The 118655-nt window shown below is 38.0% G+C and overlaps 1 protein-coding gene across 6 annotated transcripts; it reads right to left on the bottom strand.

Moving 5' to 3' along the window:
• Positions 1-23378: 23378 nt before the first annotated feature.
• Positions 23379-116709, bottom strand: LOC122454507 (syntaxin-binding protein 4-like). Of its 6 annotated transcripts, none has more exons than XM_043489080.1 (13): positions 116669-116709; positions 103767-103843; positions 103182-103310; positions 98531-98663; positions 86413-86519; positions 86015-86234; positions 84479-84557; positions 75262-75356; positions 58976-59072; positions 56535-56626; positions 40133-40228; positions 36628-36693; positions 23379-23399 (listed from the first exon to the last, which is right to left on the bottom strand). In XM_043489080.1, the coding sequence occupies exons 3-13, from the start codon at positions 103226-103228 to the stop codon at positions 23397-23399; spliced, it is 1035 nt and encodes a 344-aa protein (XP_043345015.1). In that variant the 5' UTR covers positions 103229-103310; positions 103767-103843; positions 116669-116709; the 3' UTR covers positions 23379-23396. The 6 variants fall into 6 exon arrangements, with proteins under 6 accessions (XP_043345015.1, XP_043344993.1, XP_043345008.1 ...); XM_043489058.1 differs by lacking the exon at positions 23379-23399 and adding an exon at positions 23839-23892; XM_043489073.1 differs by lacking the exon at positions 23379-23399 and adding an exon at positions 23839-23892 and having other exon boundaries at positions 75280-75356.
• Between the last annotated feature and the right edge of the window lie 1946 nt (positions 116710-118655).

Genomic DNA, 118655 nt, shown 5'->3' with positions numbered 1-118655 from the left:
TTACCTTCCGCCCTGTCCCTTACCCTGCGGCCCGGCTCTGTACCCTGTCTATCATGAATAGTGCTGCTGGGTGTAATTGCATTCTTGTTTGAATTTGGAGATAGATTTTCAAAGCAGTTAACTAAAAACTGAAAGCATGATTGTTGGGTCTCGTTTAGCTTTAGAAAACACCGCCCAGCTGTCTTATGAAGTGGCTGTACCTACATCCGACCAGCATTGAGGGAGATTCCTGTTGTTCCTCACCCTCCAGCGGTGGATATGGTCATATATTTGAAGTTTAGCAGTCCTAAACTTCAAATATAGGTTTTAGGTGTGCTGTGATATCTCATGATTTTAATTTGTAATTCCCTAGTAGTATGATATTTTTGTATAATTTCTGTATGATTTTTACTATGTGTAAGTCTTTTTTTGGCCAGGTGTCTGTTTGATCCGTACCCATTTTTTTTTAGCATGGGTTTGTTTTAGAGGTTTTTGTCTATTTCTGAAACGTAGCAGGGCCGTATGGTCCTTGCTCGTCCCCACCATGTCCCCTGACTCCCTTTAGTCTGTGGAAAACTTTAGTCAAAGAATAAGTTTCACCAGAGAAATGAGAAATGCTGAAACAAAGGAAAACAGTCAAAGGAGACTAAATAATAGTAACGTAGGCATTAAGCATAGTCAAGGACCTTTACTTATTTCTCAAGGGCTATAGATAATATTCTTTGCCATATCCTATGAGCTGTCTTACAGATACTGAAACCCCAGGAAGAGAAGTTCACTACATGATGATCAGGCTGAACCCAGAACATGAGCTGCCACAATTCTGAGAATTGACTGCAAAGAAATGGGAACAAATGGACCCTGGGCCTGAAGATGAAGTACCTAAAACAACCAAGATGACACTTGTCAGACCACTGATGACCAGTTGAAGGTGACCATTAGAGATGACTGTGCTGTTTCTGCATGTAGCTCCCCCCCCCCACCCCAGTTCTGTCCATAAAAGCTCTCATCCCTTGCTTGTCAGGGATAGAGGGGCCTTTGGACAGATGTCCACCACCCTTCCCTGCCCCAGTTGCTGGCACCTGAAATAAAGCAAACTTTCCTTTCCACCAACCTGGGCTATTTACGGAGCTTTTGGGTGGTGAGTAGCTGGACCCCACCACACTTCTTTCGGCAACATTTTGAACCCAAATCCTTTCTTGGACTTGTGGTTTAGAAATATTTTCCTCACAGTTTGTGTCTTGTCTTTTGACTTTCTGAATAATGTCTTTGCCGACTACAAAGTGGCACCTGCCGTGGGTGCTTGCCATCTGCCTGCACGGGGAGTAAATCATGTGCTGCTGCAGCTGCTGACCTTGAACCCTCCCTGAAAGGCGTTCAGGGTGGAGAGCAGGAATGAGGCCCTCAGAGCTGGGGTGGGGTGGGGGGAGCAAACCTAACAGGATAAGCCTTCAGATAGACATTCTCAGGAGCTGATCTTATGAGCCCAGTTCTTGTATCTCCTCATCTCTAGAAAAGCAGTAAAATCCTTCATGGTGGTGACTGTTCCTCATGACTAGCAAAGGCTTCATGAGACCAGCAGAAACCTAGTAGAAACCACATATTTGAAAAAATATGTGCTTGATTGCTCGTATCTCCCCTTCACCCAAATCACATATATATACTGACCTCCTTGTCTCCCTCCCCCCCACCCCTCTCTTTGGAGCAGTTTCTCAGACTTACCTGAGGTGCTGTCTCTTGGACTGCAGTCCTCATTTTGCCCCAAATAAAATTTGACTCGCAACTCTCAGGCCATGCGTTTTTTTGTTTTTTTTTTTTTAAGTCAATACCTTTCTTAGTAGACACCTTTAAGTTTATAAAGCCCACATTGTTTTTTCTCACATGGACTGGCTTTTTGTGTATTAAAACTCAAAGCTTATGATGTATGGATCAAACCCCGCATCATGTAGATTTTCTTCTGTTTCTTTGTAATTTTGATGATTTTGTATTATAAATGTCTTAATCAGTTTGAGTGAATTTGGTGTAAATTTTTCAAGTTTGTATTTACAGTAATTTCATTTCATATAGTTTCCAGCTAATTGTCCCGTAACCATTTTGGAGGAGTCATGGTATATGTGGCTTGAATTTAGTTTGAATTTCCTTAGTTTAATGGAGGCAGCAGAAGTGTTTTGAGGGCCTGGGATTTCTGCTGACCTGAGAGGGCAGCTTGGTCTGGATCTTTTTTGATCTTAGGCACATATTTTTCTTGAGTTGTTTGTATTTTTGATATTGAACTGCATGAGTGGACTATATTTTCTGGAGATGATTTCCTTATGGGTATCTTTATTTAACAGAAGCAGACGATATTAAAAAGAGGTGGCAAGAATATACAGAAGAACTGTACAAAAAAGATCTTCATGACCCAGATAACCATGATGGTGTGATCACTCACCTAGAGCCAGACATCCTGGAATGTGAAGTCAAGTGGAACTTAGAAAGCATCACTACAAACAAAGCTAGTGGAAGTGATGGAATTCCAGTTGAGCTATTTCAAATACTAAAGATGATGCTGTGAAAGTGCTGCAATCAATATGACAGCAAATTTGGAAAACTCAGCAGTGGCCCAGGACTGGAAAAATTCAGTTTTCATTCCAATCCCAAAGAAAGGCAATGCCAAAGAATGCTCAAACTACCATACAGTTACACTCATCTCACACGCTAGCAAAGTAATGCTCAAAATTCTTCAAGCCAAGCTTCAACAGTATATGAACTGTGAACTCTCAGATGTTCAAGCTGGATTTGGAAAAGGCAGAGGAACAAGAGATCAAATTGCCAACATCTGTTGGAGTATCAAAAAAGCAAGAGAGTTCTAGAAAAACATCTACTTCTGCTTTATTGACTATGCCAAAGCCTTTGACTGTGTGGATCACAACAAATTGTGGAAAATTCCTAAAAAGATGGGAATACCAGACCACCTGACCTGCCTCTTGAGAAACCTGTATGCAGGTCAGGAAGCAACAGTTAGAACATGGAGCAACAGACTGGTTCCAAATAGGGAAAGGAGTACACCAAGGTTGTATATTGTCACCCTGTTTATTTAACTTATATACAGAGTACATCATGTGAAACGCTGGGCCGGATAAAGCACAAGCTGGAATCAAGATTTCTGGGAGAAATATCAATAACCACAGATATGCAGATGACACCACCCTTATGACAGAAAGTGAAGAAGAACTAAAGAGCCTCTTGATGAAATTGAAAGAGGAGAGTGAAAAAGTTGGCTTAAAACTCAACATGCAGAAAACTAAGATCATGGCATCTGGTCCCATCACTTCATGGCAAATAGATGGGGAAACAATGGAAACAGTGGCAGACTTTATTTTGGGGGGCTCCAAAATCACTGCAGATGGTGACTGCAGCCATGAAATTAAAAGACACTAGCTCCTTGGAAAAAAAGCTATGACCAATCTAGACAGCATATTAAAAAGCAGACATTACTTTGCCAACAGAGGTCCATCTAGTCAAAGATATGGCTTTTCCAGTAGTCCTGTATGGATGTGAGAATTGGACTGTAAAGAAAGTTGAGTGTCGAAGAATTGATGCTTTTGAACTGTGGTGTTGGAGAAAACTCTTGAGAGTCCCTTGGACTGCAAGAAGATCCAACCAGTCCATCCTAAAGGAAATCAGTCCTGAATATTCATTGGAAGGACTGATGCTTAAGCTGAAACTCCAATACTTTGGCCACCTGATGCGAAGAACTGTCTCACTTGAAAAGATTCTGATGCTGGGAAAGTTTGAAGGTGGGAGGAGAAGGGGATGACAGAGGATGAGATGATTGGATGGCATCACCAGCTCAACGGGCATGAGTTTGAGTATGCTCCAGGAGTTGGTGATGGACAGGGAAGCCTGGTGTGCTGCAGTCCATGGGGCCACAAAGAGTCGGACACAGCTGAGCAACTGAGCTGAACTGATCTTTGTTTACAATTATTTTTTCCCTTTTCTGAGGGTTGTCTTTGTCATTTGTTTAGGGTTTCTGTTGCTGTTCAAATAGTTTTAAGGTTAATTAGATTCCTTTTTATTATTTTTGGGTTAGTTTTCATTACTCTAAGTGGTGGACCCAAGAAGAACTTGCCATGATTTACATCAAATCCTGTCTTGCCTATATTTTCCTCAAGAATTTCATAGTATCCATTCTGATATTTAGATCTTTATATTACTTGGAGTTTGTGTACGGTGAGAGGGGGGTATTCCAACCTCATTCTCATTTTTTTTTTGTTTCAGTAACCTCCACACTGTCCTCCACAGTATCTTTTACCAGTTTATATTTCTAGCATCAGTGAAGGGATGTACCAGCCCTTACGGTTTGCAGAGTTTCTGACAATGGCCATTTTGACTGGTGCGAGGTTATACCTTGCTGTTGTTTTGATTTGCATGTTTCTAATTTTTTGCAATATTGACATCTTGACTGTTTTTTAAGGGTTGTTAGATAAACTTAAAAAAAATCACATGGCTTAAATAAACTTTAGGTGCTTCCCTGATAGCTCAGTTGGTAAAGAATCCGCCGCAATGCAGGAGACCCCGGTTCGGTTCCTGGGTCGGGAAGATCCCCTGGAGAAGGAAAAGCCGACCCGCTCCAGTATTCTTGGGCTCCCCTGACGGCTCAGCTGGTAAAGAATCTGCCTGCAGTGTGGAGACCTGGGTTCGATCCCTGGGTTGGGAAGATCCCCTGGAAAAGGGAAAGGCTACCCACTCCAGTGTTCTGGCCTGGAGAATTTTATGGACTATATAGTCCATGGGGTCACAAAGAGTCAGTAACCGACTGAGCACCTTTCACTTTCAGATAAACTTTAGGGGCTTCGCTTGTGGCTCAGTGGTAAAGAATCTGCCTGCAATGCAGGAGACCCAGGTTCAATCCCTGGAGATCCTTCTAGAGAAGGAAATGGCAATCCACTCCAATATTCTTGCCTGGAGAATCCCATGGACAGAGGAGCCTGGTGGGCTACTACAGCCCATGTTGTTGCGAAGATTTGGACACAACTGAGCTACTAACACTTTCACACTTAGATAAACTTGCTTCTTGATATGGCTTCTTAAATGCCTGCTCTGTTTTGAATTGTTTTTGGTGACCACTGCTAGGATATCTCTTGAGGAAAGGTGATGTTACTTACAGTGCCTCAGACCTTCTGAACATTGCTGCTGATGCTGCTGCTAAGTCGCTTCAGTTGTGTCCGACTCTGTGCGACCCCTTAGACAGCAGCCCACCAGGCTCCACCATCCCTGGGATTCTCCAGGCAAGAATACTGGAGTGGGCTGCCATTTCCTTCTCCAATGCATTAGTGTCCATCATTTCAGTTTTTCAAGTTGTTATGGAAAACGGCCACAAAGTGGCAGCAAGGGGAAAGACTATGGGGGCGGGGCACATTGCCTGCCAAGCTCTGCCGGCTCCCCGAGCTTCACAACAGTGGAGCCTTGGGACCCAAGTCTGCTCAGCCTCCATAAATGTGACCCCAGCCCAGGTCACCAGGGTATGAAGGGCATAGAGTCAGCTTTTGCTTTTCCTTTTTTTGTTTGAGGGTGGGTTTGCTTCTGTAATTTTTGCTGGAGTATATAGGGGAATTTCAATATTGTGGGTGGGGTTTATTTTTCCCTTTTTGACTGGTAGCAACAAGATTTGCTTAGACAGAGATCTATATGTGTTCTTTTTTTGGTTTTTCCCAAGAGGTTATGTGTTAAGTAGGGATCCTTGTGTTTCACAGTGGGTCCTTGGTGCTTATTTTATAAATAGTAGTCTGTCAGTCTGAATCAGCTCATTTCTCACTGCCCCACTCTTTAATTTTCTGGGGACATAGGCTTTTTCCTCATGTATGTTGACCTGTGTCTTTTTGGTCAGGAAGCTCATTTGTATTCATTTTTAGATTTCACCTGAAGTGACTTCATATGACATACGTGTCTCCCTGTCTCCTTTATTTCACTTGGTATGCTCTTCCCTACTTCCTTCCTTGTGACTGGACTTGGCATAACTTCCTCCTTTACTTATTACCATCTTGTCTATTTCCTTCCCTTGACTGGACTTGGCATTATTTGCTCAGTCTATGTGGGTGAGTAATATTGCATTGTGATAAACCCTATTCTTTGTCCATTCATGTGTTTCTGTTCACTTAGTTTGCTTGTTAATGTGGTGTTCATGCCTGAGTTGTGGTGGTAGTGCCTGGCTGTAAACTAGAATAAGTGAGAAGAAGCCATCGAAAGCTTTGTCTCTTTAATTATTTTGCTTCTCATAATAATATGTAACTTTTATTGGAGGAAAAATGACTTAGAAGTGTTGTGTTTGTTTTAGGTGTACAAAATCTTGTTCATACTTATCTATTCATCTTTTTTTAAACACATAGGTTATTAAAGTGTGCTTAGTCTAACGCCCTTTTAAAAGGTGGTCTGTGCTGATCATTTATTTTTTACGTATTTGTGGGTATGAGTTAATCCCTTCTTCCTAATTTACCACTTTTCCCCACCATTCCCCATTGATGACCATAAGTTTGTTGCCTAAGACTGTATGATTGTTTCACATGTCAATAAGTTCATTCCCGGTGAGTACCTCTTTCGCACCTGTACATGATATCAAACTATGTTTCCCTGTCTCAATCTGACTCACTTTACCTTCTAAGATTACCTCTAGATCTATCTATCCCTTCGAATAGCATTACTTCATTTCTTTAAGTTAGAGTCATGCTTCATTGTATCCCACTTTTTCTTTATCCATTCACCTGTCCCTATTCAGTTCAGTTCAGGTGCTCAGTCGTGTCTGACTCTTTGCGACCCCATGGACTGCAGCACGCCAGGCCTCCCTGTCCATCACCAACTCCCAGAGTTTACTCAGACTCGTGTTCATCGAGTCAGTGATGCCATCCAAGCATCTCATCCTCTGTCGTCCCCTTCTCCTCCTGCCTTCAATCTTTCCCAGCATCAGGGGCTTTTCAAATGAGTCATACCTGTCCCTGTATAGCCTGCTAACTTCTATGTCATGGCTACTGTAGGTACTGCTGCAGGGCAGACTTCAGTGATGCGTTTTACAAAATCTGATATTCTCCACATACACTCCCAGGAGTTGGACTGTCAGATTATATAGGAGATCTATTTCTTTTTTAAAAAGGGCTCATCTATGGAAATCCTCATGACAACTGTTAACAATGATATTTTACCAGCACCACATTAGGGTCTTTTTTCTTCACCTCATTCTAGCATTTCTTGTCTGTAGACTTTTTTGAGATTGGTCTTTTTCACTTCTCCAAGGTGATTCATCATCGTCAGATTGATTTTCCTGTGTCTACTCACCTGAATGACTTTTCATGTAGTTTTATTTTAAAACCTTGAAGATTTTATTTACCTCTTGATATTTTCTTATGATAATTTGCCTTGCGTTGCATGTTTTTATTGCTTTACTCAGGAGGTTTCTTGAGCTTGTGTCATTTAGAACACAGCATTTTTTGTGCACATTAGGTACTGATAAGCAAAAATTTTAAGGTTGCTATTGCAGGGAATGGTCACAAAGAGGCAGGATTGTCACACGCCCAAATGTGGTAATGCTGGAAATGAAAGCTTTATGAAGGTTTTCTGCTGGAGGAGGAAATGGCACTCCAGTCCTCTTGACCGGAAAATCCCACGGACAGAGGAGCCTGGCAGGCTACAGTTCAATAACTATCTTCTCATTTGTAAGTCACATGTACCAGTATGTAAACAATCTAAGGATTATTTGTTACATGAAAATGGTGGTGGTGGCTTAGTCAGTAAACGTGTCTGACTCTTGTGACCCCATGGACAGGAGCCCAACAGTAATCCACAGGAACCCATCCAGCTATAGCAAAATCTCATTTCATCCATGCTACAAAGTTAAGGATCATCTGTTGCTTTATTAATAGTCTTACAAATTTTATTAGTAGTCTCATTTGACCTTCTAAGGTTAGGGTCAGGGAGGGTCAGGGTTAGGGTTCAGGGTCAGGGTCAGAATCAGGGTTCAGGGTCAGGGTTAAGGGTTAGGGTAGAGGGGTCAGGGTTTTAGGGTTAGGGTTAGGGGTTAGGGTTATGGTTATGGTTGGGGTTGGGTTTGGGTGTGGGGTTAGGGTAGGGTTGGGGTTAGGGTTAGGGTTCAGGGTTAGGGTTAAGGGGTAAGGTTAGAGTTAGGGGTTAGGGTTCGGGGTTAGGGTTAGGGTAGTCGTTCTGGTTCAGATTCCAGTTAGAGATTTAGGATGAAGGTGAGTGTGAGGGTTAGAGTGTTAGCGTGAGTGTTAGAGGGTGAGGGTGACTGTGAGGGTGAGGGTTAGGGTTAGGTTAGGGTTACGGTAGGGTTGGGTTAGGGTCAGGGTCATGTCAGGGTTAGGGAAGAGAGACTGCCCTCGCCGCTGCCAAGTCCAACTCTGTCCTTAGGACGATCCTCTCTTCATCCTGACCGGACTTTTCCAAATGTCCTGCTCCAAGGAGTTAATCTGGGAAACCTGGAAAGTAGCACTTGTAGTGTTGCAAAAATCAGATAGTGTGTGATAACTCGCTGGCATGCACTCTGTGGTTCTGTAGGCTTAGGGTGATTGGTTCCCATTTTGGTGGTTGTTCATTCCAGCAAATCTTATCTGGAAGGTGCTTCTGAATTCCTTTGCTTTTAAGAGATCTGTATTTGTTTGAAATAACTTCACCCTGTTTATGTTGATATTGTATGGCATATTTCAACAGCTATTTTAGAGTCAGGCCCAATTGCAGACCAGAGACAGGTTGAGTGTGGATCAGAGTCACGTCCAAGTGAGGCAAAGAGTTAGGGCTGCCGTGGGGCCCAAATCTGGAGTTAGAGTAAACTAAGTCAGGATGTAGTGAGACCAGTGTCAGTGCAAAGTGAGAAGCAGTGTCAGGAATTGAATGGAAAAATGTCAGGACATAGAACCAGAATCAAAGTGTAGTCAGGTCCAGAGTAAGGGCATAGTGAGGAATACAGTCAGGTCGTAGTGAGGTCCAGAGACATGCCGTAGTGAGGTCCAAGGTCAGGATGTAGTGAGGACCAGCAGTGGGCCAAGGCGAGGACCAGTGGCAGGTGACAAGAGGGGACCAGTGGCAGGCTGTTGAGAGGACGTGGGGACCCAATTCTGGCCAATAAGAGGACCTGGGGGGGGGCCCACGGAGAGAACCCGGGGGCGGTGGTGGTCCGCGGAGAGGACCCTGAGGGGAGCAGTCAAGCCGACCTGGGGTGGGGAGTCGTAAGTGGACGAGTGGCGGCGCACGGGGGTCTGTGGAGAGGACCTGAAGGGGGCAGTCTCAGGGCACAGAGAGAGGAAAAAAGCCAGGGCCGGTCACAGGCAGCGTCAGGTTCTAGAGAGGAAAGACGTCAGGGAGCCGTGAGAGGTGATACCAGGTTCTAGAGAGGAAAGACGCCAGGGAGCCGTGAGAGGTGGCGTCAGTCCTAGAGAGGAAAGACGCCAGGGAGCCGTGAGAGGTGGTGTCAGGTCCTAGAGAGGAAAGACATCAGGGAGCCGTGAGAGGTGATACCAGGTTCTAGAGAGGAAAGACGCCAGGGAGCCGTGAGAGGCCCTGTCAGGTTCTAGAGAGGAAAGATCTAAGGGAGCAGTGAGAGGCGACGTCAGGTCCTAGAGAGGAAAGACGCCAGGGAGCCGTGAGAGGTGATACCAGGTCCTAGAGAGGAAAGACGTCAGGGAGCCGTGAGAGGTGGTGTCAGGTCCTAGAGAGGAAAAACGTCAGGTCCTAGAGAGGCAATACGTCAGGGAACCGTGAGAGGCGGCATCAGGTTCTAGAGAGGAAAGACATCAGGGAGCCGTGAGAGGTGATACCAGGTTCTAGAGAGGAAAGACGTCAGGGCGCCATGCTTGGGTTAGAGTTAAACATAACATTACAAATGTTCACAAAATGCTGATCATTTTCTCCTAATGACAGTGATCAGCACTCTATATATTTACTATTTGGTGCTGATATCCAGTATTCCATGCTGAAGTAGCGGGTACCTGAATCAGTACCATAAGATGAACACATTTATAATGTAGCCATAGCATCCCATGAATTTGTAATAATTTTTTAGTTATAGGCATCAGAGGACTTGGAAACTGACTTAGTAATACTTGGAGTATCTAGTTTGACATTTCCTTGACTAAATAGTATAAGCTTTTGAGTTTTTCTTCCCATGTTCTTACTACTCCTGTCATGAATAGAAGCTGATGGCAACGGTTCTTGAAGTGTATATTGATTCCAACTATCCTGAGGTTATAGACAATGCAACATGAATACAAGTTCCAGTTATATTTGCAAAAGTAAATATAGCTTCCTTCTCAGAGCAGTTTGTTGGCATTTCATGGATTCCCTGATATTGTTTCCAACCACTCTGATGCATACACAAAGTCTAATTTCATTGTATTTATAATTTCATTCACATAAGTAATAGTGGTCATGGTATCAATTTTCTTAATTCTAGAAACATTTGCATCCAAAGAAGATGCTCAATAGTACAGCTAGCTACCAGTCATTTAGAATAATTTACTGGATGCCGTCAACCATATTCTGTTTAAAGGGTGTACATATGCAAATTTAATACAAGAAAAAGAAAAAAAGGGGGTCAAAACCTATTCAACTGGTTTTAACCTGTTCTGCCCATAGTCCGAGTCCCCAGTCAGGAAAGAAGACTCCTCGAAACAATGCAACTTGCAATAGGGGAATTTATTACTGACTCGAGCCAGGGCCAAGGCATTGTTTCGAGGAGTCTTGTTTCCCTACTGGGGACTCGGACTACGGGCAGAACATTTGGGGGCTCGTCCAGGATCCCTTGACCGGGGAAGAACGCTCTTTGGAACAAAGGGGAAAAAGGACAGGTAATAGCACCGGTGCTCAGGCAGGTCTGGAAAAGCCCAGTGTAAATCCGAGGCCCTACTGTGAAGCAGGAAGGTATCTGGCGCAGGAAGCCCAGTGTAAATCCGAGGCCCTGCTGTGAAGCAGGAAGGTGTCTGGCGTGAGGAAAGTTTTCCGTGAGGGAACGGATTGGCCATTCCAGCTGGCGTGAGGCCGAGGCCAGTGAGCTTGCTGGAAGGCAGCCAGCTCTGCGGGAAGGAGACCTCCTCTCCTAAGCCTGGATCTGGGGAACAGTGGACGCCATTCGGTAAGGTGACCCTTGTTTCAGAGGATAGGGAAACTTAGGGGGTCCTGCCCCCCAGTTCTGTGTTGTCGGCCGATGTGTGTCTGTCTATGTGTTTTTCTGCATCTGTATAACTGCCGGCATTGTCTCCTGTCTCGTTGTTCTCTAGTGTGTCGTTGTCTACTTCCTCCTATAAAGCCTTGGAGCCTCACTTCTGTTTCTGAGAGTTTCAGTGAACAGGCAGACAGTTGTCAGGGCAACTGACGAGTCCCGGCCAGGGCTACTCCCTGGCGGATTCTGAAGGCCTCCCAACAAGTCAGCCCCAGTAACGGGAGCCCGAGAGGGTGAAACTCTTTTCTTTTTTCTCGTATTCTAAACCGAGAATCTGGCCAAATGAAAACCCGTCTGTGTGGGCACGGGACAGGCACTTAAGAGCCGATAGGGTGCCTGCCACTGGAAGACTCCCGTGAAAGGATAAGGGGGTCACGGAATGGGCTAGAAACCCTTAGGGTGCCCGCCCCCAACAAGAAAACTTCAGTGCAATGACTAAGGCACTCAAATAGTTCCACGAAGCATACCACAAGCCCAACCTCCTGGCTGCCACCACTCCCAACAGGATTTATTGGTGGTAATTCTCAGTGACTTTCTTCTGACTCTCGCTATGGGGCAAGGAAAATCCACCCCACTCTCTCTCATGACTGATCATTTCTCGAATGTCAGGGCTAGAACATATGATCTGTCGCTACTGGTTACAAATAGTAAATTAATAACCTTTTGCTCTGCAGAGTGGCCCACCTTCCAAGTTGGATGGCCTCCAGAGGGAACTTTTCAACCTTCTATTATTCGGGCGGTGGAAGAGAAAGTTATGGCTCCTGATACCTGGGGCCACCCGAGCCAAGTCCCATATGTTATGGTCTGGCAAGATCTAGTAGAAGATCCGCCCGAATGGTTAAAACCTTTTGTTCACAAACTCCCTGATTCTCCTAATGTACAAGCCCTGGTTATGGAAACCCCCACTGCCCCAGAGGAAGCCAAGAAGAATAAGGGCCTAAAACCGGTCTTGCAGGAATCCTCGTACCAGAACCTGATTGACTTGGAGATGGAAATTAGGCCCCCGCCATATGCCCCTCCTCCGTTGCAGGTTCCCCCGGGGGGAAGAGCCCCCCCCCCAATGAATCAGAAGGGATAAGGGAACCACGACTGCAGAGAAGAAATAGAGGAAATAGGGGTGAGCAGGATCATGGGGACCCAGAGTTACCTTCATCTACTGTACAGGCACTCCCCATTCGAGTGGGGCCAGCTAACCCGGATGGAGAGCGAACCTATCAGTACTGGCCATTTTCCACGAGTGATCTGTATAATTGGAAAACCCAAAATCCTCCTTTTTCGGAGAACCCCCCAAGGCCTCATTAACCTCTTAGATTCCATTTTGTTCACTCATAACCCCACCTGGGATGATTGTCAGCAGCTGTTGCAGGTGCTCTTCACCACGGAAGAACGGGAGCGAATCCTGGCAGAGGTGCAAAAACGGGTCCCGGGGGTCGACGGGAGACCAACCGCCCAGCCTCATCTTGTGGACGAGGGGTTTCCTCTGTTGCGGCCTAACTGGGATTTTGAGCGAGTGGAAGGTAGGGAGTGTCTCCGAGTGTACCGCCAGACTCTAATGGCTGGCCTGCGGGCCGCAGCTAGGAAGCCGACAAATTTGGCGAAGGTAAATTTAGTAAGGCAAGAGCCCACTGAGAGCCCGTCAGCCTTCCAAGAGAGGCTAATGAAAGCCTTTAGGCAATATACACCTATGGACCCCCAGGCTGAGGAATCACGCGCTGCAGTTCTGCTAGCATTTGTGAATCAGGCAGACCCGGATATTAGGAGGAAATTACAAAAGATAGAGGGGTTAGGAGAACAGACAATACAAGACTTACTGAAAGCAGCTGAAAAGGTATTTAATAATAGAGAGACCCCAGAAGAAAGAGAGGAACCACTTCGTCGAGAGAAAAGAGAACTAGCTGAAAAGATCAAGAAAAAAGATAGGGAACATAAGGCGAAGGAAAACTGGAAGAACCAGAGAGAGCTAGCCAAGATTCTTTTTGCGGGGATGAAGGCTGGAACAGAATTGAGAGAGCCTCGAGGCCCCCAGATGGGAGAAACAGAGAGACCAAAAAGGCAGGCCCTAAAAAAAGATCAGTGCGCTTACTGCAAAGAACGGGGGCACTAGAAAAATGAGTGCCCTAAGAGAGACCCAAAGAAAAGAACAACCCAGAGAGAAAATTTCCCCTGGAACTCGAATTCTATATGTGGGGGAAGACAGTGACTAGAGGAGTCAAGACTCGACACCCCTCCCCGAGTCCTGGGTAACCATACATGTGGAGGGGAAACCCGTTGGCTTCATGGTGGACACTGGCGCCCAACACTCTGTTTTAAATAAAAAACTGGGACCAATGTCTAAGAAAACCAGCTTGGTGCAGGGAGCCACGGGGACAAAAAAAAAAAAATATTGTTAGACCACAGAACAGAAAGTAAATCTGGGGACCCATCAGGTGTCCCATTCGTTTTTGGTGATACCAGAATGCCCAGCCCCTCTACTTGGATGGGACTTGTTGACTAAAGTTAATGCTCAGATCCATTTTGACCCTGGGGGAATGTCAGTCACGGATGGACTTGGACAGCCGATACATGTCTTGCCTCTAGCTTTAAGAGATGAATACAGACTTTTTGTGCCTAAGCCCTCAGAGGTTATAGCACCAGATATACAACCGTGGGTCCACAAATACCCGTTGGCATGGGCAGAAACAGCAGGAATGGGACTGGCTAAACAGAGACAACCGGTCGTCATCAAACTAAAAGCCGAGGCAACTCCTGTGAGGGTGAAGCAATATCCTATGAGCCAGGAGGCTCGGCGGGAGATCACTCCCCACATTCGATGGCTCATGGATGCCAGAATTCTCAAGCGGTGCCCATCCCCTTGGAACACCCCCTTACTACCGGTAAAGAAGCCAGGGAGTACGGATTACAGACCTGTCCAGGACCTACGAGAAGTCAACAAGCGGGTGAGTGACATACACCCTACTGTCCCCAACCCGTATACCCTCCTGAGCAGTCTGCTGCCTGAGTACACTTGGTACACTGTGTTGGACTTAAAAGATGCTTTTTCAGCCTACCCCTGGCGGCCCAGAGCCAGGAAATATTTGCCTTTGAGTGGACTAAAGGGAAAGGCCAACCGGTAGTACAACTAACTTGGACCCGCCTCCCACAAGGGTTCAAAAACTCCCCTACCTTGTTTAATGAGGCTTTGAGTGAGGACCTCTATAAATATCGGACTCACCACCCAGAGGTCATCCTGCTGCAATATGTGGATGACCTTATGTTGGCTGGAACCACAGAGGAGGCATGCAGCCATGCCACCGGTGACCTCTTACAGACTCTAGGCACCTTGGGATATCGTGCTAGCGCAAAGAAGGTGCAAATATCCCGGCAAGAGGTCACCTATTTGGGGTATAAGATCAGACAGGGGCAAAGGTGGCTAACTCAGGCCATGAAAAAAACAATATTGCAGATAACAGAGCCCAAGACCCCCGCCAGGTGAGAGAGCTTTTGGGGACTGTTAGATATTGTAGACTGTGGATCATGGGGTTTGCTGAGAAGGCCCAGCCCTTATATGAGGGAAGTAAAGAGACCCCAAACTGGACTTAGACTGAGCCAATGAAACAGGCTTTCCAGACACTCAGACGGGCCCTACTAGAAGCGGCCAGCAGGGACTACGCCGCCCCCATATTAGCCGTGGGACTTCCACCTCCTGGTATGGGGACTCTGCTGCCAGTCCCCGACTATTCCCTCCCTGACCTCGTTTGGATCAACGAGGATACCACCCTCCAGAAAGATGACAAAGATAGATGGTACCGAGATCAAAACAACAACCTGATATTGCCTGCCATCCTGGGTCATCACCTATGTGAACACCTGCACACAACTACACACTTGGGAGAGAAAAAGACCTTGACTCTTCTCCAGACGGCCTGCCTGAGGTTCCCTTGACAAAATGCAACTGTACGAGAGATAATCCAGGCTTGCAAAGCGTGCCAGCTGATGAGGACAGGGAAAAGGCAGCACACTGGAACGAGGTACCGAGGAGAAGAGCCAGGGCAACACTGGGAGATAGATTTCACTGAGGTAAGACCAGGCAAGTACGGGTATCGCTATCTGTTGGTTCTGATAGATATCTTCTCGGGGTGGGTAGAAGCCTTCCCCACTAAGGGAGAGACAGCAACAGTGGTTGCTAAAAAGATCTTAGAGGAGATGATGCCTAGGTATGGGCTGCCAGTGACTATGGGCTCTGATAACGGACCTGCCTTTGTGAGCCAGATTGTACAAGGGCTGGCCCAAGCTCTGGGGACAAAATGAAAGTTACATTGTAAATATAATCCCCAAAGCTCAGGACAGGTTGAGAGAATAAATCGGACCCTAAAAGAAACTCTAACAAAGTTGACAATGGAGACTGGCGGGGACTGGGTGACCCTCCTTCCCTTGGCGCTCTTTCGAGTGCATAACACCCCTTATAAGCTGAATCTTACCCCTTTTGAGATTCTGTATGAAAGACCCCCTCCTGTGTGTCCTAAAATGCCTACCACCCCCTACCTTGGGACAATTCCAACAAACACTGATGGCATTAAGTAACAAGCAAGGGGACCATCCCCTCACATAATATTGGCCCGGGTAATTGGGTTTGGGTAAAACGACACCAATCTAAAGCATTAGAACCTAGATAAAAAGGCCCTTATGTTGTTCTCCTTACCACTCCTACTGCTGTTAAGGTCGACGGGATCGGGCCCTAGGTTCACTGCAATCACTTGTGGCAAGCCACCCCGGAAGAACAGGAGAAGGCACAAGCAGAATGGGAGGCAAGACCTCACCCGTCAAATCCTTTGAAACTGAAACTCGTACGACGGGAGCCCTCTTAACTCTCCTGCTGATAACAGTTTTCATCGGCCCAGAAGCAACCAGCCACAACCCCCATCAGCCAGCTAACCTGACTTGAGTGATCTACAATCCTAAGACTAGAAAAGTGCTTAATTCGAGCTCCAACGTGGCCCCCAAACAGACATGGTGGCCAGTACTGACCTTTAATTTGTGCGTGCTGGTGGCTGACAGTAGTGGGTTTGGTCCCCACCAACTGACCAAGTTCTTTGCCCACGGCTCTTTCGGTCTGTTCACCTGTAACTGTGAGCGAAAAGGCCCACAGTACTACAAACAGGTGCCTGTTTATGTCTGCCTGGGGGGAAAAAGAGATTGAAACCAAATTGAAAAATGTGGGGGAATTGACTCTTTTTATTGCGCTGCTTGGGGTTGCGAAACCACGGGAACAGTCTATTTCGCACCTCCAAGAATCCTTGAGCTCCTTGGCTGAAGTAGTGTTACAGAATAAGAGAGGTTTAGATTTGTTGTTTCTGCAACAAAGAGGATTATGTGCAACACTGAGAGAAAAATGCTGTTTCTATATCGGCTATTCAGGGACGGTACAAAAATCTCTCCAAAAAGTAAGAGAGAGACTAGCCCAGCGAAGGAAAAAACAAAAAGCCCAACAAGGCTGGCTTAAATCTTGGTTTCAGCGCTCCCTCTGGTTGACCACTTTGATTTCCACCCTCCTGGGTCCACTTATAATTTTAATATTGTTACTGACCTTTGGTCCATGCATTTTAAACCGTCTGGTCTCATTTATTAAAGAGCGCCTAAATACCATCCAAATTATGGTATTGAGACAACAATATCAGTCAATTTCAAAGGGTAAAGAGGAAGATTCCTCTACTTGAACAACAGACAGGGGGGAAATGTGAGGCTATCACGGCTAATGCCATGGCAGGCAGCCTGGATTAGGAGTAGGCCTGGTTTCCCAGGGTAACATAATAATCAGGCCTCCTGGGGCCAGCCAATCAACATATGCCTAGCCAGAGAAAAGGGAACCTATCAGGGGAAAGCTGAAAGCCCCACGTTGGGCCAACAAAAATTACCTTGCAAATGTGTAGCCAATCAGCTTGTGCCAACTACCCACTGTGTAACCAATCGATTGCGCCAACTACCTGCTGCTTATTTTGACCTAATAAATACCCGAGAGAACTGGGGCTTGGGGCCTTTCATCCTCACACACCTGATGAGGGCGGGAGGCCCTGGCTGGAGTCAGTAATAAATTCCCCTATTGCGAGTTGCATTGTTTCGAAGAGTCTTCTTTCCCGACCGGGGACTCAGACTACGGGCAGAACAGAGCTATGTGTTTCTGTATTAGGCTAAAGATAGTTTATAATTGTGACTCCAACCTGATCTGTTTTGACACAGGTATTGTAGCCTTCTCCCTTTGTCTGCCTGTAACTTCCCACTCCAGCAGTAAGAAATCTGGCTTCCATTACTTGTCATTTATCAAATTCAGTGCTTCTTCCATTCGATGACTGATATAGTAGTTTCAGTCCTCTTAGCTACAACCTCCCATAGGAAAGAACGTACAGAGTCCATTGTTTCTGCATGGTATATTTTGCCTTTGGCCTGCAGATTCCATTCATTTCCACAGTGAACTTAGGTCAGCTCATTTTGTCCTGCCACTAAGAGTGGGTTTTTTTCTTTCTTTTCTTTTAAAACAAAATCTCTTGGCTGTGCTATATGGTATGTGGGATTTTAGGTCCCTGACCAGGAATTGAACCCACCTTTCCTGCATTGGCAACATGGAGTCTTAACCATTGGACCACCAGGGAAGTCCTGAAGTTTTTCATAGATTTCTCAGTCAGTTAGATTCTTTGTTAAATTCTGCATTCCAGTCTTTGACTGGGATAAATAAATAAATGTGAATAGGTAATAATTTACTTGTTGGGTTCTAAAAACAAAAATCTATGTGCTTAGACAAATGCACAGTGGCAGGTATTCATCACTACAATACCATGTGAAATATTTCAGCCACATATTCCATAAACTGTTTATCATGTCTGTTTTGCCTTTTCTAGAATGTCTTATAAGTTTGTACAGTGTGTAGCACTTGAGGCTGGATTCCTTCACTTAGTAATATAAGTGTTAGATTCATGCTTTTTTTTAATAAATGGGTTGGTGGTTCATTCGTTTGTATCTCTGAATACTATTGTGTTGTCTTATATGAGAGGAAAGATAGTTTTCCCTCTACCCTTTGATGTTCTTTATTGAGATCCTCATAATGAAAGGGAGATGAACTGGAGAAAAACAATCAGAGATTTAATATATGCCATGCATTCGTGTATACTTAAAAGATACCTGGGAAAACTGAGTCACTTCCTGAAATGGTGCAAGTTCAGTTCAGTTCAATCACTCAGTTGAGACCAACTGTTTACAACCCCATGGACTGCAGCACACAGCCTTCCCTGTCCATCACCAACTCCCAGAGCTGGCTCAAACCAATGTCCATTGAGACAGTGATGCCATCCAACCATCTTATCCTCTGTCATCCCCTTCTCCTGCCGTCAATCTTTCCCAGCATCAGGGTTTTTTCAAATGAGTCAGTTCTTCGTATCAGGTGGCCAATGTGTTGGAGTTTCAGCTTTAGCATTTGTCCTTCCAATGAATACTCAGGACTGATTTCCTTTAAGATGGACTGGTTGGATCTCCTTGCAGTCCAAGGGACTCTCAAGAGTCTTCTCCCAACACCACAGTTCAAAAGAATCAATTCTTCAGCAGTCAGCTTTCTTTATAGTTCAACTCTCACATCCATACATGACTACTGGAAAAACCATAGCCTTGACTGGATGGACCTTTGTTGGCAAAGTAATGTCTCTGCTTTTTAATATGCTGTCTAATTTGGTCATAGCTTTTCTTCCAAGGGGCAAGCATCTTTGAATTTCATGACTGCAGTCACCATGTGCAGTGATTTTGGGCCCACCCCCCAAAATAAAGTCTCTCACTGTTTCCATTGTTTCCCCATCTATTTGCCATGAAGAGATGGGACCAGATGACATAATCCTAGTTTTTTGAATGTTGAGTTTTAAGCCTACTTTTTCACTCTCCTCTTTCACTTTCATCAAGAGGCTCTTCAGTTCCTCTTCACTTTCTGCCATAGGGGTTGTGTCATCTGTGTATCTGAGGTTATTGATATTTCTCCCAGCAATCTTGATTCCAGCTTGTCTTTCATCCAGCCCAGTATTTCACATGATGTATTCTGCAGTTAAATTAAATAAACAGGGCAGCAATATACAGTCTTGATGTACTCCTTTCCCAATTTGGAACCAGTCCCTTGCTCCTTGTCTGATTCTAACTGTTGCTTCTTGACCTCCATACAGATTTCTCAGGAGGCAGGTCAGGTGGTCTGGTATTCCCATCTCTTTAAGAATTTCCCACAGTTTGTTGTGATCTACACAGTCAAAGGCTTTGGCATAATCAATAAAGCAGAAGTAGATGTTTTTCTGGAATTCTGTTATTTTTTCTATGATCCAGCAGATGTTGGCAATTAGATCTCTGGTTTCTCTTCCTTTTCTAAATCCAGCTTGAACATCTGGACATTCATGGTTCACGTACTGTGTAAGCCTGGCTTAGAGAATTTTGAGCATTACTTTGCTAGTGTGTGAGATGAGTGCAGTTGTGTGGTAGTTTGAACATTCTTTGGCATTGCCCTTCTTTGGGATTGGAATGAAAACTGACCTTTTCTAGTCCCGTGGCCACTGCTGAGTTTTCCAAATTTGCTGGCATATAGAGTGCAGCACTTTCACAGCATCATCTTTTAGGATTTGAAAAAGCTCAATTGGAATTGCATCACCTCCAGTAGGTTTGTTTGTAGTTATGCTTCCTAAGGCCCCCCTTGACTTTGCAATTCAGGATGTCTGGTTCTAGGTGAGTGATCACACTATCATGGTTATCTAGGTCATGAAGATCTTTTTTGTATCTTATTCATTCGTCTGCTGATGGGCATCTAGGTTGCTTCCATGTCCTGGCTATTATAAACAGGGCTGCGATGAACATTGGGGTACATGTATCTCTTTCAGTTCTGGTTTCCTCAGTGTGTATGCCCAGGAGTCAATGTATGGCAAAAACCACTACAATATTGTAAAGTAATTAGCTTCCAACTAATAAAAATAAATGAAAAAAAAATGCTATATTCACCTTCAGTGAATCACTAACTATGGCTGATGTCTGCAAACAGTAATGCCAACTGGGCTGTTTTTGTGTTCCTTTTCCAAGCAAGCTGTCTTTAACTTAGGCAGTTTCTTGGGGAAACTCTAACACTGGACACAGGTCATTTTTTGATTCTCATTAAGGGAATTAAAGTTGAAAAATAAATTCAAAGTTTATTTAATATGTTTTTCCACTCAGATTGCTATCATTGTCAGTTCAGTTGCCTCAGTTGTGTCTGACTCTTTGTGACCCCATGGACTGCAGCACACCCGGCTTCCCTGTCCATCACCAGCTCCTGGAGCTTGCTAAAACTCATGTCCATCAAGTCTCTGATGCCATCGAAGCATCTCATTCTCTGTCATCCCCTTCTCCTCCCGCCTTCAATCTTTCCCAGCATCAGAGTCTTTTCCAATCAGTCAGTTCTTCCCATCAGGTGGCCAAAGTATTGGAGCTTCAGCTTCAATATCAGTCCACCCAATGAATATTCAGGACTGATTTCCTTTAGGATTGACTGGCGGATCTCCTTGCAGTCCAAGGGACTCTCAAGAGTCTTCTCCAACACACAGTTTAAAAGCATCAATTTTTCAGTGCTCAGCTTTCTTGATAGTCCAACTCTCACATCCACACATGACTACTGGAAAAACCATAGCTTTGACAAGATGGACCTTTGTCGGCAAAGTAATGTCTCTGCTTTTTAATATGCTGTCTAGGTTTGACATAGCTTTTCTTCCAAGGAGCAAACATCTTTTAATTTCATGGTTGCAGTCACCATCTGCACTGATTTTGGGGCCCAAGAAAAGAAAGTCTGTCACTGTTTCCATTGCTTCCCCATCTATTTGCCATGAAGTGATAGAACCGGATGCCATGATCTTAAGTTTTTTGAATGTTGAATTTTAAGCTAGCTTTTCTGTTCTCCTCTTTCACTTTCATCAAGAGGCTCTTTAGTTCCTCTTCACTTTCTGTCATTAGGGTGGTATCATCTGAATATGTGAGGTTATTGACATTTCTCCCAGCAATCTTGATTCCAGCTTGTGCTTCATCCAGCCTGGCATTTTGCATGATGTGCTCTGTTTGTAAGTTACATAAGCACGGTGACAGTATACAGCCTTGAAGTACTCCTTTTCCTATTTGGAACAGTCTGTTGTTACATGTCCAGTTCTAACTGTTGCTTACTGACCTGCATACAGGTTTCTCAGGAGGCAGGTCAGGTGGTCTGGTATTCCCATCTCTTTCAGAATTTTCCACCGTTTGCTGTGATCTACAGAGTCAAAGGTTTTAGCATAGCCAATAAAGCAGTAGATGTTTTCCTGGAACTCTCTTGCTTTTTCTATCATCCAACGGATGTTGGCAATTTGATCTCTGGTTCCTCTGCCTTTTCTAAATTCAGCTTGAACATCTGGAAGTTCACGGTTCCCGTACAGTTGAAGCCTGGCTCGGATAATTTTGAGCACTACTTTGCTAGTGCGTGTGTACTTTTGCTCTTATGGCAGAAAGTGAGGAGGAACTAAAAAGCCTCTTGATGAAAGTGAAAGCAGAGAGTGAAAAAGTTGGCTTAAAGCTTAACATTCAGAAAACTAAGATCATGGCATCTGGTCCCATCACTTCATGGGAAATAGATGGGCAAACAGTGGAAAAACAGTGTCAGACTTTATTTTTTGGGGCTCCAAAATCACTGCAGATGGTGACTGCAGCCATGAAATTAAAAGACACTTACTCCTTGGAAGGAAAGTTATGACCAACCTAGACAGCATATTAAAAAGCAGAGACATTACTTTGCCAACAAAGGTCTGTCTGGTCAAGGCTATGGTTTGTCCAGTGGTCATGTGTGGATGTGAGAGTTGGACTGTGAAGAAAGCTGAGCGCCGAAAAATTGATGCTTTTGAACTGTGGTGTTGGAAAAGACTCTTGAGAGTCCCTTGGACTGCAAGGAGATCCAACCAGTCCACCCTAAAGGAGATCAGTCCTGGGTGTTCATTGGAAGGACTAATGCTGAAGCTGAAACTCCAATACTTTGGCCACCTGATGCGAAGAGTTGACTCATTGGAAAAGACTCTGATGCTGGGAGGCACTGGCGGCAGGAGGAGAAGGGGACGACAGAGGATGAGATGGCTGGATGGCATCACCGACTCAATGGGCATGAGTCTGAGTAAACTCCAGGAGTTTGTGATGGACAGGGAGGCCTGGCATGCTGCGATTCATGGGGTCGCAAAGAGTTGGACACGACTGAGGGACTGAACTGAATTGAACTTGCTAGTGTGTGAGATGAGTGCAATTGTGTGGTAGTTTGAACATTCTTTTGCAGTGCCCTTCTTTGGAACTATAAAGAAAACTGACCTTTTATAGTCCCTGGCCACTGCTGAATTTTCCAAATTCGCTGGCATATTGAGTGCAACACTTTCATAGCATCATCTTCTAGGATTTGAAATAGCTCGGCTGGAATTCCATCACCTCCACTACCTTTGTTCGTAGTGATGCTTCCTAAGGCCCACTTGACTTCACATTCCAGATGTCTGGCTCTAGGTGAGTGATCTCATCATCATGCTTATCTGGGCTATCATTGTCAGAGATTTATAATTTCTTTTCTCAAAGAGGATGCTTTTTTGCTTGTTTTATTTGCTTATTAAAAATAATTTTAAGGTCACTGTAGATTACATATAGTTGTAAGAAATACAATAGAGAGGTTTCCTGTACTTTGAACTCAGTTGTGTCCAATGGTGATATCTTGCATTAAAATAGTAGAACATCAGAGTCAGGAAGTTTCATTGATACAATTCACCAACCTTAATCAGATTTCACCAGTTTTATATTCATTCAGGAATAAAAAGAAACAACTGATACAGAAAACAACCTATATGGGGCCCAGGGGAATTATGTTGAGTGAAAAAAGCCAATCCTCAACAGTTACATACTATATGATAACATTTATGTAACATGTTTGGAAAGACAAAGTTATAGAGAACTGATCAGTGGTTGCTAGGTGTTAAGAGATGGGGTGTGGACGGAGGTGGCTGAGACTATATAAGCAGGAGGGATCCTTGGTAGAAAATATAGGTTGACATTCTGAGGATACAAGTGACCATTTGAAATGGGAATACAGGAACATTTTATTACAGTTCCCTTTCAGAATAGAAAAAAAGTGACAAATATATCTAGTTTTCTTCTTTTTTCCCTCTAAAGATGAGATTGACATCTTGGAATATCTGTTAGTAAAAAGTTCAGATCACTAGAGAACAATAAAAAGGGTATAAGAACTCACATCAATTCTAAAAGTTAGAGGCTTTAATGTTACTTTAATAAATGTACAAAATTAACAAATCTCCCAAGTATGAAAATGTGAATATTCTTTAGTAATCACATATTGTTGTTCCTTGAAGAGATATATTTAATTGCTGCTTAACCCATAAACCAAGACAGCTCAGACACCAGCTGTTCCAACTGTATCTAAGGTCATGTGCAACTGCCCACAGAGAGTCCTGTGCAGACCTAACCTCAGGTTTCAGCCTCAGGACTTCACACCCTCCTCAGATGTTCCACCCAATCTTTGCACAGGTGAGGTCAACTACAACCGGGCTTATCTGAACTTGGAGAAGTTGCCAAATGAACAATTTCCTCTGTTTCTTTAGGGCAAGGGCTGGTTTAGACAAGCTAAATATTTTGGCTTTGGACTGTTCACCAATTCATTGCTGCCCCAGGTCATAACAGTACGCTGAAAGAAACTTTAAAAACAAGTTGTGTGAGACTAAGTTTTAGAAAGATCTTCATCAAAAGAAGTTGCTAGAAAAATGGCCCATGCCTGTTAAAAGTTGTTAGAACTTGAAGAAAAAATAACAAGCAGTACACATAATTTCATGGGAAATTGTGTTCATGATTTTAAACAGTAAGGTTGGATTATTCTGTAAGGCATGAAAACTCATAAAATATACTTCGATTTTGGAGAATACTATGAACAGTTCTTTACAAAACAGTATTCTGGTAGCCATCCCTGGTTGAAAAAAATACAAAGGTGCCTGATTCTTCCAGTGGAAAAGGATCCTTTCACAGCATGTTCTTTCATTCTTTTATTTCTTTCTTCCCTTGCTCTCCCTTTTCCCCATTCTAGCTGTCTTCCTGTGTTCAGTTCTTCAATGCTTTTTTCTTGGGCTATTACACTAAATAAAGGTAAATTAATTTCTATAATTTAAATAGCTATTGTAAATTAAAAAGGGGAGATTACTCCACTTTTAGAATCAGGTCTCACAATAATTCAAGCAAAAGTTTTAAGTAAGCAAAGGTTATCAAACGGTGTTTTCTTTCCCTTTGGAATTAACTGAAAACCAGAATTGTAAAATAAATAGAAAATCAATCTTCTGGTATTTTAACAATTAGGTTACTTATGTATTTAAAGGTTGTATATGGTGAAATTATTAGTACTGTACTGGTTTCACATTAAGATCTTCAAAAGGATACTTAAAAGACGGGAAGAAACTTTGCCAAATTTTATACAATTCAAATTTCTGGTTTTTAAAAGTTTTTAAGAAAAGAGTTAATAAAAATTACTTTCTATTTATAATTATTAAAGACATGCTCATTGTGAAAAAAGACATTAATCTTTAGAAAAGTGGAGTAGTATTTTTTAAAACACAGAAACTCTTTCATTAACAGTAAGTCAGAAATCCCCTTAAACAGAATAATAACATTTCACATACTTAAGAGAAGATGAATGGTATACAAGGTCAATTAAATAAAAAAATGGAAAGTTTTAGTGTTGATTTTGGGTCACATATTTTTATTGCAAGTGCATGTTTCTGAAATGAATAGTTCTCTCAGTATGAGAACATGTGTTTGTATACACAGACACACACATATATATGTTTTAAGTTATTTTTGCTAAAACTAGAGAATATGCATTAATCTATACTACAAATTAAAACATTTTAACTCTCAATCTCATTTCTCCTGTTTTGTAAATTGCATTATTACAGACTCTCAATCACCAAATTACAAAGCCTTGATTGCTTTTTCTGATTATTACTGCACATGCTATCCTTGTTAAGTCTGGATGACTTTACCCTCATGGTATCTCTCACACAGATGGCTCTGGTATACTTGGTATAACTCTATGCCCACTACCTGATTAAACCCTCCATTGCTTGTCATTTGGACATGCACTTCTCAAGTTTTAAGGTACATTACAGATCACCCGAGGACTTGTTAAATGCAGATTGTTTCAGTAGGTCTGGGGTAAGACTTGAGACCTTGGATTTCTAAGTTTCAGGTGTTCCAACCCTGCTGGTCCTTGACTACCCTTTGAATAGGAAGGATGCAGAGTTATGGATCTGCCCTGTCCAATGTGGTGGTCACTACCTATATGTGGCTATTGAGCCCTTGAAATATAGCTGAGTTGACTGAAGAACTGAACTTTTCATTTAATTTTCATCAGTTTGCATTTAAGTTTAAAAGCTTAATAAGCATAAAATATTTTTCCATTACACAAAAATTTATTATTTTGGTAGAATTATATCACACTTTTATCATTGTATCATTTAAGACATTAGTGTTGAATTGTAGTGCTTGTGTCAGGCATGTGAAGCAGTTGAGTTGTATACATAAACAACTAATCTGGTGACTGTCAATGAATTAAACAATTTCAAAATTTTTTTTTTACACAATAGTGTTCTTATCTGAATATTTTATGTAGACAGCATGAGTTATAATAATACTTGTATAAATCATGATGGGTAATTAAATGAAAATACTTATTTTTATTAGACTATAGTTAAATTATTTATACTTAAAAAAGTAGGTATGGAGAAATTTTTTTTAAGTGACATTACTGATGCAGAATAAGATGAATTAGCCAGTAATACAAAAAAAAAAAAAGACTAGAGGAAAATATTTTGAAAATTTTATGATGAATGCAATTGCAATTTACAAAGCTGTTTGTAGTATAAAGTTTTTTTAACCACATGAAAAGTGAGCAATTGAGAGATTGTTTGCAAATGTGTGATGGGCTTGTTAAACAGCTTTCTCCTGAACTTCCCTGGTGGTCCAGTGGTTAAGAATCTGCCAGCTATTTTGACAATATTGATTCTTCCAATCCATGAACACGGTATATGTCTCCATCTGTTTGTGTCCTCTTTGATTTCTTTCATCAGTGTTTTATAGTTTTCTATGTACAGGTCTTTTGTTTCTTTAGGTAGATATACTCCTAAGTATTTTATTATTTTTGTTGCAATGGTGAATGGTATTGTTTCCTTAATTTCTCTTTCTATTTTCTCATTGTTAGTGTATAGGAATGCAAGGGATTTCTGTGTGTTAATTTTATATCCTGCAACTTTACTATATTCATTGATTAGCTCTAGTAATTTTCTGGTAGAGTCTTTAGGGTTTTCTGTATAGAGGATCATGTCATCTGCAAACAGAGAGAGTTTCACTTCTTCTTTTCCTATCTGGATTCCTTTTAATTCTTTTTCTGCTCTGATTGCTGTGGCCAAAACTTCCAAAACTATGTTGAATAGTAGTGGTGAGAGTGGGCACCCTTGTCTTGTTCCTGATTTTAGGGGAAATGCTTTCAATTTTTCACCATTGAGGGTAATGCTTGCTGTGGGTTTGTCATATATAGCTTTTATTATGTTGAGTTTGTTCCTTCTATTCCTGCTTTCTGGAGAGTTTTAATCACAAATGGATGTTGAATTTTGTCAAAGGCTTTTTCTGCATCTACTGAGATAATCATATGGTTTTTATCTTTCAATTTGTTAATGTGGTGTATTACATTGATTGATTTGCGGATATTAAAGAATCCTTGCATTCTTGGGATAAAGCAATCCCTATCAAGCTACCAACGGTATTTTTCACAGAACTAGAACAAATAATTTCACAATTTGTATGGAAATACAAAAAACCTCAAATAGCCAAAGCAATCTTGAGAAAGAAGAATGGAACTGGAGGAATCAACCTGCCTGACTTCAGGCTCTACTACAAAGCCACAGTCATCAAGACAGTATGGTACTGGCACAAAGACAGAAATATAGATCAATGGAACAGAATAGAAAGCCCAGAGATAAATCCACGCACCTATGGACACCTTATCTTTGACAAAGGAGGCAAGGATATACAATGGAAAAAAGACAACCTCTTTAACAAGTGGTGCTGGGAAAACTGGTCAACCACTTGTAAAAGAATGAAACTAGAACACTTTCTAACACCATACACAAAAATAAACTCAAAATGGATTAAAGATCTAAATGTAAGACCAGAAACTATAAAACTCCTAGAGGAGAACATAGGCAAAACACTCTCCGACATAAATCACAGCAAGATCCTCTATGACCCACCTCCTAGAATATTGGAAATAAAAGCAAAAATAAACAAATGGGACCTAATGAAACTTAAAAGCTTTTGCACTACAAAGGAAACTATAAGTAAGGTGAAAAGACAGCCCTCAGATTGGGAGAAAATAATAGCAAATGAAGCAATAGACAAAGGATTAATCTCAAAAATATACAAGCAACTCCTGCAGCTCAATTCCAGAAAAATAAATGACCCAATCAAGAAATGGGCCAAAGAACTAAACAGACATTTCTCCAAAGAAGACATACAGATGGCTAACAAACACATGAAAAGATGCTCAACATCACTCATTATCAGAGAAATGCAAATCAAAACCACAATGAGGTACCATTACACGCCAGTCAGGATGGCTGCTATCCAAAAGTCTACAAGCAATAAATGCTGGAGAGGGTGTGGAGAAAAGGGAACCCTCTTACACTGTTGGTGGGAATGCAAACTAGTACAGCCGCTATGGAGAACAATGTGGAGATTTCTTAAAAAACTGGAAATAGAACTGCCATATGACCCAGCAATCCCACTTCTGGGCATACACACCCAGGAAACCAGATCTGAAAGAGACACGTGTACCCCAATGTTGCAGCACTGTTTATAATAGCCAGGACATGGAAGCAACCTAGATGCCCATCAGCAGATGAATGGATAAGGAAGCTGTGGTACACATACACAATGGAATATTACTCAGCCATTAAAAAGAATTCATTTGAATCAGTTCTAATGAGATGGACGAAACTGGAGCCCATTATACAGAGTGAAGTAAGCCAGAAAGATAAAGGCCAATACAGTATACTAATGCATATCTATGGAATTTAGAAAGATGGTAATGATAACCCTATATGCAAAACAGAAAAAGAGACACAGATGAACAGAACAAACTTTTGAACTCTTTGGGAGAAGGCAAAGGTGGGATGTTTCGAGAGAACAGCATCGAAACATGTATATTATCAAGGGTGAAACAGATCGCCAGCCCAGGTTGGATGCATGAGACAAGTGCTCGGGCCTGGTGCACTGGAAAGACCCAGAGGGATCGGGTAGAGAGGGAGGTGGGAGGTGGGAGGGGGGATCGGGATGGGGAATACATGTAAATCCATGGCTGATTCATGTCAATGTATGGCAAAAACCACTACAGTATTGTAAAGTAATTAGCCTCCAACTAATAAAAATAAATGGAAAAAAAAAATAAAAAAAAAAGAATCTGCCAGCTAAAGCAGGGAACACAGGTTGGATCCCTGTTTGGGAAGATCCCACATGCCGGGGAGTAACTACAGCCAGGAGCCACAACCAGTGAGTCTGCTCTCAAGGCTGCCAGCTGCAGCGACAGAGCCTGGGCGCCTTAGAGCCCATGCTCCACAACCAGAGAAGAGGCGGCAATGAGAGCGCCGACGAGGAACGGAAGAGAAGCCCTGCTCCTGCAACTAGAGAGCGCCTGAGCGTTGCAATGAAGACCCAGAGCAGCCGAAAATAAAAATAAATAAATAAGTAAAAAGTTTTCTCCTAACGGTCAAGTAAGAACTAATGAAATCAGTTACTTGAAATCAGAAGTAAATGTTCAACATTTGTTAATTTTGAACAGCTCGGTTGGCTTTTTTGCATAAAAGAGTAAACCATTTCTAAATCAATATGGTAATTTTGGCCTTGACAGAATAGAAGAAATGTTTTATAAAAATGAAAGACCTTCAATTATTTCACACATGTTCACAGAATACAAGACATTTCTAACAATATCAATGATCAAATGATTCAAAATTTGAAAAACTACAAGTACTTTACTTCAGCTTTAGATGAGCCATGTGATATGAGATAATATTAAATGCATACTTCAGCCAGGTATTGTCGCTTTTTCTTTTTTTGGCTGCTCTATACAGCTTGCAGGATCTTCCCAGACCAGGGATCAAACTTGAGTCCCCACAGTGAAGACACAAGTCTTAACCACTGGATTACCAGTGAATTCCCAAGGGAAGTACTGTTTTAAAGGACTTCCAAATTCACATAAGGTTGTCAATCTACAGCCTAAAAAATTCAGACTCATGGCATAGACATTTTAACCTTTACATGTGTCACATGAAGACTTTCAGTTGGATAATGAAGAAAAGTTTGAAAAGCTTTTTTTTTTCTTTCTTTTTATCGTAATAGAAGGTGCTCCAGCTATGTTGGATCAAAATTTCTGATTTGTTGACATTTTCAAACAAGACTGTTTTCTTCATTGTTTCATGCCATTGTAGGATTTTGAAAATTTCTGTCTCAGTTCTTGAAGTTGACCATATGAAAAACACCATGGACACAGTTGTTAACCTTGTTTAACGTATATGTGCAAATTTGATGACTCGTCACTAGTTTAAAAGACAATGACTTTAAAGATCCTCTGCTCTTTGCTAGGGCTACTTAGCTGAGTTGTGGAAGAGCTTAATAAAGACTTACTGTATTTTTAACTTCAGTTGAAAATTTTCTTAAGTGATTGGTTGCCTAATACTTAACAATTAAAGACAAAAAATGGAAGTGTGATTTACATTTTATTATCTATATTACACTGTACATGAATGAGCTAAACTTGAAGCTCCAAGAAACGAGAACGCTTATTTGTGAAGCTAGACAAGTGTAAGAATTTATACTGATACTGAAAATTTTCAAATATGTAAGTCAGTAATAATGATTTACCTATTATCTAACACCAATCATTATGTAGATTTTATTACTGATAATATGTAGATTAGGCTCAAAAACCTTAAAAATTTTGACATCTGCTTAGTTGATATTGATAAATTTACAGTTGCTTTCAGTATATGCAATACTCCTTTGAAATTGATGGTAATTGGAATTAGTGACATACTTAACTTGAAAAGATGTAGTTTTGAAGTGATTTTGCTTTAAAGATTGAATCTTCTAAAAACATGAAAAAATTTTGCCAATATGGACATAAATATTAAAAGAAAAAGATTTGTGGTATTCATTTCAGTTACTGCAAACTTTTTAACTTTATTTGGAACATTTGGGTATATGAATCTACTTTTTAACTATAAATGCTGTTAAACAAAATCACAGCAGTTATTTCCAATGAAAATTTAGTGCATGCATTAAGATACACTTTTTTTTTTTTCAATTTTATTATTATTATTATTTTTTTTTTCCAGTGGGTTTTGTCATACATTGATATGAATCAGCCATGGATTTACATGTTAAGTGTAAAGTAACACTGGACTTCAAAAATACAGTACGAGAAAAGAATGTAAAAATGTCTAATGAATTTTTAGCACTTTTTCATGATAAAATGACCATATTTTAGACATATTAGACTAAAAATATATCTAAGATAATTTTGTTTGTTTCCATGCTTTTAAAAAATGTGGTTACTAGAAAACAGACAAGGCATAGTTGGTTTCCAATATATTTCTATTAGAAAGTGCAAGTCTAGACTTTTATAAAAGTCTCTTCTCTGTTACTCAATTATTTCCAAATCTGTTGTTAGGTTAACTTTCTTAAAGTATAGATATTCTTCTTTCACCATTCTTCATCCATCCATTCACCAAATATTTACTGAATACCTGCTCTACGTCAGTGATGGTTCCAAGGTAAATTAGAGAACACATGAAAGACAGCTGCCTTCCTCATGAAGCTTACCCTCTAGTTGGTGGATACAGACAGAGGATACAAGTTTAACAGGTAAATAATACACAAGAAAGCAATCAGGAATGCCAAAAAACTTATCCACCAACAGTGAGAGCTGGAGCGTTAGTGGGGCAATGATGCAGGGAGGTAGAGGGGTTGGAGAACAAGGAGGGTAGGTGGGGGAAAGTAGTGAGCGATGGGGTCATTGAGGAAAAGGGGTGTGGGGGTGGGGGTAGGATGGCAGACCAGGGAGGACAGGCTTTGTAGGATTTGGGCTTTCACTCTGAGATGGAAAGTTATACAGGTTCTAACAAGTTTTAAAAGGCTATTTCTGGCTGCTATGTTCAGATTAGACTGTATGGGGGTGGGGCAAGGGTAAAAGCTGGGTGATCTGGTAGGAAGTATAGTTTCAACAGACAGATGATGCTGGCTGAGACCAGTGACGCAAGTGATAAAATGTAGCAAAACTGCAGTTTTTAAACAGGAGGGCCAACAAGTTAATGTACAGTGTGAAGGAAAGAGAAGTCAGATTATAGATGGAACAAGTTGATCTTCTCCTCTTGTCAAATACCTTCAGTGGCAATCCATTGTCTAAAATTTTAGACTGGTATTCAAGTGCCTGCCTGCTTTGGTCCCAACATAAAAACTCCCCCATAGCCCCCAAATGTTATTTCCTAATGCCTTCATCTTTTCATGTTTTCCTTATGTTCCCAAGCCTTTAATAATGACAAGGTGATGATGATGAACTAATACAAATACAAATTAATATGTTTTTTAGGAATTTATTATATTCCTGGTAGTTTTAGGCTCTTAAACTCTCAAATCTTATGAACAAATTATAAACAGATGTTACCATCACATTTTAGATACAAAAACATTAAGAGATAATAGTTAAATTAGCATACGAAGTCAGCTGACTTTGACTCTCAAGATAAGACTTTTTCTTTCACACCACGATTTTCAGGCTACACACTGCCTGGAGTGCTCTCCCCTTTACACGTATGGTCTAGTTCATGTGTCACCTTTTCTCTAAAAAGTCGCCTTATTCTCTCAGTCAAAATTAGGTTTTATTCCTCTAAATGAAATTGTTAAAATAAATCATTTTCACCTGTTTCTCTACACCTAATATTTCTTCTTCTATTATTAATAATAATGACCATAATAGTTAATATTTATTAAATAATTACTACGTCTATTTTTTATAAATACACACACACACACACACACACACACACACACAATCATATTACCTTACTTTATTAACTATGCTTGATATTCCAAAACTTTTAAGTTCTAAGCATTGAGAAGAAAAGAAAAATTTGATTAAATGGAGGAAAAAACCCACCCTTTAATTTATTCTATATGTAAAAATTAAGAAAGAATATTTGTAAATGGGATTTCCTGGTGGCTCAGATGACAAAGAATCCGCCTGCAAGGCGGAAGGACCCAGGTTTGATCCCTGGGTAGGGAAGATACCCTGGAGAAGGGAATGGCTACCCACTCCAGTATTCTTGCCTGGAGACTTCCATGGAAAGAGGAGCCTGACAAACTAAAGTCCATGGGATAGCAAAGAGCTGGACATGACTGAGCGATCAACACTTCACTTTTCACTTGCAGGATGCAAAGATACACTAAAGTGTAAAAAGGCCTGGCCATATAAACTGATGCAGATATAGCACCAAACTACAAAAAAGCTTAATAAGATGGGGGTCCAAAAGTTCTTTTGGTCAAAAAATAGAGGACTTCTACAGACTTTTTAGTTGGAAATAACTTAACTGTACATAAGACTTGCAAGAGTAGAAACATCATTTGCCCAGATCTACCTAATTCACAAAGTCACCCTTTTGCCCACATGTTCATAAGTGAGAAATAAAGTATTCTTGCAAGCCATTGATATTTTGAGATTGCTGCTACCAAGATTTTGCATACTCTCAAATCTCTCACATATACACGTTTGTATACACACACACACGTAAATATGTACACACATATTCTATTCAAGGGTTCTTTATCCCTACAAACTTCAGGATTTCTCAAGCAAAAGGATATTCTCTTACACAACCATAGTACAGCTATCAGATTTAAGAAATTAACATTGAGCTGATACTATTATCTAATCGGTCATCTATATTCCAATTTTGTCAACTGACTCAATAACATCCTTTGTAGTGTTTCCCCTGTTCCAGTGCAGGATCTAGCCTAGCGTCAGGTATTTTATTTAGTTCCATGTCTCTTTACCCTCTTTAATCTGGAACCTTCCCCACCACCTCCTCAGCTCCTTCTTCCCTCCCATCATCCTTTCTTCATTTTCCTTTCTTTCTCTTTCTTCCTGTCCCCCTCCCTCACCCCTCCCTCTCTACCTTGTCCTTTCCTTTCTCTCTTTCTTTGGTCCTTCTTTCTTTCTTTTCATTCTTTTATTTTTTATGGCATTTACATTTCTAAAGAATATAACAACTATACACACACAGACACATACACTTTTAAAAATAAATAAAACTGTCCTCATTTGGGGCTTGACTGATGCTTCCTCATGGCCAGGTTCAGGTTTATACATTCTCAGCCATAATACTACGTAAGTGATGGTGCGTCCTTTCAAGGTTTCACATTTAAAGTCACACATATCCACCTGCTCTTCACTGGTGATATCCATTTTGTACCAGTTTAGGAGTTGTCTGATTTCACTATCATATAATTACTATTTTCCCCTTGCAATTAATAAGCAGTTTATAGACAGCCACTTTAAAGCCATATAAATATGTGAATATTCTGCTTGTCATAAAAAAATTCCCCCTAGATTAAGCATTTTATGATTCTAGTCTGATCAGTCATTACTGAAACATGCAAAATATTGACTTCCCAAATCCAGCAGCTACTCTGATAACTGTTGTTGCCAGTCAGCACTCAATAGTCTTTAATGAGCAAGAGCCCTCAGCTCTCCCCATTAATTAATTCACTTCTTTACTCATGATATGGACTCATGAATCACTTATTTTCAATGGTTAGTTAGTTCATCACTATATTTAATTATTTTGGTGCTTAACTACTTTCACAGACTGGTCAGTGGAAAGTGCGTCAAGCTAGTTCCTTAAGACATGCTCCCAAAATTTTGGGGATTTCCTTATTTTTTAGCATAAAATGTTTCAAGCTCATTTTGTACTTACCCACCCTCAGTCCTGAAATCAGTTATTTCTCCAAGAAGCCTGGATTCTTATTAGTGGGGAATAGCTTCTGGGTACTTAGATATGCTAGGTGGTCATTGCTATTGGGATATCTGATTCTTGGTTCTTTCAGCTGTTAGAGCTAGGAATACACACACACACACACATACACACACATATATATACACACACACATAAACTGCACAGACATACATATATATGGGCACATATATATTCATATTCACATAGATACATATATATTTTATAAATGATGCATCCACAATGATACCTCCAAATCTAGCCCATTCAAAGAATTCTTTCTTGACTTCCTAAATTCTACTTTGTATGTTTTTGCTTTTTCACAGAGATTCTGGCTCTCAACAACAATCAAAACATTTACAGAGACGTATATTACATCTTGGGCTTCCCAGGTGGAACTAGTGGTAAAGAACCTGCCTGCCAATGCAGGAGACATAATATTCTTGATTTACACATTCTTTCCTTTAGTTTCATGAAAATATTGCTCCACAAATGCCTTACTTTGTATGTCACGTCAGGAAGGCTGATGTTGGTCTATTACATTTGTAACTTATCTGATCTTTTCATTTGGAGGCACTATGCATCTTCCCCCCTCTATCTTTAAAGCCTGCTAGGATATATCCTAAATTGATCTTTCCCCACTACCCAATAATAGTTTCAGGTCATCTTTTATTTCTGAAAAGTTTTCTTGGATTATAGTTCAAAATATTAGTGCTGTTCAGTTGTTTTGATTTACTTCCTCATGAAAATCCTTTACTTACTTCATTCTTATTTTTCTGGTTTTCTTTGATGCCTTTTCATTTGATTATATTCTTTCTTGGGACACCTGTAATATAGTTTTCATTTCTAGTATCATTTTTTCTTTTTCTTCTCTTTCTTTCCTAGGTTTTATCAACTCTCATTTCATTTATTTCTGTTTTTTTGTCATTTTCTAGGTCTTTGTTTTTAATTCCTTATTTTGAGTTATTCTGTGTTACAGTTTTAAGGTTGAATTGTTTTGGGGTATTTTCATCAGGAAGAAAGTTTTAATTCATATTGTCTGATATTTACAGTTGTTTTGTAATGACAGGGACAGATTTTAAAATTTTTTTTCCAATTCCTTTTTCTCTCACAGGAAGAGTTCTTAGTTCAACAGCACCCTCTTCTGTGCAATTTCTTTTTATGGATCATGTTGTTGATAGTCATGGTGGAGGGTAGATGGAGGAGGCTTGGTAGGCCTTGTTTCTCTTTCATTTCTGCAAGACCCTTAATTCCCCCTCTTATTTCCTTCTTTCTCATCCTTTCTCAGCCTCCAAGGGACACCACCCCTTCTCTGCTTCTGTGATTCTAGACGCTGCTGCTCCTGCTCGCACATACTCCCCAAGCTCTGAGGGCTGCCAAGTCCCGGCCACTGTTCGGTGTGCTGTCATTGATAGCTGCATTTTTCTTTCTAGGGGTGATTTCACTTGCAGTACTTTGTCTAATTGCTCTGCTCTCCTTACTCTTTTCAGAGTTTATAAGCCTCCCCTGCTCTCAAGTTTCAGTGGCAGGCAAGCTGCAACAGTTTGTTGGAATTTTAAACTCTATTTATATGCACCTTGAAGGTTCTGGTGCTCTCTATCCAATAGCCATAATTAAGGTATCGTTCCTGGGAATTCTCTGTAAGTTCAGTGGTTAGGACTCAGTGCTTTTACGGCCGTGGGCCCAGTTTCAATTTATGGTCAAGGAACTAAGATCCCAGAAGTCGTGTATGATGTATCCAATAAAAAAAAAAAAGGTGTGGGTTCCTGTATGGCTTTATGTGCTCTGTAAATTCTATGTTTTCTGGGAGGATAATATTGGGGAGATTCAAAATCAGGTGACTGCCACTGATCTATAGCAATGTCCTCTTAATTTTCTATTCTTATTAACATTTTATTTGTTACTTGTATCTCTATTTCATGATATCGTTGCATTTGTTTTGCTGTGTTACTTAAAATTCTTTGAAGAATGATAAAGAGTGAAAATAAATTTTTACTTTTTATTACTAAAAAAAAATTTAAAGATGCTCTGCTGCCTTGGAAGCTTTCCTCCTCCCTTGATTTGCTTTTAGCTTTAATAAAATGAATATGAGTAACAGAAGAAAAGAAAAAGGAAAAATATAAGAGAAAGAAAAAAAGAGTAGAAAAGCAATGAGACTGATTGTTTCAGTCCATAGATACCCAACTCTGAAAGCAGCAGTACACTATACTATACTGTTTATATCTGTAGGCTCTCAGATATTTTACAGCATCAATGTACTGCAACTATATCTCATTTGTTTACACACACATTCGCAAGACACATATAAACAATATATACACTTACTTGTTTCACATTCTGGAGTTCTTCTGTCAATTGCTTCCTCTGCCTTTCCGATTCAAATAATTTTTCCTATATTAAAAAGCCACTGAATTAACAACTTGTTAAGAAGGTATCAATGAGTATGATTTTCAGAACTTCATTTCAAGGCTTACAAATTCCTCAAACATCCAGTTTCTAGAATCTGGAAATGTAGTTCCCAGTGACTTTTCTGCCTTATACATACCAGTTAAAAGTAATTAGCTCTTTATAGTATAATTGGGATGTAAACATATTTTCTGTTACTATAATTAGGCACATTTTTTTTCCTGTGCCAGGCGACATGTAGGATCTTCATTTCCCGACCAGAAATTGAATTCAGGCTACGGCAGTGAAAGCCTGGACTCCTCTAACTACTAGGCCACCAGGAAACGCCTTACTAGCCACTTTTTAAAAAACCTAAAAACCTGAGGTCCAAAATAAGTCAATCAGGATAAAAATGTACAAATGTCATATAAATGCTAGGTAATAGTAATCAGTGTCAAAGAGGTTGCAAATTGAAGAGCATGATTATTATAACTTAGGAGTCCCTCTTTCTGTATGTACGAAAGAGGATTATGAAACTGAGTTGAACATAATGTTCCCAATTTAGCTAATTTTTGTAAGATTATCCATAAAAATGAACATATAACTAGTGTAATCAAAATATGAAAGAATAGTTACTAAGGTGGAATAACATTGGCATCCCAAACAAATATTAAAATCTTTGAACTTAAAATTAAGGATATTGAGAATAGCACCCTAAAACATTCAATTTTGTTATGTCATAAATAAATCCACATTTTATTGATCAAATCAGAGATACTACAAGTACTTTAACAGCCATTTTACTATAAACCTGACTAGAGGAATTGCTACAAGAAGCATTCTAAAAAAAAAAAAAAACAGAAGCAATCTACTTTCTGCTATACTTGAGCTCATTTTTGAAATGAAGGTACATGAAGATGAATATAATATAGCAATCTAATGAAACTGCCACAGAACAGGAGCCAAGAGACTTCTGGCTCCTAGGCTTTTATGCTCTGGTAAGTCACCTTCACTCTTTGTGTCCTAGTTTTTTGCATCTGTAAATGGAAAATATATCTATTTTCATTCAACTTTGCAAAGCAGTAGCAATGTGAACTCCGCGGAAAGGCTTTAAGTTAAATAAAGCCCATGGAACCTTAAAAATCATTCTTGCAGAATAAAAATTAGCCATTGGCATCAAATTTGCTTGGTTCCATTTTTATCTGTACCTCAAATCAGACATGATAAACAGAGATGTCATAGGATAATGGGAAGTGATGAGAGACATCTACACATTTTGTGAAATTCATTTAACAACCTCCGCTTTTTGTGTGTATAATACGAGTAGAAAAACTCAAAGTACAAAGATTATCTCAAACAAAACATTTATTGCTGTGAAGTTTTTTCTGTATTTAAACAAATGGTTCTCAGCCAATAGATAGGTTTCCAGGTAAAGGAAATTATATAGAATTTATTTTACCTGTGATTTCAGGTTTTGTCACAGTAGGATATGTTCAGTTACATCTCGTAAATTTTAAATACAAATCCTGATTTATTCAATAGTTCCTCCGGAAAGCTTTGTTTAAATATTAAATGAATACATCTTTAAATTAAAATTCTAATTATTACCACTGATATTCCAGTAAAAAACAAAAATATATCACTAAATTTAACAATGATAAATACTGGGGCTTCCGTGGTAGCTCAGACAGTAAATAATCTGTCTGCAGTGCAGAAGACCCAGGTTTGATCCCTGGATCAGAAAGATCCCTTGGAGTAGGGAATGGCAACCCACTTTGTTCTTGCCTGGAGAATTCCACAGACAGAGAAGCTTGGCAAGCTACAGTCACAAAGAGTCAGACATGATCAAGAATTAAGATGAAAAATATAAATTTAGCTTTAATAATAAATTGACAGTAGTTTTTTCATATTCTCTTAAAAAACATGTGCAGTGTTGGTTATACTGGTAAGATAGCATATTTATATAATTTACTCTGTGTAAGTCATTGAATCTTATGGTTCATCAGAATTTTCTGATGCTTTCAGATCTTTTTCATTTCATCATAGGGAACTGCTTAAATAATCTAGAACAGAACCTTTGGAGGATAGGAGAGGCACTGAAAAGAATTAGGTAGATTCGTTTATATTAACCTGAAAAGTTACCCAAAATATAATGCTAATAACAAAGAGAAAAAAAGAAGACAAGTTGTAAAAAAGTGTATAATATATGAAACAATTCTGTGAAAGTTAAAGAAGCATGTATACACATATTTTTTAGCATATGCTTGGGTACACAGAGAAAGTCTCTGAAAGGGTAAATAAGATATGTTAAACAATAGCTTCCTCTAGAGGTCAGAATTTAAAAACTAAGGTAGCAAGGAAATATCTTTCTTTTTCTAATTTGGTGTAAAGATTTTGCCTCAATAAAAATGAAACAAATAATAGAATTTCACTTATTTAAGAAACTAAAAATAATTTGGGGCTTCCCTGGTGGCTCAGTGGTAAAGAATCTGCCTGCCAATGCAGGGGACGCAGGCTTTCGGAACGTGACCTGGGCAGAGTCCTCCATGCCACGGAGAAACAAAGCCTGAGCACAGATTTCCTACTGAACCTGTCTAAACCCGTGCTCTAGAACCTGGGCACCACAGCTACTGAATCCCGCTTGCCCGGGAGCCCGCGCTCTGAACAGTCCAAGTCACCACAGTGAAAGGCCGTGTACCGCAACCAGGGAGGAGCCCGGCTCTCTGCAATTAGAGGAAAGCCTGGGCAGCAGTGAAGACCCGCACAGCCAAAAATAAACACAGAAAAAAATTTAAATATGTTCTATCATGAGTTAGTGGAAAACAAGCAGTTATACTGCTTTTCTTGAAGACCTGAAAAATATAATGGCTTTCCATAAAAATTATGATGCAAATTTAATATTCTAAACACAAAATTAAAACATATATAGAGATCTAAAATCTTACAGTATATTTGGGAAATACATTGTGTTTTTATTTCCTTTAAATCTCAATGCATTAAATTTCATATTATGTTAGCAAAATAAGATGTCCCTGAAGCATTCCCATGAACATAGGAGAAAATGTATTTTCCAGTGAACATGTGAGGACCTAAAATTGTCATGGCTTGCTTCACTGGCTCTTTATCCTTCCCACTAGTGTGAGGAAAAAAAGGGGTTAGAAGTAGTCAGATTAGAAGGTATGATTACAAACCACACTGTTCACACCGAATCTGTGAAATATAAATAATGAGTATGCGAGCTCAAAATTTACTCTCTAAAGGTCAGCTGAGGAAACAAATATTAATTCGTTATTAATATTCTATACTAAACTATCTGATATTGATATTATTTAAAAAAACAAAAACAAAAACAACTAAGTCTCGATACTCCACAATTCAACACACGATAATTTTCTTTCTTTTCTTTATACAAAAGAAAATATAAGGTAGCTAAATTGGAGATTACCTTAAGTGCATTCACTTCTTCCAAGGCGTCATTTCTTTCACGCTTAAGCTTTTCCATTTCATCTGTTTCTAAGGAATCACCTGTCTCCTGAGAAATCTGTATGCAAGATAAGAAGGGAGAGTTAGAACAGGACATGGAACAATGGACTGGTTCAAAATTGGGAAAGAAGTATGTCAAGGTTGTATATCGCCACAATGCTTATTTAATACATATGCAGAATACATCATGAAAAACGCCAGGCTGGATGAATCACAAGTTGGAATCAAGACTGTCGGGAGAAGTATCAATAACCTCAGATATGCAGATGATACCACCCTAATGACAAATAACAAAGAGGAACTAAAGAGCCTCTTAATGAGGGTGAGAGAGGAGAGTGAAAAGTTGGCTTAAAACTCAACATTCAGAAAACTAAGATCATGGCCTCTCATCCCATCACTTCATGGCAAACAGATGGGGAAAAAGTGGAAACAGTGACAGATTTTACTTTCTTGGGCTCTTAAATCACTGTAGACAGTGACTGAAGCTATGAAATTAAAAGATACTTGTTCCTTGAAATAAAAGCTATGACAAACCTAGATAGCATATTACAAAGCAGAGACATCATTTTACTGACAAAAGTCAGGTCTAGTCAAAGCTATTGTTTTTCCAGTAGTTATGTATAGATGTGAGAGTTGGACTATAAAGAAGGCTGAGAGCCAAAAAATTGATGCTTTCGAACCGTGGTATCGGAGAAGACACTTGAGAGCCCCTTGGACAGCCAGGAGATCAAACCAGTCAATCCTAAAGGAAATCAGTCCTTGAATATTCACTGGAAGGACTGATGCTGAAGCTGAAGCTCCAACACTTTGGCCACCTGATGTGAAGAGCTGACTCACTGTAAAAGACCTTGATGCTGGAAAAGATTGAGAGCAAGAGGAGAAGGGGGTGACAGAGGATGAGATGGTTGGATGGCATCACAGACTCATGAACATGAGTTTGAACAAACTCTGGGAGACAGTGAAGGACAGGGAAGCCTGATGTGATGCAGTACATGGGGCCACAAAGAGTTGGACATGATTGAGCGACTGAACGACAGCAACAAAGCAATCACAGGGAAGAAACTGTCAATATTAAAATACAAGAGAAAAGTTACATATTAGATACTAATTATGAGAGCTAACATAAAATTCCTTTTTTGATGAGTCTTAGGCTTTTGCATTCCAATAACAAGATTCACTTTCTTATTTTGGAGTTGTTTCATTAGATAAAAGAGAATATTAAATAATCTGGGGTAACAATTCACCCATCAAGTCGGTGATGCCTTCCAGCCATCTCATCCTCTATCGTCCCCTTCTCCTCCTGCCTCCAATCCTTCACAACATCAGGGTCTTTTCCAATGAGTCAACTCTTCGCATGAGGTGGCCAAAGTATTGGAGTTTCAGCTTCAGCATCAGTCCCTCTAATGAACACCCAGGACTGATCTCCTTAAGGATGGACTGGTTGGATCTCCCTGCAGTCCAAGGGATTCTCAAGAGTCTTCTCCAACACCACAGTTCAAAACCACCAATTCTTCGGTGCTCAGCCTTCTTCACAGTCCAACTCCTGCTTCCTTTTGCCCTGACACATTTGCTTTTGTGTATCTATGGTCATTATCCATAATATATACGATCTCATATTCTTCATCTGTCTCTGTTATTCTATTTCATAAGTACTCACAGAATTCATTCTTAAACTGTTTAGATTACTTCTGAATACAATCTCAAATGTAGCAATATTCCCAAAGCGTGTTCCAAAAGATATTAGTTTTGCACAAAACCATAACAGGATGATGGTGACGGTGGTAGTGGTCCTTGCAGGTCAGGTAATTTAGAGAAATAAAAGATTTAGAAAAAGGTACCCTTCTTCCCTGCAGGTCTTCTAGTAGTTTTGATATGCTAATAAGCATTTTGAATATTCCAAATGGTAACATAACGACTTGTTTTCCTCAAGTTTTCTGATCATATTACACACACAACCCTCCTTTATTTTGTAGCATCTCATGGGACTAATGTCTACCTAGCACATTCTGGGAAACACAGCTACTGAACATTCAAATTTGCTTATTCTACCTCGTTACCTTAAGAAGCAAAAATAAACAGAATTTAAGAGTTTAAATAAGAATCCAGATAACAGAGTTATAAAAATTTATTAAGATAAATTATGGATTGGGGTTTTTAGGCATGTACTCATCATTTTTGAGTTTACAATGAACATAAATCATGAATGAAAGAATCCATGGCATCATTTTGGGGAGGCAAAACACTACACTAACATTCATAGAACAAACTATGACTTACAAAATGTTTTACAACTCTATTGTTATTTTAGGGCTAAGTAGCAAAAACTGGCGATAGATAGTACTTGTGAATTCTTTGAAAAGCCCCTTCGTGGTCAGTGACTTTCCCAGTATGATTCAACTAAACAAGCAGCGTCAAATGAGATAAACTGTTGCTATATAACATGGATGACTCCAGACAGATAACTATTTTCTAATCTACCTCCAGCTCTTGAACTTTATCCTCTTTACTGTCTTACATCTCTTTCTTACCTGGTTCTCATGATATTCTTTTCAACCGTTGGGCCCCCTGGCATCTGTGATAATTGGTAAATAACATTATAAATCATTTCTACTCTGCTTTCTCAAGTCTGCAATAGCATCATGAGACCCTACAGAAAGTCACTGCACTGCACTCAGTGGGCCTCACCTCAATTCTCCCTTCACTATTGCTTCATCATCATCGTTTTTAAGTTATTTGACTTGTGCCAATTCTGGATAGCCACTACAGCACTGGCCACATTCACAACCTCAATTCATCTTAAACTGAACATAACAACCTCTGTTTCAGTCTAATTTTATTGATAAAGCCTTCCATTATGAACCAGCCCATCCAACTACCTCCTTTCCTTAAAATTTCTGTGTATTCCCTTATTTCACCCTGCCTAATCCTTTTATTTCTTATACTCTGCTTTACATGTCTTTCCTCCCTCCTGACATTTCAGTAGTAATTACTTGTAGTGTCACCAAACAGACTGCTATGAAAAAAGATATGCCCCTCATCAACTTTTGTTAACCACTTTGTTACACATAGTATTGCTCAACCACTTGTCCTTGAAACTTTCTTTTCCCTAGGTTTTCTTTTTCTTTTTTTTTTTCATTTATTTTTATTAGTTGGAGGCTAATTACTCTACAATATTGTAGTGGTTTTTGTCATACATTGACATGAATCAGCCATGGATTTACATGTATTCCCCATCCCGATCCCCCCTCCCACCTCCCTCTCCACCCAACCCCTCTGGGTCTTCCCAGTGCACCAGCCCTGAGCACTTGTCTCATGCATCCAACCTGGGCTGGTGATCTGTTTCACCATAGATGATATACATGTTTCGATGCTGTTCTCTCGAAACATCCCACCCTCGCCTTTTTCCACAGAGTCCCAAAGTCTGTTCTGTACATCTGTGTCTCTTTTTCTGTTTTGCATATAGAGTTATTGTTACCATCTTTCTAAATTCCATATATATGTGTTAGTATGCTGTAATGTTCTTTATCTTTCTGGCTTACTTCACTCTGTATAATGGGCTCCAGTTTCGTCCATCTCATTAGAACTGATTCAAATGAATTCTTTTTAATGGTTGAGTAATATTCCATGGTGTATATGTACCACAGCTTCCTTATCTTCCCTAGGTTTTCGATACTCTAATATTTCATCTACCCTCAGGATATTTAGGCTGTTTCTAATGACTTAATTTCATTTCTACTTCTTAAATGGAGAAAAGAGAGGTTCCCCAAAGTTTGTCCTTTTCTGCCACCTTCTCTACAGGCTGTCCCTGAGTGATAACGTTCACTGCCATGCTATTACAACTATCACCCTCCACATAATTTGCAAATCTCTCTCCTGATGTATAGTTCCTTATTCCCTTTCAGTTCTTTATACCTGTCAGCATCATGAACTTACTCTTTCCAAAACACAGCCCATCATCTTCTCTATCTTTCTCTTCTTATTCCTTCTTCCTAGTAAAAGAACCATATATCATTAATCACCCTAATAAAAAACTTTGAGGTTGTCTCTAACTCATTCTCCTTTGCTCTGACATTCAAATGCATGCCTCATTGACGGCATACTTGCTTTGGTCAATGTCTTAGACCTGTCTCTCCATTTCTTTCCCATTCTTCTCATCTCTCTTTGTTCATCCATACTTACAGTCTTTCTTTGGTCCCCTGTTTAGACTATCAACCACCACTTTAACCCCTTCCAAGATAAGACAACACTATAATATCACTTTGATGATATCACTATTCTCCTTAATGGTTACTAACTTAACTACAGTTTCAGTCAGTCAATTCAGTCGCTCAGTCATGTCTGACCCTTTGCGACCCCATGGATTGCAGCATGCCAGGCCTCCCTGTCCATCACCAACTCCCGGAGTCCACCCAAACACATGTCCATTGAGTCAGTGATGCCATCCAACCATCTCATCCTCTGTTGTCCCCTTCTCCTCCTGCCCCCAATCCCTCCCAGCATCAGGGTCTTTTCCAATGAGTCAGTTCTTTGCATTAGGTGGCCAAAGTATTGGAGTTTCAGCTTTAGCATCTTCTAAGTTTAATATTTACTCCTTTCTTCTCTGATCTGCATGTACTCAATTATCTTTTTTAAAAAGTAGATTATTCTCTGCTTACTATCACATTGTACACATTTATTTTTTCATGCTAATACTCATCACTCTGATCACCTCTTGAGCAGATAAAATCATATACGATTCAAAACTCACTCAAGGGACTTCCCTGGCAGCCCAGTGGTTAGGACTCCATGCTTCCACGACAGGGGACCTGAGTTTGATCCCTGGTCCAGCATGCCATGTGGCATAGTCAAGAAAACACCAAAACAAAAAATGAAGACTCACTCAAATGCCACGTCCATTATGAATTTTCCCTGAGTACTCTAAGTTCTATTATTACCATGGCCCTATCACAATGCATTTTTAAACTTTGTTTGTATACATGAATTTTCTTACATTATATCCTAAATTCCTTGAAGGACAGGCTTGAGTTTTATTTATCTTATAACATGTGCTGGGGCAACTAACAATGCCACATACACTGTAGCTATTTAATATACATGTAATCTTTTACAGATGAGGATATAGTAAAGTGACTATAAAGTGTTTGCTGCTATACACAGTGGGTCATTTATATCATGACCCAATTATCAGTTAAACATTATCACTTCTATTATACACAGTTCACTTTACTATTTTCCATTCTATTCTATTCCCCTTGTTAAAATACAATCACTTAACTGATTGAGCAAGAACCCCAGTTGTGATTTTAATATAACCTATTTATGAGACATGATTACTGTGGTAAACCCATCATATCATCATGGACCATCGTCTGCTGATGCTAAGTTTAGAATACTGCTAAATGTAGGCTCCAACCTTGCCTTTTCTAGATGTAATCTTGTCCCAGCAGCAGGTGTAGCACTGTGTGAATTTTTAATATATTTTTAATATAGCAGTGATGACTAGAATCACAGCAAGATAATTATATTTTTGGTTCTAAATGCCATATTATTCCAAAACCAAAAAGTTTTTTTGTCAACTAAACAAAAGTAGGACTTACACTGACTCAGCAATTCCTTCTTAAAAGATAGCATTTCAAGAAATCTTATGAGTCAGACAGAATGATCAGCAAATGAAGCTAGTTACAAAAGAGTACATATTGTATGATTCTATTTATTACTGTATCCATTATGTTTCAGTAAAAATATTTTTAAAAAATAAAGGAAAATACAAGCCAAAAAACCAGAGAAACATATGGGTAAAAAACAAGCATTCTTAACAGATGGATTATAAAATCTGACTCTCTTCTTTAAGATGACATGGTTGAGGGGGTGAGCACACTGGAATTTCCCCATCTTTACAGAATGTCAGTAGCCTGACCTTAGATCAACTGATATACTATTTCATATGAGGCACTATAGTGTTAACTAAAACAAACAAACAAAATAGAACAAAAAAACCTTGGGAATAATACTAAAAATATTTTTAGAATTTGTTTCTGGTAAGCTACTTGACAAGCATTGATTTTTAACAGTATTTTCAAATGGTGGTGCATAACTCATTAGTAAATTATAAGACCTAATACTTACTGGCCTAGAACTGAGTATTAAATAAGAATACAAGGATGTAAAAAAGGCTAAGTAACGCTTTGAGACTTTTGTTTCAGTTACATATGTGAGTGTGGTGAAGTAAAAATGGATTCTTATCATGGAGTTATGGATTCAGGTGGAAAAAAGAGGAAAGCCAACATTTAATGGGGACTCTTCTGTGTGTTGACAAACAGAATATTACAGAAGAATTCTTGTAAACTGATATAATGATTCTTGCACAATATTTGATCTGAAGCTACAAACAGGAAATTATCAGCACATAGGCCTTGTACAATTACCATCAGCACTTTGCTCTTGCTATCAAAATGCAGCATCCTGAATACATTCTTATTTGCTCTGAAACCATATTGGTACTGACAAAAAGGAAGTAAATTACTAATTTGGAGACCAAGTATTTCTTTGCAGTTGCTAAGAAAGCTCTGCACGCTCATTCCCTACGTGGCTTATGTAAGCTCCCCACCACCTTTGCCTTTCCTCATCAGAATGGGCATGGCGGCTTCTAATACTGTTTGGCAATTAGGAAACAATGTCCTGCTGTCACAGAAGTAGGTAAGAACATAACACCTAGATGAGAGGAAGGAAACTGTGCTCTTAGTGCTTCAGTCTTCCTACCCTAAAAGCTACAGAATCAGTCTTGCTAAATCAGTGCCTCAATTCGGGGAGAACTGAGCAATTTCCCGAGTTCCCAAACCACCAGGTCTTTGGGAATTCTCATTCTCAGCAATGGGAATGCTCATTCATTGCTGGTGAGAATACAGAACAGTACAGCCACTTTGGAAGAGAGTTGGCAGTTTCTTGCAAAATTAAACATCCTTTTAACATATGATCCATCGATTAAGTTTCTTGGTATTTACGCAAAGAAGTTGAAAAATCATGTCCACAGAAAAACATGCACATAGACATTTACAGAGGTTTTATTCATAACTACCCAAACTAGGAGCAATCGAGATGTTTTTCAGTGGGTAAACAGATAAATAACCATCCAGATAAGAGAGATGAAAAGACATGGAGAAACATTAAGTGCAGATTATTGCCTGAAAGAAGCCAATCTGAAAAAGCTGTATACTGTATGATTCTAAGTATATGACATTCTGGAAAGGGCAAAACTATGGAGACAATAAAAGGATCAGTGGTTGTGATGGATTTGGATGGGGGGGCAGTAAGGCTGTGGAGACACAATACACAGTACACAGAGAATCTTTTATGTAATAAAATATTCTGTATGATACCATAAGGATTGATATATGTCTCTATACACTTGTCCTAACCTACACAGAATGTATACACCAAGAGTAAACCATAATGTAAACTGCAAACTTTGGGTGACTATGCTGTGTCAATGCAGGCTCATCAAACAAATGTGTCACTCTGAAGGAGGAGGTCAACAACAGACAAGGCTAAGCATGTGTAGAGGTGTGGGTATTCAGGAAATCTCTGTATGTTCCCCTTAATTTTGCAGTGAAACCAAACCTGCTCTAAAATAAAGTCTTAAAAAAAAACACCACTTTATTATAATGGCAAAAAAGTGTGAGGTATCTGGAAATATATATAACAGAGATTAATAAGGCTTGTATTGGAAAAAAATACCTCAAGTGTGTTATATACACTTATATATTATATATTGAGAAGATATAGATGAATAAGAGGCCAAAACATGTTCACAGATAGATTGAAACTTATAAAGATGTTGATTTTTCCCCAAATAATCTATAAGTTCAAAGTAGCAAGATTCTGGCTAAAATTTATATAGATAAGATAGCCAAAGTAATATCTGAAAAGAACAACAAGGTGGGAAAATATATCAAGACTTATGAAGCCAAGTCAACCAGTAGAATAAAGAGTCTAGAAAGGCCCATGCATATATGGAAATCTTATAAATGACAGAACTGGATTGCAAATAATCCTTCCAACTCATTGAAATATGAATTCACATTTAAAATATTACCTTTAAAAATTTTATCAAAATTCATATACAAAACTTAAATTTTTTGACTGTGTATCAATAGTATAATGACTAACCAATTCAGACGAAAATTTTAATATGTAAGAGTTTATGAACATAGTGAGTTAAAACAAATACATTTGAATTTATTTAAATTTGGGGGTAGCAAAATGATAGGGTAACTAAGGGAAGATTTTTAACCTTGATATTATAACATATCGGGGTAACATTCTAGGGCAATATGGAAGAGAAATAAGAGTTAAAAGAGACAGGAAAGATGATAAAATTCTGAGAATAATAGTTTGCATTTACAAACCACAAAATCTCAGTCCAGTCCTCCCCTGACTCCAGTCTTTGGCAACCACAAGTCTGTTCTCTATGCCTGCAAGTCTGTTTCTACTTTGTAGATAGGTTCATTTGTGTCATATTTTAGATTCTATTAACACATAAGAGTGATACCATATGGTATTTGTCCTTTTCTTTCTGAGTTACTTCACTTAGTATGATAATCTCTCTAAGTGCGTCCACGTTGCTACAACAGCATTACTTCTGTTTTTTATGGCTGAGTAGTATTCCACTGTATATATGTACTACATCTCCTTTGTCCATTCACCTGTTGATGGACAGTTACATTGTTTCCGTGTCCTGGCCATTGTAAATAGTGCTCGATGAAGGTACATGTACTGTTTGGCTAATGTGTCTAACAGCAGGATTGCTGGATCACATGGTTTTTCATTTTCTGAGGAACCTCCATACTGTTTCCCATAGTGGTTACACCAACTTACATTCCCGCCAACAGTGCAGGAGTTCCCTTTTCTCCACACCCTCTCTGGCATTTGTTATTTATAGACTTTTTAATGATGGCTGTTCTGACTGGTGTCTGGTGCAGTAGTTTGATTTGCATTTCTCTAATAATTGATGAGTTGAACATCTTGTCATGTGCCTATTGGCCAACTGTATGCCTTTGAAGAAATGTCTATTTGGGTCTTTTGTCCACTTTCAATTGGATTATCTGGTGTTGTTGAGTTTTATGAGCTATTTCTATGTTTTGGAAATTAAGCCCTTGGTTGCAATGTTTGCAAATATTTTCCCCCATTTCATAGATTGTCTCTTTGTTTTGTTTATGGTTTACTTTGGTGTGCAAAAGCTTGTAAGTTTGATTAGGTCCTAATTTGGTTATTTTTATTTCTACTGCCTTGGGAAGCTGACTTAAAAAAACACTGGTACAATTTACGTCAAAGCATACTTTGCCAATGTTCTCTTCTAGGAGTTCCACGGTGTCTTGTCAGAGATTTACGTCTTTTTTCCTATCATATTCTACCTCTCTTTGTCAAAGATTAACTGACCATAGGTATATGGGTTTATTTCTGGGCTCTCTATTCTGTTCCATTGATCTTTGTATCTGTTTTTGTGCCAATATGTGCTGTTTTGATTATTATACCTATCTGGGAGATTATGCCTCCTGCTTTGTTCTTTTTCCTCAGAATTGGTTGGCGATTCTGGGTTTCATGGCAATTCTATAGTTTCAGACATAGTTTAGGATTTTTTTTTTCTTCCAGTTCTGTGAAAAATGTCATGGGTAAATGATGGGGATCAGGTTAAATCTGTAAATTGCTTTTAGTAGTATGACCATTTTAATAATATTAATTCTTCTAATCCAAGAACATACAATATCTTTCCATTTCTTTGAATCATCTTAAATTACCTTTATTAATGTTTATAGTCATATAAGTTTTTCACCTCTTTGTTCAGGTTCATTTCTAAGCATCATTTTTTGGGTGTGATTTTAAAAGTTATTGCTTTTTTACATTCCCTTTCTGATATTTCATTGTTAGTGTAAAGAAATACAACCGATTTCTAAATGCTAATCTTGCACCCTATTGCCTTGCTGAATTCATTTATCAGATCTAGTAGATTTTGTGGAAATTCTTTAGGGTTTTCTATATATATATAGTATCATTTCATCTGCAAATAATGAGAATTTTATCTCTTTCCTTCCAATCTGGATATCTTTTATCTGATTGCAGTGCCAGGACTTCTAATACTATGTAGAAAAGAAGTGGTGAGAACTGCCATCCTTGTCTTGCCCTAGATTTTAGTGATAAGGCCTTCAGCTTTTTACCATTGAATATTCTATTGGCTGTGGTTTGTCACAGCTTTTATTACATTGAGATATGTTTCTTCTACATCCAGTTTGGTAAGGGTTTTTTATCATGAACGAATGCTGAATTCTGTCAGATGCTTTTTTCCCATCTGTTGAGATGATCATGTGGCTTTTTACTTCTTCTCTTGATGTGGTACATCACACTGATTGACTTGTGCACTTGAACCATCCTTGTGAACTTGGAATGAATCCCACTTGGTCATGGTATATGATTTTTTTTTATGTACTGTTGGATTCAGCTTGGTAATATTTTGCTGAGAGGTTATGCATCTACATTTAGCAAAGATATTGGCCTATAATTTTCTTTTTGGTGGTAATTTTGTCTGGTTTTCATATCAGGGTAATGACTTCATAGAATGTCTTTGGGAGTGTTCCTTTCTCTTCAGTCTTTTTTGAAAGAGTTTGAGCAGGATTGGTAAAAGTTCTTTGTATGTCTGGTAGAATTCATCTGTGAAGCCATCTGCTCCTGGACTTTTGTTTGTAGGGAGGCTTTTTTTTTTTAAATTACATATTCTATTTCCCTTCTAGTGATCAGTCTGTTCAAAGCAATCTTGAGAAAAATAATTACAAAGTTGGAGGTTTCACAGTCCAAAACACGAACATACACTATAAAGCTACAGTAATCAAAACAGTTTGGTACTGACACAAAAATAGATACATAGGTCAATGGAACAGAATCAAGAGCCCAGAAATAAACCCACACTTATAGAGTCAATTAATCTACAATGTAAGAGGCAAGAGAACACAATGGAGAGAAGAGTTTCTTTAGTATGTGGTGCTGGTAAATGGGACAGCTGGTAAAAGAAGGAACTGGACTATTTTCTCACACCATATACAAAAAGAAACACAAAGTAAATTTAAGACTTAAAAACTGTAAGACCTGAAACTATAAATCTCCTAGAAGGAAACATAGGCAGTATACTCTTTGACATCAGCCTTAGCACAATTTTTTTTTTTTTTTTGGTATCTCTCTTCAAGCAAGGGCAACAAAAGCAAAAATAAACAAATGGGAATAAATCAAACTAAAAAGCTTTTGTACAGCAAATGAAAACACCAACGAAACGAAAATGCAACCTACTGAATGAGAGATGTTATTTGCAAATGATATATACAATAAGGGGGTTGATATTAAAATACAAAAAACTCATAGAACACATTATCAAAGAACAAAAACCTCAATTAAAAATGGGCAGCAGATGTGAACAGACATTTACCAAAGAAGATATATTGACAGCTATCAGGAACTTGAAAAGGTACGAAACATTACTAATCATCAAGGAAATGTAAATTAAAATAACACTGAGATACCGCCTCACATGTATCATATGCTTATTATCAAAAAGACTATAAACAACAAGTGTTGGTAAGGATGTGAAGTAAAGGAAAACTCTCACACTGTCAGTGGGATTGTAAATTGTTGCACCCACTTTGGAAATCAGTATGCAGCTTCCTCAAAAAACTGAAAAGAGGACTTCCCTAGTGGTGCAATGGTTGGGAGTCTGCCTGCTGATGCAGGGGACACAGGTTCAGTCCCCAGCAGAGGAAGAGTCTATATGCCACAGGGCACTGTAACTACGGAAGCATGCGTGCTCTGGAGCCTGGGCGCCACAACTACTGAATCACGCGCACTGCGACTACTGAAGCCTGGGTGCTCCAGCACCAGGATCCGCAATAGGAGAAGCCACCACAATGAGAAGCTTGGTACTGCAACCCGAGCAGGCCCTGCTCACCACAGTTAGAGAAAGCCTGTACAGAGCAACAAAGATCCCACAGCCAAAATAAATAAAGAGTTTTTACACACTGAAAAGAGAGCTGCCATCCAGCCCTGCAGTTCTCTTCTGGGTATTTATCTGGAGAAAACTAAAACACGACTTTAAAAAGATGTGTCGTAGCACTATTCACAAAAGCCAAGACATGGAAACAAGCTAAGTGTCTGTCAGTGGATGAACAAACAAAGATGTGGTACGTGTATATAAACATATATATAAACACACACATGCATATATATGATGTTATATATTTAACATTATACAACATATATATATATTATTACTCAGCCATGAAAAGAAGGAATCTTGCTCTTTGTGACAACATGGATGAACATGAAGGGTATTACACTAAGTGAAATAATTCAGAAAAAAACAAATACCATATGACCTCATTTACATGTGGAACCTAAAAAACAAAACAAACAAAAGGAATAAAATAAAACAGAAACTGACTATACATACAGAAAGCAAACAGGTGGCTGCCAGAGGGGAAACAGGTGGGGATGGATGTGAAATAGGTGAAGGGGATTAATACATACAAAGTTCCAAATATATTAAATAAATAAGTCATAGAGATGTAACGTATACATAGTGAATACAGTCAATAACATTGTAACAACATTTATCATGATAGGTAGTAACTGGTTTTATTGTTGCTATCATTTCATAATGTATAAAACTCATCTCTATATTATACACCTGAAACTAATATAATAATACATTTTAATTATAACTTTTAAAAACTATGTTTACAATAATTGGAAACCAAACCAAACAACCAACCATTACACAATTAGACTAAGGTAGTTTTAAAGCAAGAAACATTCTCAAGATGAAGAGATTCAGCAACCTGTCAGACTATGACAACTCTAAAATAAAAATAATAATAAAAGCTCATGATATGAAAAGCAAAAATTAGCAGAGCCAAACGGAGGAAATTTTAAAACACCTGTCTCTCAGTTATAGACAATACAATAAAAGGCAACAACAACAACAAAAAATAAGCAATGAAAGAGAAGATTTTAAAAGAAAATAGAAAATTTGAACCACATGATCTGAACCTTGACCTGACACATAGAAAGCACTGCATCCAACAACTGTAAAACATACGTGCTTTTCACACAACAGAAAACATTCCATAAAATTGACTAAATGCTGGGTATATGGTCAAAGGATTAATACCACACAGAATATGTCTGAATTAAATATGTCTGTGAATATGTCTCTGAATATGGCCCTCTAAATTAAACTAGAAATCAGTAACCAAAAGGGAACTATAGTATATCACTAGAAAATGTTTAAAACAGTTTAAAATAAGTCAAAGACATATCCACAACAGAAAAATTATATACTGTTGAGTGATTATTAAAATATTATCTATAAAAACTTATCGATATGGGGTTTTCCTGTTGGTCCAGTGGTTAAGAATCTGTCTGCTAATGCAGGGGACACGGGTTGAAGCCCTGGTCTAGGACGATCCCACACGCCACGGGGCAAGTAAGTCCATGTGCCACAACTACTGAGCCCTTATGCTGCAACTCCTGAAGCCAATACACATAGAGGCGGTGCTCTGCAATGAGAAGCCCATGCACCCCAACCAAGAGTAGCCCTGCTCACTGCAGCTAGGGAAAGCCCATGCTCAGCAACAAAGGCCCACCACAGTCAAACATTTAAGGATAGAAAAAAACTTGTGGGTGTGAGTACTGTGTAAAAATTGTGTTGGGAGTTCCCCGGTGGTCTAGTGGTTAGGATTCATTGCTTTCACTGCAGAGGCCTGGGTTTGATTCCTAATTTGGAAACTGAGATCCCATAAGCTGTGTGATGGAATAAAAAAAAAAAAATTGTGCAGTACATCTATAAAATAAAAAGCAGTATCATCAAAAATAAGGATTAAAAATCTGAAAAAAATCCATGCTAATGTTTAATAAATTTTAATATCTTGATGAAAAGAATTTTTTTCTAGGAAAATGTAGATCCACAACATTACCCAAGAAAAGAACAAACATTTGAATAAAGCCACCTTAGAAGACATTATATAGGAAACATCCCCTCTCCTTGAAAGATCTAGGCCCCAATCACTTGGCATATGAAACATTTTCAAGCCTTCAAGGAACAGGTATAGTTTCTATTATTTAAATTGCTTCAGCGGAACTGGATGACCCACAAACAGCTGACACATGAACAATGTGAGGGGTTAGGGACAATGATCCTCCACATAGTGGAAAATCTGAGTATGACTTTACAGTAAGCCCTCCACATCTGTGATTTTGCACCCTAGCATTTAACCAACTTTGGATTATGTAGTACTATAGTATATAATACTGAAAAAAAAACCTGTGATGCAGTGGACCTGTACAGTACAAACATATGTAGTTCAATGGCCAACTGTAAAACTTGCTCATTAAGTAAGATAATGCTAGTTTCTTTTTCAGAAATTAAAAATGGAAAATGACTCAAATATCATGGAAATTAGGTTCTTGCTCCGTTTTGTAGCTCTATTCAACAGCATTCAGAAAAAGTAAAAAATTGTGAAAGAGACAAAAGTAATTAACTTCAAATGTCTACCTAGAAAACTCAAGATAAATAACTGAAAAATAACTAGAATGAGGGAGTTCAATACAGTGGCATCACACAAAATAGCCATTCAAAAATCAATTTTTATTAATAAATTAGAAAATATAATGCTAAAAAAAAGTCCCAGTTTCAATAGCATCAAAAACTATAGTTTACCTATTTGACTTAACAAGAAATATTCAAGACCACTATGAAGCAAGATATAATTTCCTCTTTCCAAACATCAACAAAGACTTAAATGAATGAAGAAATAAACCATTTCACTTCTCTCAAACCATCCTCTATAGTCAATAGTATTCCAATTAAAAACAGAAAGTCCCAACTGAATTTTCATTACCATTGCACAATGATTCTAAAGATCATGTAGTTAGATAAAAATCAAGAAGCTAGCAAAAGAAGGAAAGACTTGACCTAACAGATATCAACCTAGATCTATTAAGCTAGAGTAATCAAGATAATACTGTCCTGGCAGGAAGAAATAGACCAATGGAACAGAGTGGTTGTCTAGAAATATCTGAGTATTCATATGAAATTTAGGACATATTAAAATCTGTATTTTAAATTAGCTGCAAAAGTGGAAAAGGATAGTTACTGAATAAACGATGATAGAATAAGGGCAAGTGGTTACTTATTTGAGGCCCAACCTCATGCATAAACAAAAAGTATTTATAAAGAGTATGTAATATATATACTATAAAATGAAAAGATCTTCCTTAATAATGTACCAAATATCCATAAAGGAAAGAACTGAAAGATTTGACAATATAAATATCGAAGTTTCATAGAACAAATAACTTACGAAGTTAATAGGCTTCACGACTTCATTTTAGATAAAGCACAAAAATAGCGAAACAGACCTATGTTGTTGGAGGGCCAAAGAGCAGCTTGTTACCTTGACTTGGGGTGGGGAGGGTCAGCACTAGAGAACTAGAAAGGAGCATGGGAGTGGAGACATCAGGGTCCCAGTGGTTTCTTTAACTCTGCGTTTCTTGGTGTGGATGCTGACTACACAAGGATGGCTCAGACTGCAATATTTTAGGGTTAACATTTAAGGTATAGTACTTTTCTGTGGTAAACTTAAAGATGGGAGTGTCATAAGGGCACAGTGAGAGAGGAGGATAAAGGAGATCAAGACAAAATTTCACTTTTGATTTTTAAACTATCTGTATTTCATATATTTACCCAGGAAGCACGTTTAATCTGCTTAACTTATTTTCTAAAAAATAAGCAAGCATATGTATGTGACACGTAACACGTAAGACGTGCTGTGCTGTGCTTAATCACTCAGTCATGTCCGACTCTTTGTGACCCCATGGACTGTAGCCCACCAGGCTCCTCTGTCCATGGGGATTCTCTAGGCCAGAATACTGGAGTGAACTGCCATGCCCTTCTCCAGGGAACCTTCTCAATCTAGGGATCAAACCCAGGTCTCCTGCACTGCAGGCAGATTCTTTACTGTCTGAGACACCAGGGAAGCCCAAGAATACTGGTGGGTGGCCTATCCCTTCCCCAGGGGATGTTCCCAACCTAGGAATCAAACCTGGGTCTCCTGCATTACAGGCGGATTCTTTACCAGCTGAGCTAACGGGGAAGCCCAAGAATACTGGCGTGGGTGGCCTATCCCTTCCCCAGGGGATGTTCCCAACCTAGGCATCAAACCTGGGTCTCCTGCATTACAGGCAGATTCTTTACCAGCTAAGCTAACAGGGAAGCCCATTTAAGACATGACTTAAGTGCAATTAAGACAATTCTATAGGGCATACTCTACCTGTGAATTTAATATGCTGGTAATTTCATGTGCATCGACATTGGCTTCATCCAATTGCAAGCAAAACAAGTTTTTGGCAACGTGGACAAAATCTAAAACGGAACACATTTCAGTAAGAATACAGCACTTAACCTTATCTAAGTAAACTTTACCTTTCTCTACATGAAGTTGAAGCTATATGTTATAATAATGGTTAAAATTTAACTGACTTAAATAGGATTAATAATAATAACAATAGTAGTAGCAGTAATAATAATAATAGCAATGAATGTTTCTGTAACTGCCTCAAATGCTAGGAATGGCACTTTGTAATTTCATCTCCAGAATTTTCTGAGATAGACCCTTTAATCCTCTCCATTTTACAGTTTGCGGCTAAGATAAGTTAACTTGGCAAATAAGTAGCAGAGCAAGATTCCATTTAAAGTCTGACTCAAAGACATACTCTCTTGATTGTTATATAACACTGCCTAATGCCAACCTGGCAAACTGTAAGTTTCTTTAGACATGGAGTGTGACATGTTCATCTATCTTCAATTTTTAAAAAAAATTTGGCTACTATATTTTTACTTTCCAATGATCTTTTTAATTGTTCCTATTTTACAATATCCTACTCTTATTTCATGGAAAGCTTAGTTTTGTTTATTGTTTCTAATATATGGTTTACCTGAAGTTCTCTGCTCTGGCAATATTTCTTTTTTCTGAGTTCCTCTTTTTCTATTTATCTGCCACTTTGGGGCTTTACATTCTATGTTGAAGGATATCTCCAAATGTCTGATAAATCCTGGCTTTAAGTTCACATTCAAGAAAAATTAGGTACTAAATCATTGATTGGAAATTTTGTGTGCATAACTCTCTTTGTTAGCCAGTGGGTTTCACTACAGAGTAATAAGGTAGCCAACTATTTTGATGTCTTGTTCAGGTTCTTTGGAGAAACTCCTACAACTGGTTACCCTACCCATAGGGTATAAATACGGTTGCAAATATCACTGAGCAATCTGAGTGTGTGTTGTGAGAGATAATTCACCATACATACCCCTAAATTCCCTAGCTGCTGGCAACTATAGGTCCAGAATCAATCTGGTTTAATTTCTCAAGAGGATAGACTTATTTTCCTCTGCAAGGGTAAGGGAGTGGCAGTTGCTGGATTGCTTGAGAGAGGGCAGGAAAAACATACCTAATTGCTCCTTACACAGATTCCTAACAATTCTGTTCTATATGCCCTGCCTACACCCAGCCTCAAGTACCTGATGCTCTCAATTCCTAAACCTTTCCAGGAATTGGCTTGTTCCTGCTGTGATTCCCCTGTCTTCTCAAACACTTGGGCTTTACATGCCTCTGCTCACTAATTCATTTACTGTCCTCATTTACTTTCTGTCCTTATACATTCTGGTTGTACATGTATTTCTGTTTCTTGTTCTCCTTATTTGGAGATTTTCAAAAGGAGAGGGGAGCAAATATATTTTTTTAGCACTTCAAAACCCCAAATTTCTTTCTTTAGCAATGCTGATGCTTTTAGAATGATACAATGTTGCACCTACTCTATAAAAAAAGTATTAAATTCTTAATGCTGTTAAGGATACAAATAACAGTTACATTCAAACATTACTAGTGGCAGAACAAATATGTGTGTAAAATGTCTCTGAAAAACAATTTATCAATACATATGAAAAGTCTAAGCCACTTGTGGGAATTTATCCTAAGAGAAAGAAGAAAAAAAGCTATAAATATAGATTCTATATAATTCTAACTCTAATAATTCTATAAATATAGAATTATTTATACTATCAGTTAATGAAAAACCATCAACATTTCCAACAGTGCAGTCTATGATATTATTATATCATATTGGTTGAAAAAAAGTTTAGACTTTCATAATAGCAGAACTAGGGCTTCTATATTTTGTATTATTTCTTTAGTTATTACTAAAGTAACATTTATACAATAAATTAAAAACAGACCATAACATGATAGAATGATGATATTTTAAAGCTGAAAGAGTCTAAGAAAGTTCTCCTTTCTGTTGACTCAGTTAGGCCAATAATTCTGAGTTTTTAGAATACTGTTTAAGGCATTATGTGCATGCTCAGTCGCTTCAGTTGTGTCTGACTGTTTGAGACCCCATGGACTGTATATAGCTCTCCAGGCTCCTCTGTCCATGGGATTCTCCAGGCAAGAATACTGGGGTGGGTTGCCAGGCCCTCCTCCAGGGGATCTTCATAACTCAAGGATCAAATCCGCATCTCCTGCTATACAGGTGGATTATTTACCACTGAGCCACTAACAAAGTCCCACCCTTTAAGGAACTTGACATATTAATATATGTGGTTTTTGTTTTTCTTTTCTTCCTTCTAAAGAAGAGGCACTCTTCTTAATGAATATGGGCCACAGCAACTCTTTGACCAAGTTTCTGTGATGATGCAACATGATGAACCTCACGTTACCTCCAAAAGACACTGTCCCCTTTGGGTCTACTTGTGCTTGCTGTCTCAGGGCTTGGTGTTGCTCTTTTGTGGGCTGAATTCCAAGATAATTTAGAGCCTGGAATGGAAAGGATGTATGTGAAGCAATTTTGCAAATCTCCAAAGAATAAAACTTCATTACACATTATTTACAACCCAGTGAAAAGAATCAATACCTGGAACAGTGACCATGATCAAAAAAGGTCTGATAACTATTTATGGATTAATTTTCCATACAACATTAGCTTCTTGATCTTCCACCACCTCACTTTTTCCCCCAAGGAAAGCTAGCACTTTAGCCAGTGTCAAATGTATAAGCATATCCCTAGAACCAAAATTCAAACTATTTCTTAGTTTTTAAAAATATGTGACAAGGAAGAAGAAAAATGCAAGGAAATTCTAATAAATCTGACTTAATGTCAACTTTTTGTTTGATATCTTGTACTTGAGACCAAAACTAAGGTTGCCAAGAATTGGGTCGAATACAAAAAATTCTAATTTTTGGTTTGTTTATGGGCAAGCTTAAACAAATAATAAACTAAAAAGCATTCTCTGGAACCCACTTCTTTCTACTGTCTCTTTTTAGTACCCATAGTTGGTTAAAATTTCAGAGACTGATAGTTGTATTACTATTTCAATGTTCACTCTCTCCTTGTTTTTTAGTAACAGAACCACAATTTCTAGCTAAAAATATCATCATTTAGCTAAAAGATATTTCCTAGCCTCCTTTTCAGCTTGATGAGGCCATGTACTAGACCATGTACTAGTCAAGGAGATGGAAGGCAAACTTGCAGGGAACTTCCAGCAAGTCTTTCAAAAGTAGGGGTAGGTGCTTCTTGTCCCTTTTCCTCCTCACTTAAGTCTTAATTAAAAGAAAGAAGAAAAAAAAAAAGAATGAAGGAAGAAAAAGAAAGGAGGTAAGAAAGAAAAGGTTGCTGGAATTTAAGTAATTATCTTGGTTCATGAGCTACCTCAATAAAGATGGTGGAGCAGAAAGGTACTTAAAGCATGAGGAACCTCCATGCCAGCCCTGGATTACCTTCTTTCAGGTTTCTTTTTGGTTTAAGATAAACAAAATTCTAATGGAAATCAATGTTGGTTTAGGTTCAAAGGTTATATATAGCAAAATATAACCATACACTAATGCATAAAATCTAACTAGATGACCTATTATTAGATTCTGGCAAGAACATCAAAACTGAAATGTAGGTAAAAGTTAATACTAGTAATTGCCCTTTATATATTGCTTCCTCCTTTGAAATCTGCTAAGTCATCCATCACTTCATTTACCAAATATGTATTTAGTGCTTACTATTTGTTATTCACTGAACTATGCAAAGGGACATACAGACAAGATATTGCCACTACCTACCATCATCTCTATGGTGAAAACAACATATAAATAAATGTAACTAGTGTAATATGCAATTTAATAAAGTGTGTACAGAGATGTGTGCTTATTTGCTCAGTCGTGTCCGACTCTTTGTGAACCCATGGACTGCAGCCAGCCAGACTCCCGCAGCAAAAATAAACAGGTCAATGTATAGATGGCTGGGCATAGTGAGAAAAGTAAACGAGAAGAAGGGAAAACATCAGGAGATTTCTTCAAAAGTGATTCTAGAGCTTAAGTCAGCATCATCTGCCTGCCCTGTCTATACAGTCATAGCCTTGCATAACATAGGATAATGATTCTTAACTTTTGATAGTCTTTTCCTTTAGTCATAAAAAATATTCCAAATACAGAAAAAAGGAAAAAAAAGGAAAGACAATAATACAAAGAACATCTAAATAGACACTCATTGGTATCTGCCTATTTAACAAATAAACATTATACACTTGGCTGAAAGCTTTCTCCATTGTTCTCAGCAGGAACCAGTATCCTAAAGCTAAGGTAGCCTTCCTATTCAGGATTTGAGGCCACTACATTTATTCCCTAATAACACATACTCTTATATATTTATGATTTCACACGAACAGTATAAGGCAAAGGATAGCCTTACAAATTATTTTTATCTTTTACCTCAGTGTTATAGTTTAATATTGAACATACTGACAAAAACTAAAGTGTGATAACAGCAAATGTTGTTAACAATTTAGAAGAATAGAAGTGCTTATATACTAGTGTTGTGCATAAATTGGTACAACCAGTTTGGAGAACAATTTTACAGTATCTAAGAAAGTTGACAGTATATATACCCTATGATGAGGAGACATGTAAAATGTCATTATAAAAAACAGACTGGAGAAATTCTAAAAAGTCCATCAATTAGAGAATGGATAATGATAATACATTCATCCAGTTGGACACCATTTAAATTTTTAAAACGTGAACTATTTGTTGTTATCACACTTTAATTTTTGTCAGTATGTTGATTATGGAATAGTATGTTGTTTGTTCATTTGTATTCTAACTATTGATACAAGTAAGATTTACCTTCCTTTATATATTTCCTAGCAATGTTTTTGACATAACTTATTTAGAAGTATATTTTAAATTTTCATATATAACATTCTAGGAAGTATTTTCTTTCTTTTTTTATTTTTTAGTAAGTCCTAATTTGGTTGCATTCTCCAAATTGTAAAAGCCCAAAATGTTCTGCTGCTGCTGCTGCTAAGTCGCTTCAGTCGTGTCCGATTCTGTGCAACCCCATAGACGGCAGCCCACCAGGCTCCCCTGTCCCTGGGATTCTCCAGGCAAGAACACTGGAGTGGGTTGCCACTTCCTTCTCCAACACATGAAAGTGAAAAGTGAAAGTGAAGTCACTCAGTTGTGTCTGGCTCTTCGCGACCCCTGGGACTGTAGCCTACCAGGCCCCTCCACCCATGGGATTTTCCAGGCAAGAGTACTGGAGTGGGTTGCCATGTCCTTCTCCAAAATGTCCTGAGACATTGCCAAATGTCCCCTGAGGCAAAACACCTGCATCCCTAACCTTAAGAACCACTGCTCCAGAGACAAACACTATTTGTCAACTGGTGTATAGTTTTCCTGACTTCTTCTTTGAATATAGCATCTATATATTTAAAAAAATAAATAACATATCTTTTTGCCAAAATTAAACTACATACAGTGCTTTCTATTCTATGTCATTGTGTCCAACTTTTTGCAACCCCATGGACTATAGCACACCAGTCCTCCCAGACCTCACCATCTCCTGAAGTTTACCCAAGTTCATGTTCATTGCATCAGTGATGCCATCCAGCATCTCATCCTCTGATGCCCTCTTCTCCTTCTGCCCTCAGTCTTTCCCAGCATCAAGGACTTTTCCAACATGTCGGTTATTTGCATCAGATGACCAAAATACTGGAGCTTCAGCTTCAGCATTAATCCCTCTAACAAGTATTCAGGGTTGATTTCCCTTAACATTGACTGCTTTGATCTCCTTGCTGTCCAACGGACTTTCAGGCGTCCTCTCCAGCACCACAGTTCAAAGGCATCAATTCTTTGGTGTTCTGCCTTCTTTATGGTCCAGCTCTCACAACCATACATAACCACTGGGAAGACCACAGCCTTGATGATATGGACCTATGTCAGCAAAGTAATGTCTTACTTTTCAACACCCTGTCTAGATTTGTCATAGTTTTCCTGCTAAGAAGCAAACGTCTTCTGATTTCATGGCTACAGTGACCATCTGCAGTGATTTTACAACCCAAGAGGAAATCTGTCACTACTTCCACCTTTTCCCCTTCTATTGCCATGAAGTAATGGGGTCAGATGCCATGATCAGTTTTTTTTTTTTTTTTTAATATTTAGTCTTAAGCTGGCTCTTTCACTCTCCTCCTTCACCCTCATCAAGAGGCTCCTTAGCTCCTCTTTGCTTTCTCTCATTAGAGAGGTATCTTCCGCATATCTGAGGTTTATGTTTCTCCCGCCTGTCTTGATTCCAGCTTGTAACTACCACAGCCTGGCATTTCTCATGATATGCTCAGGTATAGGTTAAATAAACAGGGTAACAGCAGACAGCCCTGTTGTACTCCTTTCTCAATCTTGAACCAATGAGTCCGGTATTCCCATGTCTTTAAGAGCTTTCCACAGTTTGTTATGATCCACACAGTCAAAGGCTTTAGCATAGTCAATGAAACAGAGGTAAGATGTTTTTCTGGAATTCCTTTTTCTGTTTTTTTTTTTTTTTTCTGTTTTTTCTGGTTTCTATGATCCAACGAATGTTGGCAATTTGATTTCTGGCTCCTCTGCCTTTTTTAAACCCAGCTGGGACATCTGGAAGTCCTTGATTCACATAATGCTGAAGCCTAGCACATGAGATTTTAAGTATGACCTTACTAGCACAGAAGATGAGTGCAACTGTCCGATGGTTAGCACACTCTTTAGTATTACCCTTCTTGGGAATTGGAATGAGGGTTGACCTTTTCTAGTCCTGGGGCCACTGCTGGGTCTTCCAGATTTGTTGACATATTGAGTGCAACACCTTGATGGCATCATCCTTTAGGGTTCTGAATAGTTCTACTGGAATTCCATAACATCCACTAGCTTTATTAATAGCAGTGCTTCCAAAGGCCCACTTGACTTCACTCTCCATAATGTGACTGACCACATGGTTGAAGTAATCTGTTTCATTAAGATCTTTTTTGTATCGTTCTTCCATGTATTCTTAACATCTCTTCTTGATCTCTTCAGTGTCTACTAGGTCTCTATCATTTCTGTCCTTTATTGTGCCCATCTTTGGGCAAAATGTTGCCTTGATATTTCTAATTTTCCTGAAGAGATCTCCAGTCTTTCCCCTTATTTTTTTTTCTTCTAGTTTTATGTACTATTCATTTAATAAGGCCTTCTTGTCTCTCCGTACTATTCCTTGGAACTCTTTGTTTAGTTGGATATACTTTTCCCTTTCTCCCTTACTTTCCATTTCTTGTCTTTCTTCAGCTATTTGTAAAGCCTCCCCAGATAACTGCTTTGCCTTCTTGCTTTTCTTTTTCTTTGAGATGGTTTTGTTCGCTGCCTCCTGTACAATATTACATACCTCTGTCCATAGTTCAAAATTATTAAAATACCAGATAGAAAATAACAAATCACGTCGTTTTCACACCATTTTCAAGATTCCACATTGAATCCAGTACTGAGCAGCTCTAGCTGCATGCAACAAATTCTGATAAATTCTCTTTTCATTTTCATTCTGTGACAAACATTTTCTAATTTTTCTTGTTATGCCTTCTTAGATATACCCGTCATTTAAAAGTGGACATTTAATTTTCATATACATGAGATTTTAAAGCATTTTTGATATTAATTTCTCATTATATGCTTTCTTCTCTGCAATCACCCTCTGTGTTTCTTCAGTTTTTCAACTTTATTGAGACTTTCAATGGCTAAGTCAAAGATCTCTCTTGGTAAATGTCATATTGCACTTAAAAATATGTGGGCTATTTTCAAATATCTTTTGATGTTGATTTCTAACATGATTCAGACTCTGTATGATTTCAATACCTTTAGACCATGAAAGTTTTGCACCTTGTTTTATATCCTTGGGTATGTTAAAGTGTCTCCTGGTTTATAGTCTATAAGAATTTGAATAGCATTTGTATTCTGCCATTGTGTGAAAATTGTATAAATCTTAATTATATTTAATTGGTTCATAGTGTTTTTCAGGTCTACCATATCATTCTACTTTTCTGTCTATTCATTCTATTAATTTTTGAGAGTTTGATATTGAAACTCCAACTATTAATAAAAATTTTAGTTTATCTACTTAAAAATAATTGTAGTATATAGTGGAATGATATGTAACTCTGTTCTGCATTTTTCAATTCTCCTATAAATGTGTTATTATACTTTTACTATTTAAATGACAAAAAAGAAAGAAAGAAAAAATAAATTAGAAACTCAATGGTTATGTGAGGTTAGGAGGTGACTGCAAAGAAAGTAAATTAGAGAAACAATGCCTCACTAAAGTCAAATAGTGGATAATTATAAGCATGTAAGCTGGGAAGAGGCTAATCAGAGTTAAAGTGTTATAAGTATATAAATACCTTGTATGTCTGAAAGAAAGGTAAAGATTCTGATTAACTTAAGACTAAGTTCAAGATGAATGTTTAAATTTTAAGGTAACCATTAAAAGATTACCAAGAAAAGGCTTAATTTCTAAACATGATGGGGAAGAATAAAAATAAAATGTAAAAACCACCAACGAAAAAATCAAACATAATCAAACCAAAAAAATACAGTAAAGACAGAGGGGGGAAAAGAAGGGATTAAAAAAAGAACAAAGAAAAATTTAAAAATATGACAGGATAAAGAAATAAAAATGCATTATAATAAGACTAAATGTAAAGTATATGGAACAATGGGAATACTTCCATAAGACTGGTAGGAATGAAAATTTGCACAATTACTTTAGAAAAAAATACATGAATTGAACAATTATTTTCTGAGCATATACCATGAGCCACATGCTTTTCTAGGAATTGAGGAAACAGAAGGAAAATTTTAACAATATCTTAAGCAAAACTTAAAGTAAACACTTTGACTTCATTAATATTTTAGCAATCAACATGTGAAAAGCATATAAATGATACTCAACATTCAGAATAGCATTACCTATTGAGGAAAGAGGTAAATATGATCAAGAAGAAAGGCACAGGCAATGTCAAAGATTCTCATTCTTACCTGGATGGTGGGTACATGTGTATTTATTATTCTTTAATCTTTAGACATAAAATTCAATCATTCTTGCATATAGTTAATATTTTCATATAAAGAAATAAAAACAATTTTATAAAAATAATGCAAATAAAATATCCATCACAGAAGGTACTCAATATACAGTGGTTCTTATTATATTAAGCAATAATAATACTGAAAAATGCAATTAACTACAGTGCAAATTGTTCCTGAGCGAAACAGTTAACAGATGAGTTTGTTGAAAGTAAAATTTACTCTGGAAGAACACAGCATGCCGGTGAGGGAGGTAAGCTCATAAATTTAAATTGGAAGTAATTTGGTGGGAGATGAAGATGGCAGAGTAGGAGGGCATGGAGCTCACCTTTTCCCACAAGCACATAAAAAATACATTGACATATGGAACAATTCTCAAGGAAAAGTAACTGGAAACTGGTATAAGGACCTTCATACAACTGAGACTGAAAGAAAGATACAGCTAGCTGTGCAGGACAGGAAGAGAAATGATTGGGTTGGGACCTATGCCTATGCTTGGGAACTTAGAGGAAAAGAGAGATCACAGGGACGGACATTCGTCCTGGGAGTGAGTGGGCTGAACCACAGACCGGGTGTCCCAGTCCCAGTCTGGGGAGACGCAAGCCCCCGTGGGTACTGTGAGAACTGTGAGAATAGACAGAAAGGGTGGAGAAGCCCAGAGGCCACTCATGAGGGGTGGGCAGGCACTTGCGCAGGGTGGAGAGAGGTCTGTGCTAGCAGCTGCCACTGTGCTGTCCTCCTCAGTCCAAGCAGAGAGAACACCCAGTCCCACTGAGTCTACGTCACAGCATGTACTGGACCTAGGGCACCCAGGACCTGGGCAAAGACTTGGCTTAGGGGTGCAGAGGTGACCTGGGGGTGCAGGGTGCAGCCCAGGTAGGCAGTGGCGGCTTGCTCAGGAGGTGCCCCAGAAACAGCCCACATTTGTGACGGTAGCATGGGGGCAGACTTCCTGCACCTGGGGCCTTGCTAAGTACACCAGCCTAAGCTGAGCAAACACCCCAGCTCGGCTCACTCTAAGCCACAGGACAGCACTAGATCTGCGGGCACCACAACCAGGGAAAAGGGGCGAACATGGGCTGCATCTGAGCAGAGGTGCTGCTGTCTGCAGAGGCAGACTTAGACGTCTGCAAATATACAGCCCCACTTGCTGCACGACTCCCCTCCTTTGGGGCAAAGGCCCCAGTGCAAGGAGAAGTAAAAATACATACTAAGGGAAACAGAGCCAGTTCTAGCCTGACCTGGGATTCTGCTTTGGCCACTTGGGAGCAAATCCCGCCCCTGACAGGGTGGTGACATTCAGTGGCCAGAGAAGTCCCATCTCATATCGTGTGCAGGTTCTAGCTCCTCCATCAGCAGCCACACCTCCTACCAAAGTGACAGGTGCCAGCACACCCTGAGGAAAGATGTGATGGGCACCCATATCAAATCCAGCCCTCCTGCTAAAGACACTGGGCACATGCAGTCTGCATAGGGATGCTCTCACATAAGAATACTCCCTCAAGACCACAACAGGCACATCTTTCACCTAAATTCACAAAGACAGAGAAAACTAAAATGGACAGACAGAGGAACTACTCTCAAATGAAAGAGTAACAGAAAATCCCTGAAGAAAGTAAATAATGAAACAGAAATAATTTTCCAGATAAAGACTTTAAAACATTCCTAACTAAATTAAGGAAAATAATTTATCTAAACACAGATCATTTGAACAAGGAACTAGAAAATATAAAAAAACATATAGCTGAAAACAGATAATTAATTAAATATCTGAAATAAATAAAAAAAAAACTCTAGAAGAAATGGATGCAAACTAAATGACACAGAAAAATGCATTTGTGATCTGGAAGATAAAATAATGGAAATCATCCAATCAAAATAGCAGTTAGAAAGGCAAATTTTAAAAAGTAATATACGACATCTTTGGGATAATATTAAGTATGCCAATATTCACATTATAGGGTTTCATATAACATGAGAAGAAAAGCGAGAGGAAGAAAGGGTATCAAAAGCATGCATGATTAAGTTGTGGCTGTAGATTTCCCAAACGAAAGGAAGGAAACGTTATCTGGGCACAGGCAGCACAGAGGCTCATTAACAAGATGAACCCAAACATACCTACAGTAAGATATGTCATAATTAAAATGGTAAAAGTTAGAGACAGTTCTAAAAGCAGCAAGAAAAAAACAGAGTTGTATACAAGGGAATATCCATAAGGCTAACAGTTGATTTTTTTGTAGAAACTTTGCCGGTAAGAAGGGAGTGGCATGTATATTCAAAATGTGGAGACTCTACTCAGCCATATTATCATGTAGAAAAGAAGGAGAGATGATTTCTCAGACAAGCAAAAACTGAATGAATTCAGTAACACCAGATCTACCCTTAAAAAAAAAAATGCTGAAGGATCTTCTCTAAATGGAAAGGAAGTAAGCATCTATAGGAAAGGATAAAGCACATTAGAAAAGACAGATATATAATAGGGATCACAGTTTACTTAAAAAACTTAAATAAGCCAATATGTGGATTAAAAGATAAAAAACTATAAAAGCAACTCTACAATAAACAGTTACGGGATAAACATCAACAGTAAAATCTGAGCTCAAAACCTAAATATGGGGGAGGAGAGAAAAAAATGTAGGTCTTCCAGAACACATTTGAATTTAAATGCCTTTCAGTTTAAATGAAGTAAATATAACTCTGGGTCAACATACATGAACCCCATGGTAAACACACAGCAAAAACTTACAAAAGATACACAAAAAATAAAAAATAAAAGAAATCAAGCAAATTACTAAAGAAAATCATCAAACCACAATGGGAAAAGCAAAAAAAGAAGAAATAAACAGAGAAGACCTACAAAAATGACAGAAAAATAAGTAATAAGATGGCAGTAAGTAATTTCAGTTCAGTTCAGTCACTCAGTTGTGTCTGACTCTTTTCAACCGCATGGACTGCAACACTCTAGGCTTCCCTGTCCATCACCAACTCCCAGAGCCTATCAATAATTACTGTAAATGTCAACAGAATAAACACTCCATCAAAAGATGGCTGATTGGATAAAAATACAAAATCCTTCAATACACTGTCTAGAAGAGAATCACTTTAGGGAAGTGAAGCACTTCATACAGACTGAAAGGGGACAGAAAATAGCTATTTCACGCAAAATGAAAATGACAAGAAAGTGGTAACAATATGTGTATCAGACAAAATAGACTTTAAAAGAAAGGTTATTACAAAGGCAAAGAAGAACATTATGCAATAATAAAGGGATCAATATAAGAAGATATTACACTCATTAATGTATGCACCTAATAACAGGAGGACCTAAATATATAAAGCAAATATTAATAGAAACAAATGAAGAAAATGACAATAGTACAATAGCAGTAAACTTTAACACCCTGCTGACATTAATGGACAAACTGTCCAAACAGAAAATCAATCAGAAAATCAATAAGGTCCTAATGACACAATAGAGTTGGATTTAATTGATATCTACAGGGCACTGTAGATGCCCAAAGGAAGCATATGCATTCTTTGCAAGTATGCATGAAATGTTCTCTATGATAGATCACATACTCAACACAAAACAAATCTGAACAAATCTGAAAAATTACATCAAGCATCTTTTCTGACCACAATGGTCTTAAACTAGGAATTGACCACAGAAAGAAAAATACAAAAAGAATAAACACATGGAGACTAAACAACATGCTATTAATATGGGTCAATGATGAAATCAAAGAGAAATTAGAAAATACCTCAAGACAAATAAAAATGAAAATATAACTTTACAAAATCTTTGAGATGTTTAAAAGAAAAAAAACCACAAACAAACCAAAAAACAGATCTGAGAGGGAAGTTCACAGTGACACAGGTCTTTCTCAAGAAATAAACAACCTAACTTACCATGCATGAGAATTAACAAAAGAACAAAGCCAAAAACCAGCAGAAGGAAGGAAATAATAAACATCACAGAGGAAATAAAATAGAGATAAAAAAGACAATAGGAAAGAATAAAATCAAGAGGTGATTTTTTGAAAGGATAAATAAAACTGACAAATGTGTATCTTGGCTCACCAAGAAGAAAAAAAGAGGACCCAAATAAACAAATTAAGAAATGAAAGAGGTGAAATAATAACTGACATCACAGAAATACAAAAAATCATGAGAATACTATAAACAGTTACATGCCAATAAATTGGACACCCCAGAAGAAACAGATAAATTTCTAGAAACATATAAACTGCTAAGACTGAGTTAAGAAGACAACAATTTGAACAATCACTAGAAGTAAAATAGAATCTGTAATAAAAATAATAGAATCTGCAAACAAAAGTCCAGGACCAACCAAATAGCTTCACTTGGGAATTCTACCAAACATAGAAAGAACTTATACCTATCCTTTGTGAACTATTTCAAAAAATTTGAAGAGAAGGGAGCACTCCCAAATTCATTCTACAAGGCCACCATTATTGTGATATCAAAACCAGACAAAGATGCCACAAAAAATTAATCATGTGCCAATTTCATTGATGAATACAGATGCAAAATCCTCAAAAAATATTAGCAAACCAAATCCAATAATACATTAAAAAGATTATACACTGTGATCAAGTTGGATTCATTCCAGGGGCACAAAGATGATTCAATGTATGCAAATCAATCAATGTGATATATACCCCATTAACAAAAGAAAAGATAAAAATCACATGATCACCTCAGAAGACGCAGAAAAAGCACATGACAAAATACAACATCCATTCATGATTAAAACTTGCATCAAAGTGGATATAGAAAGAACACATCTGAACATAGTAAAGGCCATTTGCAACATACACAAACCCAAGATAATACTAATGATGAAAAGCTAAATTACTTCATGCTAAATTCAGGAACATGACAAGAATGCCCACTCTAACCATTTCTACTTAAATATTAGAAGTTCCAACCACAGCAACAAGACAAGAAAGAGAAATGAAAGGTATCCAAGTTGAAACTGAAAACGTAAAATTGTCACTACTTGCAGATGACATCTGAGAGTCATCTGTTCTATAGAGAGAAAACCCTAAAGTCTCTACAGAAAACTTTTAGAACTAATAAATTATTTAAACAAGGTAGTAGGATACAAGATTAATATATAGAATTATGTTGTGGTCTATAAACCAATAATGAAATATCAGAAAGAGAAAGACAGCCATTTAAAAGCCATATCAGAAAGAATAAAATGCCTAGGAATAATCTTATGGTGAAAGACATATACTCTGGAAACTAATAAAACAACAATGAAGGAAACTGAAGTTGATATAAAGTGGAATAAGAGATCTACAGATTTAATTCAATCTCTATTAAAATATCAGGACATTTTCACTGTACTAGAATAAACAATCATAAAATTCATATAGAAACAGGAAAGACTGCAAATGGCCAAATCATCTGTAACAAAGGAGGTAAGAATATACAATGGAGAAAAGATCATCTCTTAACAAGTGGTTCTGGAAAAACTGAAGTCACGTGTAAAATTACGAGATTAGAACATTCTGTCACACCATATACAAAAATAAACTCAAAATGGTTTAAAGGCATAATGTAAGAACAGAAACCAGAAAACTCCTAGAAGAGAGCATAGGCTGAATACTCTTTGACATAAATTATAGGAATATTTTTTTGAATCAGTCTCCTAAGGCAAAAGAAATAAAAGCAAAAATAAACAAATGCAACCTAATTAAACTTAAAAGCTTTTGTCCAACAAAGGAAACCATAGACAAAATGAAAAGACAAGCTATGGAATGGGAAAAAATATTTGTAAATGATGCACCAGACAAGGGATCAATATCCTAAACATATAAAAAACTAATAAACTCAATATAAAAAAAAAGACAACCTAATCAAAAAATGGACAGAACACAGAACCTGAATAACCATTTCTCCAAAGAAGACATACAGATAGCTAATAGGCACATGGAAGGACACTCAACAAAACTACTTACAAGAAAAATGCAAATCAAAACAATAGAGAGATAACCAGTTCACTCTTGTCAGAATGACTACCATTGAAAAAGCCTACAAATATTGAATGCTGCAAGGATATGGACAAAAGGGAACCCTTTTACACTGTTAAAAGCAGTGTAAACAGGTGCTGAAATTTTGGAAAATAGTAAATAGCTTCCTCAAAAAACTGAAATCACAACTACCATATATGATTCAGCAACTCTACTCCTGGGTATGTATTGGGAAAAAAATGAACACACTAATTCAAAAAGATACACTCACCCTAATGTTCATAACAGCACTATTTATAACAGCTATGTCATGTAAGCAACCCAAGTGCCTCTCAACAGATGACTGGATTAAGAAGATGGGTGTGTGCTTGTGTTTTGTGTGAGTGTATATATAATGGAATACTACTCAGCCATAAAAAATGAATTTCTGCCATTTGCAGCAACATGGATGGACCTAGAGAATATACTTAGTGAAATAAGTCAGACAAAGACAAGAATTATATGATATCACATGTGGAATCTAGAACACAATACAAACGTATATACAAAACAGACTCAAAGGTATAGAAAAAAAATTTATGATTATCAAAGAGGAGAGGAAAGGGGGGAATTATGGACAAATCTCAGGTATGGGATTAACAGATATAAGCTACTATATATAAAAGAGATGAACAGCAAAGATTTACTGTATAGCACAGGAATTATAGTCATTTTATAATGACCTATAATGGAGTATAATCTGCAAAAATTCTGAATTACTATGCGATATACTTGAAGAACATGGAGAAGGAAATGGCAACCCACTCCAGTATTCTTGCCTGGAAAGTCCCATGGACTGAGGATCCTGGTAGGCTACAGTCCCTGGGGTCGCAAAGAGTCGGACACGACTGAGCGACTTCACTTCACTTCATACTTGAAGCTAATATAATACTGTAAATTAACTACACTTCAATTAGAAAAAATATTGCAGGTAATTTATCTTTGATTAAAAATAGGTTCCAATAATTTCTTGAATAACTAATGTCATCTTTAAACTGTAAATAAAAATACAAATTTGTCAGTTTAACCGTAAATAAAAATGCAAATTTGTCAGACACATAAATGTCCTTAACTTTTTCTGATATCTAACAAATGATGAATTTTAAAACTGTCACTCCTTAATATATTAGTCACGTACTTCCCAACCTAATACAAAGAATACCTCATTAACTATATTCAGACATTGGGTACCATTGCTCACTACAGATTTCTTCAAATGTTATAGAAATGGCAAGAATAAAGTAAACATCAGTGAAATGGCATCTGTAACCCAAAGCATCTTTCTCTGGTACAAAAATATAGATAGCAAGGAGGTGCAATAATTTTCCACCTTCAAGCCAACTAAAAAGTATATCCCTATTTCTATGTTTAACCATACCTACTTATAAGTTTAACAATGGGATCAAACGAGACACATAGTATTAGTTCAGTGTTAGAAATTACTTTCCAGTATATCCTGATATAAAACTGTCTCCGTAGACTACTAAAACATGAAGGAGTTCATGAAGACAATGCCCCAGAAACATACATTTCACAGATAATTTCCCTCATCAAATTCTAACTTCTCTGCCTTTCTTAAAAATTGTGCCCCCCACCCAATTTTTTGTTAACTTGTTCTGTTAAGAAAAATGATGGATAAGGAAGAAAATAAGATAACTGGGACATTGTTTCTTAAAATAAATTGCAACCCAGAAAAAAAAATTGTTTTGGCTAATGACTTAATAACCACACAACCAGTCAACACCTTTTCCCTGTGAAATATTTATATTACCAATTTCCTAGATACTATATGTAAATACTTATAGGAAATAGAGCAATAAGATAGAATTTTATTACATTTTAAACAACATGAACACATTTATCAGTAAATAGGAAATATGTTAAAAATGTAATGGACAATAAAGTTGAATCTGTCTACAAAGTAGCAACTAAAATAGAAGGATCTACTTCAAATTAAACTGATACAGATATTACTACATTAATATGCAACTATTTAAAAAGGTAAGAGTAACTTAGAAAACATGGGTGGACAGAAGCTAAAATGGATTTTAGAAAAAAATATTTATTGCATGAAATTTAGTTTCAAACTCTGAAAACAAAGACTGCTCTACTAAATACAGTCACTGAAAATATCTGGAATAAAAGCAGGGAAGCTGAATTTACACAGAATGTAGGTTTCCTTGGCTATAAAACTAATTTTATTTTGCTACAAAAATAATCAGTTTCCTTAGGCTAAAAGGAAGACTAAAAGTGGAATACCGATTCAATATGCAAGCAACTCACAGTTCTCGGAATCAATACAATTTAGATGATTTTCATATCTCTAAAAAAATTAATCATTTTTTTAAAGTATGTGCTAGAAAAATTTAACTAGCTTAATTCAAGGAATAAACACTGCCAGGTAAAGTCATTAGCTGAATAATTTCCTCCTTATCCAGAGGAATGATTAGTATTAAACCTCAGATATTTCAAAATGTATATAACAGCAATATCATTAAAAAACAGTAGTTATTCATTTTTAGATATTAATAGATATGGTTTTAAACCTCAAACATTCTATTTTTTGATGATGTTAATGTTACTGATTGTAAAACTTGCCATTATCCATAACTTACATTTCAGCCACAAAAAGAAAGTAAAACATAGAAAAAGATACTCAGGATTTTGAAGACACAAGGGAGACATATCAAGTATCTAATTAATGAGAAAATTTTATAGAGCACAAATCAGATTTGTGTGATGGTACAGATTTAAGTAGTGGTACAAAGAGATTGCAAGCTTTCACTCGCTGATAAAACACAGAAGATTTCAGGGTAAAGTGATGTTCATTGCTACAGATGTGCAAAAATGGTAATTTTGGCCTAAACTATAAACGTTAGCAAGAAGCTGGACAAAGGAGTTGGAACTGAGTCAGAATTTGAACAATGAGTAAGATTCAAACTGGTGTTATAAGGGTATTATTAGAGGACCATGCAAAGGTCTGAATATGTGAGTGAATGGTAATGCATAATTACTCTAGCTATGCATTTTTATACTCTTCCTAAATGTAAAAAATCATTATTCACAAAAACTGACAGGAAAGTAGAGGCTGTGAACCTTTAGCGCTATATCCATTTTCATATTTAAAAAACAAACGAACAACCCAAAAACCTTCATATATTTTTGCTGTCAGCTCCTAGGTAACCTGAGAGGAAAAGTTTTAAAATCTTTTTCTGCTTAAAATTTTTCTTTTTTAATCACCTTGTTTCTTTTATAAATAGAAACTCTCAATATAAAGTTATCCTCCATATGATTTTTTGGATACATTGCTACCATTTTCTTTTTATCTAAGTAGGTTTATATTTTGTTGTTTAGGATTTAGCTTCCCTTCACTTTTTCAAAAATTGAGTAATGGGGTATTACTTCCTTGTACTTATTGCCATTACAGGTTTGAAGTCTAATTAACTGCAAATGGATAACTCAAGAAACTAATGGCTCCAATCTTTTATCCTCACAAAGAATGACAATACTTCCTTGCTATAGTTTCACGGAAGAAAACTGAAAAAATTTCAAGTATTTACCATTTCCAGTTTCTCTACCTTAATGCGAACAGATGGACTTAGGGAAATCTTCTTTCCTTGTGGCCCATAGTTATCACTCCAAGCAGGGGCAATATCTAAGAGACAACAGGGTACACATTAATAAGAAATTTAATTGGAATAGAACTTTTCATTTGACAGGAGGTATTCTTGGCTCCTGCTGTTCAGAAAGAATTCTGGCTAATCAGTTGGCAGCTTTCACTTTTGTTTTCATTATTTTTTGTTCTTTAAATCTAAAACGTATCATATAAACCAGCTTCACTTAAAGCCTTAAAAGACGTGGTCTAAAAAGAGTAGCCAATTATGCATTAAGTCCCACAGAAATATTAATTTAAAATACAAACACACATCCCACCACTTACCCTGTCATCATAATGCCTTATTAATTGCAAAATGAAAGTCTTTTTTTCTTCCAAACTTAGTAAAATCATATTAGAAATTCAAAAAGGTCATAATTTCTCTTTGGCAAAAGTAGTTTGCTATATGAGTTCTGAAGGTACTATGGAAAAACTCACAAATGCAAACTGTTTCAAGGTTGCACAAAAAGTATAATTAGTCTGAGAACTTCTTGAACTGAAAATCTTATTTCTTATTTTACAGAAGGGTTATATTTTGAGGAGCATAAATGATTCTCAAGAGTTGAGTGTCATACACCTCTCACTCATTCTCTAACGCCTTCTCAGTATACCCTGACTATTTAGACGAGCTCTATCCTTGATTTATGAGTAAAAACCAGGTGTCCCAAGGGACTAGAATTTGAAAAATTATTTGCCTTAATATGCCAAATTTTGTCAGATTTCTGCAATTCATGTCAATCTTTGTATCTAAATTGTCACCATTCTAAATACACTTTTAAATGGTATTTTACTAGTTCTACATAGAAACAAGAGGAAGAGAAAAAACTTTTTAAAATGTCACATTTTTATGCAGTGTTTTAATTTTTTTTTTTTATTTCTCAGAGCATCTGTCTCTGAGTACAAAATGATTTGCATTCTCTTTCCTAAGAACATAAGAAGTGCATATGAAAATAAATAGTCTTCCTCTAAACCTTTAACACTTCCTTAACATTCTATGTAAAATCTTGAATATAACTTATAGGTGTCAAGATCATAAAAAAAAAAATGGTTACTGACTTTTAACTTTAAATGGAATTCAAAGGTTGAGAAAGACTGATTTTAGTATAATAGAATTTTTACAAATTTGACAAAGGCAACAAAGATGTCTTTTTACTGTGATACCTAATTGTTGGCCAAGGGCTAAAAATAAATTATGAATACATTCTTTTTCCTCTTAAGAGAAATTTTTTGCCAAACTTGAAGTGTAGCATAAAAGGTCAGCATGGAGTAAAGTGGTATGGAAACCCAAGTAGGAGATAAGTCAAACATTATTTTTCATTTTTAGGGTGTGGACATGTGAGTCTTGACAATGACTTTTTAGCCTGGTTCCTGGCCTATCATTAATGCACACTAACACAAGGTGAACCCAAGCTAACTTAATCATGAACTCAGATCAAGACTAACTCTGAGCGTGAATTACTCAATTCAAGTGTGCGTGGAAGGGGTGCAGAGGAGACAGAAGAGAGGGCAGGACAGGGACACATACCAAGGCATGTGTTTTTACTTATGTTTTCCTACATCCAGGCATAAACATTCACTGTGTGCAACAGTGGATATAAGAGAAGATTAGCACAAGAGTTGGACAAGACTTAGCAACTCAACCACCATGCTTACTTTTAGCCAGGCAGTACACTAAGTACTTTGGAGAAGGCAATGGCACCCCACTCCAGGACTCTCGCCTGGAAAATCCCATGGACCGAGGAGCCTGGTGGGCTGCAGTCCATGGGGTCGCTAAGAGTCGGACACGACTGAGCAGCTTCACTTTCACTTTCCACTTTCACGCATTGGAGAAGGCAATGGCAACCCACTCCAGTGTTCTTGCCTGGAGAATCCCAGGGACGGGGGAGCCTGGTGGGCTGCTGTCTATGGGGTCGCACAGAGTCAGACATGACTGAAGTGACTTAGCAGCAGCAGCAGCAGCACACTAAGTACTTTATGTGCATAAACGCATTAATCGACAATAACCACAGTGACACAGGTATTATTATTTCCAACTAAAGATGATGAGACCAAGACCCCAAAAGGTAAAGAAACTGGCACAATATCATATGGCAAGTAGGTGACCATGTAGGATTCTAATCTCTTATGACTCCTTAAGCCAATTGTTTAAATGTGTCAATATCTTTCATAATCAGCAGGAGGAATAAAACAGATCACTTTACAGGAAGTGTAATGGTAAAATTAAAAACCCTAGAAAACTACTATGAAAACTATGTGTACGTGTGTGTTAAGTCACTTCAGTCGTGTCTGACTCTATGTCAGACTGTCACCCATCAGGCTCCTCTGTCCATGGGGATTTTCCAAGCAAGAATACTGGAGTGGGTTGCCGTGCCCTCCTCCAGGGGATCTTCCCAACCCAGGAATCAAATCCATGTCCCTTGGTCTATCTTCATTTGCAGGTGGGTTCTTTACCACTAGTGCCACCTGGGAAGCCCATGTAAACAATAAAGTACTGTTAATAGTAATGACGGCATTAGCAAAGAAAGTCACTCAGTTGTGTCCAACTCTTTGCGACACCATGGACTGCAGCATACCAGGCTCCTCTGTCCATGGGATATACATACATACAAAGATTAAACAGGAGATTAATGTAAAATTATACTAACCCCTCAATGGCTTAACAAAATCTCTCTTCTAGCCAAGCATCCCCTAAATCTTTACCTTGAGCCAAAACTTTAGGAAGATCTAGGCATAAATCCAGCATGCGTTTGTGCATGCTGTAATTCATGGTAGCTTGATCTGGAAAGCACCCACCACAGTTTTCCTCAACTTTCAGTGTCCCTCTCAGTTTCAGCCTTGAGCGCCTTATTTACTCATGTGGTGGGGGATTGAGAATTTTCAAAGTATGGCTTATTTCTCTTGGATCTTCTCTTCCTTTTCTTCTTTTTAGAAGAAAGGAAATGTTTTATGAGTGCAAAATCAATGCCATTTGGTTAATACTATGAACCTTACCCATGGATGTTTTTCTCATCACTAGCTTGTTTTCAGTTATAAAAGCCTTACTGCAGGAGAATTAAGGCTTCTGCTGTGGTAAAGTTAAAGTAATGGTTGTCTTTCTTCACACATAATTCTTTACTGACTTCCTCAGGAATGTCTTTAGTGTGGTTTTAGCTTCCTCACAAACTCTCCCTTCAGCTTATGGCAGTAGTAAACAGCTGGATTCTGAAATATGAAATTTATATAACAGAATAGTTTCTAAAAGCATACTCAAGTATAAAGTGGATTAAAAAAATCCTAACCAGTTTTACTGGCTTCCCTGGTAGCTCAGCTGGTAAAGAATCTACCTGCAATGCAGGAGACCCCGATTCAATTCCAAGGTTGGGAAGATCCCTTGGAGAAGGGATAGGTTACCCATTCCAGTATTCTTGGGCTTCCTTGGTGGCTGAGACAGTAAAGAACCTGCCTGCAATATGGGAGACCTGGGTTCGATCCCTAGGTTGGGAAGATCCCCTGGAGGAGGGCATGGCAACCCATTCCAGGGGCCTGGCGGGCTACAGTCCATGGGGTCGCAAAGAGTCAGACATGACTGAGCAACTAACCACAACCAGCTTTACACTTTACAATGTTTTTGAGATGGGAACAGGGGTAGATTTGCCTCATTAAGTTTATTTTTGTTGAGATTATATTAACACTCATATATTTTTAAGATTAATAAATACCAGCTGGCTGATGGAGTTTAGACGTGACAGTTAAGGATCTAATTTGGGAACAATTTATAAATAACTACTTAGAACAAGTCACAATGTATGTGAGTTTCCTACAGAATTTAGAGTTGACTTTGTTTTTTACCCCTCAGAAATATCTTGTCTACTACATTCTTGTGGAAGAAAATGATTGGTCCTAAAGTCAATTCCATTTCAACTCTAGAAAAATTTCCCATTTTAATTGCATTTTAATATCTACATAGAGCTTACTCACTCAAATTTTTCAGTAGATTATTTTTCTACAACAAAATCAAGCATCATTTCTTATATTCACTGGTGCAAATTTACCTCAGTTTATTCATTACTGTAGGATCTCCTTGCTCTAATTGGATTTGCCTCCTAGGAGCACCTGACATGTAGCTCATCCTTACTTTTTTGCTTTTGATGATGGTGCCTCATTCACTTAGGATGATCTCTTATCTTCATGCATCCACTGATGTTTATCACTTCTTTCAAGATATAGATGATGTCTGACTTTTGCCAAGAAATTTTTCTCTATTGATTTCCATATCTTGTTCAGTCACTCAGTCACGTCTGACTCTTTGTGGCCCACCTGGCTCCTCTGTCCATGGAATTTTCCAGACAAAAATACTGAAGTAGGTTGCCACTTTCTAGTTCAGGGGATCTTCTCGATTGAGGATCAAACCCTCATCTCTTGTGTCTCCTGCATTGGCAGGTGGATTCTTTACCATGAACACCACCTAGGTATTTTGTGACAAATCAGTAACTATGTACTAGCTTCAGGGGTAGACAAGAAGGATGTAAAATTGAATTGAAAGATAGAAGCTTTCACTTCTGCTCTAAAATATATGTCCTGGAATATTATCTGAGCTATATTCTAAACTTCAGTTTCTTTAAAATTAATAATAGCAAAATGTACTGAGAATATTCTCTGTACCAACTACAAATTGCTTAATATACATAATCTTGTTTAATACTCATAAGAACCCCGTGAGGAAACTATTTCAATATAAGCTAATTCAGCTAATAAGTTGGGAACAGAGATCTGAATCTCTAAGTTTGCATTCAGGGCCTGGTAATTAACCATTGTATTTCACTGTATCACACTCCAGTCACTTACGACTTCTTTTCTTAATCCACTTTGTTCCCGTCTTCACATGTCTTGTGCAAGTATGTTATTCATCAATAAGATAGTATGTGTGTATGTGCCATGTGTACTAGGTAGCTTCAGTTGTGTCCGACTCTTGTGTACCCTATGGACTGTAGCCAGCCAGGCTCCCCCTCCATGGGATTCTTCAGGCAAGACAGTACATTTCTCCTCATTTATTGATTGATTTCTGGGTCTTCCCTGCTGCACACAGGCTTTCTGCAGTTGCGGCAGGCAGGGTCTGTGCTCTGGTTGTGGTGCACAGGCTTCTTTCTCACTGTGTGGCTTCTCGTGTTGCAGAGCACAAGCTTGAGGGCACATGGGCTCCAGCAGTCATGGAGCGTGGGCTCACTAGCTGTGGCTCGTGGGCTCTGGAGTGTGGACTCACTACCTGTGGTACACAGGCTGAGTTGCCCTGTGGCATGTGGATCTTCCCGGACTGGGACTGAACCTGTGTCTCCTGCATTGGCAGGTGAACCGCTGGAGCACAAGAGAAGTCTGACAGTATACATCTTAAAGTCCCAAAACTACTCACCACCTGCTCTAGTCAACACAGAACATGGCACATAGTCAAGTACTTATCCAATAAAATAATCACACATACACATAAACAAACATACACATATATAATGCTTTCCAATCTGAATAATGAAGGTTTTTAACCTCATATTTTATTTGACAATATACTATTAAGTATCTCATGAGAAATATTCTAATTCCTTTACAATTCTTACTGAACCATGATAGTACATGACATACTCAGTAAACATTTACTGAATAAATAAATGGCTAAAAGACACATTAAGTAGTTCAATTGTTTTCAAAATTAAAAACAAGTTGCATAAATGCCTCTGCACCACTGTTTGCTTCTTTCCTCTATCTTCTTCTTCTCACATGTGTTCCCAATTTAAAATAAAAACAATATACCAAGAGAAAGGAAATTAATTATGTAAAGGAAATAATACTAAATAACTTTCTAAAGGCCAACAAATCCCATTAAGTAAAAAAGCATACAATTCATGGCTAAAGATTGCTCCTAACCCACTGGTAAATACTGCTCCAAGTCAGGGAAACCACTATGGACCACTATAAATTCCTGTTAAGTATAGGAGCTACGTGCTATAGTCTGAATGTTGTGTCCTCCCAAAATTTCTATGCTGAAATCCTAACCCCCAAGATCATGGTATTAGAAACTGGGGCCACTGGGAGGTGCTTACACCATGACGGTGGAGCCCTCATGAATGGAATTACTGTTCTTATAAAAGAGAACCTACAGTGCCCCCTAGACTTTTCTACCATGTAAGGACAAAATGAGAATTGCAACCACAAGAAAGCTTTCTCTCAGACCATGCTGGCACCATGACCCTGGACTTCTAGCCTCCAAAACTGTGAGAAATAAATGTCTGTTGTTTATAAGTTACCCAATCTGTGGCATTTTGCTAAAATAACCCAGACTATGGCTTTATTGACTGTACCAAAGCCTTTGACTGTGTGGATCACAATAAACGGTGGAAAATTCTGAAAGAGATGGGAATACCAGACCACCTGACCTGCCTCTTGAGAAACCTGTATGCAGGTCAGGAAGCAACAGTTAGAACTGGACATGGAACAACAGACTGATTCCAAATAGGAAAAGGAGTATGTCAAGGCTGTATATTGTCACCCTGCTTGTTTAACTTATATGCAGAGTACATCATGAGAAACGCTGGGCTGGAGGAAGCACAAGCTGGAATCAAGACTGACGGGAGAAATATCAATAACCTCAGATATGCAGATGACACCACCCTTATGGCAGAAAGTGAAGAACTAAAGAGCCTCTTGATGAAAGTGAAAGAGGAGAGTGAAAAAGTTGGCTTAAAGCTCAACATTCAGAAAACTAAGATCATGGCATCTGGTCCCATCACTGCAGGCAAATAGATGGGGAAACAGTGGAAACAGTGGCTGACTTTATTTTTCTGGGCTCCAAAATCACTGCAGATGGTGATTGCAGCCATGAAATTAAAAGACGCTTACTCCTTGGAAGGAAAGTTATGACCAACTTAGTAGTGTATTAAAAAGCAGAGATATTACTTTGCCAACAAAGGTCCATCTAGTCAAGGCTATGGTTTTTCCAGTGGTCATGTATGGATGTGAGAGTTGGACTATAAAGAAAGCTGAGTGCTGAAGAATTGATGCTTTTGAACTGTGGTGTTGGAGAAGACTCTTGAGAGTCCCTTGGACTGCAAGGAGATCCAACCAGTCGATCCTAAAGGAGATCAGTCCTGGGTGTTCATTGGAAGGATTGATGCTGAAGCTGAAACTCCAATCCTTTGGCCACCAGATGCGAAGAACTGACTCATTGGAAAAGACCCTGATGCTGGGAGGGATTGGGGGCAGGAGGAGAAGGGGACAAGAGAGGATGAGATGGTTGGATGGCATCACTGACTCGATGGACATGGGTTTGGGTGGACTCCAGGAGTTGGTGATGGACAGGGAGGCCTGGCGTGCTGAGGTTCATGGGGTTGCAAAGAGTCGGACATGACTGAGCGACTGAACTGAACTGAATTGAACCCAGACTATGACACTATAAAATTTTTACTAACTCTTATTTTGTGGTTTTAATCTACACAATGCTACTAAAGATTAAAATATATAAGTAACAATTTTCTTAATAATTTAGACACATAATTAACTCTTCTTTTCTACACAATTTTCTATAAGGATAGTTTTTCTTTAATTTGTTTTCTCATTTAACTTTTGGAGAAAATTTAAGGGGAAGATTGTGTTCTTGATATTTGAGCCTGGAAACACTTTATTGAATGATAAAAATCCTTTTTTTATGGGTAACTTACACAATTAATCCTTTATTGTTTAAAAACATCAAAAAGTCATTTCATGAAAATTAAGAACCAAGAATACTGAATTCATAATACTCAAGTGTTTTCCAATTTATATCTATAAAATCTCTTCCAAGGAAAATAAAACGTATTTCTTTTCTTAAGCTATGCTCCCTTCTAAATTTCTCTGAAAGGTGCATTTAATATACCTCACCAGGATTTCACTAAAAGGACAAGGAAACCTAATCTTGATTTAAAGAAGACTTTTCATTATGTGGTTTCAACAGTCCATTGATTATTACAGCTTCATAGACACTATTATGATAATGTATCTTTTAAAATTTCAATCCCTTGTTCAGGAAAATTTTCAATAAAAGTCATAATCTAAGGTGCTCAACATCACTCATTATTAGAGAAATGCAAATCAAAACCTCAATGAGGTACCATTACACACCAGTCAGGATGGCTGCTATCCAAAAGTCTACAAGCAATAAATGCTGGAGAGGCTGTGGAGAAAAGGGAACCCTCTTACACTGTTGGTGGGAATGCAAACTAGTACAGCCACTATGGAGAACAGTGTGGAGATTCCTTAAAAAACTGGAAATAGAACTGCCATATGACCCAGCAATCCCACTTCTGGGCATACACACTGAGGAAACCAGATCTGAAAGAGACACGTGCACCCCAATGTTCATCGCAGCACTGTTTATAATAGCCAGGACATGGAAGCAACCTAGATGCCCATCAGCAGATGAATGGATAAGGAAGCTGTGGTACATATACACCATGGAATTTTACTCAGCCGTCAAAAGGAATTCATTTGAACCAGTCCTAATGAGATGGATGAAACTGGAGCCCCTTATACAGAGTGAAGTAAGCCAGAAAGATAAAGAACATTACAGCATACTAACACATATATATGGAATTTAGAAAGATGGTAACGATAACCCTATATGCAAAACAGAAAAAGAGACACAGAAATACAGAACAGACTTTTGAACTCTGTGGGAGAAGGTGAGGGTGGGATGTTTCAAAAGAACAGCATGTATACTATCTATGGTGAAACAGATCACCAGCCCAGGTGGGATGCATGAGACAAGTGCTCCGGCCTGGTGCACTGGGAAGACCCAGAGGAATCGGGTGGAGAGGGAGGTGGGAGGGGGGATCGGGATGGGGAATAAGTGTAAATCTATGGCTGATTCATATCAATGTATGACAAAACCCACTGAAATGTTGTGAAGTAATTAGCCTCCAACTAATAAAAAAATTAAAAAAAAAAAAAAAAGTCATAATCTAACAGAGACCACTGCATGATAGATTAATTTTTCTCTTTTATTCAATGAAGAAAAAAGAAATAATGCACTCTTCTTTAAAGTCTATTGTCACCTTATGCACTCTTCATTGAGAGAGTAATTGAAAAAAATAACAGGAAAAAGGAATTAAATGTGCATTTACCTGTATTAGACATATCTGTAGGGCTGTTGTCTGAAGAACTAACTGGAATCTGTTCTGTTTTCTTGTATCCAGTTTTTATCTAAGAAAGAAAATGAGGAATATGAAATGTCATTTTCTAAAGTAGGTCAAAGACCAGACTAGGTGTTCATGTTAACATAAAAAGAATGATTAATGAGATTAAAGCAACAGTCCTGAAAATATGAAACCTTTAAAATTTTGGTATATTCACCTTCAAACAAAGCAATTCAGAATTAAAGTAACAGCTGCGTTTAGCTCTACCATAACCAAGGATAACAAAATATAAGGCTATGTACCATGTCTCTGAAAAGGTAGTATAACCCCAAATGAAAAAGTATAAGGGCTAAGAGAAAATCTTAAACTCTGTATCTAATTAGCATGGACCCAAAACTGAAGATACCTATGATGAATTTTATCCCACTGACTAAAAGCCTACTTGAGTTTCAAGTTTATTTTATATGCTCTATTCTATAATTCATTATTAACTGCACTGTAGCGATTAGTAATTACAGTCATCCCTTTGTATCTGCCAGTTTTGCATCTGCATATTCAATCAACAGCAAATTGAAACTATTTTTAAAAATTCCAGAAAGTTCCAAAAAGCAAAACTTGAATTTGCAGCACCAGCAACTATATACATAGCATTTATACTGTATTAGCTATTAAGTGTAATCTAGAGATGATATAAAATATAAGGGGAGGGTATGCATAGATTATATGCAAATACAACACCATTGTATACAAGAAACTTTAGCATCCCTGGATTCAGGTATCTGCTCTGGGGGCTGTGGGAGGAGGCTGTCCTGGATATCTACAGATATCAAAGGATGACTGTAATTATATTGATTTCCATGTAGAAACTCCCCCTTTTGTGTGATTCATTATTAAAGACCCTGATTCTGGGAAAGATTGAAGGCAGGAGGAGAAGTGGGTGACAGAGGATGAGATGGTTGGATGGCATTGCCAACTCAATGGACATGAGTTTGAGCAAACTCCAGGAGACAGTGAAGGACAGGGAAGCCTGATATCCTGCAGTCCATGGGGTCGCAAAGAGTCGGAGATGACTTAGTGACTGAACAACAACAAAGCTGAATTACATTCCAGCATATGCATGTGAGGGAACAATATCCGCCTACACTGTGCAGAAAAGAGCTGAGGAACAGAAAGGAAGATTGCTCGTCTTCAGTCAAGCAGAAAACAGAAAAAAAAATAATGAATGGAATAATATGAGAGACTATCTGAAAATAAATATAATCTTTCATATCACAGTTTTGAGCATATCTAAGCATATCTTCATGATGCCATTCCTGATTATGACTTTCCTGACATAGAATACATTGATCTGAAAAATTATTAATAGCACAGCATAAAAATCTTAAACAAAAAAGATCTTTCAAGGAAATACCAATTGGTTAACAAACTATATTACCAAAATTATAGTTCTATTATGTATACAACAAACATAATGACACACAGGGGTTTATGGACAAACAGAGAAACAGAGAAATACAAGATTACCTGATTCCTCCTAAAAGAAGGTAAAATGGCATCTGTAGATTTGGGAGTAGATGAGGTCTTTGGAATTAGTATTTCAGGAGGAGAAGAAATAAGGCTAAATTTTGAGGCTTGAGGTCCATATTCTCCTGTAGCTTGTAAATGGGATGAACAAGATGGATTTTCTAAATGGCTGCTGTCAGATTTCTGTCTTATGAATGCTATCTCCCAAGCAGATTCTGACCTAGCATTAAAAAGAAATCACTTTATGGATATAGTACAATTGAATTCTAAGATGACATTTCAAATATTAGCAGAAAAGACTTGTTTTGGGTCTAAAGTAAGTACTAGGACAACTTAAATTTCTATTTTTACAGAGATATGCTAAATGATTCATTCTATCTTATGGCTAGAATAGTTACCTCAACTTGGCTCTGGTAATTATGCTTTTTGCTTCTTCAAATGATACACCAATCATAGACTCCTTGTTTATTGAGACAAGTTGATCTCCTGGTTTCAAACGTCCATCCTAACAAAAATAGTAATATTTGTAAAGAAACTGATTAAGGTGTTTCTTAAAAACATTATTTACACAATTTTTAAAATTTTAATTAATTTATTATGATATTGTGGTGTTTTTGCCATACATTGACATGATCAGCCATGGGTGTACATGTGTCCCCCAGTCCTGAACCCTCTTCCCACCTCCCTCCCCATCCCATCCTTCTGGGTTGGCCCAGTGCACCAGCTTTGAGTTCCCTGCTTCATGCATCAAGCTTGCACTGGTCATCTATTTCACACACAGTAATATACATGTTTCAATGCTATTCTCTCAAATCATCCCACCCTTGCCTTCTCCCACAGAGTACAAAAGTCTGTTCTTTATACCTGTGGTCTTTGCTGTCTCACATAAAGGGTTGTCACTACCATCTTTCTAAATTCCATATATATGCATTAATATATTGTATTGGTGTTTTTCTTTCTGACTCACATCACTCTGTATAATAGACTCCAGTTTCATCCACCTCATTAGAACTGAGTAAAATGTGTTCTTTTTAATAGCTGAGTAATATTCCATTGTGTATATGTACCACAGCTTTCTTATCCATTCATCTGCTGATGGACATCTAGGTTGCTTTTATGTCCTAGTTATTGTAAACAGTGCTGCAATGAACACTGGGGTACATGTGTCTCTTTCAATTCTGGTTTCCTTGGTGTGTATGCCCAGCAGTGGGATTGCTGGGTCATATGGCAGTTCTATTTTCAGCTTTTTCAGGAATCTCCATACTGTTCTCCATAGTGGCTGTACTAGTTTGCATTCCCACCAACAGTGTAAGAGGGTTCCCTTTTCTTCACACCTTCTCCAGCATTTATTGTTTGTAGACTTTTTGATGGCAGCCATTCTGACGGGTGCGAGATGGTACCTCACTGTGCATTTGATTTACATTTCTCTGATAATGAGTGATGTTGAGCATCTTTTCATGTGTCGGTTAGCCACCTGTATGCCTTCTTTGGAGAAATGTCTGTTTAGTTCTTCGGCCCATTTTTTGATTGGGTCATTTATTTTTCTGGTATTGAGCTGCTTGTATGTTTTTGAGATTAATTGTCAGTTGCTTCATTTGCTATTATTTTCTCCCATTCTGAAGGCTGTCTTTGCACCTTGCTTATAGTTTCCTTCATTGTACAAAAGCTTTTAAGTTTAATTAGGTCCCATTTGTTTATTTTTGCTTTTATTTCCATTACCCTGGGAGATGGGTCATAAAGGATCTCCCTGTGATTTATGTCAGAGAGTGCTCTGCCTATGTTTTCTTCTAGAAGTTTTATAGTTTCTGGTGTTACATTTAGATCTTTAATCCATTTTGAGTTTATTTTTGTGTATGGTGTTAGAAAGTGTTCCAGTTTCATTCTTTTACAAGTGGTTGACCAGTTTTCCCAGCACCACTTGCTAAAGAGATTGTCTTTTCTCCATTGCATATTTTTGCCTCCTTTGTTGAAGATAAGGTGTCCACAGGTGCATGGATTTATCTCTGGGCTTTCTATTTTGTTCCATTGATCTGTACTTCTGTCTTTGTGCCAGTACCATACTGTCTTGATGACTGTAACTTTGTAGTATAGTCTGAAGTCAGGCAGGTTGATTCCTCCAGTTCCATTCTTATTTCTCAAGATTGCTTTGGCTATTTGAGGTTTTATATGTTTCCATACCAATTGTGAAATTATTTGTTCTAGTTCTGTGAAAAATACCATTGGTAGCTTGATGGGGAATTGCACTGAATCTGTAGATTGCTTTGGGAAGTATACTCATTTTCACTGTATTGATTCTTCCAATCCATGAACATGGTACATTTCTCTATCTATTTGTGTCATCTTTGATTTCTTTCATCAGTGTTTTATAGTTTTCTATACATAGGTCTTTTGTTTCTTTAGGTAAATTCATTTCTAAGTATTTTATTCTTTTCGTCTTAATGGTGAATGGGATTGTTTCCTTAATTTCTCTTTCTGTTTTCTCATTGTTAGTGCATAGGAATGCAAGGGATTTCTGCGTATTAATTTGATACAGTTAAAGCAAAGCACAGTATTAGTAAAGAATGACTTAAAGAAAAGAATAAAAAGAAAATTTTTGACAAAGAGTCCCAACAGTAAAAAGTTTTTATTAAAGTCTGGCTTGGTAATATACACGTTTTCCTAATAGCTCAGTTCATAAAGAATCTGCCTGTAATCCGGAAGACCCCAGTTCTATTCCTGGGTCAGGAAGATCCTGTGGAGAAGGGAAAGGCTACCCATTCCAGTAATCTTGGGCTTCCCTTGTGGCTCAGCTGGTAAAGAATCTGCCTCAATGTGTGAGACCTGGGTTTGATTCCTGGGTTGGGGAGATTCTCTGGAGAAGGGAAAGTCTACCCACTCCAGTAGTCTGGCCTGGAGAATTCCATGGACTGTGTATTCCATGGGGTCACTAAAGATTCAGACACAACTGAGTCACTTTCACTTTGCTAATATACATGAATGAAATGGAAATGTTCATGTATTCCTAGAATAAACTTTCATGTTAAGGTATCCTGAAGATATGAAGACACAACCTGGTATACTAGGAAAAGAAGCCTGTTTTAAAAGGTCAGTTGTATGAGATAAAAACAGGTCTGTCTGTGATAAAGTAGGCCAAATCATTCTAGGATATTTCAGAATATAAGACTCATTCAGTTTAGTTTCTGAGCATTCCTATATCTTTCAACCCATCACACATTAAGAGTTATTTCACAGTTAGAATTTTTTAAAATTCTGCCAATGATCTTAACTACATTTCTGTTCATGGTCAGACATCATCTTTTTTGGATCTGCTGTCCTTCCTGTGACTGACAAAGAACCAGTTGGTTATACAAGGAGTTCTACTGACATCCTACTAATAACAACCAATCCTAACTGGCTGCCTGGCATTGTCTTTTCCAGGACCTATCTCTGCCAATGACTATACGCGTGTGTGCTCAGTCGTGTCTGACTCCTGCAACCCCATTGACTATAGCCCACCAGGCTCCTCTGTTCAAGAATACTGGAGTGGGTTGCCATTTCCTCCTCCAGAGGATCTTCCAGACCCAGGGACTGAACCTGCATCTCCTGCTTCTCCTGCTTTGACAAGCAGTTTCTTTACCACTAAGCTACCTGGGAAGTCCCCTTGCCTAAAACTAGCCTAACTGTTTAAGACAAAGCATAAATGTTACAAGATTTAATGTATACATTAGGTAAGTTTTCTTGGTTTTCATTCGTCTTTTAATTCAAACCGGAAAATGAAAAATGAACTCTCTTCATTTTCAGTTCCTAAGATGCTTCTCAATCATTAGTACAAATACAGAAAGCATTATTTCTACAACTAGGGAAAAGTTTATAAAGTTAAAAAGCATTTTTACCCCTGAGGGTATTTAGGTAAATTCCACAAATTCAAGGAAATAGCTTTTAAAAAGCCTTATCATCTAAGCTATATCCTTGGATAACTAATCTTTGATTTGAACTGCATTATATATAACAATGGTGATTTATGGTTACTTTACTGTTGAATAACAATGTTTTATTAAAAAATGTTATTTATTATTATCTTTTACACTGAACACTGAGTATACAGGAAGGCAAATAAATATAAACATGTTATTTCTAATACTGTGTAATAAAAGATAAGATAATCTAAATGAATAATGACCCTATGACCATTCTGAAATATAAACATAAAACCACAAAGTCAATTTGATTTAAAATATATAGTATTTGAAAACTAATTTGGATTTTATAAGCATGTGATTAAATATAACTAGCAAAGTTTGAGAATACACAATTGCTATATTCACAAGTGATTTTTTTCCCCCTCCTTCCATTTGATCAATGTATGGGGACTAAAACACAATAGTAATGCTGGAAAAGGCTAAGCAGCATGGAGAAAGTATCTACCATATGGATCCTACATGTTCAGTAAAATGAAGGAGCTGATTTTGTAATATTTTATAAAATCAAGCCTGATGACAGACTTTGGTAACATATGCATTGAAGTCAACTATGTTCAGACTACACTTAGAAACTTACATAGGAGAACTTGCGATTCAATATTCTAAACATTAGCCTGAGGATGTCACTTCCTCGAGGTTAAAGTGAAATGGTGACAAACAAAGAAACAAAACAACCTTTTTGCCATAGGCAAAAAGATAAGGCTAGTAAAAGTTACCAAAGAACAAACAAAATTCTGGAGAGCACTTAATTCTGAAAAGGAGGGTGGAGAATATAATGGAGTGGGAGGAAAACACATAGGAAGACTTAATAGCAATATTTTCTACTTAAGTCAAACAGTGAAGTCTAAGTGGACTCATGGGTGTTCATTTCATCATTATGCTTTATAAGTCAGATATCTACTCCAATATCTTTTTATATGTGTAAAATGTTACATTATTAAAAAGAAAATTTCCATCCCATTGAAATAAAGCAAACACTCATAACATTTAGGGCTTCCCTGGTGGCTCAGTTGGTAAAGAATCCACCTGCAATGCGGGAGACCCCAGTTCAATTCCTGGGTCAGGAAGATCTCCTGGAGAAGGGAACGGCTACCCACTCCAGTATTCTGGCCTGAAGAATTCCAAGGACTGCATAGTCCTTGGGATTGCAAAGAGTTGGACACGACTGAGTGACTTTAATTTCATGACATTTAAGCTCAACAATGTTTCTAACTAGATGAATTTTATTTTGGTTCTATATTCCAAAATTTGCATTGGAAGTAGGGTCAAACAGTGATTTTTTAAAAATCTAGCTTAAATAAATGTCTGTTAAATCCAACTCTATCCCATTTGGAATCTGCAAAAAATTCTTCCTTAGAATCAGCTTAAAAAGGTAGATTATAACTGAAACTTAATGACTATACTACTATTTACTTATATTCCAAAGCCTGGCAATAACTTAGGGAAAGAAAGGGAACAATGAAGGAAGCTCTGCTTCATTGAAGCAAAGCATTTGAAAGATTCTGACAAGGGGAAAAAAGTTCTTTGAGAACTGGGGTGGTGGACAGTAAATATTTGGTTGTTTTGTTTTACCCTAAACACTCTTAGTATTAACAGTTCCTGGTTTTTATTAAACTTCCTTGGAAAGGGAAAATTCCATGATGATGACTATAAGCCAGATGGCAACTCCATTGTCTGCTATTTGGGCAGGAGCCTTCAGAGGCAGTGGACTGGTGAGGAGAAAAGAGAATGAGGCATGGAAACCAGATAGATCTGAATTCAAATTTGAGCTCCACAGATTGCTAGCTAAGATGTTCATAAACAATGAGAGAAGGTGAAGGAAGGGGATGCAGGAGGTGCATCTCATCCACAAAGAACAAAGAACTAAATTCTAAATTGCCAGAGACAGTTCTTCTCTCTGTGTATCTTATAGAAACCACAGCTGGTTGTCAGTGTTATGGAGAAAAGGCCTTCAGAAAACAGAAGTCGGTAACAGGATTGAGGTGACCTACCTTCTCCCACAATCTCTTCTCTGGCCACACGGTATTAGCCATACAGAGAAAAAGCTCTCAGAAGGCAGTTTAACACATCTTATATTAATATTAAGGTACACCAATGTACTGAAGTAGTGTTTTCCAAGAAGACAAGAGTCAGAGAAGAGAAGAAGAAAGTCTCTGACTGTGGCTGCTGGTGTTTATATATATTTTTCTTTCTAAAGAGTACTTGCAGCAGTTTTTTTTTCTTTTTCTTTTTCTTTTGCCTCCAAGAATAAGATCTTAGCTGATCATGTGAATTTCTGAACCGGTTTAAAAGTCAGAACCTGCAAACTAAAACAAAGCTATTTCTGTAAAAGTCTGGCATTCAAAGCCTGTGAATTCTACCCCAGCTTGATTAATGTGTCTGTGAAGATAGTGACTTCAGGGATTTGCCAAGGCCTCTTCCACACTGTCTAGATTCTGATTCAGCACTTACTGAGCAACCACACAACATGACAGGCAAGGTGCCAAGCACTTTCACACACCCAGCTTCAGTATGAATTTTTTCTCGTTGACATTTATAAAGATGTTGAAATAATAATGTATTCTTAAATACTTGAATACTTCTGTTAAAAACTGACAACACTGTCCATTTCATATTATAACGACTATTACACAGTTTACCAAATAATGTATGACCACAGTATCAGAAACTATCTACATAGCCTGACTCTAACTCAGTATTTCTCAACACAAAGACTGCTCCTGCAAGCTTTTGGATTCCTTTCCCATAATTTCATTAAGTGTCAATGGAGCTATCTTCTCACAATACCAGTTATTAACAAGAATGCAGGCAATTTATTTAATCTCCATGAGACTCATTTTCTTAGCTGTGAGGTGGGGAATAAGTACCTATTGCACATGGTTGCTGTGATAAATGACGCATATAAAATCCTAACAGATTGTAGGTGTTATGGAGAGGTGAATCAGATTCCCATATCTGTTGAAGGCAATTTTCACAGTGATAGAAAATTTAATCCTCCCAGTCCTCAAATTAAGAACCCTTGATGACTGTCCACTGACAGGAAAAGCAGAAACTCCTGAATTTCCCAAACCTAGAACAACAAACTAGATGCAACCTACTTTTTCTAGCCTCATATCCACTTTCCCTCCTCAGCATATAAATTCTTCATCCTATTCTCAGAAAACGTTCTTCAAACCTGCCACAGTCTTTCAAACTTTAGTGTGCTTATACATATTAATTCTTGTCTAGAACGCCACCACTCACCTTGACACGTCTGTCTGATGAACTCTCATTTAAACTTCACTGCCAAATTCAAACATTATCTATGCTGTAGGTTTTCTCCAACTCCCTAGATTTACTTAACTGCCTCCTTATCTTTGCTCCAAAAGCACTTTCATTTTTCTATATTACTGTACTTACTCCGTACTATCCTTATTTGTTTACATATCTTTTTCTTCCCCATTAGACTATATTACTTCAGCAACTCCCAAATTAACAGCACACATTCTTTCAACTGACCAGAACTATGCCCTTTTCATGGTTATTTCCCTGAGCATAGTGCCAAGTATAGAACAGGTCACAATAAATGAAAGAGGCCCAGGAAACACTGAGGAAATTAAGATGGCTCTAACACAAATAACAGCGGCAAAGGAGAAAAAAGTGCGTGACATTGAAATGTGAATCCTCTTGGCTGCTACTGCTTTAGCTCCCACCAAAGGATTGGTTTCTCTGCCCCTTGTCATCTAGAGACCTTTGTCCTACCTATCCAAAAAGCCTTTGTCCCAGTTCCAGTGACACACCATATCCTGAAAATAGATTTCTTTTCAAAGTTAGATATGTCCAGCTATAATCCTTTGTGAGCAATGACTACTAGTATCCATTTATATGATCTTTGTCTTAATCTGTAAGATTGGACCAAAAAAAAAAAAAAAATCTTGAATATATCACATCTAAGATCCATAATACTGATTATGAGATACACCATTATTTTATGTAATGCTAAGAGAAAATACGCTGTCAGTTACACTATGACATTTACTATAAGATCCATTTCAATTTCAGAGATGTTACAGAGAAAATATATACATATAGACATATGTACACACACAAACCCCTATGTGTGTGTACAGAACATCCGAGGTGGTGCTAGTGGTAAAGAACACACCTGCCAGTATAGGAGACATAAAAGATGCGAGTTTGATCCCTGAATCGGGAAGATCCCCTAAAGCAGGGCATGGTAACCCATTCCAGTATTCGTGCCTGTGTCTTCATGGACACAGGAGCCTGGCAGACTGCAGTCCATGGGGTCACAAAGAGTCAGACATGACTGAAGCAACTTAGCACGCACACATGTGCATGTACATACACACGTAATTACTTATCTATACATCTGTTTTATAAATATTGGTGTGTATCTATATGCATACAGTCATTTCTTGGTGTTGGATACCAAAATCCATGGATGCTCAAGTACCTTACATGAAATGCTATAATAGCTGCATGAAATCTATGCATACCCTCCCTGTATACTTTAAATCATCTCTAGATTACTTATCATACCTAATACAATGCAGATGCTATGTAAATAATTGTTTTACGGCAAATTCAAGTTTCCTTTTTGGAATTTTCTGGAATTTGTTTTTTTGAATATTTTCTATTTGAGGTTGGTTGAGCCCATAGCTTTGGAACCTAAGGATATGGAGAGCTGACTGTATGTGTATGTGTGTACTCTAGAATCAGGTAAACAAAATATATCGGGTTTGAAGAAAAATGTCTGATTCCGGCCTGCTCTCCTTACAGTACTAGCAGAGAAAGAAAAAAGAAAGTATTGTTCAGAATTAGACACAAAGAGCTAGGAAGAAAAGGCACTTTGGTGTGGAGTCCAGATAGCGGCAGTTGAAAGGTAAACAGGCAAATCAGTAATTCTCAGCAACATGACTAAAGATTTACTTATTCATTGGTTATTAATTTAGTAATCAATATGTGTCAGGCACCACGCTAGGGACTAAAGATATTATTGTGAATAAAACAGATAAGATCTGTGCACTTAGGAAACATCCTCAGATTTGTGGTTCAGGCAGAGCTGGTAAACACAGTCACAGATACTGATGTACGATCACAAGCTGACCCTGGCGACTATGAAGGTAACAAACAAGCAGACAGGAGATAGGAAGGAAAGGCGTGCAGACAGGAAACACCTGGCCCTAGACTTGGGCGGTGGGGCAGGTGCGGGGAACACAGGGAACACCTCTCTGTGGAAGTATCTTTGGGTTCATGTTTAAAAGTAATGGGGTAGTGATAGTCAGGGGGAGCAGCATACAAGATGAGAAAGAACTTGGCCCCTTCCAAGGACTGAAAGAATGCTACTCTGAAAGCACAGGGTGGTGAGTCAGAGAAGTGAGGGGCAGAAGTCACCCTATACAGAGCCTTGTAGCCAATTAAGTATTAGTAGGCTTGGTTGAGAGGGAAATAGGAATGGTGCATAAGAGCAGACAAAGCTCTCTGTGAGGTTTGATATAAACTGATGACAACTTAAACAAAGGTGATGGCAGTGGAGATCAAGAAGACTGATGGATTCAAGAGCTATTTAGAAAACAGTTAACAGTAAGTACTAATGAATTAGATATGGGTGTTAAGGGAGAGGAAGTATTTAGAATGAGATCTGGTTTTCTGACTTTGTGCAATTGGAAGGTGTCATTCACAGAAACTGGGAACACTGGCAGAAGGCCTATTTGGGGAGAAATGGGTAGATGGAAGGTACGACATGACTATCATAAATCCTGCCTCAGACAAGTTGCATGTGAGATGCCTTGAAGAGATCCAAGTGGAGATGTGGATCAGGCAACTGGATATGTGTGTATGAAGGTCAAAGGAATGTTCCACTCCCCAAAATTTCTAAGACTGAACACTGAGGACTCCAAACTGATATGGAATTGGCTGGTGGAGAGAAAAGAGCCTTGGAGTTCCCATATTTAATCCTTCCCTTAACTCAGTATCTATTATAGTTGTTCCTAACCAATAGGCTACCTCTAGCTCTTAGAGTTGGGAGAATCAAGAATCTTCTTTCCTACTTAAAGCAGCAAAAACACTTCAAGATGTTTCAAGTTTGAACTCTGAATATGTTTTTTTCAAAGAAACATGACCATTTTGGTTACTTAACCAGTATTCTATTTCATATCTTCCAAGAGGAAAAATATTTTTGTGTGTGTATGAGGGGAAGGAGGGGCAGCTAGCCATGAATAACTAAAGATAATTAATTCCAACAACCCCCTGTCTATAAAGTTTGGAAATATAAATTAAATATAATCTATCTATAAGCTTGAGATTGGCTATATTATTAACTCTGAAACAATATAATGTTAAAATTACAGCAAGTGAAAGTCCTCATATGCATTTAAAAAATATTAACGGTTGCTCAGTGTACCAACTTAATAAGGATAACCTATGAGCCTCTGTTTCCTATTCTGTGAATATACATGCAGAAATTTCTGCAGATTAGAAGTTTATTAACAAGCCTAACACAGTATTTGTTGTTGCTGTTGTTTAGTCACTCAGTTGTATCCAACTCTTTGCGACACCATAGACTGTAGTCCACCAGGCTCCTTTGTCCATGGGGATTTTTTGGACAAGAACACAGTATTTAGAACAAAGTAAATTCTATCATGCATTAAAAATATTTTTATACAAAATTGAATTAATTTGTCTTTTCAGAGCAAAAGATGTATGTACTTCTCCATCTTGAGGAAGAACATAAAAGCAACTGTAAGCATTGCAAACTCACTTAATTCTTCTCTGTCTACACCCTTCTCTATTTTGGCAATTTTCTTCTCTTGGACACAACCAAATACTGTAAAAATACATTAATAACTCAATGCTGCTCTCTAGTGGTAAATACAGAATATACTTTATTACATGGTTTTGCTTTCTAATAACCTTTCAAACAACGAAATTCTCAGAAAATCAGCAAGAGAAAATGTATATTACAGGTATAATTTCTTATTCAGTGATTGCTGACAGGAGATGAGTCACTCAGCACCTAGTCACTACTATTACTTTAAGTACAAATATTTTTCATGGGGGAAAAAAAGCACAAATTGATGTTTGTCTTAAAAGTAAATTCTTATCACTTGTTAGGAACCATAATCCACTGCATTACTTCAAGTATAGTCTAAGAAATAGCTTAGCCATACTGAATACACACATCCTTTAGCTTTAAAACTAAAGTAATATATCTCAATTCTTAAAAGAAAAATTTTGTCTTTTGTTTGAATTTGTTTAAATTTAGCATTTAAGTATGCTCTTATTTAGTTAATAAATAAAATTCAGGAGCCCAAAATTATATCATTATAATATCCTATTGTATGTTTGTATGCTCAGTTGCTCAGTCGTGTCTGATTGACGCTTTGTGACCCCATGGACTGTAGCCTGCCAGGCTCCTCTGTCCACGGGATTCTCCAGGCAAGAATACTAGAGTGGGTTGCGATTTCCTACTCCAGAGACAATATCCTATACTTACTGTATAACACTTACAGCTTGGTAAGTGTATTAGGAAGACACTGTATTATCTTCACAAGCCTGAGAAAATTTAAGTCTATTGCTTTGAAAGTTTTGGTTAAATTGATTTTTTTTTTCCCAACATGGAAAAAAATCCACTTGAATAAACAAACTGTTTGCTAAACAGTGTTCAGGATAGGACTGGGGGGTAAGGGTAGGACTATTTATTCAACAAAAACAACTAGAATAAGAACAATATAAACAAACTTTGTAAGAGGATCCTGTCTCATGTTAAATAGCTTGATATTAATAGACTATTTTATTAAATTCTTTATATACTATATCTCTCCAAAAAGGATTGGAAGAAATTTTCCACAAAAGAAATATAGAATCATGTTAGCAAAACAGAAATAACATGAAATTAAAGAGAAATGAGCATGAAAATATAGTAACCAATTTGTTAACTAGGTGCTTCAAATATAAATCTGGGCTTCCTAGCAACAAGAGCAAAGATGAATTCATGATTTGCGTATTTCTTACAGTGATGAGAAGAGTAAGGCTTTCTCATTCCTAAAAAAGATATTTTCTATCCTTAATTCTAAATCTAATTTCTCATATGGACAATTAGTAAGTGACAACAAACTTATCAAGAATTACTGCAAATTCACAAATGAGTAGTTTTATTTGCTTAGTTTTGCTTTGCATTTAAGAGAGGCCAAATGAACAGAGTTTAACTGATCTAAGTTAACCCAAACTCAGAGCAATGAATAGAGAACATGCCTTTAGATATGATTTCTCTCAGACAGACTTAGGATAAAAGTTGAACAGCATATAATTAAAAATATATAGCCTTTAGTTAGAGCTTAAAATCTGCTATTTTCATATTTAATTCATTTTTTTCTTATGCATTTGTTAGGTTAAAGCTCCTTGAGTGTGAAGGCCTACTTCCACTCTCTGTGTCCTTCACTGAGAAATGGTCACAGTGGACACTCAATTAACATAAAAAACTTACTGATGACGAAACAAACCTCATCACTAGTGGTTTTGTCTTTTAGGTGAACAGTTATTTTATCTTCGTTTTTACCTTATAACAGTCTCCTCCAGGAATGATTTCCTGAATATATACCAATGGACCGTCATTCCGGTTAATTCCTCCTAGGATCTTCAGACCAAGGCCTGTTTTCTTGGTAACTGTAATCATCTGAAAGGCAGGATCCCTAAGATAAAGTAAATTAGCATGCATAAATTAGCCTAGAGATGGTGGTCCACCAGGGAGACCCTGCCCAGAGATGGGTACCTACTTTTTCTTTAAACTCTTTGTTAACTTCTTAGACCTAGATAATTCAAAATACTCAGTACATACTAGCAATGACATTTTTAAAAATATGATCATACAAAGGCAATCAAATGAATTTTCTTAGCCCTAATTCTAATTTTTCTGTAAAACAACCAAACAATAAGAGAAATTACAGCAATAATGCTTATTTCTTTGGAGTAGAAAAATACTTTAAAAATATTATTTAAACAAACTTAAAGATTTATTAAAGGTAACTGCAGAGACTTGCTTTAAACTGACTTTTTACTACACTTTAGGATTCCAAAACGAAACACTTTAATGAATCGGATAAGGGACTTTTAAAAGACATGCTTGTGGCCATTTAAAGCAAAATAAATATAACCTTAATTTGAATCTCAAAAAAAAAAAAACCCTCAGTTTATGCTTTAAGAGTATTTTCCTGGTACAAAGCACATGCTCCAGCTGTGATTTCTGCTGGACATAAAAGAGATGCTACTAGGAAAGAAGGAACTGTTAAAAAGAATTCTGCAAAAGGTACACCCTCCCCCCATCCCAAGTTGTGTTTCTGAATAGTGGTCAGAACAGGCTTTTATTGGTCCAAGAGAACTTCAGTAAAGTATGAAATGAAGCTCAGGGCTTAATTATGGTGTAGTGGGTATTGTGCTAAGCAATATTCACACAATATGCTATTCAATTCATTTAATACTTATAAAATCCCTAATATTATTACCCTCATTTTTCTAAAAGAACCCAAATCTGGGTAGGTTGACTTGGTGGCCTAAAGTTACAAAGCTGGAGGACAGCAATGTGAGCCTGGTCTATTTTGCTCCAGAGCCAAAGTATGGTCTAAGATCTAAGATCACCTCAACCTCAATGCTTCACTGGTACATTAAAGCCATTGTTAAATACAGGACTTCTGCTGCTGCTGCTGCTAGCTGTCTTCAAATGTGCCATCACAGAAACCACTGTTAAAAAGAGTTAGTTCATATTTTACATAAGGTTACAGCTTTGAAAAATTTTTTATATTTAACTTCTGCCATAGAAATTCTAGCTATATCTTTATGAGGACTTGTATTCAAAAGTTAAATCATAAAAAAGTATAATGAAAGAAATTAAAACTTTAAAAAACAAACTTAAAATTTGTTTAAATTTAAAAAACAAATCCCTATTTTTGAGTATTTTGATCTTTATATAGCACTTAGAGCACATCCGTTATGGTTATATTACACTGAATTCAACTCTAGGGTAAGAGGGCCTATGTGGTTACTAGGGTAATAGTCAGTTAGCTAGGGAAAAAGGCAGAAAATGTTCTATTGTCAGACTTCAAAATCTTTCTTGACGGGAGATTAGGCTGCAAAGAAATAAAGAGATGAAGCCTAGAAGTGGGGGAGATGAAGGAGAAAGGGGACAAAGGTCTCATTAGGCACCTCCAATAACCTCTTAAACTGTCTAAATGTGAATTCCTCTCAATGGGGGTACACACGATCTCCAGCACACATTACTATTTCAGTAAAGCGTTCCTCCTTTTCTAACCCCAGCAGAGTATCTATGATTAACACAGCAGTGTATTTACTTGCTAGGACCTTACTTTAAAATTCCCTCATTGTGGGACTTCCCTGGTGATCCAGTGGTCAAGATTCTGTGTTCCCATTAAGGGGGACTGGGTTTGATCCCTGGTCAGGGAACTAAATCCCACATGATGCAACTAAAACTCAACAAAACCAAACAAATAACTAAATAAAAAAAATTTTTCTTAAGTCTCTCCTTGTTAAGAATTCACATTACTTAATTTTTTTTTGCAATTAAAAATAGTTCTGCTGCTCAAACTTAATCATAGTAACAGAATCTACAAGCTAAATCCAGGCAGAAATACTGCTTTTTACCTAATCAGATCAATGTAAATGCAGAACTTTGACAATACATGACAAGGCTTTAGGAAAGAGGTACTCCTGCACATTGCTGGTGGTAATCAAAAACGGTATAACCTCTGAAGAGGGGATTTAGTAATCTCTAATTTACCCTCTGGGCTTCCCTGGTGGCTCAGTAGTAAAGAATCCACCTGCCAGTGCAGGAGACAAGGGTTTGATCCCTGGGTCAGGAAGATCCCCTGGAGAAGGAAATGGCAACTCACTCCAGAATTCTTGCCTGGGAAATCCCATAGACAGAGGAGCCTGCGTCCACGAGGTGGCAAAGGAGTCGGACACGACTTAGCAACTAAACAACAACAATTTACCCTCTAATCCAACAATCTCATTTTTTGGAACCTTTCCCAAAGATAATTTGGTGACAAATACAAAATGACTTGTATACTAGGTTAGTTATTTGGCATAATTTGTAATCACTAAAAATTGCAAACAGTTCAAATGTCCATCAATAAGGTACTGGATAAATAAAACTATAGTATTGACATATTAAGAACAGAATACTATACACCTACAACAAGGTACAAGGAAGAACTTTATAAACCAATATGAAGTGACCATCAGGACATAACTTTAGTTTACAAAAGGGCTGTTCAAAATACCATATATACAGGACTTCCCTGGTGATTCAGGGGTTCCCTGACAGCTCAGTTGGTAAAGAATCCACCTGCAATGTGGGAGACCTGCGTTCAGTCCCTGGGTTGGGAAGATCCCTTAGAGAAGGGAAAGGCTACCCACTCCAGTATTCTGGCCATGGACTGTATAGTCCATGAGGTAGCAAAGAGTCAGACAGGACAGAGGGACTTCCACTTTCACTTTCCTGGTGACTCAGTGGTAAAGAATCCATCTGCCAATGCAGGAGACACAGGTTCAATCCCTGGTCGAGGAGGATCCTACAAGCCACAGAGCAACTAAGCTTGTGCACCACAATTATCCAGCCTGTGCTCTAGAGTCTGAGAACCACAATGACTCAAGCCCGTGCTTTCCAGAGCCTGTGGTCTACAAGAGAAGGCCACCACAGTGAGAAGCCCACGCACCACAACTAGAGAGCAGCCCCAGTTCTCCACAGCTACAGAAAAGCTCAACCAGCAATGAGGACCTAGCACAGCCAAAAATAAACAAATAAAATTATTTCTAAAAAAAAAAAAAACAAACAGAAAATACCACTATATATAATATGCTACCTTTTTGTTAAGAATGCACTGGCAAGTGGAGCCTGGGATATTGGGTGTTTTAGGACATCTTGCCTTAGTAATATGCTTCTTTCTCATTAGCTTTATTTTACCTTAAGTAGTTGAATAAAACTCTGTGCTGTCACAGAGCAAAGCTGTTCAGTACCAGTGCATGGAGCACTGTGGACAGAATTCATCTACCACACAGCTGGGCCTGGCTTTTGTCCCTAGGAGACTGGAGCTTCCCAGTGCTCCCAGGAGGAGGCATCAGAGAAAGATACACTGAGTTTAACCGACCTGAAACCATTCTCTAGAAAAGACCTTAAAACTTGAGTCAACACTGGTGTACACTCGTTTACTAAGTAAGCAAGAGTAGAAGAATGTCTAATGTCCAGTAGCACTTTATACAGAATAAATAATCGTTTTGAGAAAAAATATAATCATATACACACATACATATATGACATGCATATATATTTATATGGATATGTATTTGCACATTCAAAAAGAAACACTGAAAAAGAATTAAGAAAAAGATGGCTATTTATAGGAGAAAGAGGGCACAGAAAGAAGGATAGGACTCAAAGAAAGACTTCTCTGAATATACTTTGTTATATGTGTGTTACATGTTTGCAAAATGGCCACCAATTCTTCCCATCTCTGTCTGGATGCCCCCAAGAATGTGGCTTTACTGTTCCTTCCATTAAAAAGTAAAGTCTGTAACTCTAGACCTTGAATTCAGACTTAGTTATCTACATTGCTTTAGTCAATGGTGCATAAGCAAATGTGAGGAAAACAGACATTTGAAAAACACTCGTGCTTGCTGCTGGGAATCACTCTGCAGCACGTGAGAAAGTCTGAGCTATGCCTGGAGGGTGGGAGACCAGGCTGAAAGGGACCTCAGCCATCCAACCTTCCCAAACGAGGCCCCAGAACACATCTGTGAGGCCATCCTACTGGAGCCAGTGCAGACCAGAACTGTCCACAGAATCATGACAAAGAATAAATGCTTGCTTGTTTTAAGGTATTAGAGCTTGTTTGTTACTCAGCAAACGTTAATCTTACATTATGTTATAGTTATACTGGAAATATAAAATACTTTAGATATTTAAAAAATCAGATCAAATTTTAAAAAATCCAGCTCTATAAATAATTATTAAAGAGAATGCAGGATTTATCCTATACCTTGATTTACAGTGGAAGGTAATTACTGATCAACCTTTTTATTGCCACTATCTTACACCACAGGTAGTTAGCTGTATGAAACTTTTCCCCCAACATTAATATTCTACATATTTTAAACTATGATACTTCAAAACATATTAAATTTAATTTAGAAATTACTTTTCAAGTAGACTGGATGATACTACAGAAAATGTATTTTTATTCATGGTTTCACCACAACTGTAGCCTTGGATTTAACTGCTGCGAAAATGAAGATCTTGATGAAGAGTCTATAAATTCTTCTTTTTCCTAAGATTGGAGAAGTAGAAAATAAATTGTCATATCTTAGAACAGTCAAATTTGATTTCAGCTTTGCATAAAAACATTACATATACTTGGCATGTAAATAATATGTGCCTGTGTATAGATGATAGATGTATTTTATATATTTTAGGCTATGGCATTTTAGTCATTGCTGATAATATTTGAGAACTATAAAGATAGTTCCATAGATAGATAGCTAGATGGAGTTACAGAACTATATCTATATTATAATGTAAAAATCTGCATTTTTTAGCAGAAGTGAAGAACACAGTTAAGTATTAGGTAACTATTGTAGCTTCCACCATTACTAAGCTTAAAAACCACATAATAATAAAAGACTGAGCAGAACGTCTCTTGTGAGCACAAAACTAGGAATTTTATAGTCAGAATGTCTGCAAAATAATTATACAATACACTTTGAAAAAATTCATATTGTCTCACCAACTATCTTGAGGGACTTCCTGCAGATCCTACATTACTCTGACTCATATTACTCCAAGAGCTTCTTAAACGCCTTCCTATAAAAAGAAAAAAAATACTATTCTTAATGTCTTATATAGCTCCACTTAAAAATTACAGAGAATAGTACAGTTTCATTTAATTGAAAAAAATGTATTTGAACAGAGATTTACCACTTCTGCATAGGAAATATACATGAAGTACAAAAACTTGAAGTTGAAAAAGACATTAGGATCATTTAGCACAACCCTCTTATTAAAGAAATGAGTAGTTAGATTCAGTGAAGGAAATGGCAACCCACTCCAGTATTCTTGCCTAGAGAATCCCGTGGACAGAGGGGCCTTATGGGCTGCTATCCATAGGGTCGCACAGAGTCAGACACGACTGAAGTGACTTAGCAGCAGCAGCAGCAGTTTTATTCAGAGACTGCATTCTTTCCCAATGCAAATGAGAAACAATCAATTGTTTTCCCAGCTAGAACTCAGACTTCAGAGCCCACAGCATGGAACTTGACATCAGATAAGCCTGGGTTCCAATCTGAGCTTCTAGGCTCCTTCAAGTATCAGTTTCTTCACAGGTAGAGTAGGTAGTAGTGATGGTTTTAATACACATGTCAAAATGTACCAAACTGTCTCAGTAGAAATATGTGCTGTTAAAAATCAAAAATACTTTAGTAAAGATAAATTTTTTTAAGAATCTAATTTTCATTTAAGAACGTCAGCCTGACTTTGGCATGTATCTTCTTTTCCTCTAAGAGCCCACTAATACAAGAGTAAAGGGTTACAAACAGTATAAACTCATAATGTTAAAAAAAATGAAAGAAAAGTCATGAGATGAAAAATTTCAATTAATTTCTGGAAGACAAAAAATAGACAGTAGGATGATAATTGATAAAAAGAGGACTGAAGAAGCTGAAAGCTAGGGAAAGGCTTTGTAACACTTTTAAGTTTGAGCACACATAAAGAAAATGGTAATATCTGTAGGGTGTCGTGGGGTAAACAGAGGTGGCATTTACACCTCTAAGAAGCCCAGGCATGCCACACCTCTAAGAAGCCCAAGGGCAACCACTAACTCAGCACACCATATCTGATTCATGGCAAAATTCTGACCTCAAAACAGCTAGAGCTATGGATCAATCCATTTTGCAGAATCCCAGAGAGGCTGAGGACTCAGGACCCAGAGGTCTACGCAGAGAGAAACTGAGGCAGAGAATTAAAATCTCTTCTCCAACTATGTATGTTCACATACATAGAAACCCTAGATTCTTCCATCAATAAATTAAACAGACTCTGAAGAAAGCGCCAACTACCTTCTGGGATCCTAACAGAGTTGTATCACTGGCCTGGGTGTTAAAAACCTGCTTCAACTTTCACAGCCCCTGTGGTAGCAAGCAACGGAAACCATGGGAGCATGCGTATCAACAGCAGCAGGAAAGTGAAGCCACCAAGCAACACTGCTGTCAGCAGCAAGAGTCCAATGGCCAGGAAGCAGGACGTTTACTCAGTATCCCATGGAGGAAGGAGGGGGAACTTGAGGGAAGAGCTTAAAATCCTAGGGCTTGACAGAATAATGACCCAGAGTTAAGAGCTGCTACATCAGTCCACAAGACTAAGGCAGCTGTATTAGAGAGTTCAATTCTAAAAGGAAGTTTTTATAAATACATTGGAGACTGCTTTATTAATACATGTTTGTTGAAGATTCCCAACCCTTCAGTGGTGAAGCTTTGATATTACAATAATATTAGCAACTACCATTTGGCATTATGTGTCACACACTGTGCTAAGTATTTCAAATGAATTTATCTTATTTAATACCATGGAAAATACATTAGATTTAAGTAAAAAAAAAAAAAAAAAGCCGAGTTCAAATGGCAACACTGCTATGTGGTAGCCATACAGTCTGAGAAAGTTACCTAACTTCCTGACATCACTTCATGTTAAGGTAAGAACAGTAATACCTAGCTCAAAGGGTTGCCAGGAGGATTAAGGGAGATGTAAAAAACTGAGCCGTCTTCAGTGTTGCCAAAGCAAGTAAGATCTGGTAGTGATTTGTCTTAACAGGGCACTGGGTCCCTGGATCAAGGAACATACCCAAGCATAATGGATGTGTCACTGTTAAATTCTATAATAGATTCCATATAGCGTCACTTAAACTTTTTACCACTTTAAAGTATTAAAACGAAATTTCAGTTTTAAATTATTTCATTCACCTAACATACCTGACATTGTCTTAAGTGCTGGAGGTAAAAAAAAAAAAAGCAGAGAGTCTATCCCTAGAGATAACCAAATGAACAGACATAAGGAGGATGCTGAGTGCTCTGACATTGGTATGCACTGGGTGCTGGGGACATGGAGGAGTCATCACGCAACACCAATACAGCCAGGCACTCTACTAGAGCATTTTACCCTCTGAGAAGCACCAGAAGACGGGTAATATGCACCCATTTTACATTTAAAAAATCAGTTAATGGAGAAACTATGTGACTTGTCTATGACCACAACATTAAATAGCTGTAAAGCAGAATTTGAATCCAGTTCTACCTGGCTTCAAACGCAAGCTTTTTTCACTATAGCATGCTGGAAAATTCATTAATGTGGAAAAATGTCATCCTCCAACAAAGTAGGAAAAGAGAGTGTTGGTAAATGTAGTAATATGCTGTTTCTCTTTTATGAAAATGATGTTAGGTAGGTACAAAAGTGATTGCAGTTTGGACTGTGAATTTTAACTCATTATAACTAGGCTCAAACACATATTTATTAATCAAAATAGGAACCATTACAATCAACCCATTTTTGCCAACGAGAAACAAGTTTGTTTATTCCTGTATTTTAAAAATTCATGCTGTGGGATTCAATAAACTCTTGGAAAGCATTTTCTGCATCCTGCTGGTTGTGGAAACATTTTGCCTGCAAAACATTCAGATGCTTGAAGAAGTGGTGATCCGTTGGCAAGAGGTCAGGTGAATATGGTAGATGAGGCAAAATTTTATAATCCAATTCATTCAACTTTTGAAATGTTGGTTGTGTAATGTGTGGTTTGGTGGTGGTGTGCAGAATTAGGCCCTTTCTATTGATCAAAGCTGCTGCAGGGCTTGCAATTCTTGGTGCATTTTATCAATTTGCTGAGCTTACATCTCAGATGTAATGGTTTTGTGGGCATTCAGAAAGCTGTAGTGGATCAGACAGGCAGGAGACCACCAAACTGTGGCCCTGACCTTTGTCTGGTGCAAGTCTGGCTTTGGGAAGAGCTTTAGAGCTTCTTCTCGGTCCATCCACTGAGTTGGTCGCTGCTGGTTGTTGTACACTATTCACTTTCGTTACACGTCACAATCCCATTGGAAAATGGTTCATTGTAGTGGCACAGAGTAAAGGAAGATGACAGTTCAAAATGACAAGTTTTTCGATTTGCAGTCAGCTCACTGAGGCACCTATTTATTGAGTTTTTTCACCTTTCCAATTTGCTTCAAATGGATTTGCTTCAACAACGACCTCAGAATGGTTGACGTTGAGTTCTTTGGCAACTTCTCATGTAGCTGTAAGAGAATCAGTTTCAACGATGGCTCTCAGTTGGTCACTGCCAACTTCCAATGGCCGGCCACTACGCTCTTCGTCTTCAAAGTTCTTGTCTTCTTTGCAAAACTTCTTGAACCACCACTGCACTGTACTTCTGTTAGCAGTTCCTGGGTCAAATGTGTTGTTGATGTTGTGAGTTGGCACTGCTGCCTTATGATACATTTATAAAATTGAATAAGAAAATTGCTCATTTTTGTTTTTTGTCTAACATCATTTCAACAGTCCAAAATAAATATAAAATAAATAGCAAGAAATAAGTCACTAGCAAAAAAATATAAAGCAAGAAATGTGTATTAAAATGATGTATAACATAACCACATTTACTTAAGAATGTATTGTAATTTGGTGTCTTTCAGTAGCTTAGTCATGTCTGACTCTTTGTAACCCCATGAACTACAGCATGCCGGGCTTCCCTGTCCTTCACCACCTCCTGGAGTTTGCTCAAACTCATGTCCTTTGAGTCGATGATGCCATCCAACCACTTCCTCTTCTGTCGCCCCCCCACACCCCCGCCTTCAATCTTTGCTAGCATCAGGGTTTCTTTTCCAATGAGTTGGCTCTTTGCATCAGGTGGCCAAAGTATTGGTGTTTCAGCTTCAGCATCAGTCCTTCCAATGAATATTCAGAATTGATTTCCTTTAGGATTGACTGGTTTGATCTCCTTGCTGTCCAAGGGACTCGCAAGAGTCTTCTCCAACACCAAAATACAAAAGCCATCAATTCTTCAGCACTCAGTCTTCTTTATGATCCAACTCTCACATTCATACATGACTACTGGAAAAACCATAGCATTGACATCTTAATGAGGGCATTTGGGGAAACAGGATATTAGTAATGGTAGGAAATCCAGAGTTTGTCTATGAAAGCAAGACACAGAGTCTCTTTAAAACTCTACAAGTGGCAAGTGGTGATCCAGGAAATATGCAAAAATATAATAGCTCATGAATATCATCATAGAGTAGTTAACAATGACAAAACATCAGAAACCACCTAAAAACGTAAAAACTTATAATTGGTTACATAATTTAGAATATACCCACATACAAGAATACTACATAATCATCAAAAATGATCATGCAGATCCATTCCTTCTGGTTTGTTGACTTGGAAAGAAGTTCCCAATACACTATTAGGTGAAAAACAGTAGCTGTGTAAACACAGAATGGATGGAATAATCTCATCATTTAAAATCACATTTATGGAAAACTATAACTAAAATGTAAATAATAATGACTGATAAGTTTATTTTGAAAATCAGCTATTTTTAAGTTTCTTCTTATTCTTTATTTTCTGAATAATGATGAGGATATATATTTTGCTATATTATTTTGATAATAAAGAAAAATATTTAAAAAATTAATTATTAGGTTTGGTGTCTAGTATTCAAGACAGGTTCCTTCTAGTTATCTCTCTTTAAAGTCATTTTCCTTTTAAGTCATTCTTTTATTTACATTTGTTAAAATAGCAGCAAATTTTAAAGCTGTAAGAGAAAATAACATAGATCTGGTGTTTGCTAAAGAAAATTGGCTACATCCTTTAAATCATGTCTTATGACTACTGAGTTGTAAGCAACTTAGCATGCTGTAAAAATAAATATGAATAAATAAGGGATTCCCTGGTGGCACTAGTGGTAGAGAGTGTGCCTGCCAATGCAGGAGATACAAGAGATTCAGGTTCAATCCCTGGGTCAGGAAGATCCCCTGGAGAAGGAAATGGCAACCCACTCTGGTAATCTTTGCCATGGGCAGAGGAGCCTCACAGGCTACAATCCATGGGGTCACAAAGATTTGGACATGACTCAGTACACACACACAAATAAATAAAATATGCCTTTTTCTGCTATAATTTCAAAAGAAATGACTAGTCAAAGAGACTCATAATACCAACAGTCTGAAATTAACAGTCTTTTTAAAAAGAAATGTGGAATTCTTCTTGCCACTGATTCTGTTTAGAAATGCAGTGCATTGAAGAAAGACTGGACTAAAAGTTAAGACATACAAGTTTAAGTTCTATTTCTGCTGCCTAGGAGCAAGTGACTTTGAGCAGCCACCTACCTACTCTGCCCCCCAGTTTCTTCATATATAGAATAACAAGATACCTTTAAAGGTTACTTTTTGACCCTACAAATTAACCCACTCCAGTATTCTTTGCCTGGAAAATTCCACAGACAGAGGAGTCCAGTGAGCTACAGTTGATGAGGCCACAGAGAGTCAGACACAAGTGAGCACACATAACTCACTGAACTAATGCTAAAAATGTAAAGATTGCTTGTTATAAAGTTAGACCTACAGATTTAGTATTATGTGTCATCACACACACACACACACAAAGAAATAACAGCATTTAGAAATTGTGACAATTCTTTGTACAACTGATAGCAGAAATTCTTTGAGACAGCATTAGCTATTTATATAATCCTAGGGTTGTTTAACTTATATGCAGGGTACATCATGTGAAATACTGGTCTGGATGAATCACAAGCTGGAATCAACATTGCTGGCAGATGGTAAAGATCTCATTTAAAATTTATGGGGAATTCAAAAGCTTTACAGACAAGCAGAAATTAAGAGAATTCAGCACTACCAGATCAGTCTTGCAACAAATACTAAAGGGACTTACACTAAAGGGATTTACACAAGAGAAAGGAAAGACCTATAAAAACAAACCCAAAACAATCAAGAAAATGCTAATAGGAACACACATATCAATAATTACCTCAAATGTAAATGGATTAAATGCACCAACCAAAAGATACAGATTGACTGAATGGATACAAAAACAAGACCCATATATATGCTGCTTACAGGAGACCCACTTCAGACCTAAAGACACATACAGATTTAAAGTAAAAGGATGGAAAAAGACATTCCATGTGAATGGAAACCAAAAGAAAGCTGAGTGTAAATCCTTATTTCAGACGAAATAGACTTGAAAGAATATTATAAGAGACAAAGAAGGACACTACATAATGATCAAGGGATCAATCCACGAAGAAGACATAACAATTGTAAGTATTTATGCACCCATAGGAGTACCTCAATACCTAAGGCAAGCAGTAACAGCATAAGAGGGGAAATCGACAGCAACATAATAATAGTAGGGGACTTACCACTCCACTTATATCAATGGACAGATTATCAAAACAGAAAATCAATAAGGAAATACAAACCTTAAATGAAATATTAGACCAAATAAACCTAAGTGATATCTTCAGGACTTTCCATCCAAATGCAGAAGAATACACTTTCTTCTCAAGTGCACATGGAACATTCTCCAGAATAGACCACATCTTGGGCCACAAATCAAACCTCAGTAAATTTAAGAAAACTGAAATTGTATCAAGTATCTTCTCTGATTACAATGCGATGAGACTAGATATCAACTAAAAGGAAAAAAACTGCAAAAAAAAAAAAGCTAACTGAAGAAGATTAAACAATACATTACTGAATAACTGAAGAAGATACTGAAGAAGTAAGAAAAGAAATCAAGAGATTCTTAGAAACAAATGACAATGAAAACACGATGACCCCAAATCTATGGGATTCAGCAAAAGCAGTTCTAAGAGGGAAGTTTATAGTAATACAATCATACCTCAAGAAATAAGAAAAGCATCAAATAGACAACCTAACTTGACATCTAAAGCAGCTGGAAAAAGAAGAACAAAAACACCCCAAAGTCAGCAGAAGGAAAGAAATCATAAAGATCAGAGCAGAAATACATGAAAAAGAAATGAAAGAAACAACAGCAAAGATTAATAAAACTAAAAGCTGGTTCTTTGAGAAGACAAACAAAACTGACAAACCACTAGCCAGACTCATCAAGAAAAAAAGGGAGAAAAATCAAATCAACAAATTTAGAAATGAAAAAGGAGAGGTTACAACAGAAAACACAGAAATACAAAGGATCATAAGAGAACATTATGAGCAATTATATGCTAATAAAATGGACAACCTAGAGGAAATGAACAGATTCTTAGAAAAGGTCAACCTCCGAAGACTGAACCAGGAAGAAAAAGAAATTATGAACAACACAATTACAAACACTGAAATTGAAACAGTGATCAAAACTCTGCCAGGACCAGATAGGTTCACAGGGGAATTCCATCAAATATTTAGAGAAGAGCTAATGCCCATTTGTCTGAAACTCTTCCAAAAAATTGCAGAGGAAGGAACACTTGCAAACTCATTCTAAGAAGCCACAATCACCCTGATACCATAACCAGGCCAAGACAACACCAAAAAAGGAAATTACAGGTCAATATCACTAATGAACATAGATGTAAGAATCCTCAACAAAATTCTAGCAAACAGAATTCAAGAATACATTAAAAAGCTCATCCACTGTGATCAAGTCAGGTTTATTCCAGGGATGCAAGGATTCTTCAATATACGCAAATCAATCAAAGTGATACACCATATCAACAAATTGAAAGATAAAAACCATGTGATCATCTCCATAGATGCAGAAAAATCTTTGACAAAATTCAGCATCCATTTATGATAAAAAAAAACCTCAAAAAATAGGCATAGAAAGAACCTACCTCAACAGAGTAAAGGCTACATATGAAAAGCCCACAGCAAAAATTATTCTCAATGGTGAAAAACTGAAAGCATTCCTCTAAAGATCAGGAACAAGACAAGGGTATCCACTCTCACCACTATTATTCAACATAGTTTTGGAAGTCCTAGCTAGGGCAATAAGAGAAGAAAAATAAGTAAAAGGAATCCAGATTGGAAAATAAGTATAACTCTCACTGGTTGCAGATGACATGATACTACACATAGAAAACTCAAAAGACACTATCAGAAAATTACTAGAGCTAATCAATGATTTCAGCAAGGTCACAAGATACAAGGTCAATACACAGAAATCACTTGCATTCCTATATACTAACAAATGAAAAATCAGAAAGAGAAATTAAGGGATCAATCCCATTCAACATTTCAACAAAAGGAATAAAATATCTAGGAAGAAACCTACCTAAGGAGATAAAAGATCTGTATACAGAAAACTATAAGACACTGAAAAGAAATCAAAGATGACAAACAAGTGGAGAGATATTCCATGTTCCCGGGTAGGAAGAATCAATATTGTGAAAATGACTATACTATCAAATGCAATCTACAAATTTAATGCAATCCCTATCAAATTACCAATGGCATTATTCACAGAACTAGAACAAAAAATTTCACAATTCACATGGAAACACAAAAGACCCTGAATAGCCAAAGCACGCTTGAGAAAGAAGAATCGACCTGGAGGAATAAACCTTCCTGACTTCAGACTATACTAGAAAGCTACAGTCATCAAGACAGCATGGTACCGGCACAGAAACAGAAATATAGACAAATGAAACAAGATAGAGAACCCAGAGATAAACCCATGCAACTACGGATACCTTATTTTTGACAAAGGAGGCAAGAATATAAAATGGGGCAACGATAGGCTCTTCAATAAGTGGTGCTGGGAAAACAGGACACTTACATGCAAAAGAATGAAATTAGAATACAACCTAATGTCACACACAAAGATAAACTCAAGATGGATTAAGGACCTAATGGTAAGACCAGAAACTATTAAATGCTTAAAGGAAAACATAGGCAGAACACTTGATGACACAAATCAAAGCAAGATCTTCCATGACGCACCTCCTAGAGTAATGGAAATAAAAACAAAAATAAACAAGTGTGATCCAATTAAACTTAAAAGCTTTTACACAGCAAAGGAAACTAAAAACAAGGTTAAAAGACAACCCTCAGAATGGGAGAAAATAATAGCAAAGGAAACAACTGACGAAGAATTACTTTCCAAAACACATAAGCAGCTCATACAACTGAATACAAGAAAAGCAAACAACCCAATCAAAAAGTGGGAAAGGGACCTGAAAAGACATTTCTCCAAAGAAGACATAAGATGGCTAACAAGGAAAAGAAAAGATGCTCAACATCACTCATTACTAGAGAAATGCAAATCAAAAACTATAATGAGATACCACCTCACACCAGTCAGAATGTCATCATCAAAAAACCTACAAACAATAAATGCTGGAGAACATATGGAGAAAAGGAACACTCTTGCACTGCTGGTGGGAATGTAAACTGATACAGCAACTATGCAAGATGGTGCAGAGATTCCTTAAAAAGCTAGGAATAAAACCACCATATGACCCAGCAATCCCACTCCTAGGCATATACCCTGAGGAAACCGAAATTGAAAAAGACACCAATACACCCATGTTCATTTCAGTACTATTTACAATAGCTAGAACATGGAGGCAACCTAGATGACCATCGACAGATGAAAGGATAAGGAAGTAGTGGTACATATATACAATGGAAAAAACATAAAAACGATTTGTTCTAATGAGGTGGATGAACCTAGTACCTATTAAACAAAGTGAATAAGTCATAAAGAGAAATATAAATATCACATACTGACACATATATATGGAATCTAAAGAGACGGCCAAAGATGGAGAAGCTCTATACAGTCAGTAAAAACAAGACCGGGAACTGAATGTCGCTCAGATCATAAACTCCTTATTGCCAAATTCAAACTTATATTGAAGAAAGTGGGGAAAACCACTAGACCATTCAGGTATGACCTAAATCAAATTCCTTATGGTTATACAGTGGAGGTGAGAAATAGATTTAAGGGCCCAGATCTGATAGACTGAATGCCGGATGAACTATGGACGGAGGTTTGTGACATTGTATAGGTGACAGGGAGCAAGACCATTCCCAAGAAAAAGAAATGCAAAAAAGCAAAATGCCTGTCTGAGAAGACATTTTAATAGCTGTGAAAATTAGAGAAGCAAAAACCAAAGGAGAAAAGGAAAGATATTCCCGTTTGAATGCAGAGTTCCAAAGAATAGCAAGGAGAGATAAGAAAGCCTTCCTCAGCGATCAGTGCAAAGAAATAAAGGAAAACAATACAATGGGAAAGACTAGAGATCTCTTCAAGATGATTCGAGATGCAAAGGGAACTTTTCATGCAAAGATGGGCCCAATAAAGGACAGAAATGGTATGGACCTAACAGAAGCAGAAGATATTAAGAAGAGGTGGCAAGAATACACAGAAGAACTGTACAAAAAAGATCTTCATGACCCAGATAATCACGATGGTGTCATCACTCACCTAAAGCTAGACATCCTGGAATGTGAAGTCAAGTGGGCCTTAGGAAACATCACTACAAACAAATCTAGTGGAGGTGATGGAATTCCAGTTGAGCTATTTCAAATCCTAAAAGATGATGCTGTGAAAGTGCTGCACTCAATATGCCAACAAATTTGGAAAACTCAGCAGTGGCCACAGGACTAGAAAAGGTCACTTTTCATTCCAATCCCTAGGAAAGGCAAAGCCAAAGAATGCTCACACTACCACACAAATGCATTCATCTCACACGGTAGCAAAATAATGCTCAAAATTCTCCAAGCCAGGCGTCAGCAATACGTGAATGGTAAACTTCCGTATGTTCAAGCTGGTTTTAGAAAAGGCAGAGGAACCAGAGACCAAATTGCCAACATCCGCTGGATCATCGAAAAAGCAAGAGAGTTCAAGAAAAACATCTACTTCTGCTTTGACTATCCCAAAGCCTTTGCCTGTGTGGATCACAATAAACTGTGGAAAATTCTGAAAGAGATGGGAATACCAGACCACCTGACCTGCCTCTTAAGAAATCTATATGCAGGTCAGGAAGCAACAGTTAGAACTGGACACAGAACAACAGACTGGTTCCAAATCAGGAAAGGAGTTTGTCAAGGCTGTATATTGTCACCCTGCTTATTTAACTTATATGCAGAGTACATCATGAGAAACACTGGGCTGGATGAAGCACAAGCTGGAATCAAGATTGCTGGGAGAAATATCAATAACCTCAGATATGCTGATGACACCACTCTTATGGAAGAAAGTGAAGAACTAAGAGCCTCTTGATGAAAGTGAAAGAAGAGAGTGAAAAAGTTGGCTTAAAGCTCAACATTCAGAAAACTAAGATCATGGCATCTCAGTTTTGAAGTGATGGTCCCATCACTTCATGGCAAATAGATGGGGAAACAGTGGAAACAGTGACAGACTTTATTTGGGGGGGGCTCCAAAATCACTGTAGATGGTGACTGCAGCCATGAAATTAAAAGATGCATACTCCTTGGAAGGAAAGTTATGACCAACCTGGACAGCATATTAAAAAGCAGAGATATTACTTTGCCAAGAAAGGTCCATCTAGTTAAGGGTATGGTTTTTCCAGTAGTCATGTATGGATGTGAGAGTTGGACTATAAAGAAAGCTGAGCACCGAAGAATTGATGCTTTTGAACTGTGGTGCTTGAGAAGACTCTTGAGAGTCCCTGACTACAAGAAGGCCCAACCAGTCCATCCTAAAGGAGATCAGTCCTGGGTGTTCATTGGAAGGACTGATGTTGAAGCTGAAACTCCAATACTTTGGCCATCTGATGCAAAGAGCTGACTCATTTGAAAAGACCCTGATGCTAGGAAAGATTGAGGGCAGGATGAGAAGGGGACAACAGAGGATGAGATGGTTGTATGGCATTACCAACTTGATGGACATAAGTGTGAGTAAACTCCGGGAGTTGGTGATGGACAGGGAGGCCTGGCATGCTGCAGTCAATGGGGTCGCAAAGAGTTGCACACGACTCAGCGACTGAACTGAACTGAACTGAAAGAGATGGCAGTGATGAATTTATTTTCAGGGCAACAAAGGAGAAACAGACATAGAGAACAGACCTATAGACATGGGGGGAAGAGAGGCAGGAGAAGGGGAAATGTATGGAGAGAGTAACATAGAAATTTACAATACCATATGTAAAATGGACAGCCAATGGGAATTTGGTGTACGACTCAGGGAACTCAAACTGGGGCTCTGTGACAGGCTGAAGGTTGGGATGGGGAAGGAGATGGGAGGGAGGGAACATGCGTGTACCTTTGGCTGATTCTTATTGATGTATGACAGAAAACTACAAAATTCTGTAAAGAAATAATCCTTAAATTAAAAAATAAAAAAAAAAAAGAATGTGTGATTCATGACAATAGCATCGTAATATAATAAAAAACAAACAATTACAACTTAAAAGAAAAAAAAAAAAGATTGCCAGGAAAAATCAACAACCTCAGATATGCAGATGACACCACCCAAATGGCAAAAAGTGAAGAGAAACTAAAGAGCCTCTTGATGAAAGTGAAAGAGAAGAGTGAAGAAGATGACTTAAAACACAACATTCAAGAAATGAAGAACATGGCATCCAGTCTCATCACTTCATGGCAAATAGATGGGGAAAAAAATGGAATAGTAACAGACCTTACTTTCTTGGGCTCCAAAATCACTGTGGATGGTGACTGCAGCCATGAAATTAGCTTGCTCCTTGGAAGGAAAGCTATGACAAACATAGACAGCATGTTAAAAAACAGAGACATCACTTTGCTGACAAAAGTTCATCTAGTCAAAGTTTTTCCAGCAGTCATGTACGGATGTGAGAGCTGGACCAGGAAGAACTGATGCTTTTGTATTGTGGGGCTGGAGAAGATTCTTAAGAGTCCCTTAGACAGCATGGAGAGCAAAGCAATCAATCCTCAAGGAAATCAACCCTGAATATTTATTGGAAGGACTGATGCTGAAGCTCCAATACTTTGGCCAGCTGATGTGAAGAGCCAACTCGCTGGAAAAGACCCTGATGCTAGGGAAAGATTGAGGGCAGGAGCAGAAAGGAGAGACAGAGAATGATATGGTTGGATAGCATCACCAACTCAATGGACATGAGTTTGAGCAAACTCTGTGAGACGGTGAAGGACAGGGAAGCCTGGCGTGCTGCAGTTCATGGGGTCACAAAGAGTTAGACATGACTTAGCCACTGAACAACAACAAGGTTCTTTAAGAACATTGGTAGAAAGCAGGAAGCACTCCCTTCCCTGGGGTAGACTAACTGATCTTTTTAAAATGGCAGAAAAGTTTCAGGAAATCAAGATTGTCATGATTGATTGGTCAAAGGGTTATTTCACTATCTCCTTTATTTTCTACCCAAAGCCAATATTCCCCTAGGTGGTGCCTTCTTTTTTTTAAATTTTCAAGAATCTAAGCACCCATTTGAATGTAGAGTTCCAAAGATTAGTAAGGAGAGATAAGAACGCCTTCCTCAGTGATCAATGCAAAGATACAGAGAAAAACAACACAATGAGAAAGACTAGAGTTCTCTTCAAGAAAATTAGAAATATCAAGGGAACTTTTCATGCAAAGATGGGCACAATAAAGGACAGAAATGGTATGGATCTAACAGAAGCAGTAGATATTAAGAAGAGTTGGCAAGAATACACAGAAGAACTATACAAAGAACTTCACAAATCAGATAATCACGATGCTGTGATCACTCACCTAGAGCCAGACATCCTGAAAAGTGAAGTCAAGTGGGCCTTAGGAAGCATCACTGTGAACAAAGCTAATGGAGGTGATGGCATTCCAGTTGAGCTATTTCAAATCCTAAAAGATGATGCTGTGAAAGTGCTGCACTCAATATGCCAACAAATTTGGGAAACTCAGCAGTGGCCACAGGACTAGAAAAGGTCACTTTTCATTCTAATCCGAAAGAAAGGCAATGCCAAAGAATGTTCAAACTACCATACAACTGCACTCATCTCACATGCTAGTAAGGTAATGCTCAAAATTCTCCAAGCCAGGCTTCAACAGTACATGAACCTTGAACTTCCAGATGTTCAAGCTGGATTCAGAAAAGGCAGAGGAACCAGAGATCAAATTGCCAACATCTGCTAGATCATGGAAAAAGCAACAGAGTTCCAGAAAAACATCTACTTCTGCTTTACTGACTATGTCAAAGCCTTTGCCTGTGTGGATCACAATAAACTGGAAAATTCTGAAAGAGATGGGAATACCAGACCACCTGACCTGCCTCCTGCGAAATCTGTATGCAGGTTAAGAAGCAACAGCTAGAACTGGACATGGAACAACAGACTGGTTCCAAATTGGTAAAGGAGTATGTCAAGGCTATATATTGTCACCCTGCTTATTTAACTTATATGCAGAGTACATCATGAGAAACACTGGGCTGGATGAAGCACAATCTGGAATCAAGATTGCCGGGAGAAATATCAATAACCTCAGATATACAGGTGACACTGAGAGGGTAACAGGCAGGAAGGCCAGGGGTCTCCAAATGGAGCAAATAGGCTGCAAGTGTCAGACATTTTTAATCTCTCTTAAGAGGCAGGAGGAAATAAACTAGTGATATTTTTTTCCTTCTCTATACAAATTTAAAAGGAGGTTTCTCTTAAAATAC

The sequence above is a fragment of the Cervus canadensis genome, chromosome 1, assembly GCF_019320065.1.
Source record: "Cervus canadensis isolate Bull #8, Minnesota chromosome 1, ASM1932006v1, whole genome shotgun sequence".
Classification (NCBI taxonomy): Eukaryota; Metazoa; Chordata; class Mammalia; order Artiodactyla; family Cervidae; genus Cervus; species Cervus canadensis.
This window is presented reverse-complemented; position numbering and strand designations above follow the sequence as displayed.

What these genes read in the sequence shown, in the direction of transcription:
- LOC122454507 (XM_043489058.1), bottom strand. Translation starts at nt 103,228, where the DNA reads ATGAATAAAAATACATTTTCTGTAGTATCATCCAGTCTACTTGAAAA. An exon ending in TCATCCAGTCTACTTGAAAA is followed by an intron (nt 98,664 to 103,181) that starts GTAATTTCTAAA and finishes ACTTTATCTTAG; the next exon opens with GGATCCTGCCTTTCAGATGA. An exon ending in AGGTAGAGAAACTGGAAATG is followed by an intron (nt 59,073 to 75,261) that starts GTAAATACTTGA and finishes TTTCCATTCCAG; the next exon opens with GCTCTAAATTATCTTGGAAT.